This window comes from Primulina eburnea, chromosome 3, assembly GCF_022965805.1.
Source record: "Primulina eburnea isolate SZY01 chromosome 3, ASM2296580v1, whole genome shotgun sequence".
NCBI lineage: Eukaryota > Viridiplantae > Streptophyta > Magnoliopsida > Lamiales > Gesneriaceae > Primulina > Primulina eburnea.
The window spans coordinates 15,613,975-15,715,535 of NC_133103.1; the positions used below are offsets into that span (position 1 = coordinate 15,613,975).

A 101,561-nucleotide genomic window follows, 5' to 3' on the forward strand; every position below is an offset into this window, starting at 1 on the left:
ACGAGACAAGCTCAAGCCTGATACTGTTTGGCTTGATTTGGATCGTTTACATCCCTACATACACATGCATACGTTCGGCACAAAATGGAGACTGGACAAGATTTGTAAAAAAAATCAACTCTTTCTTACATATACGTTTTCTTGTTTGAAAAGTATACTAGTTTTTGTGCTAATTTTGGACTAGGATACGAGGATAATGACTTGATAGTCGCTTCATTTGTTCGTGGCATTCATATCCTATATTCTACTATCTAGTGTCGATTTAGGACATGTTATAAGTACTAATCGAACTGAAAGGCCAAGTTGATTCCACTGCAGTCTGTATCAAGTCTGTGAAACTAAAAGAACAACTTATCCCCAACAATATAGACAAAAAACAAACCAAAACTCTGCTCGAAAGAAAAAATAACGGTGTATATTTAAGATATAAGAGTTCATCGTGAAACAAATTTTACAGAGTTTAATTACCTCCACATGCATGGTGTGTAAAAGAACCAATTTTTCCTCTAGTCCCGTTCCAAAACAAAATATAAAATATCCAGGCGAGGAGACTCTTCATGGTCATATATATCTCAAGTACTTGGAAGCCAATACGTCTGAACTTCGGTTTATCCCAAGGCCACTCTGAATAAAGCCACATACATTCTCAACAAAGCCTCAATCAATGCAATGACAATTGAGTGAGGGAAGAAAGAAAGGAGCAAGACGAAGGGGAAAGGCATGAAAACCAAGCCATACAGTAAAGACACGTTCAGTCCAATACCTAAATTTATACCTCATACAACTCAAGGCCACGTATAACTTTCAAATCTTCCTCATAATGAGAGCTCGGTTTTTCTTTTATCCTTGAAGGATGTTTTCCATCAATATAGATTTAGGAAGGAATATTCTATCACCATAAACTCTTTAGCTCCTATCTTTAGAAACCATAAAATATCAACGCCAATACAGAAGCGATTAATGATGTTCCACAAGTGAAATAATATCATCATACAATACAATTTTAGTTCTAATCTATATCATGTAATTGGCAACACAATTTTAAAGATTGGAATTATTATAAATGTGAATTGTGGTATCATCTGTAATTTGTCAGTGAAGCATAGAAGTAATTATAAACATTACCCTTTTTGGCCGGTGTGTTTTCAATTTTAGCATTAGAAGATTCTCTCCGAACCTGAAGTAAAATATAAGGTAATTAAGAAAAAATGGCTCGTGAAAGATTGAATAAGCAAAAAACGATTGAAATAAGAACCTGTCTCAAGCCAAAGAGCTTCTGAAAAAGAGACCTTGGGAGATGCGGGCAGCACTTTAGGATCCATTTGAGAGCCGTCGTGGAGGGGGAAGCGGCAGAGTACTTTCCTCTGCCGTCAGATGTTCGGCGGGAGATTAGCTTTCTGATTTCAGAACTGAAGAAACAGAGAGTGACCGAAAAGCTCAAGTCGTAGTATTATGAAAACTGAATAAAGAAATAAAAGAATACAAAGAGAATATGTTTATATACCTAGGGTAAACACAAAAAGAATAAAATGACTAATCTACCCTTGAGAGCTAACAATAATATATTCTAACATCCCCCCTCAAACTCACGATGCTACAGCTAAAAGCATGGAGAGTTTGTCAGACAAAAAACGGAAGCACGAAGCGGAATGTGCCTTGGTAAACATATCAGCTATCTGCAGCGAAGAAGGAACGAAAGGTAACGTGATGGTGCCAAGCTGGAGATGATGACGAGTGACGTGACAATCGATCTCAATGTGCTTTGTCCTCTCATGAAAAACTGAATTGCGCGCAATCTGAATTGCACTCTGATTATCACAATATAACGGAGTAGGATGACGAAGAAGAATACCAAAATCCGCAAGCAACCAACGTAACCAAACAATCTCGCAAGTAGTTGAAGCCATAGCACGATACTCGGCTTCGGTACTTTTCCAAGAGATAAGAGAATCTCCAAGAAAAATACAGAAGCCAGTGGTTGACTTACGATCCGTGGGATCGCCAGCCCAATCAGCATCAGAGTATGCACGCAGCTCTAAGGAGGAAGTAGAAGGAAACAAAAGACTCTGAAACTGAGTTCCCCGAAGATACCTGAGAATCCGAAGAACAGCACCCCAATGAACTGTAGTTGGTGCAGTGACAAACTGACTTACTATATGAACAACATGTGCAATATCTGGACGAGTCACAGTGAGATAAACCAAGCTGCCAACAATAGTACGGTATAAGGCAGGATCCGGCAAAGGAGGTCCATCTGACAGAGAGTACTGAGCATTGGTCTCAAGAGGAGTATCAACTATCCTGTTATCAGTTAGACGTGCACGCTCAAACAGGTCTGCTATGTACTTTGACTGAGATAAAAGATAACCTTTTGGAGAATAGGCAACCTCAATTCCTAGAAAGTAACGTAGCAAACCTAAATCCTTCATAGCAAAGCAGCGAGCTAACTCAGACTTCAAAGCCTCAATACCAACAATATCACGTGGATTAATAATTCTGTTGCGCACTCAATAGGTGCTCAATTGGCAAAATACGAGACTGCTAAGGATGTTTGGGATCATCTGGCACGCTTGTATACACAGTCCACCGGCCAAGGGAGTGAACGGGGGTAGAACCAACCATTTACTATCGCTCTCTTCTTTACCATCGGCAGCCACGGCAGTGTTACTGAAAGTATTGATGCTGACACATCAGCACCGTTAGAGTTCCTCTCAAGCCTGCCGTGTCAGTGTAAAACGCCCTTAGGAGACGAAAAATTTAGCGGTGGAGAACGCGCCTCGCCACCATTTAGTGTTTAAGAATTAGCAGCTTCCAAGCAGCTTGAGCGATCACAGTGAACTTCATTTGACACTTTTAAAAAATAATTTTGTGTTTGACTTTATTTTGTTATATTTTATTTTTAATTAAATAAGTATATTTATCAGAGGGAAAAAAATGTTGGATAAATGAAAATGAAGAGGTGTTGAATAGAGTTGTTAAATAGAAAAGGGAGTGGGAGTTGTCCCACATTGATAAAATAGCCAAGTGATGTCTCCCTTTTAAACTCCAAGTTTGGAAAGGGGTTTGGGTCCCGAGGGGTACCAGAAGTTTTTAGAAGGGGGAAGACGCTAATATGATGTGTCTTGGTGACACACACACGCGCGTGCGCTCGTCTCGTCTCGGGTCGGGTCGGTGCGGTGCGGTGCGGTGCGGTGCGGTCTTTGACAAGTATTAATCTTTTTGGATCAAATTCATTTGAAAATAAATTTTCGGTCACTTGATCCACAAACTGATGCACTTGGACAGAAGCACACGCGCGGGTGCGCCAACTCCCGCGCGGATGCGCGCCTATCACTGGAATTCGGGCATTCGGACAGAACAAGGCGCGCGGCCGCGCGAGAAGTCGCGCAGGCGCGCGCGCCTTACAGTACATGGCGCGCGGTCGCGCGTGATGTCGCGCGGCTGCGCGCGCAGCGCTGTTTCTGAAGACTCAAACGCGTCCCTTCACTTCATAGCACCTATTCTAGGCTGCTTTTGGCCCAACCAATGTGTTCCTTGACTTAAATGGTGTCTTTTCGAAGCATCTACTATGGAGAAACATGTCTCCTCAACACAACCAGTAATCATCAATAAATAATCCCCCAATACACATCAAAAAATGCTGCTGAATTTTTGCTTCATCTCATCTCCCTTTGCATATTGCTGCATATATCTCGAAAATTACTTCAAAGCTTTACATATTCTGTTGTTCGCTGTGCTCAAGAGTTTGTTGTGCTACAAATTCTTGTTCGAAGTCGTTGTATCTTAGGGACGATTGCTTGAAACGTATAGCACTTTGATACGGGCAATTTCGTCTTGCGGACAAAGGAGATTCCTTGCCTCGACTTGATATTTTGCTGCTGTTGTTCGTGATTAAAGGTTCAAGATTCAGAAACGCAGAGAAGGTACACAATAACAATCGCAAGACGAAATTTACTTTGTTATATTTGTAAACTTCTCATTTCTGAAGAATGTCAACTACTCCTGCGGTTCCTGCGACAATGCCTACCGTCACTACCGCTCCTGCACATGGCGAAAAGCCTGCTAAGTTCTTTGGTGCCGACTTCAAACGTTGGCAGCAGAAAATGCTCTTTTACCTCACCACATTGAGCCTATCTCGATTCCTAAAAGAGGATCCCCCTGTCATTGATGTGGACGATAATGACTCCCAACGAAGATCCGCTCTCGATGCTTGGAACCACAGTGACTTCCTCTGCAGAAACTACATACTCAATGGCCTCGATGACACACTCTACAGTGTCTACTGTTCTGTTAAAACCGCCAAGGAACTATGGGACTCCTTGGAAAGGAAATACAAGACAGAAGACGCAGGAGTCAAGAAGTTCGTGGTTGGAAAATTCCTAGACTTCAAAATGGTGGACGCCAAATCTGTAATAAGTCAGGTACAACAAATTCAAATTATTATTCATGACTTGTTGGCAGAAGGGATGGAAATCAATGAATCATTCCAAGTGGCGGCTATTATTGAGAAATTGCCACCCATGTGGAAAGATTTCAAGAACTACCTTAAGCACAAGCGCAAGGAGTTGAAACTTGAAGATCTTATTGTGAGGCTTCGTATTGAGGAAGATAGCAGAACTTCTGAAGCCAAAACACACAGAAGGACAATGGAGTCCGAAGCCAAGGCAAATTTGACAGAATCTAGCACCAGTCAAAAGAGAAAACGCCTTACAAATGAAAAGAAACAAGGGAAGGCCAAGAAGTTCAAGGGAACTTGCTACAACTGTGGCAAACCAAATCATATGGCCAAAGACTGTCGTCTTCCAAGAAAAGACAACAGAAATCAGAATCCAAGGCAAGCCAATGTCATCGAAGAAAGGCAAGTACCAATAGACCTATCACGACTTGATCTATCCGCAGTTGTGTTTGAAACCAACTTGGTGGATAATCCAAGAGAATGGTGGGTAGATACCGGATCCACTAGCCATATATGTGCTGAAAAAGAAATGTTCTCATCCTACACTACTGTAAGTGATAGGAAATTGTTTATGGGAAACTCCACGACGTCTGAGGTCGTAGGAATTGGCAAAGTGGTACTAAAGATGACTTCCGGCAAAGAGATGACATTGTTGAATGTGCTGCATGTGCCAGACATTCGAAAGAACTTGGTTTCTGGATCGTTGTTGAGTAAGGCGGGTTTTAAACTTGTGTTTGAGTCGGACAAGTTTGTCCTTACTAAGGCTGGTGTATTTGTAGGAAAAGGGTACCAAGATAATGGTCTCTTTAAACTCAATGTAATGAATGTTTACCGCCATGAGGCGAAGAATAAAATGAATGATTCTGTTTACTTGGTTGAATGTTCTAATTTATGGCATGAAAGATTAGGACATGTTAATTTCAACACATTAAAAAGACTTGCAAGTTTAAATGTAATACCTGCATTTAAAAGAAATCCACAAGATAAGTGTGAGATTTGTGTTGAAGCAAAGATGGCCAAAGCTCCATTCCATTCTGTGACAAGAAGTACTAGTCCACTTGAATTAATTCACACTGACGTATGTGATTTAAAGTTTGTGCAAACTCGAGGTGGTAATAAGTACTTCATAACATTCATTGATGATTGCACAAGGTTCTGTTACGTCTACTTATTGAAAAGTAAAGATGAAGCTATAGAAGCTTTCAAAAATTATAAGAATGAGGTTGAGAATCAATTGAGTTCAAAGATCAAAATGATTCGAAGTGATAGAGGTGGAGAGTATGTCGCTCCATTTGAAGAATTGTGCACTAACTTTGGCATAATTCATCAAACAACAGCACCATACTCACCTCAATCAAATGGAGTTGCAGAACGTAAAAATCGTACTCTCAAAGAGATGATGAATGCGTTGTTGATAAATTCTGGTTTACCTCAAAACTTGTGGGGGGAAGCAATACTATCTGTAAACCACATTCTTAATAAAATACCACACAAAGGGAAAGATGAAACTCCATATGAGTTATGGAAGGGTCACAAACCATCTTATAAATACCTGAAAGTGTGGGGTTGTTTGGCTAAAGTAGAGATACCAAAGCCAAAACAAGTTAAAATTGGACCCAAAACCGTTGACTGCGTTTTTATTGGATATGCCTATAATAGTAGTGCATATAGGTTTTTGGTGCATAAGTCAACGATTCCTGATATTAATGAAGGAACAATTATGGAATCAAGGAATGCAATATTCTTTGAAAACAACTTTCCTTGTAAGGAAAGAAAAGAAGGTTCATCTAAACGGTCTTATGAATCTATTGTTGATTCTAAAGAAGTAAATGAAGAACCAAGACGTGGAAAGAGAGCAAGAATTGAAAAGTCCTTTGGTCCTGACTTTATGACATACATGTTAGATGATGAACCAAGAACTATTAAAGAAGCTCTATCCAATCCCGAAGCTCCTTTTTGGAAAGAAGCTATAAATTCTGAAATAGAATCCATCATGCATAATAATACGTGGGAGTTGACTGATCTCCCTCCGGGTTGTAAGCCTTTAGGATGCAAATGGATCCTTAAAAGGAAATACAAAGAAGATGGATCTATTGACAAATATAAAGCCCGTTTGGTGGCTAAAGGGTTCAAACAAAAAGAAGGATATGACTTCTTTGACACATATTCTCCAGTCACTAGGATTACATCCATTCGTGTCCTCATAGCTATTGCTGCATTGCATAACCTAGAGATTCATCAAATGGATGTAAAGACAGCCTTCTTGAATGGAGAATTGGAAGAGGAAATATACATGGAACAACCCGAGGGGTTTGTCGTTCCTGGACAAGAAAGGAAGGTGTGTAAACTTGTCAAGTCACTATACGGACTCAAACAAGCACCTAAGCAATGGCATGAAAAATTTGACACTACAATGAAGTCAAATGGTTTCAAAATCAACGAATGTGATAAATGTGTTTATATTAAAGGCAATGCAAGTGATTATGTCATTGTATGCCTTTATGTAGACGACATGTTGATTATGGGAAGTAATCATGAGTTGATTATAAATGCCAAGAATATGTTGAAAAGGTCTTTTGATATGAAAGACTTGGGGTTGTGTGATATCATATTAGGGATTAAAATCTCTAGAATGCATGAAGGAATAGTGTTATCACAAACTCACTATGTTGAAAAGGTGCTTGAAAGGTTCAGTACCTTAAACATTCGACCTGCTAGAACTCCTATAGATTTAGGTGTTCATTTGGCAAAGAATAGAGGAGAACCCATCTCACAACTGGAATATGCAAGGATCATTGGTAGTCTAATGTACTTGACTAATTGTACTCGTCCAGATCTTGCATATTCAGTAAATAAGTTAAGTAGGTTCACAAGTAATCCAAGTAAGGATCATTGGAAAGCCTTAACGAGAGTGCTTGGATATTTGAAATATACATTGAAATATGGTTTGATATATTCAAAATATCCTGCAGTTCTAGAAGGATACTGTGATGCCAATTGGATATCTGACACAAAAGACTCCAAGTCCTCTAGTGGATATGTATTCACAATAGGTGGAGGAGCGGTGTCATGGAAATCGTCTAAGCAAACATGTATAGCTCGATCCACTATGGAATCCGAGTTCATAGCATTAGACAAAGCCGGGGAAGAAGCCGAATGGCTAAGAAACTTCCTAGAGGATATTCCTTGTTGGAATAAGCCAGTGCCTTCCATTAACATTCATTGCGATAGTCAATCGGCAATAGGAAGAGCACAAAGCAGTATGTACAATGGTAAGTCTCGACATATTCGTCGGAGACATAATACCATAAGACAATTGATCTCGAATGGGGTTATTTCTGTTGAATATGTGAAATCAAAGGAAAACCTAGCGGATCCGTTTACTAAAGGTATAAATAGAGATCAAATGTACAAGCTGTTGAGAGGAATGGGCTTAAAACCCACAAAATAAAATATTTATAGCGGTAACCCAACCTTGTGAAGTGGAGATCCCATGACCTTGGTTCAATGTGACAACTAAGTTATAAATATTAGTTTGAGTACTTGGAGTATATAAAGGCTCATTCCTACAAAATCCAAGTAGAAAAGACCTGCAACATGTGGTGAGGTTAAGTTTTCTTTTAATGATTCCTATACCTATGAGGTAGAGTATGGCAGGATACTCTTGATAGGAGATCACCTATATAAGTGCGAAGTGATGGCCGCTTCAATGGAAAACACTTATGAATCTAAGATATGGTCCAGGGCCGAAATGGACACAACGTGAGAACAAGAATATGTTAGAGTTATTATTGTGTAAATACTATTGACTTGGTTTACATAAAAGTTGACTAGTTCAAGACATCGTGTCACTACTCAACTAGTAAATCCTATGGTATATTACTAAGGAAGGTTCAAAGTCAAAAGCTACCTATCCTAATGCAATAATAATTCGCAAGAGCTTTCAAGTAAATCTGCATACATGCATTAAGTTCATTTATGTGGGGGATTGTTGGATAAATGAAAATGAAGAGGTGTTGAATAGAGTTGTTAAATAGAAAAGGGAGTGGGAGTTGTCCCACATTGATAAAATAGCCAAGTGATGTCTCCCTTTTAAACTCCAAGTTTGGAAAGGGGTTTGGGCCCCGAGGGGTACCAGAAGTTTTTAGAAGGGGGAAGACGCTAATACGATGTGTCTTGGTGACACACACACGCGCGTGCGCTCGTCTCGTCTCGGTGCGGTGCGGTGCGGTGCGGTGCGGTCTTTGACAAGTATTAATCTTTTTGGATCAAATTCATTTGAAAATAAATTTTCGGTCACTTGATCCACAAACTGATGCACTTGGACAGAAGCACACGCGCGGGTGCGCCAACTCCCGCGCGGATGCGTGCCTATCACTGGAATTCGGGCATTCGGACAGAACAAGGCGCGCGGCCGCGCGAGAAGTCGCGCAGGCGCGCGCGCCTTACAGTACATGGCGCGCGGCCGCGCGAGAAGTCGCGCGGCCGCGCGCGCCTTACTGGTTGCGCAGCTATGTGGACAGAAAGCTGCGCGCGGCCGCGCGTGATGTCGCGCGGCTGCGCGTGCAGCGCTGTTTCTGAAGACTCAAACGCGTCCCTTCACTTCATAGCACCTATTCTAGGCTGCTTTTGGCCCAACCAATGTGTTCCTTGACTTAAATGGTGTCTTTTCGAAGCATCTACTATGGAGAAACATGTCTCCTCAACACAACCAGTAATCATCAATAAATAATCCCCCAATACACATCAAAAAATGCTGCTGAATTTTTGCTTCATCTCATCTCCTTTTGCATATTGCTGCATATATCTCGAAAATTACTTCAAAGCTTTACATATTCTGTTGTTCGCTGTGCTCAAGAGTTTGTTGTGCTACAAATTCTTGTTCGAAGTCGTTGTATCTTAGGGACGATTGCTTGAAACGTATAGCACTTTGATACGGGCAATTTCGTCTTGCGGACAAAGGAGATTCCTTGCCTCGACTTGATATTTTGCTGCTGTTGTTCGTGATTAAAGGTTCAAGATTCAGAAACGCAGAGAAGGTACACAATAACAAAAAATTCAGTATGATTTGGGGATCAAAAGTAGAAGATTTCCCGTATAACCCAAACTCCGACACACTTGACGTTTTGCATGTTAGATTAGATTAGATGACTAACCTTGGATTATTTAAAACATGGAAATTAAAATATGGTCCCTCAAAATTTTATTAGGCTAATTTGGAAACAAACAAATTTATTGCAAAAGAAATATTCCAATCTTTTATTCGCAATAATCATGTCAAATTTATTTATGGAGGACTCCAATCATAACATTTAATTATTATATTTAGCTTTGTAATCACTCCAGAGCTGATCCACGGTCTTTCCGAGCAACTCCACAAAGAAATTAACGTTGTAACCATTTCTCATCTTCTTGTTGAGCTCCGCAACAAACCCATTCCTCAGACCATTGCAATAATCCAGGAACCTGGCCGTGACATCGTAGCCTTGGTCCCATCGGTCTCCCTGTCCTGGTCTGACCCAGTGGCTCGGAGCATAACCCGCCCTTAGCCGAACGAAATCAGCAATCCCTTCGATCAAACCTCCTGGAGTTTGCCCGTTCCCGTTCCATTGCCAAATGTGTGTCATTTCGTGATACAAAACCCCAGTGAACTCCCTTTTCACGTCACCTGAGTAGCCTTGGATGTACCTTGCGCTTACGTGAATTTCATTATTGCTTGCATACGCAACCCCGTCCATATCATCGATGAACAAGCTCACTCTCGCCACATCTTTCCACTCCGATGGCCCGTTCTGCTGGAATGTTCTCAAGATGAAATTTGTGGCGTCCACCATAGTCTGCAAGCTGTATTGAGCACCGATCTCCGTGTTAAATCGAATCCCACCAGGCGTGTTGCCGGCCGTGTTGGCCACGGAGTATACGACGGCCATGCATCCTTGCATGGCCGATAGAATGGCCAAAGTAGAAACGATCAAAGCTACGTTGGTCATTGTTTTCTTTCTTAATTTAAGCTTGATAATAGTCTTTTGTTTTTGAGGTTGTTTATTTGGATTGGATATGGGATTTATAGTCGGCCTTAGGATCGTACGGGTTTGACTAAGTCAATTAGTTAATATAGAATAAATGGAGGTTTGGAAAAGTAAAAATCAAATTAGGCTACGTCAGGTTGGTCGATTGCTCGACTCCAAATGTCATCGATTTGATTTTATTCTTTAAAAAAATGTCATTGATTTTTTTTTTCAAGGTCGAGTCATCCATATTTTAGTTGTTGGATTCGAGTCAAAATTGATGAACTATTCTCTCTAAATCTTACGCTTATCATTTTATTTAAGAGTTAGTCTCATGTGAGACGGGTCAACCCTACCCATATTCACAATAAAAAATAATACTCTTAGCATAAAAAGTAATATTTTTTCATGGATTACCCAAATAAAAGATCCGTCTCACAATTATGACCCGTGTGACCGTCTCACACAAATTTTTGTCTTTATTTAAAGGAGTAAAAAATTTGTTATTTATTTACTATTAAACCAAGGAAATGAGAATTTAAATTAAGAATAAGAGAAGTCTATTGTGAGACTGTCTCACAAATTTTAATTCGTCAGATGAGTTAACATAATTCATATTTATAATAGAAAAAATATTTTTGACATAAAAATAATATTTTTTTATAAATTTGGTCGAGTCAGATTGGGAGAATTGGAGAAAAATCCCCATTCAGAAACTGAAATTTGTGTTCAGTATTTATGTCAGAATTTTTTTAACTGCACTCCCTCACAAATCAAAAACTTTATTTCACGGGAGTTGTGGAAAAAAAATTCGTATTTAGCGACGGTTTTAAAAATACAACCGTCGCTAAATTTAACAATGCGACGGTTTTTATTGCCGTCGCTAATAGCGACGGTTGGTATTGCCGTCGCTAATAGCGACGGTTTAAAGAAAACCTGTCGCTATTTGATCCATTTTACCACACACACTTCTCTCTCACACGATTTTACCACTTCACAACACTTAAAATTTTTCTTCTTACACGATTTTAGTTTCAATTTAGGATAAATTTTTTCGCTTTAATTTTCTGGTAAATTTTTTAAGTGTTTTCAATTTAGAGTAAATTTTTTCGCTTTAATTTTCTAGTAAATTTTTTAAGTGTTAGTTAAGATAATTAATATTGTTAACCTATTCGAATTGTAAGTTTTTTTAGATTTATTAAATTATTAAAAATAATTTTCTTATTGAAAATATTAGTGACAAAAATCACGCTAAAATTAGCGACGGAACTCATGAACCTACCGTCGCTAATTGTAGCGACGATTTAATAAACAGTCGCTAATTAAAATCCGTCGAGATATTAGACTACTATGAACGGTTCAGGACATATTTATGCTCAAATTCTCATGTTATATTCTCATTTGTAACCAAATTATACCATATTTTCGAGATATTATGCCTGAATTATTATATTTTGTGTCTTTTATATGGTCTTGTATTTTGTAGACCAAAATCACGGTAATATATGTTAGAGGTTTCCTTTGAAATTTATGCTCAAACTCCCAATTTGTGTACCTAATATAATATGAAATATACTGAAATTATTTTGGTTGATAGTGAAATTACCCTATTTTGTGCTGAATATTATTATGATATTGACTTTTGTTATGTAGATTAAAATCATGGTAAGGAGTTGGTTTCCCAACTCTTACTCAATAAATTGATATATGCGTTTACTTTTTTATGCTAGTGGTCTCCCTCGGAATCAAATTTTCAATTTATGTATATGTAATAGAGTACGATATGTACTAAAATTGTTGTGTTTCGGTGATGAAATTAACCTATTTTGTGTTGAGTATTATTATGATATCAACTTTTGTTAGGTATATTAAAATCATGGTAAGTAGTTGGTTTCCTAACTCTTACTCAATAAATTGATATATGAGTTTGATTTTTTATGCTAGTAGTTCTCTTTGGAATATATGCTCAAATTCCCAATTTATGTGCTCAATAGTGTATGAAATATACTGAAATTATTGTGATTGTATGCTTGAATTAACCTATTTTGTGCTGGAAATTATTATGCTACTGACTTGTGTTAGGTGGATTAAAACCATGGTAAAGAGTTGATTTCCCAACTCTTATTTCATTAAATCGAGACATGAGTTTGTATTTTTTTGTTAGTAGTTCTTCTCAGAATATATGCTCAGATTCTCAATTTATGTACACAATACAGTATGGAATATACTTAAATTGTTGTGGTTGTATACTGAAAATGTTGTGTTAGGTGGACTAAAATCATGGTAAAAAGTTGGTTTCTCAACTCTTACTCATTAAAATTGAGGCATGAATTTGCATTTTTATGCTAGTGGTTTATCTAAAAATTTATGCTCAAATTCTTCATTCATGTACCCAATATAATACATAAAAAAATATTGAAATTGTTGTGGTTGTGTGGTGGTTTTACCCTATTTTGTGCTAAATATTATTATGATATCGACTTTTGTTCGTTGATTAAAATCATGGTAATGAGTTGACTTCCCAACTGTTACTCAATAAATTGATATATGAGTTTACTTTTTTATGCTAGTGGTCCCCCTCGGAATCAAATTCTCAATTTATGTATGTAATAGAGTACGATAGATACTAAAATTGTTGTGTTTGTGTGATGAAATTAACCTATTTTGTGATGAGTATTATTATGATATCAACTTTTGTTAGGTATATTAAAATCATGGTAAGTAGTTGGTTTCCTAAATCTTACTCAATAAATTGAGATATGATTTGATTTTTTATGCTAGTAGTTCTCCTTTGAATATATGCTCAAATTCCAAATTTATATGCTTAATAGTGTATGAAATATACTGAAATTATTGTGACTGTATGCTTGAATTAACCTATTTTGTGCTGGAAATTATTATGCTACTGACTTGTGTTAGGTGGATTAAAACCATGGTAAAGAGTTTATTTCCGAACTCTTACTTCATTAAATCGAGACATGAGTTTGCATTTTTTTGTTAGTAGTTTCTCTCAGAATATATGCTCAAATTCTCAATTTATGTACACAATAGAGTACGAAATATGCTTAAATTGTTGTGGTTGTATACTGAAATTGTTGTGTTAGGTGGACTAAAATCATGGTAAAAGGTTGGTTTCTCAACTCTTACCCATTAAGATTGAGGCATGAATTTGCATTTTTATGCCAATGGTTTCTCTAAAAATTTATGCTCAAATTCTCAATTCATATACCCAATATAATACATAAAAAAATATTGAAATTGTTGTGGTTGTATGGTGGAATTACCCTATTTTGTGCTAAATATTATTATGATATTGACTTTTGTTCGTTGATTAAAATCATGGTAATGAGTTGACTTCCCAAATCTTAATCAATAGACCGAGACACGAGTTTGCTTTTTTATGCTACTGGTTCCCCTTGTAATATATGCTCAAATTTTCAATTTATGTACCCAATAGAGTACGAAATGTACTGAAATTGTTGTGGTTGTATACTTGAATCAACTTATTTTGTTCTGAATATTATTATGATATTTATTTTTGTTAAATAGCTTAAATTCAAGGTAATGAGTTGTTTTTCAACTCTTACTCATTAAATTGAGACACGAGTTTGCATTTTTATGTTAGTGGTTTCCCTCAAAATTTATGCTCAAAAATTCCCAAATTGTGTACCTAATATAATATGAAATATACTGAAATTGTTTTGGTTGTATGGTGAAATTACTCTATTTTGTGCTGAATATTATTATGATATTGACTTTTGTTATGTAGATTAAAATCATGGTAAGGAGTTAGTTTCCCAACTCTTACTCAATAAATTGATATATGAGTTTACTTTTTTATGCTAGTGGTCCCTCGCAATCAAATTCTCAATTTATGTATGTAATAGAGTACGATATATACTAAAATTGTTTTGTTTGTGTGATGAAATTAACCTATTTTGTGCTGAGTATTATTATGTTATCAACTCTGGTTAGGTATATTAAAATCATGGTAAGTAGTTGATTTCCTAACTCTTACTCAATAAATTGATATATGAGTTTGATTTTTTATGCTAGTAGTTCTCCTTGGAATATATGCTCAAATTCCCAATTTATGTGCTCAATAGTGCTCAAATTCTCATTGAATTAACCTATTTTGTGCTAGAAATTATTATGCTACTGACTTGTGTTAGGTGGATTAAAACCATGGTAAAAAGTTGATTTCTCAACTCTTACTTCATTAAATCGAGACATGAGTTTGCATTTTTTGTTAGTAGCTCATCTCAGAATATATGCTCAAATTCTCAATTTATGTACACAATCATGTAAGAGAAAAATTTTAAAAAATGGATAAAATAGCGACGGGTTTTGTTTAAACCGTTGCTATGACCGACGTAAATAACAACCGTCGCATTTTTAAACTTAGCGACGGTTTTTGATATCCGTCGCTATATTTAGTTAGCGACGGTTTTTTTTAAACCGTCGCTAAATACGAATTTTTTTTTTTTATTTTGATGTGTCAGGAAGTGCAGCTCAAAAACTTCTGCGACGGTTGTATATCCGTCGCTATATGTAAATAGCGACGGTGTTTTTAAAACCGTCGCTAAATACAAATTTTTTTTACACAGGTACCGTAAAATAAAGTTTTTTGTTTCTGAGGGAGTGCAGTTAAAAAAATTCTGACATAGGTACTGAACACAAATTTCAGTTTCTGGATAGGGATTTTTCTCCAATTCTCCCGATATTCTATCTCGTAAAATTAACAGATAATATAATCTCATAAAAAATTTTGTGTCAAACATTCACCTGGTCTAGTTTAGGAGGGGGGGACCCCGGGGCCCGGACCTTGCTCAGTCGATTAGTCTTTGGCTATTTATTCATTTGTCTCTAGTACTTTCGTACTCCATCCCATACCAATTCTATTTGAAATTATTCGAAACCAAAAAGATGTCGATCTTGGTGTTATCTATTTAATTTTTGGTATATTTGCGAAACATTTTTATTATTTCAAAAATACCATTTAATCACTCAACTCTATATATTTTCATTTATCGTCTCTCATATATTTTTAATTTTAAAAATTGATAACTTTTTTTTCGTTTATCGTCTCTCATATTTGCTGGGATCGAACCTATGGAAGAGAGCCAAGTAATCTAGCGAGATAACTTTCATTTTAAAATACATCCTTCCACATTTTTTTTGGGATCATGACTCATGAGGCCCGCTAGACGGCTAGAGTATTATGATTGAGAATACTTAACTAATTTTGGTGAACCTTTTCTTTATTTCTAAATTAACCCTACACATTTGGATTTAATGCATATAGTTTTATTTTTGAATTTGACTCTTTCAAGAAAAATAAGAATGAATGTATATATCTAATATGTTAAATTATATTTTACTTAGTTTTTTATTTAATATAAATAGTATGCTTAGTTTTTTATATTTCATAATTATATAAAATATTCTTTATAAATCATATATCATTTGTAATTTTATAACTATCATAAATAAATTTGAGAAACAAAATATGTAAGGTACGTAATATTTATGTATTATATTACACACAACGTGCATGTCCATTTGCTAGAATTAATTAACAGAGAGATCCTAATATGTAAATAATTTGTGAAGCCTTTTTTCTTACCCACACACATTTGGCTCTAATGTATATAATTTTATTTTTGAATTTGACTCTTTAAAAAAATGATTTTATTTAATATATTAAATAATTGTTTACTTCTTTTTTATTCATACATTATATATGCTTAAATTTTCATATTTCATATTTATTGAAAAATCTTCTTTCTAAATCGCATATCATATTTAATTTTGTAAATCTCATATAACTAAATCAAAACTTTAGCAAAAAAATGTAAAATACACAATATTCATGTATTATATTACACAAACAACGTAATTTTAATATATAATTAAAAAAAACTAATTCTTGTACGGGACATGGTCAAGAATTTTGTGTCTTGTTTGGACACGTGAGATCGGATTTCTTCGGACCAAGCTTCTTCTTTTTCTTTTTTTCTTTTTTCTTTTTTAATTTTACTAGTGGAACAATATTTTCTCTCTTTCATATCCGTGTCGTCTTTAAAAACCATGGACTTAGTGCATTGATTGGTCAATTACGTGACTGATCGTCAATCCTTTCTTTATTTTTCGTTTTTCCAATTTGGTTAGGATAATATTAAAAGAACATCATTAATAATCGTAATATTTGATATGTCGTAGCTTTAATATGCTTTACGACATCGAATATGCTACGTAAATATATAAAAGACGACATCAACATTTCTTTAAAACTATATAGTACTTCAAATACCATGTTATCATGATCACTTACTGAAATAATCCATCTAATTATAATCAGAATCTCGCAAATATGACAGTAAGATCGAGTTTTTATCGTGTTAAGAAAGCTATGGCTAATTTTATCGAAATCTTTTAAAGTCAAATAGAATGTCTTAATTGCTCTCCTTGGTGTGATCGATAGGTATTATATTGTTTCTGGGAATATTCTAACTATTTATCTAATTGATTACTTGGTCAAGATATTAGGATTGAGTTGAACTCTAAATTTTATATTGATTTGATTATTCTGTTTGCTACGATTAATTCCATTGACTTGATATTTAGGGGCCGGCCGGCTGAAAATTTAATACAATCACCTTTTGATTTTGTCCTCTCGCCCAGTTAGGTCTAGGCTAGAAATTTTAATTAATAGTTCTTCATATATCATACTAAAGTTAAACGAATCTTCATAATTTTTTTAAAGAAATAATAATATGAAGAAAGTTTTCATAGATAAAATTGAACTCTCCTTCTGTTAATTCAGTTGGCCATGCTTAAGTAAAGATTCAGGTTGAGGCCTAGAAAAGATAAAAGTTCCAAAAATTTCTTGACGTGTCAATTTAGGTGTATTTTCTTCGTGGAGATTTGATAACTTTTTAAATTAATAAATCTGTGTAGAGTTGATATATATTTATTGAATTTTATAGGATCTCATGGTGTTTTAAAGATTATCACGTACTAATGTAAATATATTTTGCAGATCTTTCACATATATTAGTAATTTTTTTTATAGAATTTTTTTGGATTTTAAAATTTATAATTGTGATTTTTTATTTCTTTTTTGAACTAGAATTTGAGCATGAATTACTTAAAATAATTTTTCTATCAATAATTCAATATAAATAATTTTACTTTATTATTGATTTAATTTATGAAATACAATAAAATAGGTACGTTAGTACTAAATTTATTTCAATTTCAATTATTTAAGTCAATTCAACGTATTTAGTTAATATTGATTAATATTTTTTAAAAAAATGGAACAATAATTTTTTAATTTAATAAATAATCAAACTTAAAATAATTTCATTTATTTAAGTAATTTTTTATGGAAAAATATCTCAATTTTGTTTTCAATAACATGTATTAACAAAAAATAAACCAAAAAATTATATGTACCTGAAAATATAAAATAATAATATTAAATATTTGCGATTGTTGTGTAGTATAATAAATTTTTAATTTTAATTTAACAAATATGATTTGAAATCTTATGAGGTTTTATAATAAAAAAATAAAGAGAGTAGTGTAAATAATTTGAAAATATTCTAAAAGGTTATTAAATTAGCAATATAAAAAACGTGTTTTGAAAAGCCTAAAGAATATGGAAAAATATGGAGAATGAATTAACTAGTTTTTATATAGATATTGTTTTCAGTGGGAATGAAAATGTGTATGAGTTTGAGAGATTTTCCATTCAAATGTTTAGGCTGAATCCATGATATTTTTTACATTTTACAGTCATACCGTACCATATGTTTTAATTTTTATACATAATAAAATTTCATGGAGTCATTAAATGGTACCAGGTTTCAATGATCCATGTACTTAGCCTGAAGGTCATGAGATCGAAACCTGAGGAGGCACATACTCCTTTGCCAGGGGTGCTGAGTTCTGTGAGTAAGGTACTTGGGCTATGATGAGGGAAGTGTTGACTCGGTCCAAACAGGCCCAAAAGGGGCAAGCTCAGGTCCTTACAAATGTTGAGTTAAACATGCATGAACGAGAGCAATACTGGGATGAGTGACCCTCCTGGGAAGTTCTTGTTCCTCAAAATGCCGACGTTCGTCGCTTAATCTGGTAAGCTGGGTGAGCCATAAAAGATTTACATCAAATCTTAACGGGTAATAATATCTCAGCCGAGGACAGTGCTAGCGGTAAGAAAGGGTAAAATTGATCTTTATATGATATGAGACAACACAATAGACAGACATGCACCTACTGAACTCATGAGCCTAACAAGCCGATCCATTAGTGATAAAGTTCAAGTGTTGTACTTAAATTACCCAAGAAATTGGCATGAAAGTGTGCAGTTATCGAGCGGATTTACGTATTTTTGGCGTTGTTTAAGTCGCTGTAGGAATCAAGCTTTGGTGCATAACTTGTGACCAACAAGGAATAAATTAAATTTGGAAATAGAAGAATGAAGGGTCGAGCAAGAAAGCAGATGAAGTGAGAGCGAAAAAAATTAATGAATAGTACTATGCATGCAGGCGTGCAACGCGGCCGCACATAACCAGTAGCTCACACGCGAAAATTGTAATCTAACCCTAAATTGACGAGGTGCAAAGCAAAATTTGACGAGCTTTTCTTGGGTTTTCGCAATCATTTACGCATTTATAAAAATTTAAACCCTAGACACAAAAAAAAGGGAGAGCTCCAGTCACGCACAAAAATCCAGAGAACGATGAAGAGAGCGATAGAACGAAGACGAAGACGAAGAACACATTTACCAGGGACGGAGTTGCAACTCTGATTCGATTCTTCTTCTAATTTAATTTTATTCTATTAGTAATGTTGAAGAACATGAATTTATTTTTCGTTTTTCATTCATGAGCTAATTATTAAATCTAGATGATGACATAGATTGGTCGGATTTTTATTCATGAATCATTGATTTATATAAGCAACTTACTTCTTTGTTTATTTATATTTGCTGGATTTATTGTTTTCAATACTTGATCACTAATTAGATTGTTATATTTATTTGAGATCTATCGCTCGGGAGAGTGGATTTTGAGTAGGACAATACAAAAATATATCTTCTGTATTTATAGAGCTCGAAAGACATTTAACTCCAATGAAAGGCCTATAACTCGGTGATTTCTATGCACTACTTGGGAAAGAGAGTATGAATAGTTGAGAATTATTGGGTAGTAAATGGGTTGAAATTATAAATAATGATGTCAATGATAATTTAATACAGTGAAGACCAAGTGAAATTGATCTTTATATTTTTATTCTCACCGATTTAAAATCGTTTGCATATTTTAATTAATTTTAGTTCATAGTCAACAAAAAACATTCTATTAAATTTTCTAAATAAAGTCTGATCATTTTAATTGTGGTAATTAATTTATAATTAAATTGCACTCCCTGTGAGATCGATATATGTGTTCTATCGAGTACTAAAACTTGACATCGTATACTTGCGAGTAGCAAATATTGCAACAATTAGCACCCAAATAGGTACACTATGTGTTGTCACGACTGTAAGAAAATAAAATTACACGTTGACTAATAGTTATAGTTTTTGATCTAGTAGTAAGCGTATGATCTTAACAATTTTATATCTAAATTAATATATAATAAATTTTAAATTTTTATACCTTATCTATAATAATTATTTGAGAAAAATATGATAAAATTCGATTAAAAAATGCTTATATTTACTAATATATACGTAAAATCAAATCTACGCATCTATATAATATAAGAGAGATTTTGAACTCAACTATTATATATACTACTATCTCTTTACATAATTTTTTTTGTTATTAATTTTTTTTTTTTTGTAATTTGAGTGATTATATTAAAATTTAAAACTTTAAAAATATTTTTCAATATTTTTTATGTCATGAATTATATGATTATTTAATTTAAAATTTCAAAGTCTAGATCAAGATAAAAAAATATTATTAGGATATAGTAGATAGATAAGACGCAAAATTTTGAGTTAAATGACATTTTTATTATAGTATATATAATTTTTGTAATTTGAAAAAAATGCATTTTTGGTTTATAAAAAAAACAGATCATAACATCGAAATTAGTTACCTTAGGCGTTTCAAACTTAATAATGTAATATATGTAGTCTGTTGATTTTGGTTGCAGTTTATGTATTTCATTTTCAAGTCTCTCTGATGGAAAGATTGATGGAGAGACTTGAAAAAGAAATAAATAAACTACAAACAAAATCATCGCACAATTGTTTTCTTGTAAAAAAAAAAAAACAGTTCCAATTATATAGTCGGTTTTATGAGAAAACAAAATACGACAATATAGAAACCGTGACACTTTTGAGGGGAGAAACTTTAAACATTTTAATTCTATTGTATGAGTTACACTTCAATATTAAGATATATATGACCTCAGGAGGTCTGAGTTGACGGAATAGATTAGCAAATGTCTAATAGTCGTGAGTTCGATTCTTCTTATCAAATTTTCTCGAGCGACCCTTTCAAGCATTTGTAGTCTAACCCTAAATTCCATTCATTCGGAGACTCAAAAAATTATAGAAGAAATTAGTTATGTAATGTCTCGATCCGATGATTGTCTCACCGTATCAGCATAAATTTTTCTAGCGTGCTTATGTTCTCACTCATATGTATTTTGAAAAACTTCTCAGGAGTCACTAATCCAAAATTGTCTGGAGTCAAGCAAACTTAACATTTGAGTTTTTCAAATTATGAGCTCCCGAAAATATATACCTTGTTGGTATGAGTGATATATTTCAAATATTTTTAAGTCATCCTTAAATATACAATCTCATACTTACTCAGTCTTCAAATATCAATCATTTCGATGTGTGACCAGTTTTGATAGCGTTATGTAATTCAACGATTGTTTTCACTGTACCAATAAAGTCTTTTTAGCGTTTTTATGTTCTCACTTACATGCACTCTGAGAAAATTCACAAGATATCAGTTATCTCATAATTGTCTTAAATCAAGCACGCTTAACTTTGGAGTTTGTAAGTTCTTAGCTTTTGAAAATAATATGCACATTTTTTTATATGATTAATGACTATCAAATAAAACCATACTTAAATATACAGTCTCATACATACATAATCTTTTAATCTCTCTTATTCCTATTTTCCTTGGCCTAAAATCCTGTTAACTCCTTTTCTACAAGTTTTTGACAATCTAGGCATGACAAGTTAAGCATATACCCTTGTGGTTGAGATGAGAAGTCGTACGTAGCGGGCGTGTTTGCCACAAATTAATTTTAACGTTTAGACAACCCGACCCCATTTAGGCATTTGCAATTTTGTAGACTGCTTGTCTCTGCTTTTCGGGACATTATTATTATTTGTTCATTTAAATTAATATAAAATAATAAAATTATTACATATAAAATATATTGGTGTAATTTTGGAGATGAGAATGAAAATTTATAAGATGTTTATTTCCAAAGAAGTTACTCATATATAATCTTTTTAAATTAAATTTAAGATTAATTATAGGAGTATTAAGATTAAGTATAGGAGTATCACATTTAAATTCTTAGATATATATCTATATTATTATTATAGTAAGTATGAGGCCCTAATAATAACCGCTCTATGATGACACCAACTTTCTTTCTTGTTTTATTTTTTTATATTTACTATTTACTATTTTATTATAGTTGAGCTCCTAATAATAACTGCTCTATGAGGACACCAACTTTCTTTCCTATTTTACCCTTTCTCATTTTTTATATTATATTTTTTCTTAACAAATAATATTATATTCACCGTCATAAGTAAACTGCTCACGTGAAAAATAATATTATTTCTTCTTCAAACTAGCCACCGTGAAAAATAAACTCTCTTCTTTATGTTGCGTGTGCCACGGTTACTAGTTATTTATTAAAGTTAAACCCATTTACTATCTAACTTTGATATGATTTTTTTTAAAAAAATAAAAAACTAATTTTGATACGATGATAAAGTTTTTTTAATAATTCTCAAAACAACTTCTAACCATCCAACAAACAACATGTACCACATTTTTCTTCAGACTTTATTTTCTCATACTATTTGTGAATTTTAAAAATGAATAAATTTTATTAAAAATAAAAACTCCTCGATTTTTTTCTAATTTTTCTACATCACACATTTGTCACGATTATCACAAGTCTCGTTCCCGACCACTTTCCCGACATGTCTTTTGTATGAATCAATAAACCAAAAATACGCAATATAATCTAATGGTATAAATGTGCGACCACTCGGCCCAATATTTATGTTCCTCGCCTAACTTATCTTTTTTTGAATTCTAGCATATGAGTAAAAGACATACATTATGTCAGATCTATGTGATTCCATATTGAGGACACATGAAATTAAATTATTCAATGAAAATCACGGAAAATTTAGGATCTGATTCAAGTAAGTGTCTCTAGTCCATATACAGGTTTCAAAATTGTCCTGAGCCTGAAATCACGAATATGACCGTTAGAAGGAGGCCATGAGGGTATCCCGGCATAGCTCCTCCGACGCTCAAGTTAGAGACTAATGATATAAGTGGAGAGCAGCTAAGGGTGCTGCAGAAAAATAATATAGTGAATGAATTAAGTTAGACACCCGAACCTTGTATTTATATTGGAATACATGGGCCTGGCATGTGCCATCTACTTGTGTTAGAGATGAGCCAGGAGTTTGGGCCTGATTTTGATGGATCCATTCCTAGGCTATCATTCAATGATGATAGCAGCAAAACATATATCAGCCTGTGTAGGCATACAATGTCTTGATCCATATTTTTAGATGGATTCAACAGTTGTTTTGGTTGTGTTTGGATAGAATGATTTGTTGAATTGAGATTTCGAATCTCACTAGTCTGACTTTCGAATATGTTTTGAAGTAAAAATAAGTATTTTAATTCTTAGTATCTTTTCATGTCTAAAATATCACCCAAGTTTGGTTGTTTCATTTCAAAAATACATCTCAAACCTATTCATATCATACTATGTCCCCATATTGGTTTAATGTAGATGTTTGAAATTGTTTATAAATGGTATATAATTAGTTTCCGTAGCAACTTGAGTTAGCCATGTCTAGATTTTTCATTTTGATGTATCGATGAATTATTCCCAAGAAAGACGTAGTCTGTTCATTTGAAATGATATAATAATTTGAGATAACCATTTTTATAGTACGAGGACAGACATTAAGTAATTATCAGCAAAGTCATTATACTGTCATGATCACGTAGGCTAAAAAGTAACCAAATGCCTACATTATTTGCTAAATGTATGTCATACATAACTCACTGTGCAGCCTGGGGAATGACAAGAGAACAAAAATTTATAAAAATAAGAAATCAAGAAGAGTGGCTGAAATTTAGTCGGTTGATAAAGTTGGAATCTTGGGGGAGCATTTCTCAATCATGATCCAGATAAGGCGATAATAAAAGGTTAGGCAAGCAGATATAATGGCGGGCAATACAAACAAACTGGGAGGCATTGATCTGACCACAAATGGAAATTGTCAACTTTTGATTGCTTTCTACTGCTCAGATTAAGATGACACCCCATGGTGGAGCTAAGATTCTTAAGCAAGGGGCAAACTAAAAGTTTCACATGAATATAACTTGATTCGATGTTACCTTAATGCCACATCTTATTTCTTATGTGGGACTATGCATTGAAAAATTATACGTGATTCGTTGCAAGTAATGGTTGGGTAGCATCCAATAAAACCAACTAAACCCATGAAGCCAAGCATCACTTGGTGGGACAGTGAACAGAGAAACGAGTGATTGCTCTGTGACACATTTCATCCATCTCCATCATTCGATATGTTAGTTCATAAGTTCAAACTCAAACTGAAAATTCTCAATCTTATTATTAGTCACTCTTTATTTATGGTGAAGCCATGTCATGCAATATGTATTCCATCCCTCGAGTAAAAAAAGTGTTGAACTAATCAAGTCTCTTCTTCCATTGATTTGAGCTTTCGACACCAAGAAGTAACTAATAGTCAAGAAGTAATAAGTCTTCCGAGGATGCTATGGAAATAAGCTGCTAGAAAAAGAGGAAAGGAAAAGATGCAGAGTGAAGAAAGTAGTGACCGAAGGACACTGAAACAGAATGAAGTGGAATGGTTGAATTTGAGGCTGGGAAGGAATCCATCCCAAGACGAACCGCTACAATCGAAGCCTATATCCGCAAAGTTTTACTCTTGTAACTTCTGTGAGCGCAAGTTCTACAGCTCACAAGCATTGGGGGGGCACCAGAATGCCCACAAAAGGGAAAGAGGTGCAGTGAGACTCCATAATTCCATGATCAGATCAATAGGCGTGCGAGCTCACTCCCTCGTGCACAAGCCAGGCACAGAAGGCACCGGAACTGTCGAAAGATTCAACGTGGGGAATGAGAGCTTCGGGACAGCATGGCAGAGAAACCAAATGAAAGAAGCAGCAGATTCCGTGTGGCCTGGAAGTTTCCGACTGGATGAGCAGCCGTCGAGTCCAAAATCATTGGACCTGAATCTCAAATTGTAACCAGCTTGTTCATCTAGAATCCTTGGTTGTATCATACTTCGTTTTTCTTCGTGATCTACCAATCTGTTGAAAAGTAGCAACTCGAAGCACACGAGTACGTGACAGAATAAGTGATTCGAGAACTTTACTTGTCTGATGTAATCTCCAAGCACATGATTGAATGATGCCTTTGCTAAGACAACTATCAGCCAAAAACCATTCGATCATCGGACACAAAGCAGCCTTCAAGAAATCTAATTTGAATCCTAAAGTAATGAGTTCGTAGGGACCTCAAATATTGAGGGGCAAAATTTATTAGTTCACTATTTTTCTGGTTTTTGAGAGTTGATAACACACGCCAACTAATATTAGAAACAAAAAAGTTAAACAAATCAAGAGGAATTTTCTAGCATACGGTGATTCGCAAACAAAGGAAAGCGGGGATTCCACGTTTTCATCTGATTTTGATCATTATAAGATCTCTTCATGTTAAAACTCATCTACTAATTGTTCGTCAGCGATCACATAAATCTATTGCATGCCAGAAGCCGAAAACACGAAAAGTGGGAGAGTTGTTCGAGCTTATTAGCCATTCCATATTTTTAGCATAGAGCTGATGCAGGACATAGAACATCAGGAAGACACCGACCTTGGACGACTTTCACTTGCTTATATCTATTCATAGCATGCACCATTGTGAGAACCCGAATTTCCAGCATTTCAGTAACAATGCAAAATTTCCAGCAGCAGATTAGAATCCAGCAGCAGACTCCCAGCAGACTAGAATTCAGCAGCAGACAACAGATAAAATCCAGCAGCAGAAGAACGAATTACAGCAGACAGTTACTGATGCAGCTTAGACTTGTAACTGAAGTATTAACATGGAATAAAGGCTGTTAATGACAGATTATGGTCATTAATAAGGAGGCTAACAGTCAGATTTTGGCCTATAAATAACACCCTCAAGTCTCTGAAATGGGTTACACAAGCTTTGAGATTATCACTAAAATTTCGAGTTAAGAGAGAGTGCCTTTGTCAAGCAGTAAAAGCCAGTAGTGAGAGCAGCCAAATTCCAGTAGATTTCAACCGAAACTTTATAGCAAATCACTGTATGTGGGCTAACGTTTGATGATTTCTGTTTTAAATCAAAGTATATTCTTGAATCCTGATATCTGATTTCGAAGCACTGAAACTTAGTGAACTAATGGTAGGAATATATATTCTGAACATTACTGATTACTGATTACTGGCCTCAACCCTTAGAGGAGAGAACATATAGGGGACTGATATCAGTTTAGCCATGAAATTCACGAATGCGCTCAGTGCTTACTTGTTAAATTATGATTTCTGAATACCGAATACTGATTCCCGATTACTGATTTCTGAATACTGATTTCTGTTCTGAAATAAAGAGTTTCTGTATATTATGGTATTACTGTTTCTGTTGAAAACGATTTCGAAATGGGGAGTTATTCCCACCCTTTCTTACTGAGTGACAACCATATCACCCACCCATCAAAACATCTTAGATAAGAACGACGAAGAAAGATTAGAAGCAGAGGAGCAGAACCAATTTTGGGGATGGTGAAGAAGAAGACTGTTACTTTCAGTTTTAGATTATATTTTCCGCTGTATCTGTAGAAGCAATGTTATGTCTGTTTTACATTTCCGCTGTAAAACATTAGTGATTCGGGTTTGTATCAAACAATGAATTACTTCGTATTATGAATAAAAAGACTGGTTTCTGAATTTCGTACTTCTGAGGCTCGTTGTTTTCAAATGTAAATTTGAGAGCAACGCCGGTGTCAACTAACCTCCGTTCCGGGACGTGACAACCATAGCCCCATATATAATATAAACACGGATCTTGGTAAGTGTGGTCGACCAGCAATATGACGAGTGGTGGATGGATGGATGGATATATGAATAAGCTGGATGCATTAATTTTGTTACATTTTTCGTCTACATCTATCAACAAGAACAAAGGCAAGTTGGCCAGTTCGTATGAATAAGAAGTGTCTCGCAAAAAGTGAATACCGATTACGCACGTGGGACGACACAAGGTCAGCAATTACCAGTCATACACACAAAATTCGGTCCCCGAGAATTGCAGTTATAGTATCGAAGAAAGCAGAGAGTTTGATACTGAAATCAATTGGGTGGGAGGACTCTTAGTTTTAGTTACTGAAGGCCAAAAGGCAATATCAGATTATTTTGTTTTTCCTTTACATCGGTAACCGGTTGAAAACTTAATTAGAACCATGTCCTCGATTCCATGATCTGAGTGGCAATTTTATAGTTGTTAGATACTAGATGTTGTAAGAGCAGAAAAATGCTCGGAATTGAATGCTTTGGTCGACCAAAAATGTATACTACTTCACTACTGTTCCTCAATTTCATATGTTACAAACTGGAGTATAAGCTTCATAGTACTGCAATCGACATCATTAACACAAAGAACTTCCTTATGGCTGTGTCAACAGATTTAAAATGACGAGAAGATAAAAGTCTTCTCCAAAAAAGTTTTAACAATCCCAACCAAGGAAGTAGTGAACTTGGGCCTTTATGCATGATTCCTTAAAAATATTTCCTTCTTCAGTGGAATCTGTTCAGTCATTTCTTGAGGGATTGTCATTCACTATTAACTTCAAAATAGCAGGCAGGAACTTTTGAAGGCGGATTCAATGACGCCACACATTTAAACTGTTTCAAGGAAATAAATTGTCAATAATCTGATGCCAATCAGTTTTGTTTTCAGAATATATGAAATTTTAGTTGGCAAGAGATGCTCAGTAACACAGTAACTTCTAATATCATCTGTGACGACATTGAATTCAACATGGTGGTACGATGGTAGAACATAATGCAAAAATTAATATATGAACTAGCAGAATCGCGATACCTTGTGGTCCATGTATTTCTTCCAAACTGCTTGAGCCGATGTTTCTGCTCTTAGTTGCAGATAGTGAAGTACAAGGACACATTCTTTCAGTTCAAATGGCTGATAACCTGTATACTGTTGCACCACCCGGCTCTGCAAATTATGTGAATAATTTTTAGCTGATTATTGACACAGACTGTATGGCTGCAGGTTATACGAGAGAAAATATTAAACTGGTGTTCATGAAAATATTATTTCATCAGTCTTCGATGTCTACAACTTACAAGTTTGATGAGGTCAATAAACATTTTGCATATTAACACTTCCCAGTGAGGCATATTTAAACATCTCAACAGAATCACAAGTCTAAAAATTGTGCCAGTAGCCAGTATCAGAATAAATTTTAATGCAAAGATCTGGCTTACCCATGGATGAAAATTTGGCTGAAGAATAAATCTTGATAGAAAGATGGCTGAAGCAGCAAGTTTTGAAGGAATGTATTGGGCACATCGATATTCCAATAAACTTAGCTCGGCAAGATAACAACAAAGAAAGTCGAATTGGAGATGTGAAAACTGAAAGATGGAAAACTTGGTTAGCCTTGTATTAAATATAACAAACCAAAAACAGGATAAAGGGATAACTGATGAATGTCAAGATTCCAACCTACCATGTGTTCGTCTTGAGCCACCCTGGTAAGAATTCTGCTCATTCAACAAAAAGTTAAGTTAGAATGTATAACTTACTCAACAGCTTGTCGGAACATCACAAAAACACAATGATGAAGATTTGAAATTAAAATCATCGGGGAAAAAAGATTTAATAATGGGATACTAACCTGAGAAAAGTTTTAATAGTAGGATTACCCATGTCAAAATCTAGAAACTTCAGAACGTTTCTCTCCATATCCACTACCTGTAATAGCCTAAATTTAGATCACTAGAGTGCAACAATGCCAAATAAGGAATCGGAAACACATGACCGACCTCTTCTTTTGTGTATGTGTTATCTGTAATATAGCAAAAATCTTCAATATGTGGAGGGCTGATTTCTTCAAACTTACTGCCATTTTCATGAACTGTTAAAAAAGAATTTGCAAGAAGTACTACACAGAAAACACAAGTGAATAAGTGCTTACGCTGCAATAAGCATGCAAGATACGCCAAGAATTTGAAGTTTATTCCTGTTAAGGTCATGGTAGGATAGATATCTATCGATGTAGTTTACGGTGAGATAAAGAGTGTCTGAAACAAATTTGTACTCTTCCGCGACCTCCACCAACCAATCAATTAAAACTTCGCGCATAACGGGCTTAATATCCTTTTGAACCTTTTCCATATAATTTGACAAGGGCCTCCTCTTCACCTCCACCTGATAAGTATACCTTCATCAGGTAACAGTAAACATTTCAAGCATAAATAATACTCTTATACTCCTATCAAGAAGATAAACACCACAATATCCTTTTTTGTCATCAATTTTCTTAACAAAAATGTAATGATACAAGTGTGTGAAAATGAAATTGGACAGCATCGTGAGAGATAGAGTGGTAGCCTGGTAGGTATCGATTACACGATACCGGAAAACTACTCCATGTGTAACATGATGTATGAGTCCCATGTGAATATCCGCACATTCGATAGCATTCAACAGTTACACTTCATTGGAAGAGTATATTCTTGTGTAACATATACCAAATCACAGTAAAGAAGCATGGTTGACATCATAGTTGTCAAAGGCGAGCGCCTCTCGCCACCAGGCGTGGGCGTTGCGCCTGTGGCCGTCCCAGGCGCAACGATTCACAAAGGCAAGCCCAGGCACTTGGAAAGGCTCTCGAGGCGCGCCTGAGTTGCTTTTTTAAAAAAAAAATCAGTAACAGAGAAGTTGCATTTTGAAAATGCAACTTCTCCGTTTTTTTTATAGCAACTTAAAATGTAAAATGTCCAACCCAACCCGAAACCCAACTTCTCTGGATGATTGAAGAATTTTAATTGTGTTCCTTATTATTATGAACTTATTAATTATTTGTTGTTTTTTGTGATAATGTGACTTATTTATTTCATATTTTAATATATTATTCTAAGATAAATATATTTTTTAACAAAATAAAAAATGGGCGCCTTGCTTCGGTAAGGCGCGCGCCTCGCCTTGCGCCTCAGGCTCCAGAGCCCTTGTGCGCCTCGGTACGCCTTGCGCCCTTGACAACTATGGTTGACATTAAAAGGTATTTATGCCTATCAAATTTAAACAACTGGAAGTGGAAACATACCCAGCAACATAACGCACATTTACAAAAATCATATATACTGATAACCAGTTTAATCAAGTAGTCAAATTAAATGAGGCGTCCTATAGCTACATAAAATCAAGGGCTCCTGCAACAGGAGAAGTGAAAAAACATATCTCGAGATCTAGTGTCAAATCGTTCCACACCTTCAGTAGCTACAACAAAGAAAATGATAATACTCAGGATCTTTCTCTCTAGATTTCAATGATATCGCTCTTATATGTTGTTAGAATTCGCGGCTTAGGGAGATTTTTTTTTTAACTTCCACGAACTCCGCTGGATTCCTCTCGCGGTCTCACACCGAATCATGATCATGGTAAAGTAAAATTTAACCAATAAAATAAGCACAAAAATTTACCTCCAAAGAATGCAAATGTTGATATATAAGCGAAGCATGGGAAATTATCGGCAATTCATCAGAACCCGCTCTAACACCAACAGCAGCAACATTTACTCCGATTTCATCGTTAACCTTTTCCTCGGCCAAAACTCCAACCTTGGGAGCAGGCTCGGGCTTCCGTTTCCTGGTTTTTCCAGGAGCTGGATTGAGATTCGATGCCTTGTTTGTGAGGTCCCCCAGCACGGGTCGCTTCTCTGTCTCTTTGGGATGCTCTTGTGTCGATTCATATCCTCGTTTACGAGACTCTGGTCTTCTATCGCATAACTGGTTTTCCCTGTCAGCCATGGAAGCTTGCCCCAACATCTAGGGCTTCACTAATTTATTTTTTTGAATGGATTGTTGCCGCCATTACTTACTTGGATTTCGAACAAAAAAATTAAAAAGTAAACTGAAAATATGACAAGTTACCTATATTTAAAGATAAATTATTAATTTAAGAATATAAATCAATTCATGACGAATATATTTAATTATAGTACCGAGTATTAAAAAAATATAATTATAAGTATTTAAATAATTATTTTAAAATATTGATATAACGAATTTATTTAATTATTATATAAAAAATTTATATCATTAGATGATATGATCGGTTGCAGTATTTAAAAGAAGTTGAATAATAATTAAATGTAATTTACTTTTTTTAAATTAATTTAGTTAGATTGAAAACTGAACTATATATTTTGGATTATCAATGTCACTCAGACGTTGACTAACAAATAAGTGCGGAAATAAGTTACATTGACAGATGATAACAAATTAAATAATGACTTGATTATATAAACCGAAAATGAAGAGTATACATTTTTGTTTCTGGATGTTCGAAGAACTCAAGCTCATACGTGAGTCACATCTTGTTCCTTATTGAAGGCTCATATTAAAAAGCTTTCGATAGTGCAAGTAATTTGCAAAATCTCAGTTCAGTTTGTACTTAAACATTGTCAACTGAAAGTCTCTCGATTTTTCCATTTGAAAATAAATATACAAACTTCTTAAACTAAAATTGAAATAAATATACAAGAAAGAAGAATTAGGCATTGTCTTGGTTAGTCGAGCTTCCATCTAAATTATGCATTTAAATCTTTAAATACGGAACCTAGTATTCTTATACCCATCACTGTTGCACAGCCTGCACAATGTCAACCGCCCATTCCGTTAATTGAGTGAGATTGCTGAGCGTAAGGGTGTGTTTTGTCATGGTCATTGGGTGCTAGAAGATTAACCTACATGCATGCTGAAACGGGTCAAATTTTCTGGAAAAGAATGGGAACATAGTGCGTCGCATTTGGAATAAGTAACAGATGAGAAAACAACATGCACAGAACTAACCTTGAAGATTTCTGAATTTGAGCTTGGACGTACATAAGCAGCCAAAATACTCATGTTAAAATCCTGCAATCAACAGCAAGAAACTGGTTGTTGAGGTATGAGATGAAACTTTTTAAGCCATGAAATGCATCAAGAAGGAAAACCTGTGCATTGCACAGCGTAACACGTTGCGAATTCCGAAGAACTGACTGTCATATCACCAAAAAGGTAACTTAAGGAATCTTAGTAGTTTTGGAATGATTACCACAAGCTAGGTAAACACAAAATCATCTTGTTGTTGCACAGAAAAAACAAATGTCATGCCAGCATAAACTTTTGACTTATAATATCCATAACTCCGCAGTACACAAGCAAGCACAAAGGAAATTGTTGTGCATACTTGAACTATCTTGATAATTAGTTGGAACTATCACGAGGAGAAACATATCTACTGAGATCAATCATGCCTTTGGGTATTAATTTAAGTGTTCGCATTGTATTCCAAACTTTATGAAGCTAAGGAATCCGAAGCATTTAACTTGATCTTGAACTTGAGAATATATGACCTGACTTTGATCAAGTAAGGAGACAGCCTAAAAAGACACACACACACATACACAAAGGGGTCGGAACAAGAGAGTAGAATTACCCTGAAAGGATCGCCTCTCAAAGATTGCACAAACATCGATGTCCCTGCCCCTTTACCCTGAAGAAAATAACAAATAACTTTTATCATTTATTCATGATGGAGGTGGTGGTGTAATGCGATAAAACCTTAGAAACACTAAAGAAATGATAATAAAATCATCAGATAGTAAATATGCCACATACTCCATGTAATTGAAGTATGAAGCATGCAACTACCACTTTTCATACCTCTAATGATATATCCCTGAGCCGCCTCCCTGTCTGAGCACAACAAACCCGAACCACATGTTCATCGCAACTTCCACTTATTACATAATCTCTTCCATTCATGTAGTAAGATCGAGTGTAGTTTTGAGAACTTCCTGTAGAAGCTATACCAAAATCCAGATGAAGCCTCCCATCAACAGCTAGCAGCTGCTTTACCTAGCAATAGAATACAACACTTATAATTAACTTGTAGCAGAATTGTAGGTCACAAAGTGTTCTAATACTGATTGTGGCTGTGAATAAATGCTTCTGAACTTTCTTTAAGATAACCAAGGAATAAACAGGTGACATTTCCACTTCAAACTTCAAGTAGCATTTTATCTTCAAATTGCAATAACTGGCCAACTTATTTGATTCTCATGCTGTTGTTTGTACATTGAATCCATATTCTCAATGCAGTTGAGCTTCAGTTACTCAAATCTCATTCCATACCGAACCAGCATTTGTGTCAAACAACGATAAAGGCCTTCTAATAGTGCCATAAAGTATCTGTCAATCAAATAGGAATTCATGAGGGGCACCTAAACTCAAAGCCACTCCACTTAATCCAATCAAAAGAACATTTGACTAAACAAATCTCCAAAATTCAGACCCTCCAGTTTAGACATTTCATTACTAAATAATCTCCGCAGCACTCTGCACATTCCACCACTCTAACTATAGAATGAAACTAAATAATTCTAGACATAAAAAATCATTACCGACTAGCAAATACAAACAGATAACATCATACTGCAAAATATAGGCCTAAGGTAGCAGCTCCATCTCTATTCTCTCTGACCATATGCATCTGAAAGACAATAATCATTTCAATTACTAGTTCTGATGCTATATTCTGTGTGACAAGAAACTTAGAAGCATGGAGACACTTTTCCTTTCAATGTTTTCTTTATCCAAACCCCCAAATCTTGGAAACACGTACATAATATGCCCTTTAGAGTTTTACTTGTTTGCTATCAGACAATATCTTCCAATCCATTCACGCAGAACCAGTTGCTGCTTTAGATACCAATATATCTAATGGCTTTAAATAGCGACAGCAAAATGGATTCAATTACATTGTCTCTACAATACTGTATGCGAAATACGTAGTTAACAAGCATGCAACATTAGTCTTCCACCACCTAACGGGAAAAAAGTTACCTCATTGTCAACAGCCGAAACTAGTAGATAATGATCATCTGGAGAGAAGCAGACCATTACATTCCCCCGAGAACTTGAAGCAGTGTAACAAGGTTGATTTGGTCTCTGTCTCAAATCCCACATCTTAACGTCCTGATCAAAAGACGAAGTGGCAAATAGATATGGGGAATGATTTGAAAACTTGACAACATTAATATGCTCTCGATGCATATCAGCAAAAATCTGTATACGCCTTCCGCTGCTAATATCATATAAAGCAACATGTTTTGAGTATCCACTAGCAAGAAACAATTCATCTGTTGAGTTGATATTAACAGATGTCAACTGGTCAAACTCATCAAATATGACACAACCACGACTGTCATGAATGCCTCCACTTGTGATGGCCATCCTTTGTACGTCGTACAATCTCAACGAACCGTTATCAGAACCAGCAATTAGCTGACATGTAAAGATTCATTTTTTTAGGTGAGGAGACAATAAGGACGCTCAAGTATGAAACTCAAATTGAAGCCAGCAATAATTTACGTCATGCAAGTTAAGGAATGAGTATCACCAAATGAGGACCTCTTGTAGATTATAGTACGAATTTTCACAAAGTCCAAGCACGTGATGAATCTCTTCAAATAGTCAAAAAACACGAATCCATAATTGGCTTACAGACCATGAGAAACAACAGCGATTTATCACAGTGGGAACTTTGGTGAAGCAAAACAAATGTAACCTCATCAGCCTCCTCTAACTAACTGCTTCCTAATAGTTTCAGATATAGAAAAATTATAGTATATTACATTTGATATTGGTTAAAAGATGCAATATATTGAAGATTAAATTACAATACATCCATGAGTATGAAAAGGGCCATATGATTAACCAGAGAATCGGAAGACTTTAGAAATAATATTTTGGAGGAGCAGATCTATTTTAAACTAATGTTAGCGACTGTAGCTGCAGAATGCTGAGAAGATAATGAATGACAGTCTTGGATAATGTTTTGTAGATGCCAAATGGCACTTTCAATGCCGAAAAAAATATGTTTGAAAGCAGATAAGGACAGTGACATACCTTAGAAGGATAATTTTTTAGCCAACATATTCCCAAGACACTATTCATAGCTCCAAGTGATGGAATGTAACTGACAATCTTCTCACTTTCATGGTTTATAACAACAACTTCACCATCTAGGGTTCCAACAGCCATAAGGCTTGAGTCTGATGGATGGTACTCGAATTGCCTAGGACGAAAGTTTCTCCTTTCATCTCTGAATACACTGCCTGTAATGGAGAGTGGATGTAAGCTAGGCCATTCCGAAGATCCCATTTTAGCAGCTGATAAACACCTGGAATAGAAATACTGAGATTTTCCATATGATGAAGAAAACTTTTTTTTCGAGGCATGCGTACAAGGGAAATTTGCTCCGATCTCACGATTCCTCAACACACTAACAACACTTTCTTTATAATTTCGGTTGTACGGTAGGTATTCAAAGTGAAGTGTGAAGACGCTATGGGCTTTTTCCCTGTCTACCTTTCCAATCGGTAAATTATCAAGAACTTTCAGGTTTGGTAATGAAGCTATCATGTATTCTCTATAATGTTTCTCATAACATATTGGAGATGCATGACGAGAAACATATTTCTTTGGCAAAATACATGACATGTTTCTAAAGTTGACCGATCGATCAGATAACAGATCTTCATTCATGCATGTCCTGTGTGCCAAAGGAGATCTGCTATGACAAAACAAAAACGCATTATGATTCTTTAAATATTCCCCTTTTTTAAACAAATACTGAAATAATTTAAGTGCTTGAAAATTTTACATTATTTGGTGGAGATCACAAGGGTCAACAGAATATCCAATTTTAATCATGATTCTTATAATACCAAGCGAGTCTTTGGAAGAGAATCAAACGGATCTATATTTGCAGTAAAATAAGATATTTTGAATTTGTCCCACCCCACCCCCCCCCCCCCACGCACCACAAATTAAAAAAGAAAGGAAACGAAAATGAGGTAAAATTACAAAAGGTATGTCCATTACTTAAGCAACACTTGAAAGTTTTCAGTACCTCACTGTGCATATCTACCAGATCATCCCACCCAAAAGGTCTATTGGGCAAGAGTTCCATAAAACCAAATTCCTGAGGATGACCTGAAAAATCCACTTCACTGTCATCTGAAGAATCTTCATTCATGTTCCCTGTGTCCTGAATTATATAATCATCATCATCACTTATAGCTTCATCTCTGATATTTGATTGTAAATGTGGAAAAACTTCACCGCTAGGCAGAGGCAAGTTCATGTGAAGGGCAAAGTCCATGAAACTTGAACAAATGTCATCATTGTTTTCATTTCCTAATGATGCATGAGAGCCCTTCGTGTCACTATAGGGGACACAGTTTTGAAATCGAAGTTCAGCTAGGGAAGGAAGTTTGGCTAATGCTGCAGTAGTTGTCCACAGGTTTGCGATTCTTGTCTCACACAATGAAAGAAACCTTAAATTTGGCATACAGGAAAAACAATCTTCTCGAAAACTAGTAAGTGAAGCACTGAAATCCAGGTTAAGCGTGCACATCCGCGTAAAGTTTCCAACCATATTGAGTTTTCTGAAATGGGATGATCTTAGGTTTAGGACTTGGCAAGCTAAGCCTCGCTGAGAAAGATACCTGGGAATAAAATTTTATCATAGTGAATGCAGATAACTGGAGCAACGAACCCATTTATTTAGCGGATAAAAAGACATCTACATGGAACAAAAGAGTGTGCTCTTAGTCTCTGATTTATGTGGGTGTAATGGAGACAGTCTACAACATGGGTGAAAATGAAATGCAGCACATGTAAGATAAAACCACACCAATGAAAAATATAGATTTCCTCAAATAGAGAATAATGCAATTTTATATTTGTCACATCAAAAGTAATTAAAAGAAATACTGATATGCCAAAAATCTGTAGCAGGCTCACAACGTAAACTACATACTTCAAAATACAACACTCAAGCAACTTTGCAAGGTCACGAGAATGAGATGTGCTCTTAAAACAATCGCCTCAAATAGAAACTAGAGTTAATGACAAAAGGAACATCAACCATACATCATACAAAAGATGGAGCTCATTGCATGGATTGATAAGACACCTACAGATTCTTAATCGGAAAGTGGTCCGGCCAGCTCCATTTTGGAGGAAAAATAACAAGTCTATAAAGTTTGCTTTGGATCAAGTTTTAGCATTTTTGTTTCTAAGCTAACAGAAAGATAGTCCATGCCTTGTCTCAATTTGTAGTCGCACAATTCCTAGGGTAACTCCATTCGGCCTTAGTAGACGAGAGAAGGCAGAAGTGAATTCTTCATAGCATGAAAGTTGTATTGATATTAAGTAGAAGAATAACCGGGAAGTAGTATAAAGAAACCACCACTTACAGCAAGAAATCTTTTCCAAATGATGAATCATGGATATCGACAAATCGAAGCTTTTTGTTGACAGCATGCAGCAATGGATAGACATATTCACCATTCAGTACACATGAAGGACTATTTACAAAGTCAACTACATCAATCTCAGAAGAATCGATATCTGTTAATAGGTCAAGAAATGGGTAGAAATCGACATCCTTCAAGTCATCTATTGAAACCATGAGGCTTGATACCTCATGGCGGGCTTTCTTGATCTTGGCCTGCATTAGAAAGATATCATGACTGATCAGAATTAGTCTTTGACTGTCAATAATAGGAAAAATGAATAGCCACGGAGTCCAGAAAATACAAAAAGTGAAGTATGGTCCATAATGATTAATTTTTCTAATTACATGACTCTAGTAATACATTTATAAGAGCATACACAACAGAACATATATCTTTCTATAGACAAGAAGTTCCATTATCATATGCATGCATTGATGTTATAAGAGGTTGCAGTAGTCGTGTTAGGAAGCTTTCAGAAAATCCACATAATGAATGAAATAACTCCCTTCAGTCAAATTTATCTTATACAAGGCAATAAAAAGCCTATAAAAGCAAAACATTCCTTTTAGTTTTGGAAGCATTTCTGAATTTCCCATCTCATTTTCTCCAGATCCCTCTAATTAATCAACAGACACAAGAAGCATAATTTTGTGTAGCTAAATTCCGTTCAAAGAAAAGTAAAAGGCGACTTTGAAAATCTTCCTGAACTTTGACATTAGCACATTTTGCAGCTAATGAGCGGCTGTAAAAACTCGATTCACTTGAAGCTTTTAAATACGCTAAATCTCCATCATTCAACATGAGACAGACAGATAATATGGCATGGTGAGACTGCCACTGTTTATGAAATCCCACTCTTCCACAAAGAAGCTCCCGTGCAAAAAGAGTGGTATTTGAAGGGATTTTCCGTGACAAACTAACATCCACAGGAATGTAGACATCAAATAAAAACACAATGGTGTACCAAAAAAATAATAAACCGCAGTTATATAAGACCTTGAATAGCGCTGCCACGACTGACTTGTTCGGCGGAATTTCTAGCCTCTTGCAAGCATCGAAGTACCTGAAAATGGTGCCAAGATACGAACTTTAAAGCTCAATCATGGAATAAAAAAACAGTAGAAGCACCGACAGCATTTTGTTTTTCCCGGACGATAAATTGCTCAATCGCAGTCTTTTATGTATGCACAACAAATCAGGAAACAAATACGAATTTCATAGCCTGTAGATTAATCAACTCAAGTTGCAATTTTGGGAAAACCACTACCTTTTCTCCAAGGTGCCAATATCTGTAGCCATGGCGATGTTCGAGAAATTATTGAAACGAAAACGCTCTTGCGATCATTATTACTCAGACAAAGTCCTAAATGGTTTCTGGGCGATTCTTGTATTTTGGTTCTTCAATTGGTGTGAATGACAATTTTTAATGAAATTCCCATTTACCCCCTTGTGTTATTATTGATATGGCCTTTAAGTCCTATAACTATCCTAAAGTATAATTTATAATACATAATAAAAAAAAATACTCTTGTAAGATTACAAATGAATCAAATATCGATATTTGTAACTAAGAATGTATTGCGGCTCCCATCGAATCACTACACAAAAAAAAAAAAAAAACGATTAGATTAACGATGGTTATAAAATATACCGTCGATATAAAAACGACGGTTTTTAATAAAATCGTCCCTAAACGTAACAACTGTTTATCATATAATCGTTGTAATTATTGTGATTGTTCGAACAAACCCGTTGCCAAAAACAACATTTATATTGAAGTCCGTCGCGCAATGAGTGTTTTACCCGCCATGTGCGACGGTATAATACAAGACCGTCGAATATGATGTTTGTAGACGATCGCTAGTAGCGACGGTTTTATACTACCGTCGCCTCTCTTCTCTGGTAGTAGCGAAACTGTATCGATTTTTTCGCAGTTTCGGTATTTTTACTTTGTGCGAACACTTTTTCGGTGATTTAGAGATTTGGGTATGTTGTAATTGAAACCTAGACTATTTTTGAGCCAAGCCCCGCCGTTGTTCCCAACCATTTCCGGTCTGTTGCCGCCGTATTTCGAGCTGTTCCGGTGCGCACGACCACTGTTTGAAATCCCGGATCGATTTTGCTTCGGTCTTGTACATTTTAGCTCAATTTCCAGCTCAATATTACGAGTGTTACAGGCTGCCTCGTGGGTAAAGTTTTTTCCTCTTCCAGTTAATAATTTCGATTATGATTTACGCGGAATCTTTGGGATAGTTGGCTGTTTGTGTTATTCGGATCTGTGTTTTGGGATAGTCAAAGTACAGTGGAAGTTTTTTTAATTTTTTTAAAAATTGAGAACTTATACCTTTTAAATGTTTCAAAATTTCCCAAAAATATATAATTATTGAAGTAGGAGACCCGGCATCCCGCAATGAGCTAATATCGTGAAAAAGTTGAATTGAAGTGAAAGCATGTCTTACGTTTTTGTATTTAGAATCGAGTTAATAGTATTTAGCTAAAAAATGTTTACATGCATGAGAATATAAAGCATGCATATAACTTGGTGTGAAACAACCAAAGATTTGGTGTTATCTTACTATTTTATAATATTTCTCTCTTGCTCGATTGATGATTAGGTGTGTGGAAATGTCAATGAATGCAGTAGAGGAAGAACCAAAGAAAAAATCTGAACCTAAATTAGTGAAGCTGGAGAGATCATTCAAACTGGTATTCTTTCTTGCTCTGTAACTGAGGGGCGTCTTGTACATGGCTGGGATGAGGTATCACTTGTGGAATATGATTTACTTACAAAATAACTTTATGAAAGCTACCAAAACTGAGAATTTTATAGATTTGTATTTTTCAATTGAGACATCCGATATTTGAATTCATTTCTTTCCTGCGTGGTAGATTCTTGCCGTAATCCAAAAGTGCACCATAGTTGCCGTCAAAGGTTTATTTGCGCTACTGGTGTGTAGTATGTGCGACATTATAGAAGTTAACAATTTATTATATACAGGCTGAACAGTGGGTCAATAACATGAGTGCATCCTCAGTAAATGATAAATCTGCTGCGGTGGAATTGGAAGGGCGGCCTGCTAGGTAAGTACACATCATCACAGTGAAGTTTATAGTATAGCCTGGTGAATTTTATAAGTGTAGAACAACAGCTTTAAAATTTTTTAGGCTTGGTATTGGCGCGACAGTTCCCAGAGAGTCCAAACCTATGCTATCAAATGATCCTGTTGAAAGAAAATTGCTTGCCAAGTTAAATGCCAACAAAAGAAAAGTCATTGAGAGAGTTGATACGGGGCCGTCTACAAGAAATAGAGATTTGGATGAAGAAAGTGAGGAAGATGAGTCAGAGAGTAAAACCAAGATGTTTGGGAAAAAGAGACCCGTGAGTTTAACGTCAACTGTTACGGCAAAAAGGAAGCATGTGCAGGCATAGTTGAGAACTTGTGTAAGGTAGCAAACTAGCACGGGTTCCCGAAACTTCGGGTAGTTTGATGATGATTAATAAATTATAATACGACTTGATTCAATTGAAAAGTTTAATGAATGTGAAAACCTATTTGGAATTGAAGTCTGATTCAGAAATAATTATTCTCTGATGTCTCGAGGTTAGGAACATTTAACTTTTTTTTATTTAAGATGATGAAATCTGCAGTTGTTACTCATCGATATATATTGAACAAAACTCTGGGTTAACGTGGTGGCCTGTAATTAAGTTATGTAAGTAAATTACACTAGATAAAACATGTATCACATGTTCGATCTAGAAGATGTTAGCACGATGAATCAAATTTATAATCAAATGGTCGAGCGTTTTATATATGGGAATAGTCCATCCTCCTGACCCGGGCACTATCCACGGCTCGGCTCCATGGCCCGGGACATCCCGGACATTATCCATGACCTATGATATTCCCGAGGTATCATATATTTTGCCGAGGAGATGATCACGTGTCCATTTCCTATTTTAGATTATTGATTTTCTTGTTTAGGGACTCTTACTGATTCAAGTACAAATTAAATTGTTTCTTTGTTTACTCCTTTTTTTGGATCATGAAAATATGAACAAGTGAATTGCTGACTTTTTACACATGTTAGCAGGATATGGGAAAATGCCGGAATATGAAAATATATTTACTGATTTTGTTCTTGGTCTGGTGCAAAACAAACACAAACAGAGACCTCCTGCAGCGTAGCATCGTGGAAACAAGTAAATCTTTGTACATCCTTTTTTAGCAGGTGTTACTTGAGACTTTTGCTTACAACCGGGTGTGCTAGTGTAATGTGACAAAAATCTGAGTGCACAACACCCTGTATAGGCAGTAATTTTCTAGTTTGCACTGACTGGACTTTAGCTAGTTATGGAATCAGTGCTCGGTGGTCATTGGTTGAATGAGGCGCAGACAAGTTGATTTTGAATCTGTTGAGTTAAAGTTATATCGAAACCTTATTAGCCCGCCAAACGGGCCGGGGATCACCGTATCCTTGTTATTCAGTCTTTGGATTTTCACCCGAAAGTACTCCAAAATCAAAATGCAATTCAAAAGTTAATTTAAATTCCAAAAACTCAAAAGACAATAAAAATAAAAAGAATCCCACGCATGCATCAACTCAAATTTAGAGCTTTTGCATTAACAAATATGGTGACATTCAATTCGTCAGACCCCCAATGTCTAGTTGGTCGGCCAACTACCGTAACCACTGTCAAGTCCACCAAGCCCCGAACCTCTACTATTAATAACGCCAGTAGCATATGGAAGCATCGAAGCGGCAGCGGAACTCGGTCCGCTCGAAAATATAGCCACGGGGTTTAGTATATCCTGGAAATTATCATGAGTATTGGGACCTCGACTCCTTGCATTTGTATCATTACTAGTAGCTATTTGAATTGATTCGTTGATCCCGAGGTGGGGATTGAAACAAGGGGAAACATTACCAAGTCCATGTGACCACACATCAAAAGAGGGTGCACCATGAATACTTGATCCAACCATAACAGGATAACCCTTGAGAGACTCGTTTTTCTGTATCAAGGAGTCATAGTAATCAAACGAATGCTGGGAATTCGCATGCATATGGATTCCCTTGTGCACCATGTCTTCAAATTTTTTCTTGAGGTCCAACATGGCTTCCTTCAAGATTGAAAGTTGGGTGTAGTTGAGTCCATCAACGCAAGGAGGAAACTGGGGAGCCATATGGCCTGCTGTTTTCGTGATCTTATCAAGCTCTTCCCCGCGGTTTCTTTCTGCTTTCAGCATGCTTTCAACTTGGACCAGCTCCAAGTTTCGTTCACGGATAGCAGAGTTACGGTGAGACTCGACGACAAGCTCATGATTTGCGGCAGTGTTATTATTTTGCCGAGGAGATGTCCCGTTGAGAAACTTGTTGACAACGTTTTCTACGTTCGGGTGGCCGAAACTATAAACCTTCTCCGCAGGTGAGAAGATGATTATGGCGGCTTCCACCCCGCATAGAACGCAGAGTTCGCTAGCTTTCTTGAACAGACCTACACGACGTTTCGAGAAAGTAACCTGCAAATTACTTTGGTTCTCCATCTTCGCCATTCTCACCTTCCTACGGCCATTGCTTTTTCTTGGTGGTGCTTGGCTTGATGAACTCATGAATATATTTTTGTTTGTGAAAAAATGAGGAAAATCAATGTAAAAGTTGCTCTTTTTGTCTTCAAGAAGAATAGGGTATTTATAGGAAGTGTGTATTTATGGTTTAAGGATCTTGTCTTCTTTCTTGGCATTGGTACGTTGGTGCAATTAATTCAATGGATTGAGAGTATAACATTTGAAACATTTTGTTTTTACATAGATATTAAGTTTGTTTCACAATACAATCTTCGTATTAGTGTCTTGTTCCTAGAAAATCTACACAAGTAAATGATATGCATTAGTAAAATAAGTTTTAACATAAATGAAACAACCGACTTGCAATCTCAAAGTTCTAAATTTAAAATTTTGTAACATCTTATACACGCACAAATTCAAAATGTGCGAGCAAATATGCCAAGAAAATTAATTAATAAAGGTGTAGTATGTACATAGCATGATTCTCCCTTTCATATTCATTCAAGAATCACATGTATATGTTATCTCCCAAAGTAGAAACAATATAGCAAAATATTTTATTGGTTTGATTGTACAACAAAAAGGAGATTTTAAATGATGCATTTCATTTAATCATTCTCTCAAAATGACAATTTATTTATCTCCAATCAAACGACGATATGCTAAACTGTTCAGAAAATGCAGGACTTCATGTTGTGAAAGCGAGAAAATTTTAGAAACACAGCGCCATGGAGTGCACCTAAACATAGAGCTGGGGAGACGAGGCATGAGACTGCGTTGTAAAATGGTAGCCGGCACACGCTGTGTTTTTTATGAAAATCGTTTTTTTAAACTGATTATCGGATCACTTTTTTTAGAAGGCGCAAACATTCTCTAAAAATGATAAATTAAATTTAACTTTATTCTCGAGATTCATCCGTATATTATGTTCCATACAATGGGTTACTCTCTGGAAATACATGTTTCCAGTTAGTTTTTTCGGAGGTATATGTATGTTTCATATAGAAATATTATTTTTGTTATTGGGATTTAGAAATCAGTGTAACTTGGAATTTTAAATCATTTTCTGTTCTTTAGTAAGAACGTCGTCTTTCTTGTCACCAAAAAGAATCTCCATGGAACCTTATTACTAATTCAAATAGATCATTTAGATACAAACTGCGTCGAAGAAGTTCAAAAAACAATTCTCGTTTTCATCTAACAGTAAAATAAAGTGAGTTTGGAGCTCCTTTTAGAAAGTTCCATACATTAAAAGAATTCTAGGCAATATATACAAAGAATCTTTTCAATTGTTTCAATCCCCTCTTGCCAGTTAAGAAAACCAATATATCACCATCTTCTGCCGAGTGTGTCATGTGGATTTGAAGAGCAGTAACCAACGCAGCATCCAAATAATCAGCTTCAGGTGCCTTAGTAAAGCGTAGTTCAACATGAAATCTCCTTCCACGTATTTTAAAAATTGGAGCAAGAGTCGAAAGAATTGCTGAACTTCTCCGCATCAAGTGTGGCACTAGAAATAAGCAACTTGAAGTTAGGGAGAGACCGAGCGATATCCTTAACTAAGCCAAAGAGGAAATCTGTCGAGACTGTTCTTTCGTGGGCTTCATCCACCATCACCACACTGTAACTTGCAAGTTCAGGATCACCAAGAAATTCACCCAATAACATTCCATCTGTCATGTATTTTAGGATTGTGTTTTTGGCATCCCATTTCATGAGAAACTCGGGAAGCGACATTCATTGCAGAAACACGGCTTGGCTGGGTACATCCAATTTTTCCATGCTTGCTGGCCTGTATCCTGCCTCATGGAGGAATTGTGCTATCTGTGCAGTTTTTCCTGAACCGATCTCCCCAACAATCACAAGAATCTGATGATCATGAATAGCTTGGAGCAACTTCTCCCTATAGGGATAAATTGGTAGAGCTTTTCTGTCATTTTGAAGTTTTTCAAAAGCTGATTTTGCAGAGATGCCTCCGCTAATTCACGAGATCCTTCCTCAACATTCACACCCTCCATAACTGATGCTTTTACGAAATCTATTTTTGGTTTTCAAAAGACAATCACTGTGAGAAAACAGGGGACAACCGTGTTTTCTTTTATGTTGCGGCTTTTTTAATGCCATAACATGTTATTCCAAGGGATTTGATGTGGCTGGTGGAGCAACAGTGAGGATATTTAGTATTTGAGTCGATTTGTGTAGGAGTCCCCAGATATCTATATATATTATACTAGTTTAATACATTTGTCGGGAAGATGTCCGGTTCAGCTAGGGATGGCAATGGACCGGGACGGGGGCGGGTTTGCCATCCCTATCCCCAGGGGCGGATTTAGTGTAGGGCGAACGGGGGTCACGGCCCCCCTAAAAAATTTAAAAAAAAATTTTAGTATATATTAATTTTTTTTAAACTAAATATATAAACAGATATATATATACATGGCCCCCCCAAAATGAATGATACGTCCATGTATCTCAGTGGCTAAAGTCAATTATAACGTTTGCACCATCCGATTTCGAAACCTGATCCCTCTTTTTTTTCTTTTTTTGGCTTAGCGACGGTTGTGACGGAAACCGTCGCAAAATCCGCGACGATTTCTTATAACCGTCGCCATATAGCGACGGTTGTTGAGAAAACCGTCGTAAAATAAACTAAGCGGCCCCCCCAGTGTCGAAATCCTAGATCCGCTCCTGCCCATCCCTATCCCCGAATTCCATCCCCACCCCCTCCCCGTCCCCATCCCCGCTTTTTCGGGTTCGGGGAACTTCGGGGATCAACATCTCATCCCCGTCCTCATCTCCGTTTCAAAAATATTAATATGGCAAGACGACGATGATGGATTCGAAGATTTTCTCAAACCAAAATTTATTATTATCTATTATTATTAGAGATAATATTAATATTAATAACAATATCAATATTAATAATAATAATATTATTAATATTTTACAAAACAATATTATTATTATATTATTAATACTAATAATACTATTATTTTATTATTGAAATTATTTTCGGGGCGGGTTCGGGGATTTCGGGGATGGGGATAATAATCTCATACCCGCCTCGAACTACATCGGGGATTTAAAAAAATCCCCGAACCCGAAACCAAAACCGAAAAAATCGGGGATCTCCATCCCCGTTTCGGGTTTTCCCCGCGGGGCCCCAAACCCGTGGGGAAAATTGCCATCCCTATGTGCAGCTGTATTGTGAAGTTTTTAATCTTTTTATGTTGTTTTGGATTGTTTATGATATGTTGCTCAGAAAAGGGGTTCATCTTCTCCTCTGTGGTAGGATTCCTACATCGCTGCATTGCCACAGCAAACCATTTCTCTTGATTTACACAACCTTCCATGTCATATGCTTCAGGGATTCTATATGCATTGGTGTCATCAGATGCTTCTGTCCGCTTTTTAACAGAGAGGGCAACGAAGCTTTCTTGACAACACGATCACGTACTGGACAACTATGGGTTGCGAGTAACTTAACAGAGACATCAATTTGTCAGAAACCCAACTAGTTAAATCACCCATCCCAAAATATAACGGTGAAATATAAAGAAATAAATAATTTTCCTAAACTTTTGGAGTAAATCTTTGATTTGTTTCTTCTATCATTAGGATAATATTACCCAACTTTTGTAAAATATATTCATACTTAAAAATACAATTTTTTTTAAAAAAAAATTGCTGAAATCTATAAATTATTGTTACATAGAATTATTGAAAAAGTTGAAAACTTTACATAGATATACTACAATGGGAGGTTGAATTATCACATTTTAAATTTAATAATGATTATAATTCGACGACGTCAGTACACTTTAATTTTCTTTATGTCAAATAATATTTATGTGATTTTTAGATATTATAATATTAGTAAAAAATAAAATTCACATTATTTTTATAATAGTTTTTATGTTAGAGGTTATATAATTATTAAAAAAATCAAAAATATAGATAAAAATAATGAATTGTTAATAAAAATAAAGATTGTTTTTAGGCCAATCTAAAATTGCTTGGTGACCATATATAGTTAATTGTGTTCTTGTATTATATAATAATAATATAGATAATAATGTCACCATTTTTGAAATGTCACGTATTATATAATTTTGTGATTTTTTAATTATGAATTTCGGATTATAATTATAAATTTCCTTTACAATTAGGCCGATAGACTCTTATTATGTATAGTATTAGTATAATAGTGTAATATGTAGATGCCAATGAAAAAGTCAATCCAAGCACCAACCCGGGAATTTCTTATGTATAGTTTATTAATGACTTGATTAGTCAGTAAAATTCATGATTTTTCAATTTCTTATTTTTCCGATTTCTAATTTAAATAATCCCAACACATATGTTTCTTGATTTGTCTGATTTTAATTTTGGTATTTCAAAAGACTAATATTGTGCATCCAAAATCTTTCAAAACAAAGATTCTTCATTCTCTTTAAACCCTTTGATTTTCGAGCACCAAACATCACCATGAATATGATGAATTTGTAAATCAAAAGGCAACATTTCTTCCTTGCAAACATTCCCATAAGTTACTCTTTTTTATAATTTAATTTACAATACTGATGCTTCATTGATCCAAGGCAAATTTATATTTTAAATTCTTATACATATATTCAAAATATCGAAATTAAAATATACTATATTTGTTTTAACGAATGTCTTTTGAAAACATGTCTTTCCCCATATATTAATTTGATTTAAAGTAGCCAACTTTAATCTACGATATGATGCTAGAAATAGAGTATGGATTGGAAACTAAGATCCAAGAAAATAAGGCCAAGACTCAGACACCAACAGTAATATGCTAGAGTGTTAATATGTATGTTTATCATAAGCATAGACATGACACGACTTATTTGCTTTGAACAAGTATGGTTTACTACCAGCATGAAAGCTAAACCAAAGGCCATTAAACCACCTTCTAACTTCAGATGAGTCCCCTGTTGTTTTGCCCTCCAAGTCTACATGGTGGAGAAAAATTCCGAATCCTAGGATTGAGTCGATCACGGGGCCCAGTACGGGTACCAGCCCCAAGGACGGGCCAAATATCGTGTGGACCGCCTATCATACGAGGTACCTGAGGGACAAAGAATGGGTTTGGATGCCTAACTGCTGCTCTGATCCCCCTCCTTTCCTCGACATTCCTGCGCTTCTCCTTCTCCCAAGTCACGGCAAACGCCTTTTTCCAACTAGCATATCCCTGACCCTCGGTTCTCTCATTTGGAAATTGTTCATTAAACTTTGACTTCCACAAGTCATTGCTTGATGCCAAATATCGCAGTTCCGAGCACACACAGCTTGTCTTAGCTACATCAACACCAGGCAGCAACTCCAGGATTTTCATTTTTAGATCAGTAGGCAGTCTTGTAAAGCAGGGAGGTAGTTTTAAACCATTTTTCTCGCATAAACCGATCAATAATGGTAATGCAAGATTATCTTTCACTTCTCTCCAAAACTTAAACAACTCTTTCTCAGGTGATGTACTCGAAACACCTCCATCGAATCCTTTGATATTTTCGGTCAAACCACAATTCGCCCAGACAACATTCAAAAGTGGCACTAGTTCATCCTCATTCACTTTCAAAAAGTGCGTACTGTGTCCCCTTGATTCATTCTCTAACGATCCATAAACAGTCATGAACTTCCCTAAGCTGTGAAATTTCAAGACAATATTGTCAATTCCACCACCCCGGGCTACAATGTCTGGCAAAGTGTATGACACTGACGGCATAAAACCACCTGAAGGCCAATTATTCTTAAACTGAAAATTATCAATTTGCTTATTTGAATTTCGATCAAATCCCACAAAACCAGATTCTGAAAATACCGCATGAATTGCCACTAAAGTCAACTTGTGATCACGTCCACAATCATCTTTCAACTCGTCCATGAATACTTTCCTCAAATACCCAGGTACAGAAAAGGAATCCTCGACCGCGTCTGCTGAAAAGCCATCACTAACATTGTAATTGTCATCACAACCATCATCTAACTCCATGTAACCCCCCGCAGATTCCTCCAACTGGGTTGCCGTATCTAGTGTTTCCGTATTCAACCCATCAGACTCCGAAATATTGGGTTCGCTGAGGCTATCACCGGCATCCAAATCTTGAGAAGCTTCAGATTCCAGGGAGGGATGGATATTTTCGGGGTTCGAATCATTAGCAACTTCTTGCTCCGAAACAGGTGGATAATTCTGCACTAAATCAGGGTCGAAAGTAAAGAATATAAGATCTCCAGCGGCGACCCCTAAGAGCTGGAGAGAATCTTCGGCACCCGGCGAGGCGGACCGAAGCTCGTCTTTTCGATTCAGGGAGAGGCGAATCGAAGCGGGAGAGGGGGAATTCGGGAGGTTTTGAGAAAGAATCTGCTTGAGTTGGCGAAGGGTACATGGATTCGGGGCTTCGACTTTTAGGGTTTCTTTGAAATCAATTGATCTGAGCCTGAGTTTCATGGTTTGCAGCTTCAAGAATCTGAAACTTGACGAGCAGGAAATTGAGATCGTTAAAGTCGGTTTGAGGAAGTCGACATTTATCCAAAAATTTACGGGTGAAATTGCTAAAATACAAAAAAAAAAAAAAAAAAAACATTTTTCTAAAATTAATTTGATTCTAAAGATAAAAATAGCATATTTAAAAAAATTGAATGTAGGAAAAATTAACTTAAAATTTAAAATAAAATTATATATTACTAAAAAATCATCAAATCTTTAATGTGAGATGGATCAATCACAAACCTCGATTCAGACCATTATTGGAGTTGTCTAAGTCTGGACTGCAAACCAATGGTCTTCGCCCCGTTTCCGGCAACGTACAAGCGACAATGAGGGCGGATTCGAAAGGAAACGGGTAGAGTTATCGGTTTCTTGCGTGCTAGATTCTTGCCATAATCCAAATATGTCAAAATATCATGCAGTTATTTTGACATACATATATTTTCTCGACTGGAAGTCCAAGATCTTTAATAAGTTTCTTTTGTCGCATAAAAACTCTCTGGCACTGAGTTATCGGAAGGACATAGCTCAGATATTAACTGACACATATCATTGTAATTTCGCTCAGACGTGTTATGCTCTTGTTTCATCTTCAATAACCGAGCTAACACAGACAACAAAGAATGACCGTGTGGATTTCTATCCCAAATTTCTTTCTCAGCAGACTTAATCATTTCGTACAGAGATTTTATAGGACTGTTTGGACTTTGAGGATCATCATTGCCAGAGTCTGTACGGTGATTTTCTTCGGCAAATTCATTTGTTTCATTTTGATTTGTGTCATCGAAATATTGGTTTCCATGTTCAGTATTACAGAAGTATTGATCAGATTGAATCGGGTCAATGAATTCTTGTTGAGTTAATCTGTTTACAAAACAAGTAGATGAAGAAGGAGCCTCCATATTGAAGTTTGGAAACATAGGAAGGACATACTGATCACCGTGAAACTGCCAACAATAATAGTTCGGTACGAAGCCATATCTACCCAAATAAAACTTTATAGTATCGACATCCTCAAAATATTTGTTTCGACACTTCTTACGATTGCATGGACATCGTAATTTTCCATCCAATAAACACTCAGGATGACTTAGTGCAAATGACACAAATGTTTCCACACCAACACAAATGCAAATGACACAAATGTCTCCACACCAACACAAAATTCACTACTTAAGAATCCATTCTCCAACCTACGATACATCCAACTTCTATCTGTGCTACCCATTGAAGCCTACAAGTGTTTAAATAATTAATTTATTTAAAATCTATTCTCAAAAACTATAAAACGAAAAGTTAAATAAGTATCTACAAAAATAACATTAACTTAATTATCTAGTAAAACAAAACTCATGCATGATTTACAAAATAAATAATCTACTACGCTAAAATTCATAAATAAACTACTACGCAAAAATTAAAATTAAATATTAATTTTTTTGTAAAGAAAACGCTTTAAAAATCTGACATCCGCGAAGATATGCAGATCCACGTAACGCTGGAAGATCACACCGACGAGCAAATCTACGAAATTAATACGAAAAAATGTTAGTACAAAGTAAAAAAACCGAAACTGCGAAAAAATTGATAGTGAATTGGTCTATAGGACAACAGAGATAGTCGACGTCGAATCAACATCCACATGAAGAGCGAACAAATTATGTTGAAATCAAATCACTAATCTACAAAGAATGACCAACAGTTATGTAACTTATGTTCGAAGATTGTCCTTAATGCCGATGTAATAACAGAAAATTGGACAAACCGACCCACTGGAGTCTCGGATTAAATCACCATTGCCGAATCGCCTCCTCCTTGGTGCATCTGTCTATGTATGTATTGAGTTTGTAAATGTCAGTTGGTGGTTTAAGACACGAACAACCATGCAATCCATGAGTCTGCTGCCATGAACCATCACAGATAGGAGTTTTTTACTATATTTTAAAATTTTATTATGACACAAAAATTAATTATTCTCACTACAAGAATAAATGCTTATGGTGACATTCATAAATGTCATCATATTAAATATTTAGTGACATTTAAGTTTTAGTGACACCTCCAACAAATGTCATCTATTCCAATGTCGTCTTAAACTTACTGACATTTTTTAATGTCATTATAAGATGTTAATGATAACTTCATACGTATTACTAATTATTCATATAATGACAATTTTAAATGTCAGGAAAACTCATGTTTAAATACATTTATAGATGTATTGTTATTATAGTAATAATGACAAATTTATATGTCAGTTAAAATCATTTATTATGACAACTAAAAGTGTCGTGTATGTTATTTATAGTGACAATAACAAATATGAGAATATTTGGGTTGGATAAATATAGGAGGAGGGAAAATTAGATAAAATAAATGTGAGAATAAAAAAACATATTAGATTAGTTATCCTGACATTTTTAATTGATGTCATTTTTTATATAGAGAGAGACAATTATTTTCCCTCCTCTAATATTTATCTAACCCAAAAATTCTCACACTTATTTATAGTGAATTTTTTAGTTTTTTAATGATTTTTTACGATGTGGGAAAAGTAATTGTTTCCCTCCATATAAAAGATGCCATCAATTAAAAATGTCATTATAACTAATCTAATATGTTTTTTTATTTTATACATTATTAATTTTTTACCAGTATCATTATTAAATATTTGTAACAACATTTAATTAAAAGTGTCTACAAAAAAGTGTCACAATAGCAATTTATTGTTATAGTGTTTGGATTTTTCAACATTAATGATATATATAATATAGTATAGACTCGGTTCATAACCTTAATAATATATATATATATATATGGTACCGATAAAGTGTGGAATCCATATAACTAGTTTTATTATATATATATATATATATATATATATATGATATACTTATATATATATATAAGATTTTGAATTTAAACTGAATATAAAAAATTTATATATTTTTTAAATACTTTTATTTATAATTTTTTTAGGGAAATATTTAAGATAAGTTTTTGCCCACTTTTCCCTATTCAGGTCTTATCTGCTTCCACCGCTTTGAAAAAACATCTTCCTCTTCTTTGTATTCCATTTCCAGTGCTAAAAAAATGGCGATTCCGTTTGGTGCCATCTCGAGTCTCATCGCTGGAGAAACAGTGTCTTTTGTCAAGTCTTCATCTTCTGCGGTTGTTAGAACTTTTCCCGTTCACATGCGCTCGATGACGATTTCGGCGGCATCGAAGCCGGCTACGGGAACTAAGAATCGCGAGCCCAGGGGGATAATGAAGCCTCGCCGCGTGTCGCCGGAAATGCAGGCCTTCCTCGGTGGGGTCCCTGAGATTCCTCGTACGCAAGCTCTTAAAGAGATTTGGGCTTACATCAAACAACACGGCCTTCAGGTACGTACGCTTGTTTTCTCGAAAAAAATGGCTGTCGGTAATTTTGCTAATGTTGATGAAGTTTGTGTTTTTATGCTTTTACATAGTTTATTGGTTCGGTGGAGAATGGAACCATGGAGATTTTGTTTTTGGTGGTGTTATTATTATCTTATGATTTGTGTATAGTATGGGAATCTGGAGTTTGCAAGTTCTCGTGTTTTCTTCAATTGTGGTGTGTGAGGTGTCTGTGTGACATCGATTACATTATTTCCTTCGCCGTTTATGCATTGTTGAACAAATCTTGCCTCTGCTATTTCCATTTGCAACTTACACACCGATGGCAGCAGCTGCTGCAAATTATAGAGCCCAGAAAACAGTTTGATTTGAGTAGTTTTTTTTGTTCTGTATTTGGCAATTAACCATGATACATGGCAGTGACGGAGCCAGATGGTGGTAGGCAGGGTGACCGGTCCCTTTTCTCTTTTAATTTCTTCTGTACATTAATTTTTTCATGTGTTATAAATTCACGAGATCCATATACATGATTTCACATCCCTTCGACTTTTTCAAGCTTTAAAGCTGTAGTTTTGCGGCTTTTACCCCATGTGTGAAAATTCTAGGTCTGCCAATGAATTATGTTGATATACTTGACTGACACTGATCAATTTAACTCTATCCTGGAGGTCTTGCAGCTGAATATACATATATTGGGCTCTGTTCATTTCTTTTCATTTGTAAGTTAGCAACAAGTCCTTGTTCAGTTGAGTCAGTTCGAACAATTTCAGGATTTTTATCACTTTCCTGTTTGTGTCAGCAAAAAAAAGCTTAGGATACAATGCCCCCAACATAGTATTCATCTATCAGTCTTTTTCCCCTGGAGAAAGATTAACTTGAATTTTCCTTATGCTAGCAAGAATTTAAGACTTCAGTTATACACAAATATGTCTCACGAATATAGTGAATTTGGATCATTGAGGTTGTAATTTTATGCAACATGAACTGAAGATAGAAGTTCATGCAGTCAATTCCTTATATTTTAGAATTGAAAAGGTTGTTTGATGACAATTACACTATTTTTGCCTGATAGAATTCTAGTTCGACCTGGATTTAGCTTTTATTTTAGGTAAAAGATGAGGAAACCATGTGATTTCACTTTGCACATATAATTGAAGAAGAATTGACTCGGTTTCTCATCTCATTCTAGGACGCTGCAGACAAGAAGGTCATTGTCTGTGACGATAAGCTAAAGAAAATTTTTGGAGGAAGGGATCGTGTTGGGTTCCTCGAGATTGCTGGTTTGATGAGCCCTCACTTTCTCAAGGGAACTACAGCCGATGGATAATTGATCTGTGTTTTGGTATGAAATCAATCTTTTTTGTACATGAGATTAGTGGTTGGTTGACGGATCGCTGTCGGGCAAAAAATCTTTCCTTTTATAGACTGATCTTGTAGTACTCAAGATCAATGGACAACTGAAACTGATTCCACTTGAGAGAGACATCTCTCCCCGTGGTTTTTGCAATGGCTCGTTTTGTCATTTGGACTTGCTTGTAAGCTTTGAGGTGCAAAATGCATGTAGTTGCTGCATATATATCCGTTTTTAATACTGGCCAGGTACGCGCATGGATCGATTTTCCGATCGATGTGCTGTTTTTGCTATCCGGGTCTGACTTATCTTCATATCATACTCTAATCCGTTAATAGGAGTTTGGATATTAATTTTTCAATCCATATCCACATATTTGGATTTTTTATTTTTTTTTGGATTTAATAGTCGTTGCCAAGGATGCTCGATCCTGCAAAATTTTTAGGTTATTTTTTAAAACATTTAAAAGAAATTTTTTTTATGAGTAAAATTAATTCTTGTTTTGAGAAAAGTTCAAAAATTAAATAAGTGGAAATAATTATGATTTTATTAGTTTCACGAATCGTTAATCATAAAGATATAAAATTTACGTAGTACAGGTATAATTTATAGAAGAAATTTCTAATTATACATAAAGGTATGAGGACCTGCCTTCAACCGGCTCCACCTGTGGAACATCTGACGCTCCATTTACTTTTTGCTGTACACTCGAACTTAACATAATAGTTTGTAAACTAGTCAGATGAACTGTATTAAACAAGTTTTGTTAGACAAACTCGATCGAGAAAAATATTGATAAGTGAAATCAAACTTAATCATTAGACCTCATATTCAACAATTTTACCAACTAGAACACCCCAAAAAAGATATTTTTTTTAATCATCCGATTGTAAGAAAAGTTTCCCACTAATTTTAAAAGTATGTTTGTAGGGTGAACGCTTTTTTTTTTTTTTGGGCTTAATGATAGGGACTAAAATTCAATGGCATATAAAGCAAAATAAAGTCTCTTTGAGTAATCTGGTTCCAAAAGAAGATTTTGAGTATAATTAAGTAGTATATTTTTTTTTTCTTTCATTAATCTTTAGGTGTCATTTGAAATTGACAAGGAATTTTGTACGATATTAGAAAAACACTGGAAAGCTTTATTAATTTCAAAGTGGGAATATTTTTATTATCAGACAATACTTTATCGATATGAACGCGAATTTTAAAAAGTCGGAATTATCCATTTTATTTTTTTGAGAAAGAAGCATTTTATCAATTCAACAATCACTAAGCAAAACATCATAAATGAAACCAAGGTTGTCATAAGAATTAAAAGGACTAGCGTATGGAATGACCGCTCTAATAAGTGTATGAGCAAACTATATTCGTTTATTTTCCAACGAAACGAACTTCATGCGAATTTTCTTGAGATAGAATGGAGTAAATGTTCCAATTAACTAATATGATAAATAACGTGGGCCCGAAATACTAGCGTATAATATATATATATATATATATATATATATATATATATATATATATATATATATATATATATATATATCCCGACTTTGATCAATAGGCAAAACGATTTTGGAATGAAAGAGAAAGGAAGTAATATGTCATGACTGTCGCGAATCTAGAATGGATATGCAGGCTAAAGAGGTGGCTCTCACCATTATTCAATGTAGAACTTTTTCCCACATACTCATATAGAATCTGTACAATTGATTAGTACAAGTCAAGGTGAACTCACTATTCAGAACCCAAGTCACATTGTTCAGATGAACCATATACTTGGATTGGAACCCGTTGTTCACTGGACTCTGATGGATTGGTTCTGACACATACGAGTGTGCTTCAAACACAATATTCTCAATGAGCTGCAATAGCTCGTATTCTAAGAATATAAACACCGATGAATTAGATCGAGTTTGATTTTAAACTAAGCGGAAAATACTCGAAATAATATTTCGTTAATAAAGCTGATTAATTTGAAATCCTTTTAACTTGTGTAACTGAATAACAGAAATAAGAGGAATCGGTTCTTGCTTGTATCAATTCAGTTATGGTGAGAACTGAACTGATATCAGTTCGAAATTATCAAATCAATTTGAAAACAATAGTTAAACAGTTAAGTACATAAGATATTTTTATGGATGTTCGGAGACTTCAACTGCTCCTATGGCCCTTCTACCATCTCGGGTAGGTTCCACTAGAAAACTTTGATCTATACAACACCTTGTACAAACCTACTCAGCTTTGGACTTATGCTACTGCCTAACTAAACTCCTAGCCTAGACTGAAGACAGCACCTTCCAGCCAACACTAGTTTGACGTCTATGTGTCAAATACTACATACAAAAGTTTAACATATTTGTGCAAGACTCAATGCAACTTATCAATACCCTCAATTTTCTGTATATGTGAGTGATTGTGTGTGCGTGTGTGCGAACCGATCTCATGAATACAACATGAAAATGTTCTCACACACTAAGAATTTTGCTTCTACATTAAGCTGATGGCAAGCCCTATTTATCTCTTCTTTTCTGATCTTCACACACACTTGTTTGTTGATGGTCCGTATCTTGTATTTATAGAGGATTTGTGACCGTTCTTCAAGACTCGTCAAAAATGTCCATTGCAGTTTGAATATGTTCCTCGATATTTGTGTCTTGTCCTTTCTGACAGCCATTTTGGAACGTCTTGACTTTAAACTCTGCTGCAACGTTCATTATTGTCCTTTGACTGGACAATTCTTAAGGTCTTCTGCTGAACTACCTATCAGCTAGACAATCAGTTGAACTGGTCTTTGATATATCAGCTGAACTTGTTCAGTTTGGACAATCAGTTGTCGCTTTCAGTTTGCGTCTCGATAGCTTCAGTTTATGCTCGGTAGCTTTTTGTGCACTTAGGTAAATTCATTAGAAACAAAATAACAAGTTTTGTTAACATCAAAATCAAGATTGCGAACATGAAATATTCCAAAAGACTCACTTTCCGGGCCTAAGCCACATTGTTCAGTGGACTAGTAATCCGGTACAATGACCGTTGTCTTGGCTCCGTTCATTCAATCATTTAATCATTCTCTCAGTCATTCAATCAGTAATAGTCGATCGATAACCATAAAGAAATTAATAAATCCAAAAATTCAATATTAAGTTCGTTAGGTCTGGTCCAGTAGCTTGTCAAAGACTCGAGTATGGTCCTAGGAAGGTTGCATAGGGTCTGGACATGGTGGTTAGGGTCTAGGCTTGAAGGATCTCATGGTTGTTTAAGTTATGGTTTTCGAAACTAGGGCAGAAAAATTCAGTAGGCTTTTAGGCTTGTTCAACGGTTTTAATTGGCTTGATTTGGGTTGCATAGGGTATGATTAGGTGTTGATAAGCTATGGTTTAAGTTTGAAAAGTTTGGATCAGTTTCAAAGTGATTCAGGTTAAAATCGAGACGTAGGTTCAAGTTTTAAAACGAATTGAGAAATTAGTCGAAGAGCTTAAGTTTACGTCTAAAAAATATTTATGGGTGTATTTTAAGGTGTTGTGTTAAGTTTGGATGAATTTTGGTTGTCGTTTTAAGGTCCAAGGGTGATTTGGGAAAGGTAGGGTTTCATGAACAAAACAGTCATTTTAAACCTGAAAAATGTTACGCGTCCTGGCAGTACGCTGAATGTTGTAATAAATGTTAAAATGTTTATTTTGAAAGTTTATGAAATTTTATGATACAAAACAATAAATCTAAATGACGTGTTGCAAGCTTGATTTAAAATAAAAATGTTATATGCATGGATTTTTATAAGTTATTGAAATAATGAAAGGGACGTGACTTGATTGTAACTAAGACGAAAGGATATGATGATATGCAAGGTCAAGGCTCAGTTGACGGGTGAAAGTGTCACTGATGTCCCTTGTACCATGATTATACGTAGATAGATACATCGACCAAAAGCTGAAACGAAAGTCACAATTAATGATTTGAATTCAATAAAAAAGGAAACGTATACGTATATAATGAAAGAAAAATATTTAAAGTTATGCATGTTCATGAAAACTATTTTATTAAAAGTATTTTCACTATTGCATGTGAATGTATATGTACTACTTGCTATCATGGTTAAGGTTTGCTGAGTAATTAGACTCACCATGTGTGATCGATGCAGGTGAGCATGATTTTGATATCGTTGGAGGATTTGATGATTGAATTAGTTGGACAGATGTTGTATATAACCCGAGTACTTTTGTTAGTTTTTCCGCATCAGCATGATTTTAAATATTTTGATAACCTTTATGACTTTTATGTTTTGGAGGGGTTTTGAGAGGATTTAAGGAAAAAAAAAAAGCTATTAGTAAATGTTTTACAAATAGTGTCGACAATTACGACTAAGCAATTTCCAAGAAAGAAAGACGTTGCCAAAAGTACTTACAGACATTATTTGATGCTTAAATTGTTAATACAAACGACACGTTATTTAAAATTTTCAATACCAACCATCAATCTTATAAAGGATACGTTAACTATCTAAATTGCGTATGATTCTTCATTAATTTTATAATTGGGATATTATAAACTCATCGGCGGCTTCTGAAAATTTTTGATTGGTCCAGAGGAGCAAAATGGGAAACTCCAATGAAACCTACGGCCTGCTTCCGATTCCAATCATCATTTTATCGACAGAAATTCTATCTCGAGTTTTGGGCGATTTATTGTGCTTTGACTCGTGACTGAAACTTTTTTTTTAAACACGTAATTATAAAAAAAATATTATATTGTTCGTTTAATGACATGATTTTATGTTAAAAGAACTAAAATTGATTGAAAGAACATAATGACATAATTATTTTCGATTGACAAAAAAAATATAAAATTAAAAATATCACACACCAATACATACAAAACTAAAATTTATATTAGGTGCATGATAATTGAGATCAGACGTAATATCCCAGTCGAACTCGTATATGCAATAATGACACATAAAATATGTTAAAAATAATTAACTAAATAATTGTGCTCCTACTAAGTTCAAATAATAATAACAAAAAAAGTAAAATACATGTGAGATCCATGGGAAAATGATGGATTGTGTGAGATTCTTAGATAAATGAATAAATTTGAGTTATTTATCTTTTAAAGATTATTTTGGTATTTTTTTGTTTAAAATATGATATAATTTAATTAAATTAGTCACTTTTAATTAGTAGTTTGTTCGTTTTCTTCAATTCTTAGATAAATGAATAAATTTGAGTTATTTATCTTTTATAGATTATTTTGGTATTTTTTTGGTTTAAAATATGATATAATTTAATTAAATTAGTCACTTTTAATTAGTTGTTTGTTCGTTTTCTTCAATCACGACACCACCTTTAACTCTTTGAAGCAAAACGTAGAGAACACATACGAAGAAGAAACAAGAAAGAGAGAAAAAACCTTTCTACCAAAATCCTACCAAAAATCAACTCAAAAAAGGAATTCCTTACCAAAGTTGAGTGAGAGAAGACTGTGGCCTTGGTCTTGGGCGGTGAATGGATTCCATTGATGATCTGGACAGTTCACTGTTACTGCACTCAAATATTCCTCCTTTATCATCCTCTGCAATCATGAGGGTGAGGCATCTCCATAAGAAAGGTGACTCGATTGCTTGCCTTTTTAAACCTTTTCTCTCTAATTGGGAAAATTTTCGGATAAGGGTTGTGGAAATCAGTGACTTCATTAACCAGCGAAAGGAGCCGAATAATCCAGAGTTTTCATCTGGGTTTTTCCCTTTTTCTAATATATATGTTGTCTGAAGTTGGGGCGGATTGAATGCAATTGCAGCGGGGTGTAGGTAAAGATACAAGAAAGCTTAAGCCTTTTCAATCTTGGCTGTAGGATTTTCAAAACTTTCTTTGTTTGATTTCCTTTTTTCCCCAATAAAGATCGAAAAAGACTTGATCTTTTATCCATATTGCCATTAACTTTCGAATCACCATCTGTATCAAACCTTTTTATATCTGTTTAATTCGTTCCTGCAGCAGTTGTTCTACTTTGTTTTATCTCCCGTTTTCTTTTCATTGTTAATATCTTGTGCTTGGAATCTGTTCAAGTTGTAGCATTCCATCTTTTTCTTTCCACATCCGGGTTTCTGGTTCGGCTCAGCTTGACGAGTCTAGGCCTACCCCATTTATTTAATTCGTGCTCTGGTCATAATCGAATTTGACCTCTACCAAACTTGTAATTTGATTGTTTTTTTTCCTGGTTTAAACTCCAACGATGCTTATCCTAGAGGATAATAAGGGAATCCAAAAAAAAAAAAAAAGATCTCGCTGATATGTTATAAACTGGACCCAATTATTTCCTTTTTCAATCTTGGAGGGCATTAGAGCATACTGGTAGATATTTTGGTCTCGGTTCTCCCTTCCACAGCTTATGAGCAAATGAATTTTTTTTAATCGAAATAAAGTATTAGTGAATATGTGTCTTCCTCCGATCCAACGATCAGGGACGATATGGACTGCTTTGGCACACATAATAACTGCCGTGATCGGTTCCGGGGTACTTTCGCTAGCATGGAGCATGTCACAGCTCGGATGGATTGCGGGTCCATTGACCATGTTGGCATTTGCATCAGTCACCCTTACTTCTGCTTTGTTTCTCTGCAATTGCTATAAACATCCAGATCACAATCATGGACCTCACAGAAACGGTTCGTTTTTGCATGCTGTAGGGGCAATTCTAGGTGAGACGTAGTTTACCAATCGTGGCTTCGGGTGCCCGAATTCTTTCTCTTTACTGGTTTTTACTTGTGAATGTTTAAAAGTTTGTTTTGTGGTACTTTAGCGTCTGACTGCTTGCGGTATGAAACAATTGGCTAGTATGGATACAATAATTGGCTTTTTCAAGTGTTTTATTTAGGAAAAGCACAGGCAGAAGCATAGAAGCAAAAAATTAGAGTTCTTGAGAAGTGTTATTACAGCGTCAGTTTCTCTTCCAAAACACTAGTTTTTTTCATTAAAAGTTTTTGTTAAAAAAAATAAAGTGTTTTTTGGGGAAAAAATATTTTTTTGCAAATGCACTCCTCCGAATTTAGCATTCATTTGAGTATGTGAGTTTGCTTCTAAAGTCATTGAATGTTATCTCTGGTTAAAGAATTCTTTATTCTTTGAATATATATTTTGTGCACTTTATGTCAGGTAAGAAGAATGCTTGGGTGTGCGGTATCATAGTGAAGATAAATTTCATCAAGGTAGGTATTGTTTATACCATCACATCCTCCATCAGTATGAGGTACGTAGATAAGCTTATGTTAATTGTTGCTTATTCTTTCCCGGGTGGGAACATAGCCCATCTTGTTATGAATTGATTTCAAATGATACAGAGCCATTCAGAGATCGAATTGTTACCATTACGAAGGGCATAAATCGGCCTGTAAATATGGAAACACTTATTATATGATCATTTTTGGAGGAGTTCAAATTATCTTATCCCAAATACCTAATTTTCGGAATATTGAATGGCTTTCTGTCATCGCTGCGACAATGTCTTTCATATACTCTACCATTGGAGCCGCACTTGGCTTGGCCAAAGTTATAGGTACGAATGTTTAAAGTGTTGTTAGCTGAGGATCAGTTGAATCTGTTTAATGTTTTGTGGCTTCCATTTAATTTGTCTTGTATTTCGATTTCGGAACCGGATATTTATATATAGAGAATGGAGAAATCAAAGGTAGCATTGCTGGAAATCCAGCTTCTACCCCTGCCAGCAAAGCATGGGCTATTTCTCAAGCACTTGGGGACATTGCCTTCGCTTTCCCATTTTCCGTGATATTTCTAGAAGTAATGGTACGGGGAAATAAAAAATTTGTAATTTTTCCTAGAAAACACTGGTTAGTTATTTGACTACTAAGGGATTGAACTTTTTGAATATGTGAAGGATACTCTGAGGTCCTATCCACCCGAAAAGGTCACCATGAAGAAGGCATCCATTTTGGCTGTCATCACCACAACTTTCTTTTACTTGTGCTGTGGAGGATTCGGGTACGCAGCATTCGGGGATTCCACTCCTGGGAATCTCTTGACTGGGTTCGGGTTTTACGAACCATACTGGCTCATTGATTTTGCTAATGCATGTGTTGTTCTTCATCTTGTCGGAGGATATCAGGTATGAAATTTCATCGACGAGTCTCTTTTTCAGGTAACGATTCCACATTATTTTATAATATTCGTGCATCATTAGGTGTTCAGTCAGCCACTCTTCGCGAGTGTTGAGCAATGTTTTAGGGAAAAATATCCGAACAGCAGATTCGTGACAGGTGATCTGAAACAAATATCGGCATTGAGACTGAATCCTTTGAGCTTGTGTTTCCGGACCGCTTACGTTGCATTCACCACGGGATTTAGCATGCTTTTTCCATATTTCAACCAAGTCGTCGGTGTAGCAGGGGCGATCAACTTTTGGCCTATCGTCGTGTATTTCCCCGTGGAGATGTACTTGGCACAGAAACATATCGAACACTGGACGAAAAGGTCGGTTTTTTTAAGAGTGTATAGTTTAGTTACGTTGATTGTGATGCTCTATGCCTTCGTGGGATCCATCAAAGGGTTGATAGCCGCAAGGTTTAGCTAGGATGGCAGCAGATTTATGCATCCATTAACAGGTTACTGATATAAATAATATAAAGAAATATAATCAACGTTTATTGGAAAAAAAAACAACTCCAAAATATTTGGGACCATCTTCCGCTTGAGCTAAGGTTAAAAGCACGGAATGTATTTACACCATCACCATCTTCAAATAAAATATTTTCTACAGTAGAATGAATAACATATAATATAACAAAGCAGGCCTGATACACCAGCAACTCCCATTATACGAAATGAGTTCAGTGTCCAATTATGAAATTTTCGGAAAAAAAAAAGATGAATCGAAATATAGCTGTCACACCAAAAGTAAGTGCGAAGAACCAATCACACTGATGTGCGTGGTCCATAAAATAAATGGAGAAGACAATAGTTTTTTTTTTTTTTTTTTTGAATTTTAAAATGAAAGTTATGCACATCTTAAATTGAAATGATTTTTTTTTATTATTAAAATCTAAGTGGGTAAAAATATTTGATATACATTCATGAAAAATTAAAGAACACGTGTAGTACATAAGTAGAAATTTGGCAAGTGGTGGATGGATCAATGTAGAACCAAATATGAGCATGCATGGGAACGAGACTTGTTTAGGTAGATCCAACATTTTCAGTTCAATCGGGACTCGTAATTTCAAAGTGTCAAGTTAGTACTTTAAAAAAATAAATATTGGAGTAGATTTGATTAGTGATACACTCTCCATTAATCAGATATTTGAGAGTAAAAAAGAATAGTTGGTGGTGATACGGTATCACATAAATTACATACAAAATGACGCAGACGCAAATAAGTATTTTATGAGACGGTCTCACGAACTTTTATCTGTGAGACGGGTCAACCCTCACATATATATAATAAGTAAGCAAACTCAAAAATCATAATATATATATATATTATATATATATATATATATATATATATATATATATATATATATATATTGTCGTGGAAGATTCAGCTAGGCTATATTATACAATCTTATCTAATATATATATATATATATATATTATTTGAATAAATGATTCAGCATAAAGTCATCATCCACCTAAGTATCACATTGGTCCAATAGGAATGCAATTCATTCTCTCCGTTTACGTGTCACCCTAAATATTCGGAATTCATCTAATCCCGCCACGTACCCCTCCGACAATCTCAGCCTTACGCGTGTCGCCGTTTGCTGTCTACGAGAACCAACGAATTTGCTTCTCTCACTCACTCTCCCATGCACACTCTTTCTATATGTGGCACCCATTTCAATTATTATATCGGCCGGGTCTCACATTTACATTCCAATTTTAAGTTTGAAATATTAAGTTCGAGATTCAATAGTAGCAATTCGTTTCCAGAATCACATTAAACACAAAAACTCTTTTTACACGATTTTACAGATGCATTTTGTGACACTTATATTTTATTTGAGTCATCGATTAAAAATTAAAAAATATCAATTTTTATTATAAATATGAATAATATTAACTTATCCTACATATAAAAAAATTCTCTCTTAGATATTTGTTATGGGTATTTAGGGAAATTTAACATTGACTTTGCGGCTTGGTATGGCGACACTCAATCAACTGGGGCTAGAAGAGAGTTCCATAATGTTCTCGAAATGACAAGAATGTCCCCGCTACTAACAGACGTGTCCAAATTAAGGTTGCTGCCCACCAAAGGAGATATCCTAAAGCGAAAGTCCTCTGGCTTATTCCGGAGAACTTTGAAGAAAGTCGTTTCAGATAAAGTTTTACCTTATGTTTTCCAAAGGGTACTCACTTTTTATTGGAGTTGAAATTCTACGGACATTATAATTTAAATTTTAATTTTTAAAATTCATAATATCATATTAAATTACCAAAACTTAAAAGAGCTGTGTTTATTTTACTTGTTTCGCTTTGCAACTCCTACGGCTGATCCTTATCGATAAAAAAAATAAAAATTTATTCACCACGTGTAGTAGACCACATGCAATACAATAATATTAGGTTCAAAATTTTATTTAAATTAAATAACTTCAATGCAATTACCCCTAAAAATGGGCATGCATGCATGTAAAGTATTTTATTACGTTTTACAAAATCCATAAATGTGTAGTTATTTCGAATATTTTTGTTGTAAAAAGAGAATAATCCGGATATTAAATATTAAGAAATCCAAAATATAAATGTAAATTAAATTGATTATAAAGTCAATTATCAACAAAGTATCGATGCGTAACGCGTTTGATATAAGGTATAGAAAGTAGTTTACAAGTTAAATATCAATTAGTTGGTGTATAAATAAAAATTATATTTGTTTGACTTAATTCAAGAAAGACTAGCTGGCTTAATACGTGAGGAGCTTCTTTTGTTCACTGATCTACTTCACAACTCTCTATTTCAAATTTATTATTATTATTATTATTATTATTATTATTATTATTATTATATTAGGCAAAAACTTATGTGAGACGGTCTCACGGGTCGTAGTTGTGAGACGGATCTCTTATTTGAGTCACCCATGAAAAAGTATTACTTTTTATGCTAAGAGTATTACTTTTTATTGTGAATATGGGTAGGGTTGACCCGTCTCACGGATTATGACCCGTGAGACGGTCTCACATGAGACTCACTCTTATTATTATGTTGTTTTTGGTATGTTAATAAATAGTTTCATAAGTAATTATCATTTATTTATTTTGTATATACATAATAAGATATGATGTTTTGCACATGAAATAATTTGAAATTTGTTACTTCTCATTCAAGGCACATTGTTTGCTTCTATAATATAAAAACATATACAGGTTAACATGAATTTGTAAAAATATAAATGAAATAGTTATTATAATAATTACTTTAATAATAATAATGATTAAGAAATAGCATGTCTATGTATTATAAGATAAAAACTTGTGTGAGACGGTCTCACGGGTCGTATTTTGTGAGACTGATATCTTATTTAGGTCATCCATGAAAATTTATTACGTTTTATGTTAAGAGTATTACTTTTTATTGTGAATATCGGTATGATTGATATGTCTTGCAGATAAAGATTCGTGAGGCCGTCTCACAAGAGATCTACTCGTATTATAAATTATTGAGATAAAAAAACTAATTATTTCCTTATGTAATGATATTTTTTATTGTTGTATTTATCTCACTCATGATTTTTGAAATTAACTTTTTTTTTTTTTTTTATGAAATGATTTCCATCCACATAATTTTTTTTGGGAAAGTTTACATTAAGATAAGTTTTGGATGCCCTTTTTTAACGATAGAATTAATATTGATAAGAGTGACACAAAATCTTCATTTTTTTATTAAATGAAAGTAGACTTTATATCGAGGAATGAGTTGTACATATGTATGAATAAAATCCACCGCCATTCCCCACGCAACTTCTAACTTCCCCAAACCCTTTAAATACACACTTCTTCCCCAAGCTTTCCTTCACATTTCACTCAAGTCTTTCCAAACTCTCTGTTCTCTCACACGTCACACTATATATGGCTCTTGAAGCTCTGAACTCTTCCGCCGCCGCCATGCCGCCTGTTTTGACTCGCCGGTTTGATGACTTTCATGATGGAAACGGTGGTCCGGAAACACCCTTCAGAAAAGGGAAGCGCGCGAAGGGACAAGGGTCGGATGATTATTGCCAATCAGATGAAGAATACTTGGCCGTCTGCCTTGTTATGCTCGCACGCAGCGGCGCCGCCGCCACCACCTCCTCCGCCCCCCGCCCCGTGTCACCAGAAGTCAGAGGCGAGAACTTGCCCACCGAAAGTACCACCGCCACGGCCACCGCCTCGGCCTCGAAACCGACAGAACAGTCTTCTGCTAAGGCGGCGACTGCCCAGAACCAGTCTTACAGGTGCAGTGTTTGCAGTAAATCTTTCCCGTCGTACCAAGCTCTGGGCGGCCACAAAGCCAGCCACCGCATCAAACCACCGGCCGCCACCACCTCCTCCTCCGACAGCAATATATCAACCTCGGCCTCCATCCCGGCGTCGAACGTATCACCTCTAAACCCAACTGGAAGGCTTCACGCGTGCTCCATATGTCACAAGACCTTCCCCACCGGCCAGGCTCTCGGCGGCCACAAACGCAGGCACTACGAAGGCAAAATTGGCAACGCCGCCTCCAAGAATACCGCCGTCTCAAAAAGCGTCAGCGCCTCAAGTGACATGACTACTTCTCACGGCGACGGAGACAGCACCGCAGCCCGCCGGAATTTCGACTTAAACCTCCCGCCATCTCCGGGACTCGAGTTGAACTTGATGATCGGTCTCGGAGAAGTAGAAAGCTCCGTATAATTTAATCATCTGTTATTGTTAAAAAAAATATACGTATTAAACTTAGATTCATTTGAGTTTACTTCTAATATTACGTACTTGTTATTTATTGAATTTGAAAAGAATTACTTACACTTGTAAATGACAATTGATTGATTCTCTTTATTCTTCGAAAAATCTGTCACTATTATTATACTGATAATTTATATAAACATATACATTTTCTCAATTTTTTGAGATGTACATTCGAATTCAATCATATTATATATTTAATATCATCTCAATTACATTAATATAAATAAATGTGTTCATTTCTGGTCAATCGGTCAACCCAATCAACTGTTCAAACAAGTCCTTGCAAAGAATTATTTCTCAAACCAATTATTCGGTCTTAATTAATAGCAAAAAAAAAAAATTGAGATCCACTTGCATGCCAAATAAATTAACAATCTCCCGTGTTAGCCAAATAGTTTATTATATTTTTAATAAAAAAAAAAATTACGTCGTAAATTTTATCATCAAAAAAAAATTTACAATATTCTTTTTGCTTGCTTATCTAATTCGACGCCACGTAGGAAACTAATCCAACGTACGTACATATTTATTTATTTATACGTGCCTAACTGGGTATTAGACCAAAACGTTTTCTGTAGATAGAATAACAACGTGGTCATTAAGTCATATATTTGGGTAGCTCCAAATTAATTAATGGTCAAATCTTAATACCTGAATGTTCAAATGTTATTACAACGATATTCTTCTCTTGGTCAAGGTTTCACAATTTTTTGGCTTGGAAATTTATTGATTGAGAAGTCAAATTATCAGAAATTGAGTAAAAAAAACCGTTTGTCTTTTGAGTGTGGTTGAATGCATAATTTGTTGTAGTGAAGAATCAACGATGTGCACTAATCCAATTTTTTCGAGTAGGACTATCGTATTTTAAGAGGGGAAAAATCGATTATTTTAAAAGATATCGTCTTACAACCTGAGGTAGAAATCATTGACGATACAAAACATATAGCTAGATTGATCGAATCGGTTCATTTTTTGTGATGGATTATAAGAGAATAAATCGGCGATCAGTTGCTGCATTTAATGTGGGGATATATTTGTTGAATGAGCGACTGAGCAAGATCTTTATAAGCTTCTTGAGTCAAATGAATGCCATCCCAATTCAAGTACCTTTGGGGTGTAGCACATACGGGTACTCCACGGTTCCCACACATATTCCCAATGTTGAAATTGTACTTTCCTCCAATTCCACAGCATGCCTTTTGCACATTATTCGGATCAAAACCTGCACGTTTTTTGATTTAAATTTAATATATATTTAACAGAAGCTTGATATATCATGTTACAAGATTTTGTTTTTTTTGTTTTTTACTTTTTAATCTCGGGCAACTATTTTTTATGCGCTCTGAGTACACTCAAGGGCCAACGCAGTAACCTACAAACCACGCTCATCGAAGAAACCCTTCATAACAAGCTCAGCGAGAATTAAGGCAGTGAACATGGAGATTCAAACCCTTGACCTCTCGGCCAAGAGTGCACTGCCCTTACCAACTCGACTACCGGGGGCGGGCAGAGCTAAACGACTTGTTTGGAGGTCATGATTTTTTCATTTCCCCAAAATAATGCATAGTTATGATTAAACTTACCTAGTTTTGATGCATCACGCACAATAGAGAGGTAGGAAGTGTAGTAATCCCCGTAAACAATTATCACATTTGGATGCTCTTTTTTCACCTCCTCGATTGCTACTTGTAATATTTGATTGTGATACTTTGCTAAATCGTTGAACTCTTTCAAGCAATGGTATTCATCGTATGGACCTGTAAACTTTGTGAGGAAAATTGTCCCACACCCCATCGGGAGAACCCCCGGAACAACGATTCGAACCGCCCCGATTTCTATGACCCTCTACAACAAATCATATAGAAACGAGAGGAGTCATTGGTTGCATACATGAAACATGAAGAAGATATAGTGATAAGTTGATTAATTAACTCACTCTAATGGCCTTTTGGATAGCAAAAACCACATCACGGACCAAGCTGGTTGTCTGTTGAATTGTTTTGCCTTGGAGTAATGCAAATCCATAATCATTGACGCCAATCTCCCCAACAACGAAGAGTGAGTTTTTAAGCAATTCTATGCAATCTATGGGAGAAGAAAATATCTCAATAATTGTAAAAATGCTGGAAATGAATCTTTTGTAACCATTCCATAATTTTTATGAACCCAAATATCATCGAAAGATTAAATTACCTTTGGGGCAAATAGAATTGAAGTGGGTAAACATCCAATCAAGTTGTACATCAAGAGAGGTTGATGTAAATGGAGAAGAAATGTTCTTGGCTTTCAAGAATTCTACGGGTAGAGCGGTGGCACCACTTGTAGCAAAGTTATTTCCTTTTCTGAAGTCTGCGTCTCTATTTTGGTAAGGATTCAGGAATGGCAAACCAGATGCCATGGCTACAAACATATAAACAACAATCAAATCTCATATAAGGAAAATAGATTAAAAAATAGGAATTAATATGAAATATGAAAAACCAGTATAAAAAATAACTCTACAACTTAATCTAAACTCCAAGTTATTCCGGAATTTTTCGTTTACCAATGTAGTCGATCATAAGAAGACCATTCGAGCATCGACCGGTTGGCTTCTTCCCATAGAAATCTTGGCCATAAGGAAGCCTTGCGTATGCACTTCGAGCGCCTCTGCTGCTCTCACGAATGTAGTTCCCAGTATCCGACAAAGAATCTCCCAGTTGGTATATCTTATCGATATAGCATTTCTTCAAATCAAGTGCGTTAATGCAATGCACAAACATTAACAAACCAAAAGTGAGACCGATAAATTCCAACTTGGACATTTTCTCCAATGAAAAATCAAGAATTTGAGGTGAGTTATGCAGTACTGGTGATCTTGTTCAAAAGGTACATGGCACGGATTTATATATACCAAAATTAAGGCGGCAATAGGGTCATTTAATTATTAATTACAATCAAATTCTTGATTCTGGTCCATATTCAAATATAAATCAACATCATATGTTATATTTATTATATATGTTAATATATTTAATTTACGAGGTTTAATTTATTTCCTTTAAAATTTATAACAAGATTAACAGTTGCAATATTAGATATTCTTTGACGTGTTTTGCAGGATATATAAATTTATATATGATTTAGTTAAGTGGTGGAGATTTGGATATAATTTGCGTAATTTAAAATATATGATTTGGTTTGAGTCAAAAATTTGATGGGTTTTGCACTACTTTAAATAAATTATTAAAATTGAGTAATAGATATTAGATATCTATTTATTATGCAATGTTTAAAAACTACTAATAATACTATTACACGAATAATAATAATTATATTAATCGAAAATAAAAAACTATATATTATATGAATATTGTAAAGTAATTATTTGCATCAATTTTATAATTTCATGCTTTTATTTATAGTTATCATAACAAAAAAATCTTATATAATACTAAAAAGATTAACAATTTTAAGCTCCATAATCTTATTTTATATAAACATTTAAACAATTTGTTTTTAAAATAAGAACATATAACTTATAAAAACAACTTATAACGAGAGGGTACATCTTTTTCATTATTATTTTCTTGAAAATGTTATGCTCTTGAGTTAATGAAAATTGTAAACTTTGGAATAGATTTTGATATAATATTAAGGCATAGTTTGATACACATGATAGGATAAACATGCGATATATAATATAAGGATAAGTTAAGGATAAATAAGATGTAGGATATTATATTTAATGTTTGGTATGATTTTAATAAGAGTGATTAAATTTATATATTAGATTGTAATGACAAAATTAACCATATAATAATAAATTTTATAATTTCAAAGTTGTTGCTTGAGTTCATATTTTTTATCTGTTCATGTGCCGATAGTACTTGCATGATTTATTTATTTTTACCTAATTTTATATATTATATAATAAGATAATTGAGGCCTTGATTTTGTGAGTCGAGTCAAATATCAATTTTTAAAGTTAATCGAGTGATAGTAATAATTTTATTGAGATTTATAAAAATTATTTATATAATTGTCTCGAATTCATTTATATAATTATCATATTGTATAATATATAAAAATAAATAAAATATTTATTTGATTTTAATTTCTACCTACTAGCATAGATTTATAAAAAAATTATTTATAAATTGAGGGTAATTAAGTCATTTGTAGTGTATTTTATCATTAAATTAAAATTATCACACCTTCTATTAGGGATATTTTATCATTCTAAAAAATTATTTATCAAGGGCCCATGACATTATCATGAGCATTTTAAAAACGTATCAAACATGAGATAAGGAGCATTATTTATCAATCTCTCTTATCCCATGTACCAAACTTGTGTGAGACGGTCTCACGGGTCGTATTTGTGAGACGGATATCTTATTTAGGTTATCCATTAAAAAATATTACTTTTTATGCTAAGAGTAGTAATTGTTATTGTGAATATGAGTAGTGTTGACATGTATCACAGATTAAGATCCGTGAAACGGTCTCACATGAGATCCACTCATCACGAAATTGGCGTGCCCACGTTATGCCCATGGATTTAGGGTTTGAAATTAGGCAAAAACTTGTGTGAGACGATCTCACGGGTCGTATTTGTGAGACGGGTCTCTTATTTGAGTCACCCATGAAAAATATTACTTTTTATGCTAAAAGTATTACTTTTTATTGTGAATATGAGTATGGTTGATCCGTCTCACATATTATGATCCATGAGACGGTCTCACATGAGACCCACTCATGAAATTATTGGAATTGGAAATGAGTGAGTCTCATATGAGACCGTCTCACGGGTCATAATCCGTGAGACGGGTCAACCCTACCCATTTTCACAATAAAAAATAGTACTTTTAGCATAAAAAGTAATACTTTTTCATGGATGATCCAAATAAGAGATCCGTCTCACAAATATGACCCGTGAGACCGTCTCACACAAGTTTTTGCCATTGGAAATAGCAGTACAGAGAATTAAATTTTAAAATGAGATTGTTATTTCATTAGATTTGATGATATTTATATTTGGATTGATGAATTTTAAATTTATAGACTTGAAAGATATTTTGTAATTTTAGAAAAGTAAGAACATAAATCTCTACTTCACATCTTGTATATTTATATAATGAGCCCGTTTAGTATCAAAAGTTTTTTGATTAAAAAAGTGTTTTTTTAAGTTGGTTTTTAAAAGTGTTTTTTTAAGTAAAAGTTGTGTTAATATTGTGTTTGGATGAATAGATAAAAAACACTTTTTAAATTAATAAATGTGTTTGGATACATATCATTAAAATGCTTTTTTAAGATATTTGAAATTCAATTATATTTTGTATAATTAATGAGTAAATAAATAAGATATAAATTTAAAATTATATATATTTTTTCATTGTTAACCATAAAACTATAATCAATTTTTTAACATTAAATATTTTATACGAGTGCTCACAAAAACTTTAATTTAACTTATAAAATATTATTTTCTCCAAAAATTCATACCGATTCACACGTACTTGTTCATATATTTTGATAAGTTGATTTCAAATCAATTAAAAATATTTTTATATTAAAAAAATTCTTTAAAAATTTATTTATATCTAGAAAACTCGGTTATTTTTAATACCAAAGCCTAATTTTTCATAATTTGGATTTTTTTAAAAAAAAACTCCTGTTAATGAAGTTTATATTTTATTTTGTAAAATAATATTTAATAAAGATATATTTTTTCATAGAAATCTTTAATAAACAATATATGTGAATTTGTATAAATGTTATTAATAAATAATGTATTTAAAATAATAGCGAATTTTTTTAATGTTCCATAGTTTATTTTTAATTGTGATATCAAATTTCAAATAGCATTTTGAATTTTTACCAAAACTAATTTTTTTTTTTAAATTTAGATTGTATTTGAATGAATGAATGAATGAATTCCAAATTCATAAATTTCAAATATATTTATAGTATTTAAAAAATAAGACCAATAAACTCACAATTTGAAGTTCACTCAATAATAGTGTCATTTAAAATACATTATATTTAGTCTTATTAATGTGTGGATTTTGAATTTAATTTATCATTTCATTGTAAACTATTAATCTATAATATAAATCCATAAATTTCTCTCGAAGACAACCTTAATAGTGTGTTTCGTTCCATAATTTTTGTGTAATTTGGTGGGATTTTGAATAATATAATTTAAAAAGAGCGTTGATATTTGGCGAAATTTGGTAAGATTTGATATAACAAAATGAAATCTTAACAAAAATAAAAAGATTTAATAGGATTTGAGTTAACAATTTTTTTAAAAAACTAATTAAAATATCATTTTCTCAAAAAACAATATGTTTAATTAACTCATACGTACAATTTCAAAAAAATATTTTGAAATTATTTAAAAATATTTATATATTTTAAAAAAATTATTTAAAATTTTGATTATTTTATTTCAATTTTCTTTTGATAAACTTTTTTCAACATAAAAAATTATTTAATAAAAATTTTATAATTTTATTTTATAAATTATTTTTTATATCATATATAAATAATATATAAATGTTAAATATTATTAATAAAAAATAAATTTGAAAAATATAAAAATAAAATTTTCTTTTAATCATCAAATCAATTCTAAAATAAAATTATTAAAACATTACAATATAATTCTAATTCTAAATTTACATATTTAAAATGGAAATTTAATTTCAATTTTAAATTTAATTACAATTTTTTTTAAAATTCCGGTCATTCAATTTCAATTTTAATTCTAATTCTCAATCCATATTTTATTTAACAAACAATTCAGAAAATTAGAAACCCTAAACCCCAAATCACCAACGTCTCCTCTCGAATCCGCTCTCATTGCAGCTTGTTCGTTGCCGGAAACAGGTCAGAGACCACCGTGGTTTGCAGTCCAGACCCATACAACTCCAATAATGGTCTGAATCGAGGTTTGTGAGATCCAAAATTTCGAACCCAAACCATAGTTTGCCCGGGTTTGTACGCGCTGTTCTTTCTTTCTTTCTTTCTTTGTTTTTTTTTTTTTCGTTTTCCGTCGATTAAATGCTGCTTCTGACCGTGTTTAGCTTGTGTTCGAACCTTAGGACATATCTTGACAAAATCCAGTTCGTTTCCCTTCGAACCAGCTCGAGCTCAAGCCCCTGTTCGTGATTTCAGCTGCGCGAGTTCGTTACTCGCTGTTTCCGGCCATTTCACGATCGATTTCTGTGATTTAAAGACTTGGGTATGTTGTAATTGAACCTAGACTATTTTTTAGATAAGCCCAGTCGTTCCCAACCATTTCCTGCCTGTTTCTGCCGTGTTTCGATCTTTTCCGACGAGTTCCGGTGTGCACGACTACTGATTGAAATCCCGGATCGATTTTGCTTCGTTCTTGTGCATTTTAGCTCGATTTCCAGCTCAATATTTCGAGTGCTACAGGCTGCCTCGTGGGTAAAGTTTTTTCTCTTCGATTAATTTGATCTCGACTTGTTTGTCGATTATTTGTTTTAGGTATAAGAGTTGGGCTTTCGAAGGTAAATTTCAGGAAGATAAAATACTGTCGAATTAGTTAGTGCGATGTTGTTGATGTTTTGATATTGTTGTGCATTATGATTAGAAAGATTTTATATTTTTTATGGTTTTATTAATTATTGTATAATATTGTCTACGCTTATCTAGACCTGAATTGCAGTTAGTAATTTTGATTAAGATTTATAGTGGGCTGTTTGTGTTATCAGGACATGTGTTTTGGGATAGTCAAAATACAGTTGAGGTGTTGTCCTTTGTCATTTGGATTTTTTTCAATTTTTCTAAAAATTGAAAACTTATACCTTCTTTTAAATGTTTCAAAATTTCCCAAAAATATGTAATTATTGAAGTAGGAGTCTCCGGCGTCCCACAATGTGCTAATATTGTGAAAAAGATTGAATTGAAGCCATGTCTTGTGTTTTTGGATTTAGAATCGAGTTAATCATATTTAGCTAAAAAAAATGCTTCCACGCTTGAGAATATAAAGCATGCATATAACTTGGTGTGAATGAACAAAAGATTTGGGGTTATCTTACTGTTTTATAATCTCTCTCTTGCTTGATTGATGATTAGGTGTGAGGAGATGGCATTGAATGCAGTAGAGGAGGAATCAAAGAAAAAATCTGAACCTAAATTGGTGAAGCTGGACAGATCATTCAAATTGGTATGCTTTCTTACTCTGTAACTGAGGGGGGTCTTGTACATGGCTGGGATGAGAAATCATTTGGGGAAAATGATTTACTTACGAAATAACTTTATGAAAGCTGCCAAAATTGAGAAGTTTATAGATTTGTATTTTTCTTTGACATTTTGGACATTGGTCTCCTCAGCAACTTCCATATGCTAGCCCGATATTTAAATTCATTTATTCCTGCATACTAGATTCTTGCCGTAATCTAAAAGTGCACCATAGTTGCCGTCAAAGGTTTCTTTGCACTACTGCTGTGTAGTATGTGCAACATTATAGAAGTTCACAATTTATTATGTACAGGCTGAACAGTGGGTCAATAACATGAGTGCATCCTCAGCAAATGATAAATTTTCTGCGGTGGAATTGGAAGGGCGGCCTGCTAGGTAAGCACACATCTTCACAGTGAAACTTATAGTATAGCATGGTGATTTTCGTAAGTGACAGCTTTAAAATTTTTTAGGCTTGGTATTGGCGCGACAGTTCCTAGAGAGTCCAAACTTATGCTATCAAATGATCCTGTTGAAAGAAAATTGCTTGCCAAGTTAAATGCCAACAAAAGAAAAGTCATTGAGAGAGTTGATTCGGGGCCGTCTATAAGAAATAGAGATGTGGATGAAGAAAGTGAGGAAGATGAGTCAGAGAGTAAAACCAAGATCTTTGGGAAAAAAAGACCCGTGAGTTTAACGTCAACTGTTATGGCAAAAAGGAAGCATATGCAGGCATAGTTGATAACTTGTGTAAGGTAGCAAACTAGCACGGGTTCCCGAAACTTCGGGTAGTTTAATTTATAGGCCTACTAGTTAAAACATACGGCCTCTTTTCCAAAATTTCCCTAGAAACTTCATGATGTTCTGACGTGGGGTTGGATTTGGTGTGGGACGACTCGGAAGAACCACGAAAACGCCTCTTTATATTTTCACAGCCTTTAGAAAAATTATTTAAAACTGGTTCATTATGTTTGACTATATGACATAATGGTGTGGTTACTTATCCAATGACTAGTCGATATTTCACATATTCGGATTAATCCACTTTACTTTAGGTTTAATAAACTCATTATTTTTATAGCTGATAAAATTGTTTCACGAGACTAGGGGTGTTCATCGGTCGGTTCGGTTCGGTTTTCGGTTTTGTATTTCGGTTTTAGAAATATATAATCCGATATCCGAACCATTTTTCTTCGGTTCGGTTCGGTTTTCTACCGAAATGGTTCGGTTATTTCGGTCGGTTATTTCGGTTTTGATACAATTATTTAAATTAATAATATAAATATATTATAAAATATAATATGTTATTTTTTAAAATGATTTCTTAGTAAAATATTTAAATATAAAGTACAAATGAATTACATAAACAATTATCAATTAAGTATTATTCAAAATAATTCTCCATTCACTAATATCATCTCAATAAATAATATAAAATAAAAATAACATTATTAATTTAATTAAATTTCGGTTTTTTCGGTCGGTTCGGTTTTGACATTTATAATCAGAAATCAAATCAAATTAATTTCGGTTTTAACATTTATATCCGAATTATAAAATTCGGTTTTCGGTTCGGTTTAGTGTTCGGTTTTTTCGGTTTGGATTTTCGGTTTTTTCGGTTTTATCCGAAGTTTGAACACCCCTACACGAGACAGACACGCTGTCTCCATATAATATTAATATAATTATTAATTAGCTTCAGAAAGAGAGACTATAAAAAAAATAGTAGAAAGATAGGGTAGATTAGACTGTAATTATAGTGCTAATCATGATCCATTAGCATGTCATTAAATTGAAGAGCACGTCTCTTGTCAAAAATACTGATATTCACAATAAAAAATAATATTTTTATCCTAAAAAAGTATTATTTTTTCATGGATGACTCAAATAAAAGATCTGTTTCACAAAATGAGACTTGTGAGATCGTCTCATACAAATTTTTACCTAAATTGAATTATTAGCATTAAAAACATGGAATACTTCATGCATATGTTTTGGCACCGACACTCGTATCTACCTATCTATTTATCTATCTATCTATTGATCTATATCTACATTTTAAAGGGCACAGGGGAAATTAATTTTTAGAATATTTAACTTCACTCTAAAATTAGCACTTGAGAAATTGGAAAAAAGTTAGATGAATAATTAAGCATTTCATACGCCTTCTATTGATTTTGATGATGACTAATAAAGTATAATACGACTTGATTCGATTGAAAAGTTTAATGAATGTGCAAACCTATTTGGAATTGAAGTCTGATTCTGAAATAATTATTTCCCGATATCTCAAGGTTATGAACATTTAATCTTTTTTTTTTAATTTATGATCATGAAACTTGCAGTTGTTTCTCAACGATGTATACTAAATAAAATTCTGGGTTAATGCAATAACCTGCAAACCAAGTTATGCAAGTAAACTACACTAGACAAAACATGCATGATATATTCACCTTAGAAGATGTTAGCACGATGAATCAAATTTATAATCATTTGGTTAAGCGTTCATGTATTCTATCAACTCGGACACACGTGTTTAAATTTCTAACATAATAAATATATGTATAAAGCATAAATATAACAAAATGAAGGGTGTATTACAGAGAAATGCTATTAAAGTCGCATATTCACAAGCTAAGTCAGCAACTGTACATTCCGACAGATATTTAAATTATATATGCAAGACATGTTGGTCTTCTTTTGTATTTTATATATCCAAATGAAGTCATGGAGAAATTTTTTTCTAACACATCTTTATCTTATCAACAATTTATTATCTTTATCTAAGTTTTTGAATTTTAGATGATTTTATCATGTACACCATAAAAGTTGTTATAAAAATATTTTGTGATTTTTATATTTTAATAATTAATATACACAAATAATATTTAATATAATTTTTTAATGTATATGCATCCATCGCGTGGCACGGGACGCTAGTAGGTGATAATGTTTGGGTCTAGTATTTAATTTGCTGTAACGTTAAAATAAAAGAAACTAAGCAAATAAATTATGTATATAATTCAGTTAATTAATTTAATTTAATTTCATTCATTATAATATAACTTAATTAAAATAGATTTATTTGATATATAAATGTGTAAATAAATTTATAAATGTATTTGATGGAATAAATAATTATTGTGAATAAAGTAACATAAATATCTTAAGAATATTTTTTAGGTTTTTAAGCTTGAAACAAATACGTTGGAGATGAATTTTGTATTTAATTTCAATATTTCAGGATAAAAAAATAAGCTAAAATAGATATGTGGAGGTAAGGCCGCATGGAGAATTTTGAAGGAGGTTGTTGTCCTTGGCTGATTTTTACACTATTTGGTTAAATAAATATTAACAGTCTTGACTAGTGACATCAAATGAGGAATTTTTTATTATTAATTATTATATTATTTTTAAGAGAAATATTTGTTTTTGTTCATAAAAAATTTATGAGTTTTGTTTTGTATCGTTTCATTTTTAAATTTTTTCTTCTATATTTTAAACATATTTTCTTTCATGTTCGGAGTTTATTATTTATGATTATATTTTTATATCTTTTTTTGTACAGATTCATTATGGAGTTGAACACAATATAATCTTGATATTTAGTTAATAATATATAATATATTGAGTAATTGAATGTGAAATCTTGATTAAATTGCTAAAGTCTACCTTATCTCATGCGTGATACAAGATTAGCTACTAAATTACGTCGTATTGTTGTCAGAATTTGGCTCCTTAGTTTGGGAGAAGCTACCATTGATTTTATTTACATAAATTTTCTTCTAACATCATCTATTAATTTATATATATATATATATATATATATATATATATATATATATATATATATATATATATATATATATATATATATATTACTAGCCATTTTAGAAAAAAAAAAGAAAAAGAAGAAGCAATAAACGATGGATCTTATAAGTTTATAATATATCAATATATGTATTAAACATCAAATGATTTTAAAACTTTTTTTTGTTATACTGAATAAAAATTAAAGTCGAGGAGTACCCATTTTCCACAAAATAAAATATATATTTTTATATACAATAAAATATCTATTTATACTTGTTCAAAAAAGGAAAAAATGTAAGAGATCAAAATGAAATAAAATAAGTTGGACCAACCCAAACGTGCGAGGTGGTCGATTATTCTCTATCTCGATCAAGGTAAAAACTCGTGTGAGACGGTCTCACGGATCGTATTTTGTAAGACGGATCTTTATTTGGGTCATCCATGAAAAATTATTACTTTTTATGCTAAGAGTATAACTTTTTATTGTGAATATGGTTAGGGTTGATCCGTATCACAGATTAAGATCCGTGAGACGGTCTCACATGAGACCCACTCATTGATCAATATGATTTAGATTAATAATATATATATATATATATATATATATATATAAATATATATAAATATATATATATATATATATATATATTCTGTGAGACCATATCACAAGAGATCTACTCTAAACCTTATCTTTCTATTTTGTAAAAAGAATTATTAAAACAAAATATTTATATTTCGAATATTAGAAATGCTCATTTGATCAACGTTTACATATTTATATTTATTAAATATATATTTTTTTTTTTTACTAAAACCTACATAATTAATATCTTAAATAGAGTTTTGGCTTCGAAAACACATGACAATTTGCATATTTTTATTTAACATATAATTGAATTTTACCACACTTGGAGTTTTGTAAGCAATTCATTCAAAGGCAATGGGTAAGTGTGAAGTCATTTTCCCGGCATTGGTTTGACGATTTAGTCTGTTTCGACAACTCTAGGTTTTTTTTTTGTTGTCAGGTTGAGTTTTTGTCAATTCAACTCATGTATTTATCTGTTCGGTAAAGGATCAGTTTGACGACTTAATCCGTTTCGACAAATGTAATTGTTTTCTTTTGAGAAATAAAATAAATTGAAGCTTCAAAACATTTTTATGAATATTTTATTTCTTTACCTCCAGGGTTGTAAACCACTACAAGAATAACATGGTCTCTAATCGGTCTTCGCTCCAAAGTAGAGAACAATTAGTGATTGATTTGATTGATATCAATAATCTTGATCACTAAATGTGAGAAGAACCGGCCTCTAAATTAACGACCGACGTTAACTTCGGTCTCAAATTAGAAACCAATATGACTTTTGGTTTCTAATTCGGTTACAAATCCCTGTTTCTCTGGTTGTTAACAAACAAAATCGAGCCAAATGTGACCAAAAAAAAAATTAATGCTCGAATTCGGCTCGAATTAGTTCTATTTGAGTTCGAGCTTGATTCGAAGCTTGAAAATTTTAAATGTCTTACTCGAATTCGGTTCGGTTCGAATTAAAGCTCCAGTTCAAGTTTCGGCTCGAAAGATTCGAATATTGTTTGCGAAATATTCGAACTATTGACCGAAAATACGTATTTGAAAATCTCGAAATTTATTTATTTAATATATAAGTGTATTATATTAATAAAATATTAAAGCTCGCGAGCAATCAAACAAAATAATTTTTACTCGAGTTTGGCTCAAATTCGAAAGCTTATATATATATATATATATATATATATATATATATATATATATATATATATATATATATATATATATATATATATATATATATTATATGTCAGTACTATGCTTGAAGAGGCTGTGAAATATGTAAAATTCTTGCAACTTCATATCAAGGTAAGAAATATTTTCCTAATTAGCATTTTCTTTTCTTCTTTTTTTCAAGTATAATACATAAATTGATCAGATCTTTACAAACAAAGGCTACAATGCACATGAATATATATCATGACTTTTTTTTTATAACGTGAGAACCTCCTGCCAAATTCGATGTGGACTGAGTAAACCCCTAGACTAACAGAATGTCTAAGTTGAATGGCCAATTTAATATATCATATATTGATGGATTCAGAGATCTAAAATTTGCATAACTTAGTGTGGAAGTTGAAATGTATAATTTTAGAGAAAAATCACACAACATATTCCACGATCTTTCAAGATATATAGATCTTAATATTGGCTTTCTTTTTACTATTTCTGCTGTAGCTTCTGAGTTCAGATGAACTATGGATGTATGCTCCCATTGCTTACAACGGAATGGACATAGGGCAGCTTGATTTAAGGATCAAAGCATCAAAACCACATAGAATCCTGAATTGAATTGTTCAAAAGGCTGAGTTAAGGGAAAGAATAATTGCGAATATAATTAATTAAGTTGTTTTTATTAATTAACTGGTATATATAATTAATGATGATATAATCTATTGAATTTAGCACTATCCATATATGTTAATTTGATAATCTGTATGATTTTCTGAATTATCTATCACCAAGATGTTTGATCTCTTTACCACTTAATTATTTGTTATTATCAGTTTGGGGCAATCAACATTTTTTCATTAATGCATCAGAATAGATAAATCGGTCAATACTTATACAAAATGTAAGATTATTTTTTTTAACCATGATCATGAGTTCGATTTCTCGTACCAATAATTTTTTGAGCGAGCTTATCATACACATGGTTTGCAAGCTATAATATTAACCCCCGAGTTTATAATTTAAGCACCAGAAGGTAGTATTTGTTGCGGGTTTCAATGTCATAAAAAAAATAGTGGATATCAATTATAAAGTTCGGTTGTGAAAATTATGGGAAAAAATTAAATTACATGTTTAGACTACACTCTTATGTTCACTCCATGTGTCACGCCCCGAGACCGGGGTTAGTCGACACCGGCGTTGTTCAACAATCACATAATCGCCAAACAACAAGCCTCGTAGTTCAGTATAAATCAAAACCAGTCTATTTCATAATTAACTCAAAATAATCTTGTCTTACAGTGATAAATTCCAAAACGAAATAGAATGTGCGGAAGCGATATACAACTTGAATCAAAAATTAGGAAGAACATAAGTGAGAAATCTTCATATCTCGAAACTTCATCTCCGACTCCAAAACACGTCTTATTTCATCCTCGTCTACTTGATCTGCATTCTTATCTGGGGAGGAATGTAAGGGGTGAGTGTTTGGGAAACACTCAGCAAGTGAGGGCCGATCGATTACCACAAATATAAATATGATTTAAAACCCATATTGAAAACTGATTTTCAGAACGTAGTATCTCATATCAGATCAGAATCGGAATCGAAATGCGAAACAGAGATTATCAAACAATTCAGAACAGAATGAATCAGAACAAACGAAAACACTGTTATTCATCTTGTTATCCATGGTCAAATTGTCCCCAATATGTTAGTCCTCTAAGGGGTGAGGCCAAAACACAGTTTTATACCCACTGATGGGGGCCGAAACACAGTTTTATACCCACTGATGGGGGCCGAAACACGGTTTTATACCCACTGATGGGGGCCATATATAATTTACAATCGTCGTTCCATATCCCACTCGAATCATAACAGTGCACCACAAAATCAGATGTATCAAACAACATTTATCGGAATTTTTGAATGAACTCAGCAGAATCAAAGAACATCGGAAATAGAAGGACATATCGTACATCGATCGAGATTTTATAAAATATATAATAGCATTTTCCAAAAATGATTTGACACACATAGACGCATGTCATGAAATACTTATACAAAGTTTAAATTACAAAGAAATACATAGCAAAAGCCCACTTACAGTATTCTGATTGATCAAGGAAACGTGAATGGTGAGATTGCGGCAGAGCTTTATTACTAGAGGGCGAAAAGCTTCGAGAATACAGCGCTGCTAGAGAGGATTTCGAGAATTTGGATGTGCCAGTTTCGAATGAGGAGCCTTCCTTTTTATAGGCGCGAATAATCTTCTACAAGGTAGGCTCTGAAGTCGCTCCACGAATGACGCTGCGTTGATGGCTCCACGAATGACTCTGATGGCTTAATCAATGGATGATTGCACTAACCTCTCCCGGATGAATGTGGCCACTTTTTGGTTCAAGGTACGCACCCGAGATTCATGAGTGATTTTGGTTTTCCTTAAGTACAAATGGAGAGTGATTTTGGCTTCATGAATCTCTTCCAAGATTGGTGTAATTCCATATGGTGATAAATAGTCAATAATGAAGGGACAATAATTATTCAAATTTTCAAGATTATGATTGTATGGAACAAAAAAAAAATGTTGTGCCAAAAAAATGAGCTGATATTTCCTATGACATATATAGGTTTTTTTTTTTTTTTTTTGCAAGATTTCGGGTCTTCACACCATGCATGGTCTGTCTACACACGACCACCATTTAATTAAATATTAAAATAGCTCATTATTATTTTAACCTCCATCTAAAAATTAAATATTTATTAGACCTTCACTTTTGATAATACCTACTCATATAAAAATACGTGCATTTAGTTAGTTTTATAATTTCAAAAACAAGAATGAAAGAGGAACGAAACCATGCTGCCCATTGATTTCAATGAAATGATATCGTGTAGAGTTACATGTACTGTGAGACCACAACATGAGCAACCAACTTGGAGATTTTAGTCATCCGCATTTTCAATTCAAGTATACACTTGCCTCCTTAAAATACACTCCATAAGTCATGCAAGCAGATGGTGAACACATTGCAATATATCATTACTGACCCTCTGAAAATTGTATTAGATTTATTTAAATAGGAATATGGCTACTGTTTATATGTGCATATAAAATCTGAGTTACGACACAATTAAAAATAGAAAATCTTGAATATCAAGAAAGCACGTAGATCCACTTTCCTTGCAGACTAGTGGAACTGATCCATAGTATTTTCCGGTATTCTTTGAACTGAGTTTTATATATAGTTCAGCAGATCCAACTAAAGTTAGTAATAATATGATTCAAAGCATAAGCTTCATCTGTGTCAGCAATTCTTGAGATCTATGCAATTTAATGCCCAAAAACAACATTATCCGAATCAACAAAATTCTTAAGCACCATCATTCCAAAAAACACACATGCTGTTTATTAAAAGATATCAGACTTTGGCTCATCGATACAAATATTTGACTCTCCCAACATGAAATGTGCAGTCACGACGTACGACTAAGGGATCTCGAATAATTAAAGAGGGCACAACCTGTCACATGATAAAATTTACAGAGTTATGACCTTTTCTTATACCCTAACAAGATCGTGATTTGGACATGTTCACTTATTATGAAACAAGTTTTACAAAACCAGATAATTATACCTTCAAAACCTCTCTAATGGGGACAAAGATCAGTCCTACGAGTCCCCACATCACCCTCGCAGTAGAATGATTGTGAAGATTCTGTTTCAAGCACGATTGTCGTTAACATGATTAGGAACTTCGTTTTGGCTGTCTAGAGGCATGTATTGTGCCATTATAGCCCTGATCTCCGAGTCCATATACATCTGAAAATGAAAAAAGGCAAAAGATGAGCTGATAAAGAAATGACTGGAGTTACAATTCCAATTAACAAAACCACCATCAATAGTGTCTGATGTTACGGAAATATTAAATTAAAAAGCAAGGGAATCCTGCACTGAGTGTGACTTCTGTACTTCCACAGGAACTGTCGAAATGCAACAAAACTAAAAACAGAAGCACTTCAAAATTTGTTTTTCCATGCTCTGAAAACATTGAAAAATGAACTCAAAACAATCCTATTTAAGAATTAACATGATGAAACATATTTTCTTTGCATTATCAAATATGAAAATTTTAAAAACATAAATCATTTTCGAAGTTGATGTCAGACCAAAGGCAGTTATTCCTCTAACATGTCATTCCTTCAACCATTCATCTTGTTTCAGCTTCTTCCCAAAAAGCCTATGTGCTATCTATATAACATGTTCAGAGTCTAGATGTCAAAATAAGGAAGGCCAGATTATACAAAGAGATTTCAACTTTTGAGGTCAAATGGCTAAACTAGCAATTAATTGAACATTGATGCATAGAAAACTCACCCTCAACCTATACTTGTAAATGAGATACGCCCCACCAGCAGCCATAGCCAATACAATCATAGTGATCCAAACAGCTGTCCAAGAAGACTTCACTTCTGTAGCCCTCTTACCTGCACAAGAAACAGAATAATAAAACATGAGCCTCAGACATGCAACATAGATACTGTAGAAGCGAGTGTCTACTGCTACACAAAATGACATAACATCATACAAGTCATATTTTAAAATGTACAGTAATCTAAACATTTTGTTTCAACCTAACCCACATAAAAAGCCACACATCATAGCAAGGACAATTGGTACTTTCCTACGTACACAGAGGGTGATGTATGTGTAAATGAACTCACTTATGCATGTATCATGGTCCCTGATATACAATAGATCCCCACTACAGGAACATTCGTAACTGCCCCACAAGTTCTTGCAGCTGCATTCTGGGCATTGACATGCTTTCTTTTCTTTACATTCATCAACATCTGTTTGTTATAAGAAAATTCAACGTGGAAGAGGTTAAACCAAGAGAATATGCTGGGAATAGACGCTAATTCAAAGTTTCAGAAATATAATTGACAATAAATGACAGGGAACTTAGTGTCTGCTTGAAAGACGTATTCCTTACAATTTCAGGAAAACAAAATTCTAAAATTTATTTTTGCATAATATAATTCCACAATGTCCTTACTAAAATGTAATATATATTCCAAAAATATCGAGCGAAGACAGGTCCAGTGTTCATGCTAGAAAATGGTCTGCATGACTTAGTATATGCATATTAGTATTAGGCAACAGAGAGTCGTGTCACTTTACAAAGGAACGACATTGTACTAATATCCGTGTTGCGTTGCGGTTTAGATTAATGAAAAACAGTGGATTGAAATGTACTCATCAAACAAGGATGTTATCAAGTAACAAATATAGGGTCATTAGTGCGTGATATGAAAAAATCCTTACCCCCACATGTTTTAACGCCATCACCTTCAAATCCTGGAGGACACTCGCATTTTCCCTCCTCATTATCCTACATATATAATACAGGGATTCTCCTATGAATCAATTTTTGTCTCGTAAAAAATAGCAACAAAAATAAATATAATTAGAAAATTAAAAAAAATACAAACCAAACAAGCAGAGAAAGTAACTCCATTTCTGGTATCGTGCCAACAGCCTCCATTACTAATTTTGCACCGCCCAGGCCCACTTGCTGCATGGTGAAAATAGAACATAAGACAGTTTCATTGCAACGCCTTGAGATACTCATACAAGAAAGGAACAAATCAAGAATCAGAATCTTTTGGAATGGTCACAAATATGAGTCAGACCCTCAACCATCAAGACTCAAGGATAATGTTGTGTGCAATCAGAGGTGGCCTGAAAATAAGGCTCTTGGTTTGAATACTTATTTTTTGTCTCCATAAATTCATACTTTGGCTATAAACTGAATTCATTTTATGGACGAATTCATCAATGAAGATAATTATTTTCTCCAACTCCTTCTCACATGATAGATTGATTTCTAAGAAGAGAGAAAAAAAGCTGTATAAACACTGGGACGTGACAGCACTATCCAACTTCAGTTGCCACCTAGCCTCCTTGGTTTAGGTTCTATAATTCCACTGGTGAGCTAATTTTATCTTTATTTTTTAAAAGAGAACTTGAATCGCAAGCCAAGATAGAGCAATACCACTTTACTCTTGTATGCCCCATATTTTTTGTCCTCCTGTTTTTTCCTCTAATTTACCTTACACATACAAAACAACCAGCATAATGCATCCATCTACAATCTGGAAGAATAATCACACCTAGATAAGCACCACATAGCTCCGATTTGTGGTGGAGAGTGGCATAACATGGAGCAACTCAACCTTTTAAAACTACTTAACCTCATATCTTTGGGTGTCAAATTTTGTAGGGCAAACAATGGTGAAGATTTACAGAGCAACCAAAATTCTGTGAAGAGATTACATGAAGTTGAGGATAAGGCGAGTGTGAATGAAATGTGCATTATTGATGGAATAATTGCATCACATAAAAAACTATAACATGAGCTTCATAATGTCCAAACTGCTTGAAATGCTTAAGCTAGAGAGGAGAGACAAAACAGGAGTGCGCACCAGTAAACAATCAAGTAACTCTGGTAAAAAATGAGAAAATAATTGGGAGAGATATGAAGAAGCAAGAACTGTTATTCTCGTGAGCGGCAATCAAATGACTCAGTTTGTGTTATATGGTGTCACTTAAGGTTTATTTGAATATAACATAATTCTAATATGAGAAACATTGTCGGCTAAATAAAAGTATATATAAATGTCAACTCAGACTGGTCAATATATTTCTCTTTTGGTTCACTGTATTTCCAAAAAGCGCAAAAATTGTGGAATAATAAATTATATGATTATGGGCTTCTAGATACCCGGTTATTGTTCAACTTTATTTCCTCTTTATTTTTAGTTTGTAGCTGGAAAGAGCACAGGAGTGGGTTCTCAAGGCATTTCCATCAAAATTTTCTGTTGTTTGGACACTATTCCTCCGATTTGAGTCACAAAGAAGTAACAAGACAAGTGGAGAAAATATTGACGATGAAAATCTCCAAGGTGGATGTGGACAGAATAAATTTCTTATTGTGCAATATGACTCGTGTTTAATATACATTCTAATTAATGTTTTATTGATGTGAATCTATATTAGAAGCAAGTCATTCTGTGGCAAAGTAAGGCATAATTTGTTGTTAAAAGTACTTCCAACAACTAATTCTTGCAGAAAGCACTTTCTCATAAAATTATATAACTAACCACGTCCAAGAAAAAGAACAAATTGCATTCACTTACATACCAATACAAGAACTGTAACCATCTCCCTTAAACTGCACACCATTAACAACGGGGCATTCACACACTCTTCCTCGAAATGTGTCCTGAATATGCAAAAAATAATCATAACAAAATGCATAACACTATTTTTTATTAATTTAGCAACTGAAAAAAGTACCTTGCAAGCTGTAATGTTAGCTGTCTTGTCTAGCCAGCAGCCTCCATTATTATCCAAGCACTCGTTTGTTTCTACATCTGTAGTTAACAGAGCATAAGCTCCAACTTTATTATAAAACCAATTAATCTAAAGACATTAAAATGTTCCTTCAAGCGGAGATTACTTACCACCACTCAGACAAACAGCTGGCTCTGTCGTTTCCTCATAACCTGAACAGAGAGCCTTCAAAACAGAGCCTTTTTCCAATTTCCCTGAAAAGAAACCATATAAGAAAAGATAATAATTTTACTCCTGAAAGGAAACATACTATTACAGTCTAACCTCGATATTGTCGATTATTAACAACAAGTGTAGGCAATATGGTCACATCACCTCGCGATCCTTTTCCAATCTATAAGTACATATTTCAGTTCTCAGGCAATGAATGATATTCATAATACAATATGAAATAAACGCATATTGCAGCAATATGATGAAAAGCAGAAGATGATTTCGAAGAAGTTGGTCACAAAAACTCACTTGTGCATCCTGTTCTAACTTAAGAACTGGATTGTCTGAATCAGCCTCAGGATCACCCATACACATTTCGATTTTTTTCAGATCAAGACCTGAAGGGATAAAAACATTATGTTGATATTCAGTAATTTAGATGGTATTTTAATGTGAGAAATGAAAAAACTTACCTAAAGATTTTACAACACTGTCTGCACATTCTTTGTTGTACTTCTTCTCTTTCATGGGGCATCTAATTTGAAAGTCAGTAACATAGTCCCACCATATCCATGGCTTATTGGTCTCATTGGTCACTTTGAACACGCAAAGCTGTCTCAAATTTTCAAGAACCACATCTCTCCCTTCATAGCCCGTGCTAAAATCCTGTTCAGGGTCTGGAGCACAATACCTTCCATGGTTGATGCATTGAGACTTGCATTGTTTGCTAATGGTAAATGCCTGCGGGCAATACCAAGTTATATAATGTGGTGTAAATTGAGTATAACCGCCTTTCTCAAGAATTTGAGCTGCTCCCTTAAAATTTTTTACAAACTCCATCAACATATCACACTTAACGCCACATTCGTCATTGCTATTAGTCCACAGTTCGTATTCCACACGATCATCTGGGTGTGGAACAGCTTCCCTCCAGTCAAGATTCACATTCACCATATCTCCACCACTGATGGCTTTCTTCAATTTTTCTCCAAAAGTTTTGTCTATCAGTGCTGAGGGAATTGTTATGTTCTTAATATAATTTGCCGACGAACCATCCTCTTCGGGTGAGTCCATAGTTATTAATGCTTCCTCAATGTTATCAGCCACTAGAACTGCAGCTGCCCCAGCATTTTGGGCATTCCAAACTTTTAAAGCAAAAAAGCAATCTGCAAGCCAAGAAAAAAGATTCGTAAACTTGTGTCTTCATAAAGCACGTGCAATTGTACCTAGCAGAATATCTTAAGAGAATAAACTTAATCAGAATTCCTTAAGCAATGCCATTAAAATGGTAGGCAACATTTCCAAGCATTACTTAGTAACAGGAAAGGTGAAATTGTGGAAAATTTGAACACCCTAAACTATTGTAAACCAGGACACAATGTAGTACTCTCGAAAAACAAAACCGAATTAAAAATTGAATAATTTGGTCGGCGACCGAACAAACCAAAATTTCAGAAAAAATTACAAAATTGAATTTAAAAAAATTGAATTTTATTATTAAAAACAAAAGGTAATATTCCAATTCTGTGGCCCAAGAAATTTTTATTAAAATTTCTGATCTTCTAATTCCAGGGCCCAAGTAAAATTTTGTGATCTTCAATATCTATGGCCCAAGAAATTTGTATTTGAAAATTTTGATAAAATTGAATTTTATTTTACAAAATCGGTTTATTCAGTATAAGCATTTTTTTAATAAAATAACCAAAATCGAACAGAATAAATCAATTTAATCGATTTTTTTAAATGAAAATTGTTCTGAATAACCGAACCAAATTTCTGAACCAGATCAGTAGGGGCCGGTTATTTCGGTTTAACCGAAATTTTGCTCACCAACAATGCCTATGTCAGAGTTTTATGAAACATATGACCAAGACTACTGAGAGAATTTTGCACCTACTGCTAAAAAAAATAAATTAAATGTTCTACAAATCATAGAGAGTAAATATGTAATATATTTATCTCTAATATGATGCAAAAAACATATTCCTCAGCGATGTTTACACGAATAGCGGGCAAGAAAGTATGAAGATTATGAAAATCTTGAATGGACTGAAACAACTCCCAAGGGATTGATAAATTCACGCAGCAACCCAAGAACACGGGGATACTTTCGCTAGAACAATTTATATTCTTTCTCAAAAGTATTCTAATAACAGCAAATAATAATATTTAATGTATGAATGCTATTAGAGATGATCTTGAACACAATAAGATTTTGAAAAATTATCTTCTTTATGAACTAAACCCAAGAAGTCGGGAGTTCTCTGGCATTCTTTGTGAATAGAATTGGCTATAAGTAGCTCTATTCTCCATTTCCTAGTGTGAATGTATCATCATATATTTGCTGAAAGAGACCAGGATTTTGGGGTGCATCACTGGCGGCGGAGTGAAGCCCAACATAACACAAAGCTGAATGATGACCAGCTTAGTTTTTACTTCGGAAAAAAAGCTGACGTTTATATGAGTATAGAATTTGCAAGTTTTATTTGACAGACTCTTACACAGGGTCAACTTGGTGACATGGAGAGACAAGAACAAGTCATCCGTTGCAAAGTGGCTGCAGAGACTAAGTGTCTGTGCAGTTGCTCCAGGGGGAGATCCGGTTAAAAAGACTCTTGGAAGAACTAAAAACTGTTGGGAAAATGCCTATTAGTTATGACCTTGTTTTGCCACGATCAGGCACCAGTAATTACTGCTCAGAATCCAATTCACGAAGACAGTAAAAACACTTGGAAAACAACAAACATTCCGTTAAGAAGAAGTCTGAGAACGGCAACATTTGCGTTACTTAGTTTCCATCCTAACGTCAACTGATTAACATTCTTACAAAGATCTTACTCAAAAAGATCTTTGAAGTGCTATATAAGGCAAGTAGATAATGATCCACTCTATACACATGCTTGAGTAAGAGCATTTGAAACCACTACATTTGTAATCATAAGAGACAAAATAATAATATCTTCATGTGTATGATTTGATAAGATATACTTCGTAAAATATTCCTCAACTCCATAAATAACAAACCAAATGATAATTAAAAAAGATAAAATAAAATAAAATAAAAAAGTCCTCCAAACCAGACAATTATTTTGCCCGAATAGAGAAAGTGACTAAAATATATAGGGATAAGCAAATCAAAATAACCTAGCCACATAGATTATTTATCTAATCTCAACGACGAGAAAAGGAAAATTTATCAGAAATTACCAAAAGGATGTCTTCTCGAATAAAATAAACAACTATCCTAAAAAGACGAGCATTCTCCAATTCAACCTCAAACCAGCAAACTAACGAAAATGGACTAAAGAACATGCACAAAAAAATAACGATATACACCTCAAACAAGAAGCTCAATCACTGAATGACTGAATACTTCTTTTAAGTAAAAATTACACACATCATAAACTGAAACAAAGAAATAACCAAGATGATAGAAATGACATCTCTAGATATCACAATAGAAATTTCGGATCAAAGTAACCGACAAGGTAAAACAGAACCAAAAATTTTCAACACGTAAAAGAACAGATACCTCCACGATCAACAAGAACAAAATTCGGTAGAGCCCCAGGCTTGGTCTTGAAAGAAACCCCAAAATCATCAAAAATTTTACAGCCTTTCTTGTTATCTTTTGGGTACACCACAGTTCCTGCCATACTTCCCCCATACTGTGGAATCCCAAAGTTTCCAATAGCACTGTCTTGAGTCCCCTTTATGCTATCCGGTGACGTCACCCTCAAGCTGTTCTTCTCCACAACAAACCGACCCATCACTGATTCTGCGAAAGCCAGCAGAAAAAACCCCAGCAAGATTACAGAGCTTGGAATCTTAAAACAATCCATTCGCTCGAACAGAATCACGAAGAAGGAAGTTTCAGGCTTTTGCAATCGCTGCTTAGCTATGGCTAGGATATCCTATTTTTCATGGGAGTTCTAACAATGGGGCAGTGCCGGGGAACACGCTCAAACAATGTGTTTTCTGTTCGGGGAGAGAGTGGGTTGACAGGGAAGGAAGTCGGATTTATAGCAAAGAAAACATTCTTCTTTAAATATTGAGAATAATAAAATAATATATTCAATCAAAAAACAAAGGAATAATAATAATTGGCGGAATATAAATAAATTAAATAATAAATCAAGAAATCATGAAGATTTTTTATTTTTACTTAAAATTATTATCCTTCAGAAATTGGAGAAGTGAGCGTCGAATGATAGTTTTTTGAAGGATTAAGAAAGAAACTAGAAAATTAACTGAAGTAATGATAGAGTTTATGGAGGGTCGTGCATATTAAGAGGCAAATGAGTCAAATGACTCAGGTCCTCTCTTTTTTGGGACCCAAAAATTTTAAAAAAAAATTATTATATATAATATTAGTTACTAGATAACCCAAAACTAAATATTTATTAAATAGAACTTGCTTAGCATGTTATCGATTTATTCCCTAATCTTCCCCAATATTCATCTGTGCAGAAAAGCCTTAATCGACTCCAGTAGTTGTGTCGTCTCTAAGTTTGATTGAAAGACCCGTGATGAGCTATAAGTCTATTTTCTTGTATTTGCTTTGTTCGGACTTCTAATTTTTATTGTACTTTTTTACTTTCTTCGGGGCTTTATGTGATATCTATAATCTAAGCTTTATGACTGAAATTTTGGTAGATGTAATGCATATCTGGCTTTCAAATGCTCATATTACTTATAAAATCTTATTGAATGTTCTGGTCACAGTAGCAAGTGCAGAGCGAAGTTTCTCAAAGATAAAGCTCATCAAAACTTTTCTCCGATCAACCATGTCACGAGAAAGATTGAATGGATTGGCTATGTTATCGATTGAGAAAGAAATTACTGAACAAGTTGATTATACAGACTTGATTAATATTTTTAGCTCTAAAACTGTTAGGCGGGTTGTTTTTTAGTGATCATTTTGGACATGTTTGATATTTTTATTCCTTTAGTTTTTTATATTGTCTTTGACGTATTGATTTAATTTGAAAATTTGCCACGAAACTAAAAAAAATATGAATACACATTATGATTCAAATACCTCTTTTTAAAAGTTAGACTCAGGCTCAAATATTATTAGAATCGACCCTGAGTTTAAGTGTTCGACAACGATAAAAGATTTGTGTATTCGAGTGGCTTTGAGTTGGTTCAAGGATCTAAGCCTCTCGAATGTTTTGGTTGAATCAAATGCATTTATGGTTATAGATGTTCTTAACAATCTGATGGGTGATGTTTCTAGCTTTTGTTTGATTTTCGAAGATAGTAGAGTATTAGCGTTTAAAATATTATAATGTGTTTTTATTTTTGTCCGTAGATCAACGAATCATATAGTTCGTGATATGACTAAAGTGACATATTTTGTGAAAGCATTATTATATTTCAATATTCGTTGATTTTTGTTATTATTTTTATCAAAGTTAGTAATGAATTTATCATTTTAATTTAGAAAAAAAGTTTTGGAAATGTGGAATTATGATTTTTGATTACTACAAAACTAGTAGAAGTTTATTCTATCAAGGTCTGTATAAGTAGTTCCTTGATCCATCTTTGAAAGCTAAAGGCGATATATTGAAAACAATTTATCAGAATATTATTACAAGTTACAAAGGTAATAAAATGAAATTTGATGATTTTTTAGTAATATATAATTATATTTGTAATTTTAATTTCATTTTTCCTATATTCAAATATTTAAAAAATATGCTACTTTTATCTTTAGAATAAAATTAATTAATTTTGTTTTTTTTTTTTTTTTTTTTGTATTTTAGCAATTTCACCCTAAATTTTTGGATAAATGTCGGACTTTCCAAAACCGACTTTAACGATCTCAATTTCCTGCTCGTCAAGTTTCAGAATCTTGAAGCTGCAACCATGAAACTCAGGCTCAGATCAATTGATTCCAAAGAAACGCTAAAAGTCGAAGCCCCGAATCAATGTACCCTTCGCCAACTCAAGCAGATTCTTTCTCAAAACCTCCCGAATTCCCCCTCTCCCGCTTCGATTCGTCTCTCCCTGAATAGAAAAGACGAGCTCCGGCCCGCCTCGCCGGGTGCCGAAGACTCTCTCCAGGTTTTAGGGGTCGCGTCTGGTGATCTTATATTCTTTACTCTCAACCCTGATTCAGTGCAGAATTATTCCCCTGTTTCGGAGCAAGAAGTTGGTAATGATTCGAACCCTGAAAATATTCATCCCTCCCTGGAATCTGAAGCTTCTCAAGATTTGAATGACGTTGATAGCCTCAGCGAACCCAAGATTTCGGAGTCTGATGGGTTGAATGGGGAAACACTAGATACGGCAACCCAGTTGGAGGAATCTGCGGGGGGTTACATGGAGTTAGACGATGGTTGTGATGACAATTACAATGTTAGTGATGGCTTTTCAGCAGACGCGGTCGAGGATTCATTTTCTGTACGTGGGTATTTGAGGAAAGTATTCATGGACGAGTTGCATGATGATTGTGGACGTGATCACAAGTTGACTTTAGTGGCAATTCATGCGGTATTTTCAGACTCTGGTTTTGTGGGATTTGATCGAAATTCAAATAAGCAAACTGATAATTTTCAGTTTAAGAGTAATTGGCCTTCAGGTTGTTTTATGCCGTCAGTGTCATACACTTTGCCAGACATTGTTGCCCGGGGTGGTGGAATTGACAATATTGTCTTGAACTTTCAAAGCTTAGGGAAGTTCATGACTGTTTATGGATCGTTAGAGAATGAATCAAGGGGACACAGTACGCACTTTTTGAAAGTGAATGAGGATGAACTAGTGCCACTTTTGAATGTTGTCTGGGCGAATTGTGATTTGACCGAAAGTATAGGAGGATTCGATGGAGGTGTTTCGAGTACATCACCTGAGAAAGAGTTGTCTAAGTTTTGGAGAGAAGTGAAAGATAATCTTGCATTACCATTGTTGATCGGTTTATGTGAGAAAAATGGTTTAAAACTACCTCCCTGCTTTACAAGACTGCCTCCTGATCTAAAAATGAAAATCCTGGAGTTGCTGCCTGGTGTTGATGTAGCTAAGACAAGCTGTGTGTGCTCGGAACTGCGATATTTGGCATCAAGCAATGACTTGTGGAAGTCAAAGTTTAATGAACAATTTCCAAATGAGAGAACCGAGGGTCAGGGATATGCTAGTTGGAAAAAGGCGTTTGCCGTGGCTTGGGAGAAGGAGAAGCGCAGGAATGTCGAGGAAAGGAGGGGGATCAGAGCAGCAGTTAGGCATCCAAACCCATTCTTTGTCCCTCAGGGACCTCGTATGATAGGCGGTCCACACGATATTTGGCCCGTCCTTGGGGCTGGTACCCGTACTGGGCCCCGTGATCGACTCAATCCTAGGATTCGGAATTTTTCTCCACCATGTAGACTTGGATGGCAAAACAACAGGGGACTCATCTGAAGTTAGAAGGTGGTTTAATGGCCTTTGGTTTAGCTTTCATGCTGGTAGTAAACCTTGTTGAAAGCAGATAAGTCGTGTCATGTCTATGCTTGTGATAAACATACATATTAAGATTCTAGCATGTTACTGTTGGTGTGTGAGTACTCTTGGCCTTGCGCCTTAGTTTTCTTGGATCTTAATTTCCAATCCATACTCTATTTCTAGCATCATATCGTAGATTAAAGTTGGCTACTTCAAATCAAATTAGTACATGGGGAAAGTATTTAGTTGAATTTTCTTGACATGTTTTCAAAAGTATGTCAAGTGAAGTGTAAATTATCAAAAAGAGTAATTTATGGGAATATTTGGAAGGAAGAAATGTTGCCTTTTGATTTACGAATTCATCATATTCATGGTGATGTTTGGTGCTAAAGGGTTTAAAGAGGATGAAGAATCTTTATTTTGAAAGATTTTGGATGCACAATATTAGTCTTTTGAAATACTAAAATTAAAATTAGACAAATAAAAAAACATATTTGTCGGAATTATTTAAATTAGAAAGCGGAAAAATAAGAAATTGAAAAATCATCAAGTTTTACTAACTAATCAAGTCATTATTAAATTCCCGGGTTCGTACTCGGATTGATTTTTCATTGACCTCTACATATTACACTGTTAAACTATATCACTACATATGATAACAGTCTATCGGCCTAATTATAAAGAAATTTTTTAATTATAATCCGAAGTTCATAATTAAAAAATCGCAAAATTAGACACGTGACATTTCAAAAGTGGTGACATTATTATCTATAATAATTTTATTTTATTATTATATAATACAAGAACGACATTAATCATATGTGATCACCAAGTCATTTTAGATTGATAAGTTTTTTGTGAGACAGTCTCACGAATCTTTATCTGTGAGACGGATCAACCCAAATAAGATATATGTCTCATAAAATACGATCCGTGAGACCATCTCACATAAGTTTTTGTCATTTTAAATTTTCCTAAAACAATCTTTATTTTATTAACTATTCATTATTTTTATCTATGTTTTTGAATTTTTAAATTATTATATAACCTCTTACATAAAAAAAACTATTATAAAAATAATGTGAATTTTTTTTTTAATAATAATATTAAAAATCACATAAACATTATAACATAAAACAAAATTAAAGTGTGCAGTGTGCACTATTAAATTTTAAATGTGATAATCATTCAACCCCAATTATTATCTACGTAAAGTTTTTCAATAATTATATGTAACAATAATTTAAAGATTTCAGCAGCTTTTTAAAAATCTGTGTTTTTAAATATGAATATATTACACAAAAGTTGGGTAATGTTATCCTGATAACAGAAACCAACTTGAAGGGAAATATAATTTTCATATTAAATTGATTTCTCTAATGTTATCTTTTACTTGTTAGTTTGATTGAGTATAATATTTAATTATGGTTTGCCTTTTTAGATAATTATGTCATATTTTATTGTAATATAATATCATGTGGAATATTGAGTTTTACCTTTCTAGATATTATTTTTATGATAAAGATTTTCTAGATATTATATTTATGATAAAGATCTTGGAAATATGGTATCAATATTTAAAAGTAGTTTATTTCTTATTAAACTCTCACTTTCCTTGTGAAATAGGTTTCTTTGTGAAGATAAAGTCTATGTCTATATATAAGAGATCAAAGACATTGATCCGGCTGCTCTCTCTTCTCAATCAATATACACGCACTGTGCACGTCATGGTTCTCATAGAAAAACATCCTACAAAGGCGTTGCTGTTTTGAAGAGGAGTCGTCCGTTTTGTTTTTCACTCTTCGCTTGGAGGTTTTCATGAAAGCATAACTGATGTACTTTTGCACGTCGAGATTTCATAGACAAATAATTCTATAAAGACGTTGCTGTGTTTTGAAGAGTGTTGATCACGTGTTGCTCTGAATGTTGCCAACATCTACAGACAACATCCGTAACGATGTTGACTGAAGTTTACATCTAATTGATCGTGTTTTTCGGGATCAAGTTTTGATTTCTTATTTATGTTTTAATATTGTTGGTAGTTTTTAGAAAACTTTATTTTCTCAAAGCGTTGAGGAAATTGATTTGTGTAATAATCACTACTGATAGGTTTTTGTGTAAACAGTTTGATTTTTTAGTGATTAATTTTTGCCATAAGGCACCGCACAAGTATTTATACTTATGCATATTTAATCTTGTACATCTATTTATTTAAAGTGAATTTGTGTTACAAAATATAATGTTCCACTGCATGTTGTCCCAGATGTTGTAATATCTGGAACAACACCTAATTCTGACAAAACACAAATTTACTATTTTACATCATATACTGATATTTTTATTATTTCGTTCATCTGTCGGACAAAATAATCCTAACACAACAAATTAAAGATTTACTCCAAAGCTTTAGGAAAGTTATTTATTTCTTCAAATTTCACCGTTATATCTTGGGAACGAGTGATTTAACGAGTTGGGTTTCTGACAAATTGATGTCACTGTAAGTTCCCTCCCAGATTGTTAACCAATTGACAGATTTTGGGGTATCATCGTCGACCCAGATAACACTGTTTATGGAATAAATTTTGCAGAGTTGAGGGCAACAATGCAGGGCGAAATCTATATCATGAAAGGGAAAAGGAGGATGTAATGCTGGCAGGAAAGCAGAAGGCTTATAGAACGAAGCATGTTGAAGTGGATAGACATTTCATAAAGGAGAAGCTAGATAGTGGATTGATTTGTACTCCATTTGTTCCTTCAAATGGCGAAATGGATATATTGTTACTATGTTAGGAAGATTATATAAATAATATCTTGTAGATTTTTTTATTGATATCGCGTATTTTAGATTGATACAGGTGTATATTTGGTTTCCTAAAATCAATAGATTGCTAGGATTAAGATCTAGAGTTTTCATTATAAATAATTTAGTATGTTGTATAAATACCATATATTTATTGGAAAATAATACATGAAATTATTCTCTTGTTTTTTTACAAATGGTGCTATGAAAATTATATTCAAGTTAGGAGCATGGAGAGAGCTAGAGATATACGAGATCAGCTAGAGGGGTTGCTTGAAAGGGTTGGAATCGAGTCGACAACAAATCCCAACGCTTTAGATTCTATTAAGAAAGTAATAACTTCAAGATTCTTCCCCAACTCAACTAGGCTGCAGAAGAATGGATCTTATAGAACTGTGAAACATCCACAGATTGTTTATTTTCACCCTGGCTCAGTTTTAGCACAGGTGCAACCAAGATGGGTCATATACCATGAACTTCTTTTGACAACCAAGGAGTATATGCGACAGATAAACGACTAAAACGGAATGACTGGTAGAAATAGCTCCGCATTATTATCAGTTGAGGATGTAGTATCAAGGAAAATGCCTCGTGGAGAGGGTCTAGCATCTAGAAAGGGTTGATGTAAGGAACTTTTATTTTTTGTTTTATATATTTTATGGTTTGCGGTAAATACTTGCTTTTCTGTTTTGTTTTCATTGAAATACTTCTACTTTGAAAGTAATCACATTAATTTATATTATTTATATCAGGTTTGTTAATATTTTTGGTCTAATATTTATTACAATATAAAATATAGAGTTTAAGTGAAATTATCTTATGCAACTTTATTTTAATCATATTCTTTTAAACTAGGTTACCTCTATAAGTTCGAAGTTCATTTGATTCTTGTACTTTGGTTTAATCCCTTTAGTTTATGTTGAGGTATTAGTGTTTAATACCTTCAGGCTCAAGCCAAAGCATCACCACCCTTTAACAAAGCATGTGTTTTAGTCTGTGAAGGCTCACTGCATATACTCGAGAAGCCTTTCAATAACGCCTTAATTGTTGGGGTTGTGAATAATCCATGTTGACAAATATAAGTAATTCATATTGTAAATGTATTACATGCTTCATTGTTACTTGATTGTTTTCAAAGTACACGTTGGATATTATCTGACAATTTTATCCATAAATTTAGAATCTAGGATATTGTATATTTGTACCTTTTCTTGCTTTGCACCTAAGCTGCAGGCCACCAAGCATGTTAGTTTGCTTTGTGCCATTAAGAACCATTGGAATTTTTCGGTTTTTCTGTGCTTATATTTTCTTATACTGATTCGTGGCTTCCAAACTTATTATAGGGGTTCCAAAATGTTTCCTTCTTTTGTGAAGTTTTTGAAGAGCAAGGATCCCACTGATGGTTCAGACTTCAGAGCAAGCTCTGCTTGATGATGAATTGAAAGCTGTGGATGAACACCTGAAAAATAAGGGGTTTAAGTACGGTGGATTGGATTATAAAAAAAACATATGGCATGTGTACCTGTTGGCATTTATGATTGTGGATTCTCATGGACTTTGCATTATTTGTGGATGTGTGAATGCTTGCATTTGTTTGTGAGGAATTGAAAAATGTATTAATTGTTGGTTAGTAAATTAAATTTTGCTGATTCTGATTTGCCTGAGTTTCTATGCTTTTCTGCTCCTTCGTGTTTTTAGTTCCCACCTTATATATTACGAGGGTTAGAAAACCTTCTGCGTTCTCGGGTTTGGGCAGCGGGTTTTTCATTTGTTTTATGCTTCATTTCATGTTCTTATTATGTGTTTTTTCAAATCTTATTGTTTGTTTGTTGATGGTTTGACGATGCCTTGTAATTATGGACAGTGGAGGTATTGCATGTGGCTTCTGGATAGGTTGTGCCCGGTTCTTGGTGTCAAAGTGAATTTTCCGTACTTTTCTTTGCTCGACCATGTTTTGGTCTCTCTGGTGGCTTGATGAAAAAATGTTCTTTTCTCTGATTGAATTTGCATGTTTTTCAGCCTACTATCCATACTTCTCTTGGTCGTTTTGTGATTCTGCTGTCTTCATCAACATGATTTATTCTGGTTGTATAGATGTGGAATTGAAGTTGTATGTATGTTCTTTTGTGGCAAGACAGTTTTTGACCATGCTGAAAAATAAATTTACGGTTATTTGTGTTAGGTGAGTGGGACCTTTGTCTTTATTATTGCACATGGAATTGTCAACTAAACGTGTCAAATTTGATATACGTATCAAATTTGATTCGTTTGTGCCGAAAGAAAAGGAAAACGAATTCCTTTGTTCACACGGAAAATTTATCCTATAAATACGTGCATCCTTCTTCTTGAAATATCATCCCAAAACAAACAAAGCAAAGCTTTGTAAATAAGAGAAAAAAAAAGAGAGTTTTTTTTGTTCTCTTGTGTGAGTTAGAGAAAATATTTTCTCGGTTATACTCGGGTTGGGAGTGTGTGATATTTAGTGTATTGTTGTATACACTTGTTGTAATATTTCTTCCAGTTATAAAAGATTTGCAGTAGCTCCGTGGACATAGCCTATATTGGGTGAACCATGTAAATCTTTGTGTTCTTGTTGGTTATTTTATTCCGCAATTTGGGTACTATTATCATCGTGATCGGCATCGCTTAGGGGGGGTAATCCCCCAACAACTGGTATCAGAGCCTTGTTGTGAAAATTCTTAAGAATTCTGAGTATGCTCTGTGGTTGCAGCTTTGTCTGATCTTCCACATCAGAAAAGATTTTTTAGATTTTTTGCTAAGGTTAAAGAAGTGATGGCCGGAGATGATGGATCTGGACCGGGAATCAACAAGTTCGACGGAACAGATTTTTCGTT

General features: G+C 34.2%; 14 protein-coding genes and 1 long non-coding RNA gene across 24 annotated transcripts; 7 read left to right on the top strand and 8 right to left on the bottom strand.

The window, feature by feature from the left end:
• Positions 1 to 490: 490 nt before the first annotated feature.
• Positions 491 to 1,384, bottom strand: LOC140828321 (uncharacterized). Its single transcript, XR_012117155.1, has 3 exons — positions 1,256 to 1,384; positions 776 to 1,177; positions 491 to 624 (listed from the first exon to the last, which is right to left on the bottom strand). It is a non-coding gene; the product is annotated as an uncharacterized lncRNA (long non-coding RNA).
• An 8,284-nt stretch (positions 1,385 to 9,668) lies between these two features.
• Positions 9,669 to 10,508, bottom strand: LOC140826928 (uncharacterized). Its single transcript, XM_073189477.1, has one exon. The coding sequence runs from the start codon at positions 10,444 to 10,446 to the stop codon at positions 9,769 to 9,771; it is 678 nt and encodes a 225-aa protein (XP_073045578.1). The 5' UTR covers positions 10,447 to 10,508; the 3' UTR covers positions 9,669 to 9,768.
• Positions 10,509 to 24,563: 14,055 nt separating this feature from the next.
• LOC140826872 (zinc finger protein 7-like) lies at positions 24,564 to 25,019 on the top strand. The gene has a single exon (XM_073189398.1). It carries the CDS (start codon positions 24,564 to 24,566, stop codon positions 25,017 to 25,019), a length of 456 nt encoding a protein of 151 aa, XP_073045499.1.
• Positions 25,020 to 27,337: 2,318 nt separating this feature from the next.
• On the bottom strand, positions 27,338 to 30,923 carry LOC140828322 (putative cyclin-A3-1). Of its 2 annotated transcripts, none has more exons than XM_073191310.1 (8): positions 30,525 to 30,923; positions 29,018 to 29,250; positions 28,866 to 28,941; positions 28,718 to 28,794; positions 28,550 to 28,583; positions 28,305 to 28,454; positions 27,901 to 28,032; positions 27,338 to 27,701 (listed from the first exon to the last, which is right to left on the bottom strand). In XM_073191310.1, exons 1-8 carry the CDS (start codon positions 30,867 to 30,869, stop codon positions 27,630 to 27,632), a joined length of 1,119 nt encoding a protein of 372 aa, XP_073047411.1. In that variant the 5' UTR covers positions 30,870 to 30,923; the 3' UTR covers positions 27,338 to 27,629. The 2 variants fall into 2 exon arrangements, with proteins under 2 accessions (XP_073047411.1, XP_073047412.1); XM_073191311.1 differs by having other exon boundaries at positions 28,718 to 28,790; positions 28,862 to 28,941.
• Positions 30,924 to 31,318: 395 nt separating this feature from the next.
• LOC140826930 (protein DWD HYPERSENSITIVE TO UV-B 1-like) lies at positions 31,319 to 38,806 on the bottom strand. Its single transcript, XM_073189480.1, is given in 11 exon segments — positions 31,319 to 31,789; positions 31,896 to 31,958; positions 32,524 to 32,580; positions 32,751 to 32,945; positions 33,933 to 34,373; positions 34,998 to 35,636; positions 35,638 to 35,661; positions 36,004 to 36,601; positions 37,355 to 37,608; positions 38,393 to 38,459; positions 38,664 to 38,806. Coding segments are annotated over 11 exon segments (2,454 nt in total). The 5' UTR covers positions 38,696 to 38,806; the 3' UTR covers positions 31,319 to 31,705.
• A 602-nt stretch (positions 38,807 to 39,408) lies between these two features.
• Positions 39,409 to 76,155, top strand: LOC140826935 (uncharacterized). 5 transcript variants are annotated; one of them, XM_073189490.1, is made up of 5 exons: positions 73,924 to 74,087; positions 74,241 to 74,589; positions 75,241 to 75,331; positions 75,659 to 75,741; positions 75,819 to 76,155. In XM_073189490.1, the coding sequence occupies exons 3-5, from the start codon at positions 75,251 to 75,253 to the stop codon at positions 76,081 to 76,083; spliced, it is 429 nt and encodes a 142-aa protein (XP_073045591.1). In that variant the 5' UTR covers positions 73,924 to 74,087; positions 74,241 to 74,589; positions 75,241 to 75,250; the 3' UTR covers positions 76,084 to 76,155. The 5 variants fall into 5 exon arrangements, with proteins under 5 accessions (XP_073045594.1, XP_073045590.1, XP_073045591.1 ...); XM_073189491.1 differs by having other exon boundaries at positions 74,241 to 74,585; XM_073189492.1 differs by having other exon boundaries at positions 74,241 to 74,380.
• Positions 39,564 to 41,037, top strand: LOC140826936 (uncharacterized). Of its 2 annotated transcripts, XM_073189495.1 has the most exons (4): positions 39,564 to 39,581; positions 40,012 to 40,102; positions 40,395 to 40,477; positions 40,562 to 41,036. In XM_073189495.1, exons 2-4 carry the CDS (start codon positions 40,022 to 40,024, stop codon positions 40,824 to 40,826), a joined length of 429 nt encoding a protein of 142 aa, XP_073045596.1. In that variant the 5' UTR covers positions 39,564 to 39,581; positions 40,012 to 40,021; the 3' UTR covers positions 40,827 to 41,036. The 2 variants fall into 2 exon arrangements, with proteins under 2 accessions (XP_073045596.1, XP_073045595.1); XM_073189494.1 differs by lacking the exon at positions 39,564 to 39,581 and having other exon boundaries at positions 39,975 to 40,102; positions 40,562 to 41,037.
• Positions 41,342 to 43,119, bottom strand: LOC140828324 (agamous-like MADS-box protein AGL29). Its single transcript, XM_073191312.1, has one exon. The coding sequence runs from the start codon at positions 43,009 to 43,011 to the stop codon at positions 42,064 to 42,066; it is 948 nt and encodes a 315-aa protein (XP_073047413.1). The 5' UTR covers positions 43,012 to 43,119; the 3' UTR covers positions 41,342 to 42,063.
• Positions 47,759 to 49,521, bottom strand: LOC140826931 (F-box protein SKIP22-like). Its single transcript, XM_073189481.1, has one exon. It carries the CDS (start codon positions 49,439 to 49,441, stop codon positions 47,915 to 47,917), a length of 1,527 nt encoding a protein of 508 aa, XP_073045582.1. The 5' UTR covers positions 49,442 to 49,521; the 3' UTR covers positions 47,759 to 47,914.
• On the top strand, positions 52,491 to 54,447 carry LOC140826932 (uncharacterized). The gene is made up of 2 exons (XM_073189482.1): positions 52,491 to 52,864; positions 54,048 to 54,447. The coding sequence occupies exons 1-2, from the start codon at positions 52,574 to 52,576 to the stop codon at positions 54,183 to 54,185; spliced, it is 429 nt and encodes a 142-aa protein (XP_073045583.1). The 5' UTR covers positions 52,491 to 52,573; the 3' UTR covers positions 54,186 to 54,447.
• Positions 59,561 to 62,863, top strand: LOC140826933 (probable amino acid permease 7). 4 transcript variants are annotated; one of them, XM_073189483.1, is made up of 7 exons: positions 59,561 to 59,816; positions 60,670 to 60,906; positions 61,361 to 61,454; positions 61,546 to 61,760; positions 61,875 to 62,008; positions 62,100 to 62,327; positions 62,403 to 62,863. In XM_073189483.1, the coding sequence occupies exons 1-7, from the start codon at positions 59,714 to 59,716 to the stop codon at positions 62,790 to 62,792; spliced, it is 1,401 nt and encodes a 466-aa protein (XP_073045584.1). In that variant the 5' UTR covers positions 59,561 to 59,713; the 3' UTR covers positions 62,793 to 62,863. The 4 variants fall into 4 exon arrangements, with proteins under 4 accessions (XP_073045584.1, XP_073045588.1, XP_073045586.1 ...); XM_073189485.1 differs by having other exon boundaries at positions 59,576 to 60,015; XM_073189487.1 differs by lacking the exon at positions 60,670 to 60,906.
• LOC140828325 (zinc finger protein ZAT6-like) lies at positions 66,219 to 67,296 on the top strand. The gene has a single exon (XM_073191313.1). The coding sequence runs from the start codon at positions 66,289 to 66,291 to the stop codon at positions 67,093 to 67,095; it is 807 nt and encodes a 268-aa protein (XP_073047414.1). The 5' UTR covers positions 66,219 to 66,288; the 3' UTR covers positions 67,096 to 67,296.
• On the bottom strand, positions 68,054 to 69,933 carry LOC140828326 (acetylajmalan esterase-like). Its single transcript, XM_073191314.1, has 5 exons — positions 69,695 to 69,933; positions 69,343 to 69,549; positions 69,086 to 69,234; positions 68,733 to 68,994; positions 68,054 to 68,371 (listed from the first exon to the last, which is right to left on the bottom strand). The coding sequence occupies exons 1-5, from the start codon at positions 69,909 to 69,911 to the stop codon at positions 68,154 to 68,156; spliced, it is 1,053 nt and encodes a 350-aa protein (XP_073047415.1). The 5' UTR covers positions 69,912 to 69,933; the 3' UTR covers positions 68,054 to 68,153.
• An 8,146-nt stretch (positions 76,156 to 84,301) lies between the features above and the next one.
• On the bottom strand, positions 84,302 to 92,511 carry LOC140826938 (vacuolar-sorting receptor 3-like). The gene is made up of 12 exons (XM_073189496.1): positions 92,020 to 92,511; positions 88,961 to 89,653; positions 88,797 to 88,885; positions 88,599 to 88,668; positions 88,445 to 88,528; positions 88,278 to 88,354; positions 88,122 to 88,203; positions 86,411 to 86,493; positions 86,244 to 86,310; positions 85,640 to 85,768; positions 85,293 to 85,402; positions 84,302 to 84,737 (listed from the first exon to the last, which is right to left on the bottom strand). Exons 1-12 carry the CDS (start codon positions 92,327 to 92,329, stop codon positions 84,639 to 84,641), a joined length of 1,893 nt encoding a protein of 630 aa, XP_073045597.1. The 5' UTR covers positions 92,330 to 92,511; the 3' UTR covers positions 84,302 to 84,638.
• Positions 92,512 to 94,295: 1,784 nt separating this feature from the next.
• Positions 94,296 to 96,091, top strand: LOC140826939 (F-box protein SKIP22-like). Its single transcript, XM_073189497.1, has one exon. It carries the CDS (start codon positions 94,359 to 94,361, stop codon positions 95,883 to 95,885), a length of 1,527 nt encoding a protein of 508 aa, XP_073045598.1. The 5' UTR covers positions 94,296 to 94,358; the 3' UTR covers positions 95,886 to 96,091.
• The last annotated feature ends 5,470 nt before the right edge of the window (positions 96,092 to 101,561 follow it).

What these genes read in the sequence shown, in the direction of transcription:
- LOC140828324 (XM_073191312.1), bottom strand. Translation starts at nt 43,011, where the DNA reads ATGAGTTCATCAAGCCAAGCACCACCAAGAAAAAGCAATGGCCGTAGG.
- LOC140826936 (XM_073189494.1), top strand. Translation starts at nt 40,004, where the DNA reads ATGATTAGGTGTGTGGAAATGTCAATGAATGCAGTAGAGGAAGAACCA. An exon ending in TGGAGAGATCATTCAAACTG is followed by an intron (nt 40,103 to 40,394) that starts GTATTCTTTCTT and finishes TATTATATACAG; the next exon opens with GCTGAACAGTGGGTCAATAA. An exon ending in TTGGAAGGGCGGCCTGCTAG is followed by an intron (nt 40,478 to 40,561) that starts GTAAGTACACAT and finishes AAAATTTTTTAG; the next exon opens with GCTTGGTATTGGCGCGACAG.
- LOC140828322 (XM_073191310.1), bottom strand. Translation starts at nt 30,869, where the DNA reads ATGTTGGGGCAAGCTTCCATGGCTGACAGGGAAAACCAGTTATGCGAT. An exon ending in AACATTTGCATTCTTTGGAG is followed by an intron (nt 29,251 to 30,524) that starts GTAAATTTTTGT and finishes TATACTTATCAG; the next exon opens with GTGGAGGTGAAGAGGAGGCC. An exon ending in TGGCTCAAGACGAACACATG is followed by an intron (nt 28,455 to 28,549) that starts GTAGGTTGGAAT and finishes TCCATCTTTCAG; the next exon opens with TTTTCACATCTCCAATTCGA.
- LOC140826932 (XM_073189482.1), top strand. Translation starts at nt 52,574, where the DNA reads ATGGCGATTCCGTTTGGTGCCATCTCGAGTCTCATCGCTGGAGAAACA. An exon ending in TCAAACAACACGGCCTTCAG is followed by an intron (nt 52,865 to 54,047) that starts GTACGTACGCTT and finishes ATCTCATTCTAG; the next exon opens with GACGCTGCAGACAAGAAGGT.
- LOC140828326 (XM_073191314.1), bottom strand. Translation starts at nt 69,911, where the DNA reads ATGTTTGTGCATTGCATTAACGCACTTGATTTGAAGAAATGCTATATC. An exon ending in CAATTCTATTTGCCCCAAAG is followed by an intron (nt 69,235 to 69,342) that starts GTAATTTAATCT and finishes CTTCTCCCATAG; the next exon opens with ATTGCATAGAATTGCTTAAA. An exon ending in GCGTGATGCATCAAAACTAG is followed by an intron (nt 68,372 to 68,732) that starts GTAAGTTTAATC and finishes AAAAACGTGCAG; the next exon opens with GTTTTGATCCGAATAATGTG.
- LOC140826939 (XM_073189497.1), top strand. Translation starts at nt 94,359, where the DNA reads ATGAAACTCAGGCTCAGATCAATTGATTCCAAAGAAACGCTAAAAGTC.
- LOC140826933 (XM_073189483.1), top strand. Translation starts at nt 59,714, where the DNA reads ATGGATTCCATTGATGATCTGGACAGTTCACTGTTACTGCACTCAAAT. An exon ending in TGCTGTAGGGGCAATTCTAG is followed by an intron (nt 60,907 to 61,360) that starts GTGAGACGTAGT and finishes ACTTTATGTCAG; the next exon opens with GTAAGAAGAATGCTTGGGTG. An exon ending in ACATCCTCCATCAGTATGAG is followed by an intron (nt 61,455 to 61,545) that starts GTACGTAGATAA and finishes CAAATGATACAG; the next exon opens with AGCCATTCAGAGATCGAATT.
- LOC140826931 (XM_073189481.1), bottom strand. Translation starts at nt 49,441, where the DNA reads ATGAAACTCAGGCTCAGATCAATTGATTTCAAAGAAACCCTAAAAGTC.
- LOC140826872 (XM_073189398.1), top strand. Translation starts at nt 24,564, where the DNA reads ATGCAGAGTGAAGAAAGTAGTGACCGAAGGACACTGAAACAGAATGAA.
- LOC140826935 (XM_073189489.1), top strand. An exon ending in TGGACAGATCATTCAAATTG is followed by an intron (nt 75,332 to 75,658) that starts GTATGCTTTCTT and finishes TATTATGTACAG; the next exon opens with GCTGAACAGTGGGTCAATAA. An exon ending in TTGGAAGGGCGGCCTGCTAG is followed by an intron (nt 75,742 to 75,818) that starts GTAAGCACACAT and finishes AAAATTTTTTAG; the next exon opens with GCTTGGTATTGGCGCGACAG.
- LOC140826928 (XM_073189477.1), bottom strand. Translation starts at nt 10,446, where the DNA reads ATGACCAACGTAGCTTTGATCGTTTCTACTTTGGCCATTCTATCGGCC.
- LOC140828325 (XM_073191313.1), top strand. Translation starts at nt 66,289, where the DNA reads ATGGCTCTTGAAGCTCTGAACTCTTCCGCCGCCGCCATGCCGCCTGTT.
- LOC140826938 (XM_073189496.1), bottom strand. Translation starts at nt 92,329, where the DNA reads ATGGATTGTTTTAAGATTCCAAGCTCTGTAATCTTGCTGGGGTTTTTT. An exon ending in TTACTTTCTCTGCTTGTTTG is followed by an intron (nt 86,311 to 86,410) that starts GTTTGTATTTTT and finishes TTATATATGTAG; the next exon opens with GATAATGAGGAGGGAAAATG. An exon ending in TTTACAAGTATAGGTTGAGG is followed by an intron (nt 84,738 to 85,292) that starts GTGAGTTTTCTA and finishes TTTCATTTTCAG; the next exon opens with ATGTATATGGACTCGGAGAT.